The 101247-nt window shown below is 37.4% G+C and overlaps 1 protein-coding gene and 1 pseudogene across 3 annotated transcripts; both read right to left on the bottom strand.

The window, feature by feature from the left end:
• Nucleotides 1-25008: 25008 nt before the first annotated feature.
• On the bottom strand, nucleotides 25009-99899 carry STRN (striatin). 2 transcript variants are annotated; one of them, XM_081100634.1, is made up of 19 exons: nucleotides 99571-99899; nucleotides 72053-72156; nucleotides 65765-65838; nucleotides 60150-60228; nucleotides 57052-57219; nucleotides 54808-54943; nucleotides 51717-51852; nucleotides 47514-47624; nucleotides 45401-45487; nucleotides 44795-44938; nucleotides 42629-42765; nucleotides 36144-36319; nucleotides 34502-34549; nucleotides 33373-33494; nucleotides 30866-31033; nucleotides 28749-28889; nucleotides 27851-27958; nucleotides 26417-26503; nucleotides 25009-26305 (listed from the first exon to the last, which is right to left on the bottom strand). In XM_081100634.1, the coding sequence occupies exons 1-19, from the start codon at nucleotides 99796-99798 to the stop codon at nucleotides 26136-26138; spliced, it is 2424 nt and encodes an 807-aa protein (XP_080956760.1). In that variant the 5' UTR covers nucleotides 99799-99899; the 3' UTR covers nucleotides 25009-26135. The 2 variants fall into 2 exon arrangements, with proteins under 2 accessions (XP_080956760.1, XP_080956759.1); XM_081100633.1 differs by lacking the exon at nucleotides 45401-45487.
• LOC308526359 (small ribosomal subunit protein eS1-like) lies at nucleotides 84877-85600 on the bottom strand (annotated as a pseudogene). The gene has a single exon. The product of its transcript is annotated as a small ribosomal subunit protein eS1-like (transcript).
• Nucleotides 99900-101247: the final 1348 nt, after the last annotated feature.

Genomic DNA, 101247 nt, shown 5'->3' with positions numbered 1-101247 from the left:
AGCATTTGTCCTGGATGCTTCTATTTGTTATCAAACATTATCATTAATAGCATTACATTAGGATGGTTTGGTTGAACTCCACTTTTTGCTTCCAGCTTCTGTGAAGGGCTCATGTGTTAGGATGTAAAATCATGTGCAACTGGGAAACATTCAGTAGATTCACAAACAGAGATGACATTCAGCAAGTTATGTTTTGTAAAAATGTGTGTTGAAGCATGCTACTCCGAATGGAGGCAAAAAGGTAATACCTGTGTAAATACCTGGCACAAAAGATTTACATAAAACATTTTGAATTAAAGTCATCATCCATTTAGCAGAATTTGCATAAAGCTTACCAAATCTCTCAGTACCTGGAGAGAGAGTATAACAATTTAAAATGTGGGCTACAGAGAAGAATCAATTAACAGTGTCAGCAATTTCAAATTTATTAACCATAAATTTAACTTTAAAGGCAATTGTACACAAATACGTTCAAAAACTTCAAAATATGAAAACTATTTTTCAAAAAAAAGGAAATTCTTTGTAAAGATACCAGTGACACACGATTAGTGACAGATTCTGCTCAGAAACTAATCAAAGAACTTCAATAAGTACTACGAACAGTTACTCAGCCTATATTTTTAAACATGTAGATAATCAATATAAAGGAGTTTGTTTCTTTTTTCAATGTACACACACAAGTAATTTATTATTTTAAGAAAAATGTTCTTTGAAAAAAAAATGTTCTTTTGGAAAATAGTTTTGGAGTATAATTATTTTATAGGGGCCTTAGTACAAAAACCGTTTGTCATCAATAAGTAAATATTTCCCAAAATAATATACTTTTAATTACTCTGGTATCCTCTTTCATTCACAAAATTATCCCAGTTTGGGAAATAAATACAGTCACCCCAGTTATAGAAATTATAATTTTGAAGATAAATGGAACCTCCTCCAATGGGCCCACTGTCTCTATGTTTGTTGTCAATAACTGTTGGAGTGTGGAGGAAGGCATCCCCAGAAATGAGGGGCTCATGGCTACGGTGTCATTAGAATTGTCCATGTGGGTGTTCCAGTCACCAAAGATGGTGAGGGGAGTCAGGATGTAAAAGGAAAGAGGGAACCCAGCTCTGGTAGGCTCAGCAAGTGAAAGGAGGTGACTGGGAGGTTGGGAGAAGGCAGCAGTGAGAGGAGTGGAGGGCTGAGGCTAGAGCTCCAGGGAGCAGGGTGCTTTGAGGGAAGAAAAAAAGGAGCTTGGGAGAGCAATGGGGGCGAGGAGCAGACCTATCCCTTCCAGGCCTGAAGTCCAAGGGGTGAGAGAGCACAGCCCCCACTGAGGAAGGTGCAGAAGACAGCCAGGCTTCAGGTAAGTGGAGGCAAGAAAGGGGTGAGGCTTCCGGGAGCTCACAGACAACAGAGAGCAGCTCCTCACAACGTGGTGGGAAGGCTGGGGTGGGAGTGGGGCTGGGTCAGGTCTGGTTTGCACAGAGCAGTTTAGAGATAAAGATCCTACTGGTGATGGGTGACACGGAAGACTTGGATATAAATGCCACCTTGCTCAACCTAAACTGTGCCCAACACTGCTGGGGAGACACTGAAATCTTACACTAAAAGCAGAAATTAGAGAAAACTCATGTCACACCCTCCAATGGCAAAAAGGGAACCCAGGCTGGAAGAAGGTTGTGTAGATATGACATGAAGGGACAGAACTGGAATTCAGGTCTCCTGTCTTCAAATCCACTGACTCACTAGATCGCCTTCTTGCAGAGCCTGAAGGCCCCCCACTCTCTCCCGCATCCCATCCTACACACACCCTGGTTCTGCACATTCATGGGCTCCGGCCCAGCCTTTGCAGGGCTCCCTGGGTCCTACAGACTCAGAGCCGATCTCCTAAGGCAACTCCTTCAACTGTGGTCTCAGCAGAAAAGCTCTTCATGCCTTCCCCCTCCCAGGCAACCAAACAAGCAGACCAGGAGCCTCGACTGCTCCAGCCTCTCTGGGTGCAGACAGTGCCGACACTCCATTCACGCCCGACCTCTCAGGAGTGAGGGCTCTCTGAAGGGTTTCTTTGCTAAGAGTTTTGCGACAAGGCTCTGCTAAAAGTCTGCAGCCACGCGGACAGGGCTCAGATATTTCTTGTTTCTCTTTAAACCCTTTGAACAGGACGAAGTTCCACGAAGCAGGTCTGCCGGCAGCGGTCTCGGGGGACTGGCACGGGTTTATAAAGAGGACAGTGCTGCTGTAGCCAAGGATTTTCAGCCTCAAAGAGGAGTTTCCGAATAATAATATCATTTTCCAGTCACAATCTTAAGAAAAGTTCTCCCCTTAGATTACCAGCACATAAACGCAGCAAGTAGGAAATATGCTTAAGAGCATGAATTCAATTCTTTGGAAAGAGACATTTATTCAACTGATGCCTCTGAGGGATTCACAGTTCAATAGGAAACCACACACAAATGAACAATTAAAATTGCTAATTCATATCATGGGATTATGCACAAAGTGCGTGACGGGTGACTGCCAACAACCTCATGAGAAATCAGATCACAGTAGTGCCTAAGACTGAGTGTGCGCTGCACACTGGGCATTGTTCTAGGCCAGCGGTCGGCAAACTCATTAGTCAACAGAGCCAAATATCAACAGTACAACTGTTGAAATTTCTTTTGAGAGCCACATGATGGGAGCCAAGGCAAGGAGGCATGAAACAGGGAGATAGAAGGACATCTTAAAGCTCAAGGCAGGCGTGTCAGGAAATGAAGCTGGAGGAGGGGGAGGGACCAGGCCATGGAAGGTAGTGTTGGTTCAAGTTCTCCTGGTTGCAAGTAACAGCAACTCAATTCACAGTAGCTCAAGCAAAAGGGGAATTTTTGGACAGAAACTGGAGTAGCTCATGAACTCCAAGGTCAGGGAGACGGGAGAATCAGCTAACCCCCTCACGCTACTCTCCTCCACAACGATCTTCCTCTGGGAATTGTTGAACAGAACCACCCAGCAGAGGGAACCAAGCGAGACTTCCCACCCAGTAAAGACTGACCCCACGACACAGCCTCCTTCCGCAGGGCCACCAACAAACCACAGTTCTTGCGAAGAATAACCTTTTGAAATTCCTTGAAACATCAAGCTGTCTTAAGTGCTGACAGATGCATGGCCACAAGTCCCTGAGTTTAGAAAACCAGATGCAGGCTGACAAACAGTCTTCCTCTGTGTTGCTTAGCTTTACCCAACAAAACCAATGACTGTCTCTCTCAGACTCCCTTCCAGTTCTCTTGCCTCAATGGCTACAAGATGCTACTTGTTTATAGGCCATTAGTGGTTGGAAACTGTGAAGGCGTTCAGGGAGGCTTAGGTGCTGATCTGGGATCCATTTCTGTTTTTAGTATGAAGGTCTGGCTGAGGATAGTAAATGTACTATTTTGATAACCATCCACATTGAAAACAAATAAGGCTAAAACACCATGATTTCAATGCAGGCTTTGCTCGTTTTTTCTCTCTCTCTCTCCCTCTCTCTCTCTCTCTCTCTCTCCTCCCCCTCTGCCCTCTCCCCGCCATCCACCCGTAATTGAAAAATACTGAGCTTAACTTTATCCCTGCCATCCTCTTGCACAAACGGAGCCTGTAGCAAACAAGCTGCCCAAGTAAGCAAATGCTATACTCGGCTTGGCAGCTGAGACTTTCTTACAAAAAAGCACACAATTCCAGCTGAATGGCTCCTTTCTGTGACTCCTCAGTTTCACACTTCCTTGAGGTGAGTAGGGTGTATTCAGGTTAATGGCAAATGGGAATCTGGGTTCTCAACAAAGAGCCTTTACATGACTGCCCAGGGCACAGAAACCGGGAGGGTCTGGAAGCCATGGAAACCGTGTAAACACCAAAACAAGACCCCAAATCATTGTAATTGTTGTTGGTCTGACATCCCCAAGGCATCTTGATATTATGAAATTGGTTTTCCCCCCAATTATCTCAGTCCTCCACAAGTTCTCCCTGAAATTGGAGTGAAAGGGAGTTTCTTTCCAATCTCAATAGAGGGTGTTGTGTGGCATTTTAAAGCCAAAGACGGAACAGGGACAAGTCGAAGGTTATAAACCACTGTGGTAATGACCGTCTAAGATACACACCAAGCAAAATAAATGAGCAGATGAAGTTTTCTGAAGGGCAAAGTAGCAGTGTCACTCGGATTTCTCCCGAGAGAATACTCTCTTTGAACTGGGGCGCTACTGCAGGGTGGAAACTCAGGGGATCTTTCCAGCTCCTGTGACCTCAATGAAAGGCCTGGAACACCCACAGGCCTGTCTCTCCCTACAGAGAGGGGGCATTCTCCTGGGGTGGAAAAATCAGCCCTTTCATGCTGGCGCCCTTCTGATCCCGGACAGTTAGCAAAGATCTCTGGAAACATAATACAGGGGGAGCCATGGCAGCCTCAAGGGGAGTTGGCCACATGGGCAGCCAGACTGTCCTGGCAGGACTGCAGACTTGTTCATGAGCAGATCTGGGACGTCCCTCAGAAATACCCCCACTCCCTCAATACCTGGGCCTGCACTATGCCAGGGAGGGCAGGCCAACACCACTGAGTAATTAATTCTTGTTCACAGGACTTCGTTTGCACCCCCAGGCTGGGGAGGGAAATTCTAACGACAAGAATAAGACCAACCAGACATCCGTTATGAAGTCCCAAAGTGCCCCGAACCACTTTGCCATGCCATTCAAGACACACAAAACTCACGTTGTCAAAGAAATGTGCACTTGGAAGCCCTTCTCCCACACTTCGTTTGGGAGGCATTGGTCTTGAATGACAATCATAACTGGGAGTTGGCTATGGGATGAACATGGATATCTTCATAGTTGATTACACCCTCCATTAGTATTCCGTGTCCCAAATGAAGGTCGTGAGACTCAGAGAGGTTAAGGAAGAGGCCAAGGCCACATGACCCTGGGTCTGCTGACTCGAGCCCTCCTGCCCTTTCTTACACAACAGCCGCCTGGCCTGTTTTCTCCTCTCTCTTCACCTGTGAGTCATCACTCCCCCCTCGGCTGTTTCCCTCTTCCGCCCTCCAAGGCCCATCTTTTCGGCTCCCCGCATTTTGTGCTGTATGTTTTCCCCTATTTTCTACCCTGCAGCATGGAATCCAGGATCTTGGAAAGTTACTCGGAAGTGCTCAGGTGCCTTCTGGACCTCTCTGGGCAGCCGAGGGGTGAAAACTCGAGTCCCAATGCGGGACTTTTTCTATTTTAAAGAGAAGCTCATTAATTGTTTTGCTTTCAACACACTGTTCAAGGGACTCTGAACATTCACAACTATGCGTTTGTAGAAACAAGTTCCTCTAGAAAATCGTCTTTGACCAAACTCCACGCCTAGCTCGGGATAATTACCTTGAGTGAAAGCCGTTTCAGGTCTGGTACGGGCACTCTCCACGCCAGACTCCAAGGTAGAGGCCTTGCCCGTATCTGCTTCCTTCAGAACGGGTGGCCCCTGTGGGGAAATGTCAACAACAGTCCTCAAACTGAGGCGGGGAAGAAAAGCCTCTATTCAGGAGAAGTTTGCAAACCCAAGAACTCAGCCTCAGGTGAAAACTGCAAGTGGGCTCCTGTGAGATAAAGGGGAGGAGCCTTTTTATAAAGCCCCACCCCATCCTGGTTCCCGATTGGTCCATTTTTATGTAAATGAGGACTCCAAATCTTACAGTTCTGATTGGTCCAAATAGCACAGTCCCGACTGGTCAGAATCGTGCATTCTGATTGGCCCTTCCCGAGCTGCTCTGATTGGCCTGATGCAAATGAGACTACAGCTAAACCCTTCGGATTAGAGGGGGCAGGTCCCAGGCCGTTGGTTAGCGAGGATACCGGGAACTCCCTCCTAAGGGCTGACTCAGACGCGGGAGCACAGTGCCCAAGGCTGGTAGCTCTCAGTCTGCGGCTTTTCCCTGAAATGCAGGGTGTGTGAGAGGCCTCTGTCAGCAATGGCTGCTGGGCTGATTATGAATCTGTGCTCAGGTATCCGGGAGGAGTCCTCCTTGTCAGATACATTCCTTCTCGAAGTTCAGAGGTCCTGCCGTGGCACTCTGGCAACCTTGCCCCTTCACACAGGCCGCGTGGGCGAGGCTCCGCTGCAGGTAATGACCAAAGCCTTGCTGGAATGTCCCCAGATGATCCAAAGAACAAAGCAAGATAGGAAGTTTCGGAGGAGCTGTCCAAGGCCACCTTCCTTCACCTCTCCATCTCCTACGAGGTGTCCACAAGACATTCATTTTAGCCTCCACATTCACAGTGCCAAGGCCTGCCCCAGCTGCAAGTGATCTGCCAGAAATTGGGGAACTTTTTCATACGAAGGAACGAAGTGCAGAAGAAAAGAATTCTCTCTCCAGATCTATGAATGTTTGCAATTAATTACACTGCCTTCACCCCAGTGCCACCCTGAAAGCCTGTGGCCTGGGATGGTGGGTAGGGTGTAGCCTGGGCAGATCAGCTGGTAGTGACCGCCTGACAAGGCGAGGAAGGGGGGGCAGCGTCAGTTCTCCTAGTTGGTATTTACCCACCTCTCTGGTTTAAGGAGCAAGGCTGCATCTTGGAAAGCACACTTGGGGAATCAAAATGGAGCTTTCTTAGCTTTTCTTCATGAATATGGCATTGCCTATAAGTTTACTTAAATCGATTTTCTAAGAAAAAAAAATAGGACTGGAGAAAATTAGTTTTACTTTCATTTGACTCCCTTTTTAAGGAGGTTTCTAAATAAATCACCTGGAAACATTCAGGCCATGCATGCTTCTAAACAAGGAGGTCTTTGTAGTGTGTTGCTTTTTGATTGCTGGGTCCAGAACTCTCTAGTGAAGTTTCTCTCTGTGGGCGAGGCACTGTTTGCAGCTGCCCGGGGTGGGCAGGGGTGGGAATGAGAAAAACGGAGTGGAGAAATTGGCCTTTCTGAGGGGCTTTTTTGTGTCTGCCACTATCTTTGGGGGACTTAATTCGGATAACAGATGTGAAGACACAATTTTTAGAGAGAAAAATAGAGACTCGGAGAGGTTAAGTAACCTGTCCCAGGGTCAAACATCTGATATACTAGTATAGGTAGGTTTAAACCCAAGTCTGTCTCAGAAAAAAAAAATTCCTTAAATAAATACAATATAATTTAAGTAAATACAACAAAATTATGCACCAATATTTGGGGGGTGGGGGGAAACAACAGTTATTTAAGGTTTGTTCCTCACAGAAGAAAACAGAAAGCCAATAAGCTAAAAAGCCATCAAACATTAAGTTAAGCTACAGAAAAGGTTCAACTTTATAAATTCTGAATCACATGGAGGAAAGAAAAAGGGTGTCTAAAACATGAAGACAAATATAGAAACAATACTGTTGTAGAAGTTTCCAGTATATATAGAAACTTCCCAAATACTAGGTAAGAACAACTTTCCCAGAACCAAGAAATCCTGTGCCTTTTCCTCACAGATAAACACATTAGGTCTTACTTGATTTTTGGAATTAGATCAGCCACCAGCAAGTAGAAAAGTAGTATTTCTCCTTACCAGAGACCTATTTTCTTTTTTTTAAATTAAATATTTATTGTTGAAAGTATTACATATGTCCCCCATTTCCCCCATCGACCCTTCTAGCCCACCCCAGGCCTTCACCACCCTATTGTCTGTGTCCATGGGTTATTTATATATGCATACAAGTTCTTTGGTGGATCTCTTTCCACTCACCCACCCTTCCCTGCATTCTCTCTGAGATTCAGCAGTCTGTTCTATTTTGTCATTTTTCCTGGGTGTGAGGAGGTGTTGCAAGTCCCCTCCTTGACCCATTCAGACAGCTTGTTCAAAATACTTTCCCACCAATATATTTTCAATAGGTTTGGGGCAGTTTTACATTCACAACAAAACTGAGCAGAAGGAATAAGAAATTTCCCATATACCCCCTGTCCAACCCCTAGGCTCCCCCACTATCAACATCTTAGACCAGAGCAGTACATTTATTACAACTGATGAACATATATTGACACATCATTATTACCCAAAGCCCATAGTTGTTTTTTAAAAAATATATTTTATTGATTTTTTTACAGAGAGGAAGGGAGAGGGATAGAGACTTAGAAACATGGATGAGAGAAAAACATCGATCAGCTGCTTCCTGCACACTCCCCACTAGGGATGTGCCTGCAACCCAGGCACATGCCCCTGACCGGAATCGAACCTGGGACACCTCAGTCCGCAGGCCAAAGCTCTATCCACTGAGCCAAACCAGCCAGGGCAAAGCCCATAGTTTTCATTAGGATTCACCCTTGGGGTTCACCCATATGTTCTATGGGTTTGGACAAATGTATGACAGGTATCCACCACTGTAATATCATACAAATAGTTTCACTGTTCTAAAATTCCTCTTGGCTCTGCCTATCCACCACTTCCTCCCTGCTAATCCCTGGAAACCACTGGCTTGGTAGTTTCCAGTATGTCATACAGTTATCGAATCATACCATATTGTGGTCTTTTCAGATTGGTTTCTTTCACTTAGTAACATGCATTTAAGTTATCACCATGTCTTTTCATGCCTCTTTTTAATGCTGAAAAATATTACATTGACTGGATGTACCACAGTTTATCTGTTCACTTACAGACAGACATCCTGGATGCTTCCGAGTGTTGGCAGTGATAAATAAAACTTCTGTAAACATCCTTGTGCAGGTTTTTGTGTGATTGTAAGTTTTCAACTCAGTTGTGTAAACACCAAGGAGCATAATTGCTAGATTGTATACTAAGCGTAGGTTTGGTTTTCTAAGAAACTGCCAAACTGTCTTCCAAGGTGGCTGTACCATTTGCATTTCCACCAGCAATGAATGCATGTTACTGTTGCTCTACAGCCTAGCCCAGTGGTCCACAAACTGAGGCTCGCGAGCCTCATGCGGCTCTTTGGCCCCTTGAGTGTGGCTCTTCCACAAAATACCAACCTCTGTGAATGGGCCATGAAGTTCAATCGCACTGTACACGTGCGCCCGCACGTGGTATTTTGTGGAAGAGCCACACTCAAGGGGCCAAAGAGCCACATGTGGCTCGTGTGCCGCGGTTTGCCGACCACTGGCCTAGCCAAACAAAATACTTTTTCCTTTCTCATTTTCTTTTGATTCCTGGTTATTTAGAAGTATTGTTTGATTTGCAAATACTTGGACATTTTCCAGACATCTTTTATTGGCTTCTAATTTAATTTCACTAGTCAACGAACATACTTGGTGTGATTTGAATCCTTACAAATTTATTGAGACTTGTTTTATGGCCCATAATATGGTCTATCTTGGTAAATGTTCTTGGCACTTGAAAGAAAAAAAATATTCTGCTGTTGTTGGGTGGAATGTCCTATAAATGTGAATTAGGTCAAGTTGGTTGATAATGTTACCTAAGTCTTCTATATCCTGATTTCCTGTCTACTTGTTCTTGACAAGGAGTTATTGACAAGGAGTGTTGAAATTCCAGCTATCATTGTAGAGTTGCCTATTTCTCCCTTCTTTCGATCAGTTTATTTAAAGGTCTGTTATTAGGTGCATAAACTTTTAGGATTATTTTCTCTTGATTGACTTCCATTATGAAATGAACCTCTTTGTTCCTAGTAATCTTTTCTCTAAAATCTATTTTTTCTGATATTAATAGTCACTGAAGCTTACTTTTGGTATGGCATACCTTTTCTATCCTTTTAACGTATTTGAGTCTGTTTAAAATGGTTATTTTGTATGCATTTCGTGTAGATAAGGTCTCATTATTTGTACCCTGATCTGTCAAACTTGCATTTTAGTTATGGTATTTAGACGATTTACACTTAATATCGTTACTTATATGGTTGGCATTAAATATACCATCTTGATATTTGTTTTCTATTTGCCATATCTGTTGTCTCCTTTCCCTTTTTGTTTCCTTTTGGATTAATTGGCTATTTTATTATTGTTCTATTTTGTATTCTTTGTTGGCTTATTAGCCATACTTTTAAAGAAGTGGCTTGTTTAGGTTTAATAGTATACATCTATAACTTATCACAGTCTATCTTTAAGTAATATTATACTACTTCATATATAGTATAAAAACTTAACAGTATACTTCTATTTACCCTCTTCCAGTCTTTGTGTTATTGTTGTCATGTATTTTACTTATACATTTGTTTTATAACCCTCTGTATAATATTGACAGCTTTAAACTGTCAATTATCATTTAAGGTGACTTTAAAAGTCATTCTTTAAGTTATTAGCTGACATTGATTCCATCTGGTATCAATTTCTTATGCCTGGAGGATGTGCTTTAATATATCTAGTAGTCATGAATACTTTGGACTCTTGTATGTCTTTGCCTTTGTTTTTTAAGGATATTTCTGCTGGGTATAGAATTGCAAGTTGATGGGAATTTTCTTTTCAGTAAAGATATTTCATTGTCTTCTGAGATATCAATCCTATATAATAAAAGCCTAATATACAAATTGTCCCCTCGACTAGGAGTTTGACCAGGGGGCAGGGCCAGCTGGCCAACCTTGGGAAGGGAGGCCCTGGCCAGCAGCCAGCAGCTGCTAGGGACCCTACCCATGCACGATTTTCATGTACTGGGCCTCTAGTATAGTTATAAAACACTTAAATGTCATTGTTTACTAAGTCCATCATATGTGTTAATTTTGGGTCATTTTCAATTTATTACAATTTCTTGTTTTTTTATTGGAAGAGTTTTTAAATTGGTGGGAAACTGTCTACTGACTACATCAGGAATCAAGCTAATTTGAAAACTTTCCAAATGACATGAAAAAGAGGTAAGTTTGGGTAAAGCACTGAGATCTGAGGAAAGGGGAGAAAATAATTGGTATCCTTACTTTCCAAAGGTAAAGGAAATGGAGGGACTGAGCAATACACCACCTCCGTGACTGATCCAGGAACCTTTAGGTGGGATTCTGAGCAAATTCTTGATCCACCTTGATTTTCTCCTCATGCCATGGAATTATGTGTGAAAAATGAGTATTTCTTTTGTTTGAACTGTTCACCATTTATGATCATAGAGCATAGATTAGAGTTATTAAAGATTAGTTTTACCTGTTTTATCCTTTATTTAAAGGAAAGCACACAGTATTCTTTTATATCTGGCTTTTTAAGGCTCAACATATGTTTCTGAGACTCATTCATATGTTGCATGTACTTAAAATAGTTCATTGTATGAATACACAAAAATATATTTATCCATTCAATAATTGAGGGAAACTTAGGTAGTTTCTGGTTTGAAGCTATTACTAATAGTGTTGCTATACATATTTCAAGACATATCTTTTGATGAACATATGTGTGCATTTTATTGGATATATGCTTAGAAGCACAGTGACTAGATTCCATGTTATGAATATTTCACTTTGGCAGATCTAGCAAATGGTTTTCCAACATGTCTGAAAAAATTTACGTTCTCACCAGGGGTGAGTGAAACTTGACTACTTCCACATTTTGCGATCATCATTTCTTACACTTAATAAAATAGTCCACTAAGGAAAGCTATACAGTAATCTCTTATGAATATGCATGTTAAAATTCTAAATAAATGATTAACAACTGAAAAACTGACTATAAGAAAAGAATCTAACACATTATGACCAAGTAGGCTTTATTCCAAGGACACACAAGAGTGATTTAACGTCAGCAACTCCACATACAATCCAGCTAGTCAACAGATTAAAGGAGAGTAACATATGACCATGCCAAGAGATGCTGAAAGTCATTTGATAAAATTCATTCCTAATGAAATCTCTTGGTAAAACAGGAAATAACTTATTTAAATAAAATAAGAGTCTTCACCATAGAGCATACAAATATTCTAAATAACTACTCAAACTCTCTCAACTAAAATCAGTAACAGAATGCCCACTATCACTATTATCACTCAACTCTAAAATAGTGTTTTAGACAACAAAGATTCTAGAAAAGAAAAGGATCTGTCAAACACTGGGGGAAAAGTTAAATTATTTTTGTGAGAGTCATCATTATATTTCTAGGGAAAATTACTGTAATTAATGATAAAACTTAGTAAGTATATATAATAAATTTGTTATATTAAAGGTAAGTACACATAAAATAGGCTTTTTATTTATAAGAAGCTTTTAGAAATGGAAATGGATTTTTAAAATCCATTCACAATAATAACCCAAAGGGTAAGAAACAAGAATACATCTAATAAAAAAGTTGCAGGATTTAATGAGAAAAACTCTCAAAACTTACCGAAAATATAGATAAGATCTGAGCAAATGGAAAAATGATACAATTTTTCTTAGTTCTTAGAAGACAATGTCAAATTTCCAAAATTAACCTGTAAATTTCATGCAATTTTAACCCCTAATTGAATAAAATGATCACAAAGTTTAAATACTTGAGAATAGCAAAGAAAGGAAGTAAAAATTTTTTTTAATTAAAAATAAACAAAACAAAAAAACAACAGGCAGGAGTGTGGGGGGGGGAGCTCTATCTGGCCATTTTATTAAGTCACTGTATACAAACATGTTATCAGTCACTGTAATTGAATCCATATGATATTGCCATATGTAAAGAGAACTATAAGTGAGACAGAATCGTACATTGAGAAATCTCATTGTATATGAAAATTTAATATATGACAAAGATGGCATTTTAATTCACTGGGAAAAGATAATTTATTTACTAAAGGGTGCTGAAACAACTGGCAAACCATTAGAAGAAAGTGGGATTCGTAGCTTGTATTCAATACAAAAACAAATTCCAAATGGAGTAAAGACAAATGTAAAACCACTAACAACAAAACCAACAGTAAAATGCAGACGCCATTCTAGACTTGCCACCCAGGAATGAAGACCTTAATCAATATAGAATACTTTGAAATTTTTATATATTCACAAATGTATACATTTTGTAAAATAATATAATATACTTGAATACAATAAAGTTTTGAATGGAAAAAAGAATTATAAATATGATTAATAGACAAATTACAGATTTTGGAGAAAATTTGCAAATATGAGTTTATATACAATATACAAAGAGCACTTACAATTTTTTAAAAAGTGCAAATATGGACAAAATATTAATAAAATGAAAAATAAAATGAATGGAAAAAAATAAAAATTTTAATTGTGGCCTGGCTGGCATGACTCAGTGGTTGAGCATAAATCTATGAACCAGGAGGTCACAGTTTGATTCCTGATCAGGGGACATGTCTGGGTTGCGGGCTCGATCCCCAGTGTGAGGCATGCAGGAGGCAGCCGATCAATGATTCTCTCTCATAATTGATGTTTCTTTCTCTCTCTCTCTCTCCCCCATCTCTCTTTCTCTCTCTCTCTCTCTCGCCCCCTCTCTGAAATCAATAAAAATATATATTTTTGAAAAAATTTAATTGTGAATTAAAATATAAATATGTAATTCACCTTAAGAGTAAAATCTAAATGGCTAAGTTTTCTAGGGAAAAAGTATTTATTAATGTAGTCTATAGGCAACTTATAATAGTTGGAAAAAATATTTGCAACCAAGAGTAGAAAGTCTTAATATATATAATATACAAAAAAACTCCTACAAACTAGTTAAATAAAAAGCCAAACACAATAAGAATATGGACAAAAAATATGAATAAAATAAATGTAAAGGAAGAAGTAAAAATATAAATCTTTGTGATAGGAGGAATTCTAAAGAATGACCCCCAAGGTTTTTTGCCCCTGGTGTTACTCCCATGATGGTTACATTTACAGAGTAAAAAGATTCTGCAGATGTAACTAAGGTTACTAACCAGGTAACCTTAACATACCAAAATTATCTGGGTGGGCCTAACCTAGTCACATGAGCCCTTTAAAAGGAAGCAGAGAATTTTCTCTGGCTGGTAGCGTAAGAGATTACAGAGACTTAAGCACAAAAAGGGTCTAATGAATCCTTGATTGCTTAGAAGATGGAGGTGACCATGTGCAAGCACTGCAGAGCAACCTCTAGAAGCTGAGAACAATGCCTGGCGAACAGCCAGCAAGGAAACAGAGACCTCTATCCTACTGCCACCCTGCATCCGATAACTGCAAGGAAATGAATTCTGCCAACAAAATGAATAAGCTTGAAAGTGAATTCTTCCCCCATTCTTCAGTTAAAAGCCCCGCTGGCACACACCTTCGTTGCAGACTTATTTGGACACCAGAGAGCCCAATCAAGTGTGCTTGAAGTTCTAACCCATAGAACTATGAGATAATACATGGGTCCTGTTTTTAGCTGCTAAGTTTATGGTAATTTGTTATGCAGCAATAGAACACTAATGCATTAGGTAATTTAATATAGGTGAGATCCAAATGACCAAAGAACAAATGAAAAATTGTCCTGCTTTCTAGTTGTTAGGAAAATGCAAACAAAATAACACTGGGAAATACCCACTGCCAGGCGTTTTTATTGTTTGTTGTTACTGTTTTTAATGATGCAATAGCTATTGCTAGTGGGTATAAAGGGTAAGACTATTTTTATACATATATAAATTGTTCCAGCCATTTTGTGAACCAATCTGCCAATGTGTATTAAAAATGGTTTAATTTATGTATCTCTCAATCCAGCAATTCTACTCCAGGGAATCTGTTCCATAGGCGTGAAACCATCATGGTTGTGAATATGCGCTCAGGCAAAATTACCATAATCATAAAAATCTGGTAACAAAGTAAATACCCACTGATTATGGAAGAGGCTTAATACGTCATCATCATAAAATATTAAATGGCATTAAAAAAGAACAAAATAAGAGCTAAAGGTAGACTTGGAGGGATTTTCATCATATATTGTTAGATGAGAAAAGATGCAAATCCCATTTATCTAAAGCAAACTGACCCACCAGAAAAAACTCATTTTATGCATAACATTGTATATGTATATTAAGAAATTTAAAAGCTATATATATAGACTTGTAAAATGCTCACAATACACATAAAAATTATAAGTTGTAGAGTAATGGGTAGAAGACAAAACCCCATATGTAATATGTGTATACATATTTGTATGAACAAGAAAAATACATATATCAGACCATCATTGAGAAGTGGGGGTGAACTGGTATGGTGGGGTATTAGCTTTGCATTATGCACCTTATTTCATTTATTGCTTTTTTGTTTCTTTTAATTGTATTATCATTCTCTTAATTTGCATAATTCTTATAATCTGAGAAACATAAAATCATCTCCCTTCCCTGCTTTGTTTTTCCTCAGCACTTATCACTAATATTCTATTTATCTTACTTGTATTACTTATTGTTTCCCCCACTGGAATGTAAACTGCATCAGGTAAAGAATTTTGTTCACTGCTGAACACCATCACCTAGAACTATCTGGCATATCACAGGCACTCAAATATTGATGAAAACAGTGTTATACGTGTAACTTCTTTTTTAGGGCTACTCTTGATGTTCATTTAAACCTTATTGAAGAACCTGATATTCTAGAAGCTATCAAAAGTGTGACACAATCACATGCCAAGAATGTGAATTCAGGGAATGAATAATAATTATTGGATGCTTATTACTGCCTGACATTTTATCAGGTGCTTTATGTCTATTATCTCAAAGCAATATAACAAGGTGGCTCTGGAAGCTCCATTTTATAGATGAGAACCAACTTGGAAGAGTCAGCTTGTCTATGATCTCATAGACAATTAATGTCCTCTGTCCAGGCCCAAATCCTGTTCTTTCCTCTGCGCTGTGTTGATCTTCAAGGAATCATATTTTAACAATTAAAAAAGAGAAAATTTTACATACTATAAAGGTTTCATATTATTTTGAGATTTACTTAGTTGAATATTTCATACTCTTGGAATTCACTCCTCTATTGATGATTCTATTAAGAATTTAAGTCATTTGATTGTTAAATAGATATATCTACTCACACTTGTTGATTATTTTATTCCTGAAACAATTAAGCTGTTCAGCTCAAGGCCACAAGCCCCGTGGGCCCTGCTGGCCTGCAGCAGAAAACCAAGGCAACACAGAACTATTTCTAGGAGGGCTCATAGACATTGAGATAATTACCATCAAAACTTCCAGACAATAAGCAGCCCTGAGAATATCCTGAGGGATTTGGTCCCAGATTCTTCAACTCCAAAGCAAGCTCCCGAGAGGAATGCCTTTCTTAACAAGCTTCACTGGAGGAATTTTCTACCTCCTTGGAGAAAAAGAAGCCAGTCAGGAATAGTAGGGCCACCTGCGGCTCCCAGGGAAAGAGTGGTGGATCTGGTCTGGGCCAACAGTCAAGGTAGGCTGAAGTTTCAGGCTAGAGGAGCTCCTGTTAAGGGGTTCAAGGCCAACAGGTTGGTGTTGGGAAGGTTAGAGAAAGAAGGGACACCGTAACAAGGCTGGGAGACACCTCCTGGTCCCCCCAGGCTTTGCTCTATTCCAGTGCAGACAGAAAGAGGGTGCTGCCTGGGAACTGGTGCCACCCTCCAGGTGAGGGCCAAACCCCTCTTCACCTTAAAATATTCAGCCAGACCTCAATCTTAGAATCAGCTCCACAGACCTAAATACATTTGATATCACCTAAGGACTGGAAGGCATGATGTTTTGTCTTTGATGACCGGTATAGAGTTTTAGAAATGTGCTGATTACTCAACCAACCAATATTTGAGTACCTTCTATATAGTAAGGCATCAGGAGAGGTGCTAAGGGTAATATAAGAAAAATAAACATTGTCCCTGCCTCAAGGAGCTTCTAGAGACAGAAGCAAACAAATAATCATTAACTGTTTCTGTTGTTGTTGTTAGGTCACCAACAGTACTTAATATGTAAAATCTGAGTTGAGGATAGGGTAGAATCAAGGCATTCAGAATAAAACTCATCACACTATGGGTTACCCATGCCTCAAAAACCCCACAAGCTTTTAAATATGTAAAATAAACATATCTTTCTTGCCAATTTTATACTCCCTAAATAATTTCTAAAATAAAACTTGTGTCTATTTGTAGAGGCAAGCTGTATATAACTTACATCCAGGGCACAGATCTGCCTGGATCTATCATCTCCCAAATTAAAAAATAAAATTATTTCTGCCTCCAGAAAGCAATGTTTTTAGATGTTTCTAAAAAGAAAAAAGTCTGCTTGCAAGCTTCATTTAAAAAAAAAATTGGAATTAGATATGTATTCCTAAGTATCCTACAGCAGTGAGAAATAGGAGCTTATTGTCTTGCTTGTTCAAAAGGCAGATGAAAGGAATAAGTGAAAGTCTGAATGTTTTAGTTGGGAGAAAGCCTGATTTCTCTGCCTCTGAGATAGACAAGGAAATTATTTCACTGAAAAGCAAAGCTTTCACTCAAGTGAATTGAATGATAAATAGTATTTTGGTTAAACCTACATACTTTTAAAATTTATTAATGGCAAACTGATTTTAACTTACCAGTTATTAGCTCTGAGGGGGACACTACTAATTAACATTATTTACATCACATATATGCTGTATCTAAACATTCCACTCATTTTAACATGTAGCAAAAGCATAAGGCTCCATGTTTATCTGCAAGCTATGTACAGTACTATTGCTTTCCCTGTCAGCAAACTGCTGAGAAGTTTACCAAATATAAAAGCATTCCTACATAGCAGTTGTGTATTGGGGGCGGAGAGTGGAGGGCATCAGGAATGTTATTCATCAATGACTGTCAAAAGATATGTTAGACCATTGAGGTCTGTTTCTAAAATATACCTTGAATGAAATTATGCCATTAAAAGGCTATTCTGAAATATCTAGGCTCAAAAGTCTGTAGAAAAAGATGTAAATATATATTTTAAATACTTTCAAAACAGTCAAAATCATTAAAAACAGAACTGATTCTCCTGTCTTTTCATGAGATTATCACTTGGCCACATGAGGACATTTCTCACATGTCTAGTCCTCATTCAGACATGCACATGACACAGCATACCTGGGCCTGTTAATATAGCTTCCTAAAATAATATAAAAGCTATGTTGTCTGACACTTTGGCGGGGGGGCAGGGGGGGGGGAGTTGAGGGAGGGGGGCAGGGAGTAAGGTCTCCGAGGCATTTCCTAAACACCTTTAGATTACAAGGACTAATGACAAGTCAGAATTGGACCCATTCACTTTTAGAGGTCAAAGGACCTCAGAGGTCAGCTTTCCAGGCCATGTAAAGAGAAAGGGAGACAGTGAGGGGTAGACTCTTCCTTCTTGGTGTGGTACTTCTTTCCCCACACCCTCACCCAACTTATCCAGCGCCCAAGTAAACTGTTTCTATGATATTTCTTTTGCTCTATGGTAAACTCATCTTTTTAATGAAATATTTCTGCCTTGGTGCCCCTCCCATAAAGAATTGAACGTTAGCATACTTCAACATTGCAGTACATCTATATAGATAAAAGCCTAAGTGACCGTCAGGACCAGTCGACTGAACAACCGGTCGCTAGGATGACACGCTGACCACCATGGGGCAGATGCTTAATGCAGGAACTGCCCCCTCGTGGTCACTGTGCTCCCACAGCCAACCTCCCACGGTCAGAGGCCCGATAGGCCGGCCAACCCCCCCCGGCCCAATCAGCCCAATCAGGACTGTGCGAGATGAGCCCTGATAGCTGGCCGGGCTGAGGGACCCCACCTGTGCACGAATTTGTGCAACAGTCATCTAGTCCTATATAAACCACAAGTATTTTTACAGCTCATGCTTAGCATTACATTTTGCTTTCCGTGCAGTTTTTAATTAAAGGACGTTTTTCAGTTTGGGAATTCTCATTTGTGGGTGATGGGTTTCCTTACCATTACCCTTAATATGATGTTGCTATTATATGAGGTAATTAAAATTCTTTGGTTTGAGGTCATAGATTGGAAACCTGGTACATGCATTGGATCTTACGAGGGCATGAAGAACTTCGGCACATGAATTAATAAATACTAACTCTAGTACTCCAAGCGCTACTTAACAGATGTTTTACTGTGGGCTCCCCTTCACATCACTGGATTAATTGTCTCTTTAAAGAGGCACACAGGAAAAGTAAATGTGGTGCTAGCATCTGGACAGTCTTCATGTAAGGTGAGGTGCTAAATTACCAAGGACAAGAGAATTTTCTATGAAACAGCCCCTTCTTATTAGTAAGAATATGGCAGATTTTGTTCACCCAAATAGTCAGATCCATCTTCAAGTCTGACCATTACCTTTAGTCTAATAACAACTAGGAATAAGATAGGGGTTAGGATTTTGCAGGATCGAAGTGAAATTCAAAGTGAGTCATTTTTTCATTTGATGGATTTTGGATTCTGTTTGATTTTTGAAAGAATCAAAATATACTAAGTATTTTGCATTCCAGAAAATACTGATTCAAATTTTCAGAGTTGTATGTGAGTGCTCCTCCTTAGAATCAGAGTGTCCCAATCAATGTAAACAAAGTGTAACTGAGGAATAACAAGTGGAGGGATGCTTCATGGTTACAGTGATGGTGGAAAGCCTGCTGCCAGGCTTCCAGGTATTCCTAGGGAATACCCCAAGTGCCATGACAACTCTGGGACCCTGCAAAACCTCAGTGCTGGTCTTGGGAAACCCAATGCAAGTCAGAATATTACTCTGAACCTGGGCTGATCTCAGGGGTCCATCAATCGGTGAAAAACTTGACCTTCTGAACTTGATCACTCGAAAATAACTCCAAGCAAATCATGTTCATTAAAAGGAACGAAAGGGCCCTAACCGGTTTGGCTCAGTAGGTAGAACATCGGCCTGCGGACTGAAAGGTCCCAGGTTCCGTCAAGGACATGTACCTTGGTTGCAGGCACATCCCCAGTAGGGGTTGTGCAGGAGGCAACTGATCGATGTTTCTCTCTCATCAATGTTTCTAACTCTCTATTCCTCTCCCTTCCTCTCAGTAAAAAATCAATAAAATGTATTTTTTTTAAAAAAAGGAACGAAAGGAAAAAAAAAGGGGGGGGACACATTTCTGACACTACTGAAAAATGTGTACATACAAAAAAATTTAATACTCATTACTACAGCTGCATAGAAAACATCAAAGAACAGTGGATAGTTTCAAGGACATCAGAAGGATACAGTATCTCTTCCATATAGTATTGTGACTCCAGATAGGAACAAAGAGATTGTGAGTTCTGGGCAGGCAAAGCCCTTGAAAAATAATGTTGATATGAAGGCACAAGAGAAAGGACAAGGCTAATGTTTGTGTGATAAGTAGCCAAACAAGGAAAATAAAAACACATGAAATTTATATATATTTACATGTATAATTTTTAAAAATTATGTAACTAAACACTTGAAAAAAAATAAATCTGTGGCCCTGAAAAGTACCAATGATCCAATCTTATGGGGTATTTTAATGTTACTGGTTTTCCTAAGGTCCAAACTCTCTATAATAATAAACTTCTCCACCATACTAACAATTAATAATTAAGGTTGGTTCATTATTTTGGATTCACGTCTACTTTGTCTAATAACCTTTTATTTCTCTGTACCTCTCATCTACCACCCCAAAATAACAAAATCAGGTTGTATTAAAGTATTTTAACTGCAAATCCATTATATTTCAAATCTGACAATTATTTCAATTCATGACACCTATAGCACATTATCTATATTTGTACACTTTATTTAAAAACAATTATACACTTAGAGCCACCAGAAAAGGATATCTCAATTAGCTTATCTATACCCTGAATTTACAAAAGAAACTTCTTGCACCACAAAAATTAGCATTTGGATTAATTTACATTAATTGATATTATAACTAATTTTTCAAATACCTGAAGATCAAACAATTTGTCCCAGGGCTCACCAGTTGAGGGGTGTGGGGTGTGGAGAAAAGGAGTGACTTAGGAATCTGAACTGATGATGCCCCGAGATCAGCTCTAGTAAACTGTAGTTGAGGAAACATAAAATAACCAATAAACTTCAAGATTACAAAGAAGTGGTTCCTCCTAAAAACAGGTATTAGATCATATAGTTGGGATGGATGTAGGGGATAACTCTTAATCTGGATTGGAAAAATGTGGAGAAGGTGTGTGTGTGTGTTGGGGGGGGGGGGGGGCGGGTATTAGTTTTTCACAAGAGGCAAACTTCACCAAACAATGAGAAGAAAGTTGGGAGGGAGGTATGTGATACACTGAAGACTTTCTGATCGCTGATAACACCAAATTTAGCAGCTCTCTACAAGTCAACTAAAATACCATTCTCTGAGACATTTTCAGAGAGGAGCTAACAAACAACCAGGGGGAAAAAAATCATTCTACATAAACAAGGCACTCACTGGTTCACAGCCTGTTAAAAACCCAGGCAGACATTACAGTTAATAAAGTCAACTTTCTAATTTGCATCAGAGGGATGACAAGCATGTGGTCAAATTAAATCAAGTTAAAGCTTGATTAACAAAGATCCAGAAAATGCTGGCCCCTAAGCACTACCTTCAGTAATACTGCTAGGATAAGTAAATGGGGACTAGGGATCTATGTTTGGCCTAATATTTGCATTTTTAAGCATTAAAAAAAGTGATGTAATTTGTAAATACTTTGTCAACCTTCTGTACCTTACACTGACATGGAGACCCAGTTGGATAATGAATATGGCCAATTAAAAAGCCTTCAGTGACAGAAGTGAAAATTACTAAAGTCATTTACCAATGACCTGTCTTCTGGTTTTAAACACAGCTGTTAACTCTTTGGGACCTTCCCCTAAAACCAACTTTGGGAATTGATATATTTCACAAAATATACACATAATTTCTGTCGGCAACTACTTTTGTACAACCTGAATCCCAGTGTCAAACACTAAAGATCTGCAATGATATAAATAATTAAATGAGTAACATAGTAATGGAGGCAACTGCTAAGTAAATAAAATTAATTATCATGTACTTAATAGCTTTGAAATAGCTTTCAAAGAACAAAGAAAGCTGAAGAAAATTATACTTAGATATCTCTCTCTCTCTCTCTCTATTTCTCTCTAATAACAGTTGGGCTATTGGTTGAAAACATCACACAGACATACACACTAACCAGAGATTAGCTATCTAGACTATCAACATTGATGATAAAATTTAAGCAGTTCTTTCAAAAGAAAACCAAAATTAAAACTAAGTCTTCCAATCTGATTTGTGACATCTTAGTTCAATATAACTTAAATGACAAAGCCTGAGAAAAGCACCAACACAGCTTTTCAGTTGTACCCAGCCATCATTTCATATGTCATAAAGATTTGCTTTAGTTAAAATGGCAGCAATGACAGAGGTAGATATGACAGATGCCACTTAAATACTATTCTTAGGTGGAATTTTAACTAGTTCAAAGTGTTTTATCTAAAAATAATTTTTACTAGTTGAATCTCTTCATTACATAAGAATTTCATGACATGCTCTTGTGTATGGAGAAATACATGAAGTACTAAAAAAGGTGACCTTCAAAAATTACATTTACTTAGCCAACATTAATGAGATCCCATAATTTTGGTGAACCAGTAACTTATCCTTTTACCTGAACTTGACTATAATTAAATAAGAGTTATTTTCTTCTCTTCTGAAATTTTTAGGAATTCACATTCCAAATTCTTGCAAGGATAAATGGTACTCAGAAGAGCACAAAGACAGCGCATGAAATGTCCCCTGAAGTCCTAGAAGTTGAGCAGATACATTAAAAAGACATTGATGGTCACAAATCAGGACCTTCACAGATTGGCTCACACATGTGAGCGCGCGCGCGCGCGCACACACACACACACACACACACACACACACACACACACTTTCTCTCTCACTCTTCCCCTTTCCTCCCAAAACTCAATCCTCATCCTCACTGTAAGGCTGCATTTGTATTTTTTTTTTAAAGGCACCTCTCATTCTCTAGCTATTGCCTTCTTGATGATATCTGTTTTGTTAAAAATCCTGAATGTTCAATGGAAATAGTTCAGTACTGAGAATGGAAAATTTTTCAATTCACATTTAAATAGCCAAGTTTTCTTACATTCAGATTTTAATAAACTAGAACAACAATCTTTAAAACAAGCATGCTAGCCTATAATGAATATAGTATTTACAGTAATTTAAACATTTAGAACTATATATTATACTGCAAAAGCAAACAGCACAACACTCATCATACTCATCATTACCTGCTGTGTACACCACCTCCAAAAATGAAAATACAAAACAGTAAAATGCACCTATGGTTTTATATATATATATGTATATATATATATATAGTCTATATATATATATTATATATATTCCCACAATATATATAATATATATTTATAAAATATACATACATTTTAGACATTTTCAAATAAATCATCTCCAAAAATGTGTAGCAAGAATACTGAAGGAATGAAAGTCAAATAAACAAAAAATTTCTCACAAAGTTCATTATCAATGATGCAGCTCAATTTCTCCCCCTTTAGTCATAACTAAAATGATTATAAAAGCTAAATACTTTGCATAACTAATTATCTGTTTAATGGCAAAAATTGATAAACTTGTTCAATAGAAAAATACTGAAGGTCAATATATCACTCATGTTAAATATCTATCTATGGTTTGAGTAGCAAATGAGCTCCAAATGACAGCTGAGTTTAGAGAAGGGTGCTGCAAGCTCCCACAGATGTACCCACAGCATAGGAAAATAAGGCAGGAACCCACATCTTCTGATGATTTTCATACTATTCCAATACATTTCATCCAAAATATTTACAAACTAAGCCCTATGAAAGCATGTCAATGACTGTTTGAGTTTGATTTTTTTCATTTTGCTCACCTTTCTGATGGGCTGAGGGGGAAATCAGACACATGAATATGTTTCTATCTGGCTGGAAGACACTTTGACTCAATTCTAGGCTGACATCACACAGCGCTAGTAGAGAGGAATCTGTTTCTGTGTACACTCTCCAGTGGCACAGCATTGGCTTCCTAAGGAACTTTCAACAGTTCCATCACTTACACTACTGTTTACATTATCTCGTGGTTATTTTCCACTCACTATCAGAAAAATTCAGCTGTGAGTTATAAAATGCAGATGAAGAGAAAAGTCTTGGTTTTGAGAATTTCAGTGGCATAAGTAAAGAAGGTACTGAAGACCATGGAAGGTAATTAAAGCAATAACTGGCAGAACAATAGCTTTGTAGTTGTCCATCATAAATACAAGAAGGGTGGGCATCTGGCTAGAATTTTCCAGTATCTTTCTACAAATGTCAGGTTAGCAACAGCATTACTTTACTTTGTGAAGAACCAAAAGAGGAATTCCACAAACACAATGTGAAATTCCACATCTGCATGAGAATATAAACATCCACCTGGTATATAGCTCAGCTATGATGTGGTAGCTCATGTCCAGGTCAATTCATTTGATTATACAAGAGTTCCTTGAGCCCACTGTTAACCAAAGCTCAGATGAAATGACAAGGTAGCTGTGTCAAAATATTAAAGCATATTGTATATCAACCAAGCATTTAGCACAGGCCCTTAACTTTAAAGAAAATTTGCCTGTATACTGCAGATTTCTAGAAGCAGACAAACAGTAATTTTAAAGAAAAAACAGTTAGTTATCCACATTAACACCATGATACTTCTTCAAGGAGAAATATCATTAGAAGTGCAAGTGTTATGACAATGGAATATGTGGGGACAGGAATGTAGGAATTGTATAAAAGGTTAAGATATTTATGGATATGGATTTTGTAAAGTCTGAGAGCCTACGACATATACATTTTACTGAAAAGGTGGACATTAGTAATTTATTTCTAATTTCTAGCTTGGTCTCTGACATTCTGAATGAACAAGAGTGTGTGAGGAGAGGCAAGAGTTGCAGGGATGAGGTCTGAATACCAGGTTCAGAGAGTGGGTCATGGGACTCCCAAGAGCTGACCACATGTTGGTCAAAGGCAAGGAGCTCAGGGACCCCTGGTCCTTTAATATATGGTTTCCCCCAGAAACAATATTGATTTACTGGCCATTAAACATGTGTTTTAAACAATGGAAGAAGGGTAGGGAGAGGAAAAGAGAGAGAGAACTTTTTACCCAACATTATACACTGAACCCTTCCATCCAGATTTTTAAGAGGTTCTTATTGGAGGTGCTAATGGAGGACTTCTGAGGTAAAAAACATTTGCTTTATTTAGTATGTCTGCAAAAGCAGCTGAGATTAACCATACCCTTTGGACTGTTAAAACATAATTATGAAGTATTTTTTCAATAAGTGTCAGATAATTTGAATATGAGAGACAAAGAAGAAAGAGCAGAGATCATCTGAAGTGTGGTTATGTGGGTTTTGATAAATGAGTACTTGCAAATAACCACCATCTTTTCAACCACTGAAAAGTTAAGATTTTATCTATATGGAATAATCACTCTGATACTATAAATACCATGTGAATAAAGTGAGTTTTAAAATTAATAGAAATTATTATATGCCCTGCTTGCCCTTAAAAATAAACAGAATTAAGTTAAATCCTTTAGTAAAAGCAGACTCTATCAACTACTCTTCACAATGGTAAGTATTTTTGACAACTAAATTTTAGAATGATACCAAATCCACTTTCAAAAATGTAATACAATACAGAAATGTGCTTACAAACTGAATATCTGTTTAGCATTTCTGAATAATAATATATTTAACATATTATTGCATTTCTTCTTTCCCCCCTAATAGGTAAAATGCTTTGCCAGGTGCTGTATGTGAACAGCTGAAAGGAGAGCTAGATTAAAAACTCATTTTAACACTGCCTGGTCATTATGCTCATAGGGATTAGTACAGCAGATATGGTATAGATTACTGTTTTGACTACCTAATGTGTTTAACAAGACTTCTCAGGGGAGAACTAGGTCTAAATTTCCGCTCTTCCTCTACTCATTCCCAGCCAAGGAGCTTTTTGTTATCCTTTATAACGTGCCCTATTTACTCAACAGGGGACAAGCTAAACCTATGTTCGCTCAGGCCTGCCTAGCGAATTAGAACTACTCCAGAAATAAAAGTTCCTATTTTGGGGAAAATCTGAAACAAACAGTTTTCAGGCTCCAGATTCAGCTGAGCTTGCAGCAACCTGAACAAACCTTAGTTTTAGAAAACAGTATATACGAATTGTAAAACTATACTTTACAAATGTTCTCTGTGCTCCTTCAGCAGAACAAAAGGGCAGAATGCGTTGATTCTTTCCCTGGTCTTCTGTATCTCTTTTGTGCAGTTGGTTATTTATAAAGAGATAGAAGGTGAAGAAGATGCATTCTATCATACAAAGACTTTAGCCAGTGCGTCAGCCCCAGCACTGGCTATATAGCATTTGGATGGGTGGAAAGCTACATCATGAATTGATTCTTCAAACTTTTTCCGATGAGCTGTGAACTCTTGGATACATGTCTTACTTTCTAGGTTCCATAAACGTATTGAACAGTCATGACCTATATAAAAAAATTAATTAATTAATTGATTGATTGATTAATTTTTTTAAAAAACTACATTAACATGAAAATGATAAGAATAAATAAATTATCCGTAGCTGATGTACTTACTGCCAGACATCAAGTACAGGCCATTAGGATCAACCGCTAAACTTGTAACGGCTTCTAGGTGGGCTACCATTGAGTGGATGAGTTTGCCTTTGGAAAAAGAGATTGTTATTCTTTATTAATAGCTTTCCACGAATATATGCCAGTTACTACGTTATACTGGTTTCTTCAGTCACCCCTCTCTGTGCACTTACTGCATCAATAGCTTTTTTTCATCACTTAGAACAGATCACCCTCCCTACTCTGGCCATGCTCCTGATGAGAAACAAAAGCTCAAATTCCAGATTATATTTTTGTCTTTCAAATCACAATGTAAAAGTCAGTAATTTGTAAACAGATATCCCTTTAAGCCATGTGCATCAACTAGAACTCAGACATTAACCACCTACTTTGCATCCTTTAGCTACAAGAAAATTATATGGATTGTGGGAACAGAAGAAGAGACTGATACAAAGATAAAGGAACAGAGAGAAAACTGGCCATAATTTTGGTGGAGACAATATATTCTAGAGTTTGAGAACATTAAATTACTCATCACTCACAGCTAAGCAAAGTCAGCAAAAATCAACGTATTTACAAACCCAATAGCGGACACTGAGGTAAATATGGCTGATAACACAGTGTTTTCTCCCAGCAGAGCTCTTCATGAATTTCCTTTAGACTAGTGAAATGTAATTCAATAAAAAATGGAAAAGGCCCAATTCAAATCAATGAGCACCAAATAGTCAGTATTATAATGCAGAAAAGATTAGTCCATGTGAAAATGAATAAAATATAACCAATGACTCAGGGATTTTCCATCTGAACACTAAGGCTATTCAAAAACGAATAATTTCAAACAAAATATAGTGATCATAGATGCCTCTACTTATACTTTCTCTCAGTATATTCACAGTAAGAGATCATTTTTATTGGTATTTGAAATTTTTTTTTAATTTTTTAAATATATATTTTATTGATTTTTTACAGAGAGGAAGGGAGAGGGATAGAGAGTTAGAAACATCGATGAGATAGGAACATCGATCAGCTGCCTCCTGCACACCTCCTACTGGGGATGTGCCCGCAACCAAGGTACATGCCCTTGACCGGAATCGAACCTGGGACCCTTGAGTCTGAAGGCCGATGCTCTACCCACTGAGCCAAACCGGTTAGGGCTGGTATTTGAATAAAATTTTCATTATGTTCCTACTGATAACCTTGACTCCAGGGCAAAAATATAGCATGTACTTAATATTAAATAAACTAAGATAATTCTATATGATATCACAATAAGTAGTTCTCAGCAGATCTAAATGAAATGATCAGGAATTGAGCTAGGAGAGTACCCATATTTCAGTGCCTGATGATAAAGTCATGGACAGATACCAAAATCAGCCTACACAGAGTGAAGGCTTTCTTTTTTGCTTTAATATTAATCAATTTTTAATACGTTCTTACCTGTATTGTTATCATAGAATTTGATGTGCCTGTCTTCATGAGCAGTGATGCTGATGGGAAGAGTGGGGTGACTAATGACTCTATTTATTTGGCAGGAAGAGTTGGTTGCTAAAAAGAAAAAATTAAAAACAACACAAATTAGTCAAAGCTACTATTTCTTCACACAAAAGAGAACTGAATACTCTCCTAAGAGACTGAAAGAGTAAATGATGTCCCTTTAGTGTTTTAGTTAGTTTATTCTGAAATTGTGTTCATAATTTTAATGTTAGGAAATGAGAGCTGCCAGAGCAATAGTATTCTGATAAATCTAGAGGCACTACCTGCTACCTATGTTTAGCAACTTCAGCCTAAATTGTGATTGTCTGGATTAAGAATAAAGATAGGAAGCAATAGTTAAAAAAGCCCCAAACAAAATAATTCTGTAGTATATTCTTCACAACCTGAGAAATAATCTCCTGGCTTCCTGTATCCAATAAGAAGCTTCAGATTTGGGATTTTGAGAGGCACAACTTAATCTATATTCTAATCAGTAAGGAGCAGTGTCAAATTATATCATTAATATAAAGTTAAGTTGGTTGAAAAAATACTGTGAGAAATGAAAAATAGTTTATATTCCAAATAAATATTTTCTTCAAACAAAATTGAAAACTAATCATTTGGCATAAAATCAACTTGACTCCTCTTTGGAATAAATAGGTCAAATGCTATTTCAAACAGTATAGGTATAAATGTGCATAACCTAACCCAAAGACTTAAAATCAATTGTAAGTCATTATATGCTTCTAATGAAGCAACTATGTTCTGTGATTTAGCAGGCTGAAGACTTTAGAATGACAAGCATTTTTCAGAGTCAACTCTTTCACTGTGATGAAGACTACTTAAAGACTATTATACATACTCGTATCTAGATTGGATTCTAAAGTGAGAATCCGTTGTTGTGTTTCCATGTTAAAGATGCTTGTATATCCTTTGCTGAATGATGCTACCATAAGGCTCGGGTCACTGCTTACTAGATCCACAGAGGCAGGGATTCCAAATTCTAAAAAAGTCAGAACATATTCATAGAGAATGCTAATTAGAGGGTCTTCTTAACAATGTGCTTAAAATATAGCAAAACAAATAATAGCATGATTTCTTTGAGGAGTAAATAAGGCTCGACATTAGGGTAAGAATTTGCCCACTGCCATTCAATGGAGATTATTTCTTTTTTGTTCTTTTAGCCCTAGCCTATTTCATTACTCTTACCTGTTCAGCACATCTTCTACCTATTACTCACCTAATACATAAATGGAATGCAAGCCTTTATTCAAAAAATAAATGAAAAACATGTATGGACTACAAGTTTTGCTGCTTCTACCTCAACCTGGAGCTTAGAGCGGCATCATTGGAAATTCTTCATTTTAAAAGCCCATCTCTTAGTAGGAATTCTAACTTATCAAAAACATGGAATTTAAGAAATAAAGCTCCAAATTGTTACTGATAATCATGCAAATATTAAATGCAGGCAACTCATCAAAACCTAGACACACATTATCACAACTCAAGAATAAAGAAGGTATTTTTTTTTTAATATATTTTATTGATTTTTCACAGAGAGGAAGGGAGAGGGATAGAGAGAGTTAGAAACATCGATGGGAGAGAAACATCGATCAGCTGCCTCTTGCATATCCCCCACCGGGGATGTGCCCGCAACCCAGGTACATGCCCTTGACCAGAATCGAACCCGGGACCTCTCAGTCCGCAGGCTGATGCTCTATCCACTGAGCCAAACCGGTTTCGGCAAGAAGGTATTTTTATTTATCATCTATAATAGGTAAAACTTGGTTAAAACTTGAAGCTTATTTATAAACATAAAAAATAGAATATGTATTTATGAATATAACCTGATTTTTCCATTTGGTTCAAAATCTAGCTAAAGCAAACAGTTTAAAAATGTGTATATTACAGAAGATATATTAATGGCTAATAAGCACACAAATAAAGTGCTCAAAAGAATTAGCCACCAAAGAAATGCAAATTAAATCACAATGAAATACTGCTACACATCAGAATGGCTAAAATTAAATAGACTGACAACACCAAATGTTAGTAACTAAGGATGTAGAACAACTGGAATTCTCATACATTGCTGTCAGCGGTGTAACATGGCATAACCACTCTGGGAAAAAGTCTGGCAATTTCACATAAGGTCAAACACACAATTCTACTCCAAGTCTTTACCCACCTATAATAAAAACATATGCATGTTCACAGCAGCTTGTTCAAAACAGTCAAAAACTGAAAACAATCCAAATGTCCATTAAGAAGTAAATGAATAAACACACTGTGGTTTAATAAAATACTACTAAACAATATAAATAAATTATTGATACTTACTACAACATGGATGAATCACAAAAATATTATCGTGAGAGTAAAAGGCCAGACACAAAAAGAGTACACATTTTATGATTTCATTTATATGAAGTTTTAGAATAGACAAAACTAATCTATGATGAAAGAAATCACAACACTGGGTACCTGTGGGTGGGGATGGGGAGAGGGGATGGACTGGGAAGATCATAAAAAAAGTTTATGGAGGTAAACGAAATGTTCTATATCTTGATGCAAGAGTTATGCATTTGTCAAACTCATTAAAATGTATTCTTATAATTTATATACAGTAAAAACCAGATTATATCTCAACTAAAAATTTTTTAAAGATGTGTTCTTTCACCAAATACTATGTTTTTAAAACTTATACATAATATTAGTAAGTTGAAAATTCAAATATACATATTTTTACAACTTCAAAAACCCTTCACTTATGGTAAAATCCAAAGGACTTTCCCTTCCACATTGAAATAAAGTAGCTTTAATGCCCAAAAAAAGAAAAAACAAAAAAAAACCCTTTAAATTAAATTTAAACAGTAAGAGTTTATGGAATCATTTATTTGCATGCTTGTTTTTATAATAAGACATAGATAATTTAGAATTTTATAAAAGATTCAGTGAAATGATTTTAAAAGTATGTACCTTGATTATCATTAAACACACTTAAGGCTGGAGCAACCTCCGTTGTGTTCCATAGACGAAGAGTGCCATCTGCTGAACAGGACAGCAAACGCTGGTGAGCTGCACTGTAAGCCAGACCCCAGACGGCGTCGGTGTGGCCGAGCAGAGGGCCCCTTAGAACAGAAGGGTCTACAGAGAACAGCAAGAAGGCAAAGTCAGGAGAAAGACAACTTACAAAGGAACTTAGAGTCCAGAGAAAACAAAAGGACGATAACAGTATAAAATATGCTTCCTACTGTCTATAATTTTTTCTGAAATGCTGTAATTAAAAATAGGCTTGGAAATATGCAAATGTAGGGTTTAAAATTTAGAAATTAAAATTACAAAGTACACATTTTTCTATTTTAAAAAATTAGGCATTTCATTCTCCCTTCCTTTTTTCTTCCATTTGTCTAGATATTTTAAAGAGCATGTTAACACAAATAAATCATCTGAATTTAACTACTTCAGAGAAAGCACACTCACATTCCCTGAGAACATGAAGAGAGATCCCTCCCTCCTCCACCTCCTTGTGCACTGTGGATATACTCCTTCAGGCCACTTATCCCACAGTACCACGAACGGCAGTTATTCCTGGGAGCAACGGGCCTCTGACATAAAGGACATGAACTGAGACCTACAGAAACCCCCAAATTCTCAAACAGCAGTAACTGACATATGAATGATGTGCAGGGGGGAGAGGGAGGGAGGAGGCAGGGAGAGGGTCACTTAGCACTATTTCATGATAAAAGTCAAATTTCAAACTATTAATCCTCACCTTCAAGATGGCTCACAGAGGTTAAATTTAAAATGTTACTGTTGCTATCTGTCCCATATCCTCTCTCAGTTATACCCTAAAGTACTTATTAAAGACATACTGGTGTTAGGCACTATGCTATATGCCAGGTCACACAGATGATTAAGACACAATATCATCCTTGTCCTCAAGACAGTGTGACAAGTACAGTAATAGTGACAGAAATCAGTTACATGGACAGTAACTGGGCTGAGCGAAAGCTTCTTAGGGAAAATGACACCTAGAGTGAACAATGCAAAGAATGAGTTAGGGCCTAGACCTTGATAAATGCCAATATTTAAGATAAGAAAAAGAAAAGGAGTTTATGAAGGATAGGGAACAGAAATTGTCACAGAGTTACATGTCAAAAACGCCAATAGTTAAAAAAAAACAACAACACCAATAGTGGACAAATTTAAAAGAGGATGGAATGGTCCACAGTTTCAGAGAGCCAATACATCTAGTAAAACAAGGACTGTAAAATACCCTTTGGATCAGGACTGAAAATCTTGTTATACTTCAGTGGTGTGACCAGGAATACAAAGGGAGGTGGTGCCCAGGGAAAGGACATGGAATTATTAACTAGTGACGGTGTTTTCCACCATCAAGGAGACAGAGATGGTGAAGGAAAGAGAGTCTAAACAGAAGCCAGGGAGGGAAATAAAGCCAGAAAAGGTTTCCCCTTGCTCAGGATGGGGGATACCTTAATTTATTTATATGCTCTGGGGATGAGAAGAGAACAAAGAGATTAAAGATGAGAGCCAGAGAGACCTGGGGTGGAGAGTGGGTGAGGGTACCATGCAGCCTCAAAGGAAACAAGAGACAATGGGGTCAAGAGCAAAAGCAGAAGGGTTGGCCTGGGACAGAATGAGGACAATTGATCGATCCTGTTAGATAAAGAAGTAAGGAAAAGCATAAAACACATAAATGAGCAAGAGAACTGGGAAGAGAGAGGAGGTTCACCTCTCACAAAGATATATGTTAAATGCTTATTAAATAAATGTTGGAAAATTTTTTTATTTATTGAATTTCTTATCTTTACTTCGGTTTGGTGATAAAATTAATCTAAAGTGATAATGAAAATAAAATATGGTTTAATGGTAAATATGACACTTTGTACCATTCTAGAATTTAAGAAAACACCAAAGAGTCAATTCCTAAACCAGTTTTTACAAGGAATTTTATGTAATAGCTAGTGACAGATTATAATAAGGATTTGTGCCTCCTGGAGCTTCTGAATTTATGACCTTTCAAATATTTTGGTGCCATGGACTTGAAAAGTCATTAGCCTCTATGCCGTCCAATAACTGATCAAGAAGATGGTGCCAACATGCATTTTCCTTCAAAGTTGTTTATTAGGATAGTGATGAAATATGATTGCAGATTAGTAATAATGTATCAAGTACTGCTCAGATGCCTAAAATGAGGAAAACAACTGTCAATCAAGCCAGCAGCTCCCATCAATAAGACTTTGGGTGTTGGGAACTGTTTACTCAGGAAGAATACATTTTTCTTTTTACATTATATATCAAATTGGTTCTTAAATATAGGAGGAGTTCTTTTGAACAAAATAAAGATATAGTTCTCTTTTATCAATTTATTTTTTAAAATATCTCATTTTCTCCTTTAATGCTATATAAAATGTATAAAAAGAAAACATTTTATTCTTTCATATCTTTGGAGACTCACATACCATAGGAGTCATAGGGGTCGATGTTGGGGTTGGTCGTGTTCCAGCCCTGGATCAGTCCATCGGTACCACCACTGTAACACTGCTCACCGTTGCTGCTCATCACCACACAGAGCACTGGACCTCTGGGAGATAACAATCAATTTCTAGTCTCAAAAAGAATCTGATAATAAGACTTACTAAAATTAAGAATACTTAATTATTCAAATGGCTTTCTATTTTTTAGCTATGTACAATGAATGATACTATCAAAGCATTGTTCATTTTTCTACGTCTACTAAACCAAAAGTTGGTAGACGATGGCCCATGGGCCCAAACCAGCCAAGGTCTGCTTTTAAACAATCCTCAAACTAAGAATGCAGCTTACATTTTTAAAAGGGTTATAGGTCCAAACTAAACTAAAATGTATGTGTGTGTGTGTGTGTGTGTGTGTGTGTGTGTGTGTCTTGCAAAGCCTACAAATATTTACTATCTAAACCTTTATATAAAAAATATTGTGGCCCTAGCCAGTTTGGCTCAGTGGATAGAGTGTCTGCCTGCAGACTGAAGGGTCCTGGGTTTGATTCCAGTTAAGAGCACATGCCCAAGTTGCAGGCACGATCCCAGTGGGGGATGTTCAGGAGGCAACTGATCAATGATTCTCTCTGATTATTGATGTTTCTATCTGTCTTTCCCTCCCCCTTCCTCTCTGAAATCAATAAAAATGTATATATATTTTAAAAAGTATTGTGATCTCTGTGTTACAAAGCAAGTGACCATGGATATTCCTTAAGCTTAACAGGAAAAGCAATATGTGATCACAATAACAAATTCTTGAATATTTTTATGTAGGTTATCTTTAAGGCGAAAAAAGTCAGGATTTCTAATATTTCAACCTAACTGCCTTAACTTTCTTTTAAGAAAGATATAAACATTATCTAAACATCATGCAAATAAAATATAATTTCAGCAAGGATCCCTATTTGGTAGTGATAAACTTATTTTTAACATTATCTGGCCGTTTCTTTTACAATTACAAAAAAAGTTACTAAATACAAAAATACATAACACAAATACATAAGTGAAAGAAAATAAAATATTCTAATCTGGATGATTTATAGTGATGTTGCTTTTTTAAAAAGCACATACTTACTTATGAGCCCTGAATGTATAGATAGGCTCCACATCAAGAGATGTACTCCTAAATCAGAGAGAAAAGACAGCTTTTACCTCTTTAAGTTTCAGCAGTAAACAATATTACTGAATTACATCATAAATTCTGGATTCAATTTCCAGTGCTATTAGGCAAATTATTTAATCTTCTGGAATTTCAGATTCCTTTATGTTTAAAATAAAACAAATAAAAAATAGGATGACACCAAATACAGGATTAAATGAGATTCTACAAGAAAAACAGTTTAAGACAGGACCATGAACTTTCTGTAATTTCCTGGTATTTCCATGCGGGTTAATATGTCTGTCCTTAACACTTACAGAAACTGTCCAAGTCATCAGTTCATTCATTACTCAGAATACGAGTGTATGAGTACTCTACAGTGCCTAAATTGGCCATGACTGTTAATGGAAACTGGATTTAAAGTCCAATACTGACCATATCCTACATTGTATGCACATTTTTATAGGCATATGGTCTCTCTCCTCCAGTCATTTCCAAAGTTTCAAGCTCAAAGATGAACAGGACACTGTTATTTACAAATGAAGGTATTATTACTAAGCTATCACCAACAAGAAACGTGTTTCAATATTTTTCTTAAAATTTAGTCAAGAATATATGCTGACACATTCACATTCTCTAGTCTAATGTGATGCCCACTGTGACCAAAGAACCAGAAAGACAAAGAGCACAATTTATAACCAGAAGTAATTTTTTTATCTGATCTGGTGCAGCTGACAAATACTGATAAATCAAGTATTTATCTAGTCTATATATGACTCAGCAGCAGGACTGTCACTGACCTCTTTTTTAAATGGGCAACAGATATCCTCTACCAATAATAAAAATTCTGTAATCTCCTCCATTTGAAATTCATTTCTACTCTTCTCATAACAGAAATGCCTGACACTATAGAAGGGTCTTTGCTGGCAGATGCTGGGTTCTGGACCATGTGACCCAAGGAAGAAAGGAGCTCCAATAAGGAACCCAACAAGTGAGATTAGGGCTAGTTTGGTGACTGATAAAAGGGTTTGCACCAACTCATGTCTGTCCATGTCTACAGAAAAACCAAGGGGGCCAAGCCTAGCAGTTATACGATGGCAACAACACTGCCTTCCAGTCTAGACATCTTGGTACATATAGAAAGTACGGAAAGTACCTAAAGGGTCAAGGCAAAAAGACAAGGCCAAAGAGGGTCCCCCCTTCCCTCCCAATTAACCTTCCCTCCCTTCCACTCCAAAAGTCCAAAGCTTGGAAACAATGGAACAGATTGGGGTGAAGTGTGATAATCACACATGCCTATACCTATTTACAGCAATAGGAGAAATTTCAGTACATTTAAAGGGCTCCCCAAATGTGACAAACACTTAAAATACTGTATAAGGATTGTAATCAGGATTCCTGCGGAACCAGATCACACCATTCCTCCCTAAGTGTCAGTTTTCTAACCTAGTATTAGACTGTGGGTATAAAGGGGAAACCACTCTAAATTATATGACATGGTGAAGAAAGAACAGAAGAGATATATGGGAATTCAATAGTAAATAATAAAGTCAGTATTTTTCTGCTGAAAATCTGTTAATTAAAATATTCAAATAAAGTTAAAGTAGAATATTCTCACTTTTTGGCTGGGGCTGTTTTCTGTAAATTCCACATTTTTAATGTGTGATCTTCTGATGCTGTTATCAAAACAGGCTCAATGGGGTGGAAAGCAAGGGCTCGAATGCCATCAAAGTGACTTCTTAACGTAAATTTAGGATTCCATGTCTTCCTCAGTGCATCTTTATTATTTGCTATCTATAAAAGAAACAAAAGAAAAATATCTATACATTTAGATCAGGATAGAGAAAAAAACTATATTTCAACATTAATTCTTACTGATTTATCATTAAGCCATCCCATTTTGCAACTTTCAAAAGAATATAATTTTTAAATGTAAATAACCAAATCAATAAGCAAAATTAGTAATAGGTCAACAGTGGTTTTCTTTGAAGAAATATAAGCACTATAATAAGAAAACAGGCTACAATCCAATACAGAAAGAGGATGAAATAATTTCATAAGGTAAAATAAATCTTCAGTAGGATGATTAAAAACAAGAAGTAATTTCAACCTAAATTATTCATCCTAATACAGAAACTAATTTTGGGTAAAAGTTGAAAAACCAAGTTATCTTTAAACATGTTAACATTATAGAATATTATCAAACTTTTGAGATTTTCAATACTCTCTAATAACTAAATTTTTTCATCAAATTGGTAAAGTTTATAAACTGGAAACATAAAATGTTAAAATTAGAAGAGATAATCAAATGTTACAAAAATAGATTTCATTGATAACACACACACATCATTGTGTTGTTTTTCTCCACATAAACTCCATCTCAACACTGGAAAAAAAAAGCACAATGTTTTCATTTCAAGTAACAGGGAAGCTAACGAGGTTGGTCTATGACAGTGATGGCGAACCTTTTGAGCTCGGCGTGTCAGCATTTTGAAAAACCCTAACTTAACTCTGGTGCCGTGTCACATATAGAAATTTTTTGATATTTGCAACCATAGTAAAATAAAGATTTATATTTTTAATATTTATTTTATATATTTAAATGTCATTTAAGAAAGAAAACTCAACCAAAAAAATGAGTTCGTGTGTTACCTCTGACACGCGTGTCATAGGTTCGCCATCACTGGTCTATGACTTTACACTCGCACCATGTATGAACTCTTCACACTCCAGGTGCAGATCCAGGGAAGACAGAGTCTAAGAAGGAGAGTCTGATACTTGGAGTTTTTCCCCAGACAGTGTTTACTGACACCAGAGTGGAAGGCTGAAAGGTGGAGCTGTGCTTCTGACTCCTCTGCAGTACAGGGGGATACAAACTGGTGTCCAAAAACTGGGGCTCGGTGAACTACCTTGCTTTGGGTTTTGATTTCAAAGGGCTGCATCCTAGACATAAGAGTAAACTGGAAGAACACAAGCCTTTGCAGGGACTGCAGATGAGCTATATATAGATCATGTCCAAACCTGAAAATGGAGTGAGGTGATACAGATTTCTAGTGGCTGTAGGCAGTTGATAGAAGCAAATTAAAATATACTCTCTGGGGGAAGATACCATCCTAGGCTCAAAGTTATTCTACAGACCATTTTTCAAATATAGCTGTTTGGACATAATAAAAGATAACTGTGCCCATATGAGATAACCCTATCTAATAAAGAGGGAATATGCTAATTGACTGCCCCACCCTCAAAGATGGCAGCACCCACAGCCAATAAGAAGGGAATATGCTAATTGACTGCCCCACCCTCAAAGATGGCGGCGCCCATGGCCAATAAGGAGGGAATATGCTAATTGACTGTCCCGCCCTCAAAGATGGTGGCACCCACAGCCACAAGATGGCAGCACCCAGTCCGCTCAGCCCCACTGGAGCGGCAGGCTCGAGCAGCCACTCCGCATGCCTGCCTCTGGAGACCCCCAGCCCCTCAGCCTCGGATGGCGGCTGCCCAGCTGCCCAGGGCCGCCCGAGCCTCAGGTAACCAGGGCTGGCCGAGGCTTGCGCTGCCGGCAGTGGCAGCAGCAGAGGTGTGATGGGGCGTCGCCTTCCCCTGATCGCCGGGTCGCCTCCCACCCCTGAGGGCTCCCGGACTGTGAGAGGGGGCAGGCTGGGCTGAGGGACCCCCTGCAGTGCCTGAATTTTCATGCACCAGGCCTCTAGTAAAACATAAATGAAAACAAGCAGAAACAGCACATAATAGTAACAGAACTAGAGTTTCTGATTCAAATTTTAAAATAATCATGCTTACTATGTTCAAGAAGATAAAAAGGCAAAAGTTACAATTTTGGAAGAAATCTGTAAACAATGAGGAATTCTAGAAGCAAAAATATAAGGCCTCAATCAATTAGTTTAATTACAAATTTCACATAACTGAAGAGAAAAGTAGTGAACTGGAAGATGGGGGCCATAAAATAATCTAGATTGAAGTATGAAAAATAAAAGATGAAAAATACAGAAAAAGGAAATAGGAGACAGAGGCTATAGAAAGAAGATCTAACAATATAACTAGAGTTATATTATGGGGGGGACAGAGATAAATAGAGTAGTGCAACAGCAGTATTTGAAGATAAATGGCTGAGAACTTTACAAAGCTGATGATCTAAGAAGTTTAATAAAAAGAAAACTAAACCTTGGTTGACAATCAGGACATAGGGAAATATCAGTCAGAGGAAAAAAATAATCAGACTACCATTGTATGACCAACAGAAATGACAGTTGATTTTAGCAGATTACAACAAAAAAGGACAATGAAATAATATATCAAGAGTGCTTAAAAAAACCAAACCCTTGGTAATTGGAATTCAATACTAAAGATGTGAACCCATTTAGGTGAAATAAAGAAAATTTAAGAAAACCAGAAACAGATTACTGGCCACCAGTAGATAGATCTTCACTAGAGAGAGAAATATGAAGTGTTCTTAGAATAAAGGGAAAGTGATCCCAGACGGACAGTCAGACACACAGGGAAAATGGAAAAAAGCAAAATGAACAGTGTAAATGGATAATCCTAATTTAATATCGAGTATACAAAGCAGTACCTTGTTGGAGATAAATGTATAGAGAAATAAAATATATAACAAGAATGACATTATACACAGGGTGTGAGTTTTGTTGTTTTTGTTAATCTTCACCTGAGAATATGTTCTCCACTGATTTTTTTGGAGAGAGTGGAAGGGAGGGGAAAAGGGGGAGAGAGAAAGAAATATCAATGTCAGAGATATTTGCCTGCTGCATGCACCCTGACCAGAGCTGGTGATCGAACCTGCAACCATGTGCCCCCTTGACCAGAAACTGAATCCTCGACTGGAATTTGCAACCCTTCGGTGTGCAGGTCAACGCAGTCTAACCACTGAAAACACTGGTCAGGGACAGGGTAGGAGTTCTAAAAATAGAGTTAAAAATGTTCAAAAGGTATGTGCATATAATATTTTTTTAAAATATTTTTATTGATTTCAGAGAGGAAGGGAGAGGGAGAGAGAGAAGCATCAATGATGAGAGAGAATCACTGATTGGCTGCCTCTTGTACGCCCCCCACTGGGGATCAAGCTCACAACCTGGGCATGTGCCCTTGACTGGAATCGAACCCGGGAGCCTTCCGTCCGCAGGCCGATGTTCTATCCACTGAGCCAAACCAGCCAGGGTGTAATATTTTAATTGTAACCTCTAGGGTAATAATTAAAGGAGTAATCTATATATATGAGATCCTAATATGCAAACTGTCCCTGTGGGAGTTCAACCAGGAGATTGATCCCTTGCTATGATGTGCGCTGACCCCCATGGGGCAGCATGGAACGAAGGAAGGCCCCAGCCAGCAGCTGGCAGCCCGGGAAGGGAGGCCCCGGCCGACAGCCAGAAGGCCCTGATTGGTCCTGATCGCCAACCAGGCCTAGGACCTTACCTGTGCACGAATTTCATGCACTGGGCCTCTAGTGAGTGTATAAACTCCAAGGAATGGGGGAAGAGGAGAATAATAAAAAATAATCAATCCCAATATAGGCAAAAATAAGAGAAAAAACAAACACAGAACAGTGGCACAAAGAGATGATAGGCTTAAATCCAAAGATATCAGTCACTACTTTAAAAAGAAATGGACTAAAAGCTCCAATTTAAAAGTTTGACAAAGGTTAGATGAAAAAAAAGAATTCAACTAAATGGTGTTTTTAAAAGACAGATACAGAACACAAGGATACAAAAACATTGAATAACAATCTGTATCACATATGGGAAAAATGGAATGCAAGGAGTCAGTTTATATTAAGTTATTATAATATATAACAAGAATGACATAGACATAGGGTGTGAGTTTTGTTGTTATTTTTGTTAATCATCACCTGAGGATATTTTTTCCAGGTGAAGAAAAATGGACTAGGATGGGAGGTATAAAGAAATATGGATTTTAGCTGTTTTTGGAGGTAGAAACCAAAACAACTACTAATGGACTTAGCACAGAGATTGTGAGTTTTGGATTTACAGGAAGAGGAGTGAGTGGTGAGGGTTCCTCCTTGGAGTACTTTCTTATCATAGTCATGGTTTGCTTAAGCATCTGGCCTACATCTTCCACGCATCAGGAGCTACACTGTATTCTCCAACAAAGATGATGAAGTAGTAGTCAGAGGATTTTAATGAAGAGGTAAAGATAGGTGGTAAATAGTTTATGAAATAAGCAACTGACACAGCCACTTGGCCTGGAGGTCAAACCCTCCCTGGTGGTATTAGCTACAACAATCAAGGCTTAACTACAAGACTGCACACAAAGACCACTAGGGGGTGCACCAAGAAAGCATAACAAAATGCGGAGACAAAGAAATAGGACAAAATTGTCAATGGAAGATATAGAGTTCAGAACCACACTTTTAAGGTCTCTCAAGAACTGTTTAGAAGCCGCCGATAAACTTAATGAGATCTACAAGAAAACTAATGAGACCCTCGATTTTATATTGGGGAACCAACTAGAAATTAAGCATACAAGGACTGAAATAACGAATATTATACAGACTCCCGACAGCAGACCAGAGGAGCGCAAGAATCAAGTCAATGATTTGAAATGCGAGGAAGCAAAAAACACCCAACCGGAGGGGCGGAATGAAAAAAGAATCCAAAAATGCGAGGATAGTGTAAGGAGCCTCTGGGACAGCTTCAACCGTACCAACATCAGAATTATAGGGGTGCCAGAAGATGAGAGAGAGCAAGATATTGAAAACCTATTTGAAGAAATAATGACAGAAAACTTCCCCCACCTGGTGAAAGAAATGGACTTACAGGTCCAAGAAGTGCGGAGAACACCAAACAAAAGGAATCCAAAGAGGACCACACCAAGACACATCATAATTAAAATGCCAAGAGCAAAAGATAAAGAGAGAATCTTAAAAACAGCAAGAGAAAGAAACTCAGTTACCTACAAGGGAATACCCATACGACTGTCAGCTGATTTCTCAACAGAAACTTTGCAGGCCAGAAGGGAGTGGCAAGAAATATTCAAAGTGATGAATACCAAGAACCTACAACCAAGATTACTTTATCCAGCAAAGCTATCATTCAGAATTAAAGGTCAGATAAAGAGCTTCACAGATAAGGAAAAGCTAAAGGAGTTCATCACCACCAAACCAGGATTATATGAAATGCTGAAAGGTATCCTTTAAGAAGAGGAAGAGGAAGAAAAAGGTAAAGATACAAATTATGAACAACAAATATGCATCTATCAACAAGTGAATCTAAGAATCAAGTGAATAAATAATCTGATGAACAGAATGAACTGGTGATTATAATAGAATCAGGGACATAGAAAGGGAATGGACTGACTATTCTTGGGGGGGAAAGGGGTGTGGGAGATGCGGGAAGAGACTGGACAAAAATCGTGCACCTATGGATGAGGACAGTGGGTGGGGAGTGAGGGCGGAGGGTGGGGCGGGAACTGGGAGGAGGGGAGTTATGGGGGGGGGGGGGAAGAGGAACAAATGTAATAATCTGAACAATAAAGATTTAATTAAGAAAAAAAAAAGAAGCAAAAAAAAAAGAAGCAACTGTTTTTCTGACAATTTATTATGATGAACAATTACAAATGCATTTATAAAACAACTGTGTTTTGATTGCATCAAGGTATGATAATTTCAATTTTGGTCCAAATCACTATGAGTCAGCCTTAAAACCTTCAGAGCACCCTGTACACATCCCTACCTAATAACAGCTAAAATCACTTCTCAGCAGAATACTGATGTACTAAAGAAGCAAGACAAATGATATCTTTAGGCAGGCATGAATTTCAATTAATTACTGATGCTCTAAAACATAAAACAAAACTCAAATGTAGTAATGGAAAAGGGAAATCCTTCCTTTACCTAAAACCAATAAACAAGCTGTACTAATGTATAGATTTAGGTAAAGCGCGTAATTTTAATCCCTATATGATGTGGAAAATATTTTTATCTTTATAATATATCATGAATAAAATTCTATACTTGTGAAGTTTTGCTCCTTTATTACCATCTTTTTCTATAACATTAACTTTTTACTTTCAAAAATGAGTAAAAGCAACAAAAATAAAATGACCACTCACGTCATATGTTAGTGAATCTGCTTCATTAGCCACAGTGAGCCCTGCCAATTCTCCAAGTCCCAGTTCATTTTCAAGGGCTTCATCTGCTCCCATGATGAATGACTTCCCAGAGGAAGGAGGAAATGTCAGTGCTTCCACTGAAAGAAGACAAAAGAAACACAAAAACACCTCTATAGAGTCAATAATTAATCTCATAAGGGCATGTCTACATTTGATTATTTTAAAATGCTTTTAAACCTAAAATTCAGTGAGCAGAAAATCCTGAAGAATTATTTGCTTTTTTTCATATCATAATCATAGCTAAAGGTGTCATCTAATTAGAAAAATAAAACATGAAACAAACCCAATCGTTATTGTCCTTTCTTTTACACTACACAAAAAAATAATGTGTCTAAAGGAGAGTCAGTTTTCCTCACATGATAGTTCTTGCTAATTACCCAAATTATTTCTATCAATTATTAAACATATATAGCAAGTAATTCTGAACACTGTTGGTCTCATTCAAATAAAATTGTTAATTCTATAACCTGGAGGAATGCAGAAAATTTCAAATAAAAATGGTACGACTGAAACGTGCTGATAGGAGGCAAAACTATTACGCAGCAACAAAAATCAGGATACCCTCTAAAGAGGAGAGAAGGGATAGTGATTAGAAGGACTTCTAGGGTCCTGGTCATGTCCTGCTCCTTGGTCTAGAGGCAGTGGTGACATGGTTGGGTTCCCTTTGTAATAATTCACTGAGCTACACTTTGGTGACTTCAGCAGTTTTCTGTAGGTATGTTATATTTCATTTAAGAATGCTTATTTTAAACAAAAATTCTTAAAGTGTCCATTTGAACACTTTTCTTTAGTTTCCAACTGTGCTTCAAGATGTCATATTAATTTTGTGATAAATATAAATACTCTTACTTTATAACACTGTACATATAACAATCCAATCCCTTTAGTCACCATCACAAAAGAACCAGTTAAAAGTAAAACGCTAAATTTATTATATAAAATACAGATTTTATTTAATTTGACCAATAATAAAATGTCACTTTTTATAAATGCAAACTGTCAGAGGTGGTCACTCTGTAGTTTTCTATAGGTGGCAACTTCACTGATGACAAGCATTTATGAGCTCATTAGATGAATTTAGTAGTTTAAACTTTGGCTGTTAAAGAAATAAATTTTTTCTTAAAAGTAACAAATAGATTTATTAATTAGTATATGTAGAAAACTGAATTTACAAGGTGTTTGTCAGCAATAGGCTCATTCCTATAATTTTTTATTCAGTCATAAATATTTGTCAAAGAAATGAAAGAATAGCTTTGTGCTTTTAAAAATAGTAGTGGCAGAAACTCTACTGAAAAAACTTGTAAGAACAAAGTGGAGTACAAACTAAGTTATTTTCAAACCACCATGCTTTAGTTATTATTAAAGCAGCAATAATACAAATGGGTTTTACCAAAACTATATGTCCTCTGAGGAAATTCAAAGAACCCTGAACATTTACTAATGATGAGGGGATTATTTAAATTAGAAAAGCAATTTTCAACCACAAGATTCATGCAAGACTGAGACTAGGTCTTCACCCAGGTGTTTTGTTTTCTATCATTTTCATGTAACTTTATGCAGATGCTAAACAGAAATTACTCCTACAAAAAAAGACAGATTTGTGGGATTTGACCATACATATTGTTTGGGCTAATTTAGCTAGTGCTCAAGAAATGGCCAAGAAAAGCCTGAAAACACATACCAGTGGCTAAACTAGCGGCCTTGAGGGTTGAAGAGAGAAAGCAACAATAGGCATAACCTTATTTGATTGCTAAGATTTCTTAGAACTTAAGACTATAATGCATCTTAAGTATGGCACTGCCTCCTCAATTAATAAAATAAAAATAAAGAAATGTATATAGCACACAAAGGCCATGGAAGCTTTATCTGAAATGGCAAAGATGTTCTAAGCTAGAATTTAGAGTTGGTTTTTAAGTTTGTGTACCCCTTTTTAGGTCTTAAAGATTGAAGTTGGAATCAAACCCCAGTGAATATAAGATAATCTAGATTTGGGCAACGACAAGTATTGGTAGAATACAATTCTTCTTATAGAGAACATTTTCTAATAGGAATTTAGATATGTATATCCAAGTGCTTTTTATGCTCCAGAGTGTCTTAAATACTCGCCTTCATCTGCTCTATTTATTTCATGTTCAGGAAGCCTGGAGCTGCTGGGTCTGGAAGGTGAACCCACAGATGGCTGCAATGAAGGAAGTTCATCAACATCTCTCAAATTAGCAAGCATATCTTGTAGTTTTGACCTATTGGGCCCTAGCCCAAAAAAGGGAGGGAGAGAACAAAAGAGAGGATATAGAATTATTCAACTGCATTGAAATGGTGCTATAAACTTTATTCACAACTGCCAACATCCACTTTTAAAGCTACCCTACTATATTAAAAAGTAATTATTTTCCAAACTTTCAAATTATTTTAAAAGTTTATTTCTTGAAAAGACATTTTACATTTATTTTTAAAATTAAGTTAATGAAATATCATCACTATTTGTATGAAAAAAAATGTTCATGTGCAATTTCAACCATTAAAAATAATATTCTATCATTATTGCATATTGGTCTAAATTCAGACACCACAGACTGTGAAGCTATTGCTGTATACCAAATTAAACAATAACATCACTTTTTGTTTGTTTGCTTAAATTAAGTTGCATTCATTGCCTGACATCCTGAAGCTATGGTACCCGAAGTGAAGTCTCATGCCCTGCTGATTACTTACCTGAAACTTGATTCTTCATTCTCCCACATCCCTGTTTTGACTGTTTTATATAGGATAGAGGCTGAAACAGATCTTCGGTAGTTTTTCCTGTTACAAGTTTAATTAAGAATGGGAAATCTTACCCATAGTCCGTTATGTTTTTTTCCTATACCAGCATAAGCAATTTTAACTAATACCTAGAAATATATTTCAAGACAGCATGACTGGAGTACACAATTTGACTGGAAATATATCTACTAGACGATATTAAAAGAATTCAATCTTCCCCAATGAGTAAATAGTTCAACTAATAAAATATGTATAGATTATAAATTAATGCTTCATTTATCGATTCAAAGTTTTGTTTCAGTTCTTTTTATCGTCTTGACTTGTTCCCAGACTACCATTTATCCAGATAATATGAACTGACAATGAAAACAAAATGTGCTGAACCTGTCTATAGCCTCTCCAGCTTCAAGAAAAGACATTAAAATTTTTCCCCAGAGAGTCATTTTTCCTCATCATACTAAAAAACTTTATGCTGTATGCCTAAATACTGATCATAATCCCTACATTCAGGAAATAACTTCTATTAATAGGAATACTGTTCCAGTCAAATGGTGCAGTTTTAGATCTTAAAGTGCTAAATTTCAACTACAGCAATGCCTTGATATTTGACAAGAACTGAACAAGCAATATAACAGTACGTGGGGTCTACGTAAGTCCTGATACCATTCCAATTTAAAGATCTTTTACATTTCAAGACATTATTGCAGCATAATGACTTAAAGAGATATATCAACTTTAAGTCAATCTAAAAATTAAAATATTCTTTTTCTCATATATGATATACAAATTTTCCTCAAAATTTCAGTTTAAAGGGGTTGGTCATCAATTTATTTGGATAAAATGTACAAAATATTTTTATTTTAATATTTATATTGATTTAATTTAGATTGAGAAGACATCAAATGACATCATCTCTCAGTTATGTAATGGTTGGCACAATGATAACATCAAAAACGGTCACTGACTTTTATCCATTCAAACTTACTTGTAAATTCTAAAATATTTTAAATAAACACTTAAATGTTTTCCAATAACTACCAGGTTGTAAAAGAATGTCCTAACAGAAGTGACTGGTCTTTGATAAGCTTTAACACCACTACAAAAAGAAAAAATATATCCTTCCAGTCTTCTACAACTTTTAAATACATGTTTTACTAAACTGGATTTTAATCTCACTTTACACTACTTTAATATCCCAAAGGATGAAATTCCTATTGCCAAAAAAGGAAGACCCACATTCATACTGTCAATAAGTGGAAGCACAAGGAGGTAGTTTCACCTTGTTCTCCTAAAAAGGTGTTTAATGTTTTCAGGGATGTTTGAAAGCTTTTGTATTTCCACTTTACAGGCTTAACTAGAGCTATTGCTAAACTTTATTAATAGTTTGCATAGTGAATTATATATATGATTCACAGGGCTAGAAATTTAATTTTAGTTTCTATTTTTCATGTGGCACACATTTTATTGAAAACAAAAAAGCTAATTGGTAATGTTATAAATGGAATTGGCCAAAAGTTTTAAATTAATAAATACTTTGAGAAATTGTATACTTGTGCCCTGTATAGCATATAATGGTGAAAGCAAATGAACTGTGTGTTATGAACACATAGAATATTCAGGGGTAGAAATTAACTTTCTGTCTCTTAACTCTAAAATTATACGCAATAATTTTGGTGGGTTGCCACAGGGTCAAACTAGATGAGATTTAAATTATCTAAAACTATCAACAGTGAAAAATCATTATTGTAATTTAAGTACAAATATTTTTAAAAATCAAATTATTACTATGTTTGAATACATAGTCCCACACTCTCATGAGGCTCTGGATTTATTACTGAAATACGTTATGATTCCACAATAATATGCATAGTTTTTCTTTTTTCTTTTAAAGTTCATAATTGAATAGCTAACCATTTAATTTCAACCCCTGAGAGCAAGTGAAAAGGAAAGAGGTCAGGAGTAGAAAAGAAAAAGAGTAAGTAGTTTTAGGAAAACATTGAAAAAAAATTGGGGGATATGAAAGAGGCAAGATTTATGATTTACAGATACAATGTTTTCCACTTACTCTTCACCCCCTTTTTCCCCTTTCTCTCCTTTTTGTATTGTTCCTTGAGTTTGGTAATTACTCCCTGGTCCACATTCCAAGCTTCAGGCATGAGACACTGGTCTTCCTTTTCTAAACAAAGTAAAACAAATGAAACAGCCTTTTTCAATGAAATATTAAACACTGTAAGTCAATAGTTATGAATGACATAACTATTTTCTTCTTAGTATCATTAACTTAAAAAAGACATTAGCTATATGTCACACAAAACACAGTATCTAAGAAATGGTGACCAATTCAATTTCCTAGGTAATAATATTAAATTTCTCTTGAAAGAGACATAGAAAAAAAGCACACACACCTGGAAGATGTGACTTTTATTAAATTAGGCCCCAAAATGCTATAATCAGGAACCCCTCATTTTCATCCCATTTTCTGAATTAAATCAGGATTGAATCACAAATTTTTTTATTAATTTACATAATGAGAGATTATTATTAAGAGATTATACAAATAGACTTCAATGATCTTTTCATTTAGAAAATTTTATGTTTTTGGCATGTGTTCATCAACAAATGACCATTTTTATTTTATAGGACTTATAAGGAATACTTGAAAACTTAACCTACATCCAAAATTTATACAATTTAATCAGTCTAATAAATTCCTTAAATGGAAACAAAGCTTCTAGTAAGAAAAAAATTACAATTACTAATTTTCACTATTTTGGGAGAAGAAAATTTAAAGAGTAAATGTTATATATGTTATACTTACTATAAAATAATTTATATACTATATAATGTCATGTGTTAGCTCAGAACTCTCACTTGAACTCAAGACTCATATATCCAACTGCTCATTTCTACATTTCCATTTGGAAGTCTAAATAGTATCTCAAACTAAACCAACAAAATCAAACTCCCAATCTTCCCCATCCAATCTGTTCTATCCACAGGATTCCCCATATAATTTGCTGCAATGGTTGTCCTCTCGCCCCACCAAGTCTATTATCAAGACTGGTTGCCCTGGGTTCTTTATATAGCATCCAGAGTAATGCTTTAACATAAAAGTCAGATCCTGTCATCCTTGTGTTCAAAACCCTTCATGATTTGGTCACTTCTTACTATATTCCCCTTAGAAAAACTCTGTTCCAGCCACTCTAGCTTCCTTGAATTCCTCAAGCATATTACGGCTGCTGCTACCTTAGGGCATTTGCTCTGGCTTTCTTTTTCCCAAACACTTTCTCCAGATACCATATCCCTAACTTCCCTCATCAAGTCTTTTGCTCAAATGTTATCCTCTCATGGCACTTACCATGTACACCTTATTTTAAACTGTAATGACCCCACACCCACCACTCTCTATCCGCCTTATTCTGTTCTACATTTTCTATTTTCCATTGCATTTATCATCTTCTGACATACTATTCATGTACTGTGCTTAGTGCCTATATCCTCATACTAGACTGCAGGGACAACAGGGATAGAGATCCTCACCTAGAACACTTGCCACACAGAAGGCATTTGATCAAAATTTGTTGAATGATTGGACTAAACCAAAATATGCCAGAATAAACAGTAATCTGTTGGGTGGCTTCTGGATCCTCAAGTGCCTTCAGTTGTGTGATTTTAAATTAGTCTTAATTTTTTAAAAATAAAAACATTATCTTTATCATAATCTTAACTAGACTTATAATAACAATAGCAATGAAAGGTCATAGAAGTTGTGTGGTACAATCTATTTACTTGGCAGAAACTAACAAGATTCTTAACCTAAGCATATTCACCTTTTTAGGGGTGTGAGGAGGGATAAAGGAAGCACTTAAAATGGTTTAAATGTCCATTCAACTGCACAGGATTTGCCATTTAGTTTTGTTAATTGCTTAAAAGTGGAATGCTTTTTAGAAGTATAAAACACATAAGATCAAAGTCCTGGTAAAGGAACCTCCAGTTGACTGAAAGATTCCATTCACTCATATTCATAAACAAAAATACCCAGTACACTACTAAAGAGTGCGACAGCTCAGATGTGGGAACAGTGCCTCAGATTTTCACCAGTAACTTCGTAGCAGGCTAGGTTAAAATGTACACACGGGTATCATATAATACTAGAGGCCTGGTGCACAAAAATTTGTGCACTGGCTGGGGGGGGGGGTGTCCCTGAGCCCCACTTGTGCCCTCTCACAGTCTGGGACCCGTAGGGAGATAACCACCTGCTGGCTTAGGCCCGCTCCCCAGGTGGCAGATGGCAGGCCCAATCCCTCGGTGCCTGCCCCGCCTCCCCGGGTCACGCACACGGCAGGGCCGATCTGGGGGTTGGGGCGCCACCCCAAGTTGCACACACAGCAGGGCTGATCCGGGGGTTGGGGCGCCGCCCTGGGTTGCGCACACGGCAGGGCTGATCCGGGGGTTGGGGTGCCGCCCTGGGTCGCGCACACGGCAGGGCTGATCCGGGGGTTGGGGCGCAGCCCTGGGTTGCGCACACGGCAGGGCTGATCCGGGGGTTGGGGCACCACCCTGGGTTGGGTCGCAGACGGGACAACCGGGCGGGCCGGCTGATCCCTGCTGCATCTCCCAGCCACCCCGGGTTGGGTCGCACACAGACACCCGCCGTCCTGGGTCGCAGATAGCAGGCCTGGATGGAGGCAGGGCAGGCGTGATAGCGCTGTCCCGCCCCACCACCCCGGGTCACAAATAGCAGGCCCAGATGGCGGTGGGGCAGGCGGGATGGCACTGTCCCGCCCTGCCTGCAGTATGCAAATTAGCCGCCATCTTTGTTGGCAGTTAATTTGCATATCATGCTGATTAGCCCATGGGAGGCGTAGCAAAGGTACGGTCAATTACCATGTTTGCCTATTATTAGATAGGATGTGGGACCATAACTCATGCCTTAAAGCTAAGGAAGTTACATATGGGACAGTACAGCTGTCTTTGAAGGAAAATGAATCCTAATCACCACTGCAATAAGAATGGCAATGAAAAGGGCCAACTATTATTATTCAGATGTATGACTCCTTAAAGAAAAGACCTTTGTGTAGCACAGTGATCTAGCTATATTGGTAGAATTGTTGCCTGAAATATCTGAATAACTTGATATATAAGCACATTAGGGAATAAGACAGAAGAGAGACTCATTTCACTTTAACTTCCTCTGATTTCCAAACTTTGTTCTGGGGAGGGGGAAAAGGTCAGTCACTAAAATAGCCATTATATTCGCCATATTATGATTTTAAGTGATTATCCCAAATAATTCTTCAAATATTTGCCATGAAAAAGAAGTGGTATTAACATTATCAGATCCCTGAAGGAAAAGGGACAAGAAAATATTAGGATAGTTATTCATTCTCTAACCTTATCAGTCTTTAAAGTGCATAGACTGTAAACTAAGGGTGTTCTAAAATTCTTTAACCTCGAAAATTTTCTCTCATTCCAAAACACTTGTTTTAACTCCTGTTAGACAGTTAAAATAGTAAACACGCTTAGAACAATTCACACAAAAATCTGATGCCTTGTGCAAACTGACAAAACCTGACTGGAATGATAACTATAATTTTTAAACTTTATTTCTTTTTGTACAGAAGATGCCAGAGATGAGCTTTCTAAATCCTCTAAAGCAGCAATTTTCAACCTTTTTCATCTCATGACATACACAAACTAATTACTAACATACTGCAGCACACCAAAATATGTATTTTTTGCCAATCTGACAAAAAAAAATAGGTATAATTTTGATTCATTCACACTGACAGCTTTTGCTGTGTTGGCTGATATCATTTTTTCTTTTATTTGACAATCTAAGAGAAAAGAGATATGTGCCCCTGACTAAAAAGTCAGGTATTGTATGTTTTAAAAATTCTTGCAGCACATTGCTGCTCTAATACATTGTCATATTCAATTTCCACAAAATCTAGATTTGCAAGTTTTACTATCTAGGCAGAAAATAGAAAACATTCTTTATGTGAATTCAAATTATTTTCATACTGTATTCATTTTTTAAAATGAAATAATTACTTATACAATCTTCTTTAAACACACACAATACACACACACACACACACACACACACACACCCTAGACAAAAGGTGATGGTAATAAGAAGTTCATTGCATCAACATTTCAACTTATAAGAGATTTAAAGTGTTCTTTAAGATGTTTCCCTCCTGAAAAAAAATTTGTTTCTTTTCTTTACATAATGTCTCTGGTTGGATCCAGTACCCTTCCTTACCCCAGTCTGTTCCGTCACCTGCACTTCTAGATTCACTGTCGCCTTCCTCTGATGTAACCAAGAAGTCAAACTCCTTTAGAGCTTCTTCTGTATCTCGATCGTCACTGCTCTGAGGCAATGCTTTTTTCCTAACAATCTATTGAGAAAACATGCCAAATTAAAATGTATTATGGAAGTAATTTAAATAAAGGAGAAGGTACCCCTTTACCATTGAGTGACAAAACCCAATTAATTGTTTCCTTCAGAAAGTGTATCTTTGTAATACCTATTCAAGAGTGGAAAACAGATGTCTCTTTAAAAAGTGTACAGATTATAATATTATACATTTTAAAGTAGTAATTTAAATTTTGTTCAATGATTTCTTACTGTAAATAAACTAATGGAGTCATATATTGAAAACATTGGAATATAAGACATCTATTTAAATTAGATAGATAAAAATATGTACTCTATTATAAGAAACACAACCAAATCTTGTATTTCTTGGATACAGTTTGTCCAAAGAAAGAAACACTTCATAAAACATTGCAAGAGCTTTCAGAATATAACCATGATCAATTTTAACTGTAATATATCATTCCCTTATAAAATTTACAATCACAAAAACTACAAACTCAGTAATGCATGCCTTACACTTAGAAACTATTCTGTTTGTGGCCTGGGGGGGAGGGGGGGGGGGATAAGAAAGGAATTCCCATTATTATTTCTACTATCCCAGCCTTGCATCAATTTTCTCCAATAACTCTCTATAATATTCAAGTTTTTCCTAAAATATGGATGTTTCAGAGTGAGACTTGACTTAGATTTAATAGCAAATCTAGTAAGGGCTGTAATATCTCATTTTTATATATTTAGGAATCTCTGGAACCACAAATCCAGTTGGAAGATTAAAACTTAGCCTTAATGCACGCAGAGATGATTTTTTAAAACAACACATTTTTATTGATTTCAGAAAGAAAAGGAGAGGGAGACAGAAATATCAATGATGAGAATCATTGATCAGCTGCCTCCTGCACGCCTCCTACTGGGGATAAACCTGGGCTGTGCCCTGACTGAAAATCAAACCATGACCTCCTGGTTCAGAGGTCCACGCTCAACCACTGAGCCATACCAGCCGAGCCAAAGATGATTTTTGAGATCTATATGCCAATACTTTTTATGAATTATCTCCTTTTTGGTCACCTCCACAACCAGAAGCCCAAACAAAGTAGGACAACTGATTTGCAGCTTCTTTTGAAAAAATGGACTCAGTATCTCCACTTCTTCAGACCTCAGCTTCTTCACTTCATGTAAAACAGAAATAGCGTGATCTGATCAACTTCATCCCTGGACTATTTTGAGTAGTTTAAACATATAATGGTTCAACATACAGATCAATGGGTCAGACTAAAGACTCTAGAAGTAGACTCTAAGAGATAACGATTACCTGACTTGGATGGCCCTGCTCTCATGCTCATGACTGATACCACTTGTCAATCACAGCACTCAGAGCCTCAGGAATCCTTCTCAATGCACACTCCAGGAAGCTACTATCAATAGAAGAAAGCTGGCACAGTGGGTGAAACCTACTCTGCCTTTCCTGGTATATAGGAAAACTGAATAGGAGAAATCAAGGATTCTTAAATGATGCTAGAATAATTGGTTTGACTATTTAGAATATTTCCCTAAAATCAAGAAATGCTATAAAAATAGCTGGAACCGTAAATTCAGAGTCTAAATGTATTTCCAACATTAGTTATTACTAAGTATGGTATTAAGTCACTAAACTAACTTTTTGGGGGGGAAAAACTGTTTCTAGGTCTCATCTCCTCTATATAACCTAACGAAGAAAGAAGATAAATGGCAAGATGAAAACCACTGTCTGTCAAGTATCCCATTTAAACAAATAAACAAAAACTCCTGAATTTTTAATGGTGAGACATAGAAAAAAAGTGAACTGTGGTTACCAATGGAGAGTAGATTAGTAAATGGGAATGGATGGAGTTTATTGTAATAAGCATGTATTACTTTTCTTCCTTATATCTAAGGTTCCACCCCATTCCTGCCCAGAGAAACAATAATCTGGAAATAATAATTTGACAGTCTCTGATGGAAGCAGAGGACATAAAGAACAAAGAAGTCACACTTAGAAAATACTTATAGTTAAATATATCATTTTCATATAGTGTCTCATATTCTTCACAAAATCTTCTGGGGAGATGGGTGTGTATTATAATCCTCATTTTACAAACTAAAAAGTTTAGCCTGAAGGATTAATAAGCACAGATAATTAGTAACAGAATTGGGACTTAAACCCAAGGCTTTTAACTTCAGGTTCAATCTGCTTTCTATTACCTTACATTCTTCCTCGCTCTTCTTAAATAAAAGTGGAAGAGGAAATGTGAATATTTTCCTAGTCAAAGCAAAGCATGCTTTCATATCTTACTTTAAAAATAGGAGAAAGAAAAGGAGGTAGAAGGAAGAAGAGAAAGAAGGGAGTTGAAGAGGAAAAAGAAAAAAGAAGAGGGGGAAGGACAGGATAGAAGGGGATAGAATAGAGAAGGGAAGAGAAGTGAGAAAAAGCAATTTAGAGACACCTCTTATTGTAAGAAACTACCAAGGGAGAGTCAATAAACTTACAAAGATGTAAGCAAAATTACAGAAAAACCCTAAACTAGCTTGAAGAAACCTAATGGAAGAGTTGTGAAAGTCTGTAGAACTTGTCTACCAAAGCAACCCTGACAAGAAGAAAACTGCATCAATTATCAATTAGAGTTGATGCCAGTCCCCATTAGGCACCATAATGGGTCTGTCAGTTCTATTGTCTTATAGCAGCGAATAACACTGCATTGTTGTAACAGACAATGTTTACCATATTCACCAGCTCTATAGAATGTTGAAATGTTTAATGAATTAACAAAAAATGAGGCCCTTAACAGAAAGCTGCTATACTAAAAATACTCCTGAGTGTGCACTCAATACTAAAAACTTTTATACTGCTTCAAATTCATGAAAAAAATAAAGCTATGGGTTTAGGTTGAAAGATATGTATTATTTTTACAGTATGCATACGAGTCCCTAAAAATAATTATATCTGAGTTATCCAACTCACTGTTGAAGTATCAATGACGCTTTTCTCTCGTCCATCAATGTCATCATCTTCGTCTTCATCACTGAAATCTGCAGCTGCACTTTCAGGGAATTTGAAATTATCCAGCACAGAGGCAGAATCTGTTAACTCAGATTTCCTGGTTTAAAACATGTACACCTTGCTCAGTTAATTTTTTAAACTCAACATAAGAATTAATTTGTAATATGATGCACTACCTTCTGTTTATATTGTAACTACATTTCCTCAAATAACATTATGAATGACATTGATTCTTATCCATGAAAGTATAATATAGGAAGTGATTACTTTTTAAAGTACTTTGCAACCCTATCTATTTAGATGAACGGGAATCTAATGTAAAGAACCCCTCCTAATTCAGATGTATTTTGATCCTAGGTTAACTTTCATGTATTTCTTCTTTAAAGTATTTTTTCTCTCTGCCACAACTTTATTCTATTCTTTTCCTCTATGCTACTCTTCCTGTGACACATAAGTTTCCATGATATGCCTTAGCCAGTTTGGCTCGGTGGATAGAGCGTCAGCCTGCGGACTCAGGGGTCCCAGGTTCGATTCCGGTCAGGGGCGTGTGCCTTGGTTGCGGGCACATCCCCAGTGGGGAGTGTGCAGGAGGCAGCTGATTGATGTTTCTCTCTCATCGATGTTTCTAGCTCTCTATTCCTCTCCCTTCCTCTCTGTAAAAAATCAATAAAATATTTTTTTAAAAGTTTCCATAACTAGAAAATATGTCATTTTTCTCTGATGCTATCTTATATTTCTGAACAGCTGATGAGCTGAAAAAAAGCAAATGTGCACATCACGTTACTAAATACAATATATTATTCAAATCAACATTTCTACAAAACTTCATCCTATTGGTGAGCATTAAACTTTTGGAAATGATTTCAAATATCTAAGATTTTAATTTAGTTCCCTAAAAATAAATCTAGTAAACAATTTCCTAATGACCAGAAAGGATGATTTCTCTCTAGTTCATTAAAAAATATTTTAGAAACGAAGGTATGTCTATGAAAAAAATATAGCCACACTATGGACGAAATTTTCAAGACAAATAATAAATTTCAAATCTGCTGGAAGCTACGTTTGAGGTTTTTCCACCCTATTCTTCATCTCTACATAATTAGACATTCAGAATAATATCCTTGTCAGCTTCAAAAGATAGGTCAGACCAAAACACAAGACAACTAAAGTGGTCTTTTCTGAGGCCTTTATACTGACTTGTTAACCCTTTTCAGTGGTTCTCAACCTTCTGGCCCTTTAAATACAGTTCCTCATGTTGTGACCCAACCATAAAATTATTTTCGTTGCTACTTCATAACTGTAATGTTGCTACTGTTATGAATCGTAATGTAAATATCTGATATGCAGGATGGTCTTAGGCGACCCCTGTGAAAGGGTTGTTCGACCGCCAAAGGGGTCGCGACCCACAGGTTGAGAACCGCTGCTTAGGTAAAACTATAAGCAAGAATGCCTACACTGTCTATGTCTACATAGAGAAACAATCTACATCTCACATTTATAAAAACAATTTAATGTAGTTTTAATTATTAATGAATATATTTAAGAAGACCCTAATGACATCTGTTTACAAAAGTCATATTTTTGAACCTTTACCTAAATCTCATAATTTTAGTTTATGGTCCAGAGAACAGAAACTGTGTTCTCACTAGAACAGCAATTTTCAACCTTTCTCATGTCATGGCACACATAAACTACTAAAATTCTGTGACACCAAAAAATATATTTTTTGCCGATCAGACAAAAAAAGGGTATAATTTTTATTCATTCACACCGCATGGCTATTGTTGTGTTGGCTGTTATCATTTTTTCATTTGACAATCTAAGGGAAAAGCCATCAGTGCCCCTGACTAAATAAAAGTGGCTAAGATAAGGTTTACTTCTTAAAAATTTTAACTGAATTTCCAAAATAAGATCTTTTATGAAGTTCTAATAGTAAGTGACTAAGTTTTAGGATATTAAAATCTGCATTAAATCCATAAATTTCAAGCAAATATCTTAAATAAAAAATATTCTTAAAATATCATAAACTCTAATCATGACATGTTATCTTCTAATAAATGAATTTTAAATTCCTATTAAACCTTATTATAATTATTTCTGTAGCAGTATCTAAAAGTGCAAGTACCATAAATATCACCCATAAACCAAATATATTTAATAAAAACTAAAGTTATAGCTAAAACACTTTCCAGACAAAATACTTACCCAATCATTGCTGTATCTTTAACTTCACCTTCTGTGCCATTTATAAGTGAGTCCTGATTTTTGTCATCTTCTCTGTCCGTGACATCACTTGAAAAGCCCAACAAAGCTCGCACTCGTTTAGACTTCACATCTAGAATAGTATCTGTGTATCCCACCTCCTGTAGATACCTGTGTATAAAGATGATCCTTACAATTCAGCCATACTGGATCAGCATTCTATAACTTAATACATAAATAAAAGTATTTCTTTAAATTCAATGCCTGCAAAGGATTTAACAGAATAGTACAATGCTAGTATGACTTGCTAATAAATAATCTTCCAGCTGCAGATGGAGCTGTCTCTTGCAGTACCAGTCTCTACCATCACTGAGAAAAATCAAAGAACTATACAATACACCATTCATTATATTTATCATAAAAAGAAACTATTTCTTCATATACCTAATAGCACATTCTTTCTTCTAGGCAGGGTTGGAGCAATCTCACTCTCAGATAAATTACTATTTTATGATAGTGGTTGTTATACTCAGTAGTCTTTTTACATTTCTGATGTAAAGTGTCACTGTTTAAGATCTAAAGAGAATGTTTCTGGCATACATAATTTCCTCTATGACATACAATAAGACAGTATAATCCAAAGAGTCACTTCTACAGAAGGAACACTTCTATCTTAGGACAATTGTTAAATGAAAAATGCAGACCACAATTCAACTGTGGAATGTGTAATGCCTGGGTACACAGGAAGAGGGGCAGCAGCACAGAATAAAAGAGAATAGGCTTTGTATTAGCCTAAATGGGTGTAAAGCCCATTTCTGCCATTTTCATTCTGTTACTTTAATTCTGTTGAACCTCAGCTTTCTTTCCCTTAAAAGGGACACACTTAGTACAGTGCCTGGTATATCGAAGGCACTCAATTTCTATTAACAAAAAAAGATGACCAAAAAAAAAACCAAACCCAAAAAGGGTAGTGGCAGGAATATTAAAAAGGCAAGTGTCACTAATAGCACCATTAATGAAAGTGACTGACAAATGTCAGGCATTAACTTATAAGTAAGCATCAGTCTATGGGATGAGAGAGAAAATAAAGGTGGACAAGATAAGCAGTCTAAGGTCAATTTATTTCAAGACCTGATATTAATAGTTAATATAGCTCAAAGAGATATCTCACAAAGATATGTGACTAAAATGGAATAAGTGCATCCTATCGAATTAAGACATTCATTTTTTAATCCTATTCAATATTTACAGAAAGGGTTTGATTAAAATTTGAATAATAAATTTCTAACTTCCCTAAACTTAATCAGTTGTTCTTACAAACTAATACAAAGGTATTATGTTTTTCTGTTTTTAACAAATAATATTTGATACATACTTCACATTGGCAGCAAAATCACATTACAAATAACTGTTTCGAAAACTGCACTTTCCATAAGTTGGCTTTACTAAATGGTTACTTCCTCATTCACTGATAAAATGTCACCTTTCTTATTTTTTTTAAATATATTTTATTGATTTTTTACAGAGAGGAAGGGAGAGGGGTAGAGAGTTAGAAACATCGATGAGAGAGAAACATCGATCAGCTGCCTCCTGCACACATCCCACTGGGGATGTGCCCGCAACCAACGTACATGCCCTTGACCGGAATCGAACCTGGGACCTTTCAGTCCGCAGGCAGATGCTCTATCCACCGAGTCAAACCGGTCAGGGCTCACCTTTCCTTTAAGGGACAGATTATGAGTCTTCTAAAGTTTTTGCAAATATCTCTTGGATTGCTCACTATTACAACTTCCCATTAAAAAAACCCAGCAGACTAAGAACACGTATTTATTTATAAAAAGAAAATGCATAAGTCATATTTAAGACCAAAGTCAAGGCACTAGTGAAAAAATCCACTTATTAAATACTAGTGAGCCCTAGACACTTTGGCTCAGTGGACAGAGCATTGGACGGCAGACTGAAGGGTCCCCAGTTCAATTTAGGTCAAGGGCACATGCCTGGGTTGCAGGCTCGATCCCCAGTAGGGGACGTGCAGGAGGCAGCCAATCAGTTACTCTCTCATCATTGATGTTTCTATTTCTCTCTTCCTCTTCCTTCCTCTCTGAAATCAATAAAAATATTTTTTTAAAATAGTTTAAATACTACTGAAATCTCACTTTCTCTTAACTTCAAGTAGATAAAAAAATAGATATATGAAGACATTTTATTATTCCCTTCCCATCGCCAAAAGGAATGGCTGGCAGGCATCCACTTTGGAAATTATAGATTTAGAGTATTCACAAGCGATCTGAAAAGTCCAAAACAAACAGCAAATTTCATTTAACTGAGGCATAAACCTGAATACCAATTTCAAATGTGATATGCAAGGACCAGGTACTGAGCTGGTGAGTAGGTCTTGCCCACCACCTGACATCTGAACCTCAACCCAGCTTTGCTCCCTCCTTATACTCAACTACCCATTTCATAGGAGAAAGTACATGTTAGTGCAATATTTGCAAATAGAGGGAAATCAAAAAGTTCTTCAATCAATTAAAAACACAAATTTGGGGGGGGGGGGTTAAGAGATCAACCGAAGGACTTGTATACATGCATATAAGCATAACCAATGGACATAAGACACTGGGGGGTAGGGGAGGCCAGGGGACTGTCAAGGGCGGGGGAAAAAAGGAGACATATGTAATACTCTTTGTAATACTTTAAGCAATAAATAATTTTAAAAAAACACAAATTTACATATAAATACTAATTAAACCTATATTAAAACTTGTATGTTCATGTATAAAAGACGCAAAGTATAAAATTCTTTAAACTATAAATTTAAGTGTATGTAAAATCTAGAAGCTTAAAATTATACTCTTTTTGATGAATCTAAAATAATGAAAATTATTTATGCCTTATCATTCTTATTAATATTTAATAATTTATAAATTCCACTACCAGGGGAAAAAGTGTTTAATATGAAAAAGGAAAAGTAATTCAATTAAACTTTTCACAGCAGCAGTATAAAATGAGAAAAATTATTCTGAGTTGAAAATACAAAACAAAAATAATCTCATGAAAATACATGATGCTTCTCTTTAATTTGACCAGGAGTTACTTACTGTCTGAGTAGTTGGCGACCTTGTTTCCACATTAACTGGCTATTTTGTTGTGGCTGCACCTCTGTTTCATTACCTTCATCTAGAAAACATTAAATCATAATAAAACTGACTTGTCATATACATTAGAGGGTATCTCTATTCATAAAAAATATCTAAAAATATTTATAAGATTAAGAAATGTAATACTGCACTGTAAGGTATGTTTCAGGACCATGTACATTCTGTTTTTAAGTCAAATTTCCATTAAAAAAAGTCTGAATTCATTACTGCTATTGGATTTCCCTCGGAGTTGTACAACTGAAATAAAAACATTTTCCAATTCCTTAGGCAGCCTGAGAATTTCCCTCTAAGACATAGACCTATCCACATCAAGTCATACAATAAGAGTCCAATAAAAGTATTTGAAGTGCCAGGTCAAAATTAGAACAAAATACCCAGGAATGATGGCTTTTTTAAAAAGTTTGATTAAAGAGGAGGTAGGAAATAATCTCATTCCAAATCTACTTCCTTTACTAGTTATTAAATGAAAACTTCAAGTATTCTTTTTAAGACATTCTTTGAAAGAAAATCTCATAGGCCTTGTAAAACTTTAAATTCATCACTTGGTAGAAGCTTAATCCTTTCAAAAAGGTGGTAAACTAAAAGAGCCTTCTCTGTGTTAAGTCTAAACTAAAGAATTTCTAAACTATAGCATGGCTCTAACTTTAAAAATACAAAAAAGTTCACACTTTCCATCAGTCCCTGATTAAACTATAAGAAACTATTATCTCTATAGGGTTTTATTCAAGTGAAGATACAAGAAAGACTGGGTATGCTTGTTTTATGATATTTGATATTACACATTTACTGTGCTCCAGATGCTGTGTTAAAATGTCTACAATATCTGTTTTAATCTTTACAACTCAAAAGATAGGTGTTACTACTAGCCTTGTTTTAAAGATGAGTTTTACATGTTAACTGAAAGGTTTCTAAGTTAGAAGTAGAGTTGTAAGTATTGACATCATGACTAACCCCAGAGCTCATGTATTTTCCTTATATGCTATCACTACAACAATAAGAAATTAGAGAAATACATAAATTTAAAAAATTAGATCTTGCACTTTCATTTTTCTCCTAAAATAATGAGGCAAAGCTCTGTAATACACGATCTAGAAATATCAGTAGAGTAGATGGAGGGTAGAAAGTGCAGTCAGGGGATTAAGTTAACTAAAAAAGGAAAACTACTTTGGGATAACTTCAGAGGGTATATTTTCTTTTCTTTTTTTTAAAAAAAGGGCAAAAACAAAAGTCTCAATACTAAATAAAAATGACACTAACTCACAAATTCAGGAACTGTGGATATAATACAGTATGTTCCAATACATCCCCTTATTAAGTCAAGTGAATAAATTGTACTTACCATGTAAAAACATTTACATTAACATTTCAAAAACTAAAATTTCAGATGTGAAAGAACTTTTGAGATCATCTAATTTCCCTTAAGAACAGGCCTAAATCCTTTCTATACCATCCGCAGATATAACCAACTGCCTGTGCCTATTCTGGCAGCCAATGATGTTACCAAAGTGTGGTATATCCATTCAATGGAATACTACTCAATAGGAACAAGGGGTGAACTAATGACATACACCCATTGCATTATGCCAAGTGAGAGAAGCTAGAATTAAAAGGCTACATATTGCCTTTCAGGAAAAGGCAAAACTACAGAAACAGAAAACAGATTAGTGGTTGCCAGGAGATGAGAGTATTAAGCAGGGGTGGGAAACATCCAGCCAGTGGGCCTCATCTGGTCTGGCCCTGCCAAGGCACTAGGGGTGAGCTAATTAAATGTCTGACCAAATACAGCAGGCTAATTTTTAAGTTGATGATTTTGTATGACCCAAGAACGATGTTATAAATATCCAAATTGCCTTTGGCAGAAAAAAGGCTCCCCACCCATGTTAAACAATTAACTTGTTCGTGATCTCAGAATCCTAAAACTTCTGGTGGGCAGGTATAAAATAGAAGTAGGTGGGCAAAGTTACTTCTCAAAGGGCTGAGAAGAACCTTTTTTACCTATCTAAATCAATCATCAATCAAGACTGAAAAAATTGTACAAAGGAAAGAACAAACACAGGGAAAAGCCGATGGGAGTACAGAAACTACCTGCTGACAAATTATGAGCAAGCTCGCAGGGTTCTGCACTTCTGAAGAGAGATGTCCATTTGAAAGAGTTAAACTAAATGCATATTTAATCACATGGGCCCAGTGTGTGAATGTGACTGAGTACTGCAAAGACGAAAGGAAGAATATTCGCTGGAACCCCATTTGAGTTTTTCTCAGCCCATCCCCTCATGTGAGAGATAGGATGTCGTGGAAGTCCTCACCTCCAGTACCTCTCAGATTGTGACTGCTCTGTAGGTGGGTTGTCAAAGAGAGAATGAAGTTAAAATGAAGTCTTGAGGGTGGGCCCTAATCCAAAGTGACTGATGCCCTAATAAAAGGAGACTAAGACAGCAGCTGAGTAGCTGCAAGAGCAAACATTTGGCCTACAAAGCCTAAACCAGGGGTCCTCAAACTTTTTAAACAGGGGGCCAGTTCACTGTCCCTCAGACCGTTGGAGGGCCGGACTATAGTTTAAAAAAAAACTATGAACAAATTCCTATGCACACTGCACATATCTTATTTTGAATTAAAAAAACAAAACGGGAACAAATACAATATTTGTATTTGCATGTGGCCGTAGTTTGAGGACCCCTGACCTAAATATTGCTATCTGGCCTCAGAAAAAAACCGCTGACCTGCTCTAGATCATAATCTATCTCCTTATTCTTACCCATTTAGGCTCCTTTTGTCTTCACTTCCTTCCCTCTGGAGTTTTAGTTCGAAGTCTATCCCTTCAACCATTCTTTTGCCAATGTACTCAATTTTCTTGTCAATGTACGCAATTTCCTTGTTTTCCAGGAATTCAAGTATTAACTATTTTCATTCTGTTTAGCAAGTGTTCAGACCAGTGCTTCTTACTAAACTCACGGTCACACATGTCAACCAGATCCTTAGCTTTTCTCAATCCTACCATTTCTTAGTTTGTCCTCCTGCTCATTTGTTATAAATCTTCTCTACTTTTTGTAAACCTCTCACACTCTTAGCAGATAATTTTGTCTCAAACATAAAGCTGTCATATTAAATACCTACCACCAAACTGAAACCCTAACCTACAAACCCATCACCTAACTTCCTATATTCTCTCTTGGTAACAATAAAAGACTTGCTACCCCTGTCATTCTCTAGCTGTGTTCAGAATCCAATCCCTATGACGTTTTCAGATACCTTCCTATTTTGTATATCTCTACTTTCTCATTTTCATTTGCTCCTCCTCAATGAAGTACATCCCCCACACACCCTTCCTTCACCCTTTGTGTCCTGTCAGCTGTTACCCTCTAATCCCACTCCCTCACCCTCACAACCCCAGCTTCCTGAAAGCTGACTATGCTTAGTTTTCATTTTCCACTCATGTCTATGTTTCTGTCCTCACCTCTCTTCTGAAACTGCCTGCAATAAATTCTCAGTGATCTGTTTGTCACTAAATTCTTCAATTCTCTGGACATTAATCAGTAACGATGAAGGGTCCTTACTTCTGAAAACCATTTCTCCTCTTTGTTTCCACTGGCTTCTCTCCTACCATTAGGACAACTTTTCTGAGTTTCCTTTTCAGGATTCTATTTTTCTACCAGGTTTTTTTTAGTGTTGCCATTCCTCAGAGTTCCATTTTAAATCCTCTTCTCACTCTGCATGAAGTCCCTGGATGGACCTTCACTCAAATGTATTGAGTGTCATTAGTACTATATGGTGCTGCCTTTCAATCTACATATCAAACCGATACCACCAGCCTAAGCTCCAAATCCACACACCTGTCTACCAGCCACCTTCACTTGATTGCCTAACAAATAAATCCAGAAGTGAACCCTCCAACTTCTCAAACTGCTTCTAGTCTCGTTTTTTAAACTACAACTGTGGGAGTCATCTTTGATTCTCCCTTTTTTTCATCCCTTACATCCAAACAAGAACCAATTCCTGCAGATTTTAGGTCCTAAATATTTCCTGAATACACCTACTTCTCTTAAACTCCATTGTTAGAACCCTTGTCTGGGTAACCTTCCTCATGTAGCCAGGTGGCTGTCAGTCCTCTAACTAGTCTCCCCAATTCCAGTTCTGCTACTCTCTAACCCATCTTCTAAACTGAAGAACAAATTTGATCACAAGAGTCCTAATTAAGTCCTTCAAGTGCCTTCTCATAACTCCTAGGATAAAGTGTAAACTCCTTAACATATTTTACAAGACCTTGTAACAAATTTTACCGTCTCTTCCCCCCTGGCTAACTCTCTAGTTGTATCTATAAACATTAATTTCCTCCCTCCAAATACTAGCCAGTTATTTCATTTCTCAAATTTGGCATATTCTTATCTCAGAAACTTTACATGCAAGAGGCAACCAACCTCCCTCTTCCCGCCTCCCTTCTACACTCACTTAAAAAAATAAAAATGGAAAAAATACATCCTCAGGTAAGGATTAACAAAAAAATAAAATGAGAATAATATTATCTTTATTAAATAACTATTTTAAAAATTACAGTTAACATACATAAAGCCCCTAGTACAAGGCAGGTATTTCAGTAAGTGATATAAACAATAGTTGTTATCTTCAGATATTTGATCCAGGAATTTAATCTGAAATTACGTCAAAAACAAACTCACCTTAAAACATGGCAATAACTTTTGAACAACTTTTCTTTCTTTTCCTTTACATCTACTAATAAGTAATATCTGATTGTTTCCAGGTACTAGTTTTGTATTGTTTGGTGTGGTGAAGAGAAAGGTAGGAGAAGGATAAAGAAGACATAATGCAAAATAATAATGTTTCAGCTGTTAAAAGATGATCTAGTTATAAAATCTGCTGTGATGACAAAGTCCAAAACAATTTTGCACCTGAAACTGAGGGATCCAGGGGTGGGCAAACTTTTTGACTCGAGGGCCACAATGGATTCTTAAACTGGACCGGAGAGCCGGAATAAAAGCATGGATGGAGTGTTTGTGTGAACTAATATAAATTCAAAGTAAACACCATTACATAAAAAGGTACGGTCTTTTTTTTTTTTAGTTTTATTCATTTCAAACGGGCCATAGTTTGCCCAAGGCTGTATTAGGCTCATAGGACAAGGAATTCCCCTGTACTTAAAGAAGAAATCTTTTACCTCTATAGTTCCTACTCTTTCTCTCAGGATTTCAAGGGCATTCTATACTTTGTACTGCACATCTCAAAGTTCCCATTAATACTGGGAAGACCCAGCAAGAATCAGTTATGTTGATGTATGTTTCCCCATGAATTCTGATCCTTTCAGTAAGTGTAGAACATAAGCAGAAAATGGGAAACTAAAAGTAAAGGGAAGGGGATAAAAGAAGGAAGCTGGTGGAAAATAATCTAAATGACACTACATGATTAGTGTCAAACGATAAGTAGGTCAGAAAAAATAACATGCAAATAACTAGAAATCAACTTGCAGTTATACATATTGTAGCTACAAATACTCGATATTAACTTCTTTTTAATCACTTGAACTTCCTTTAAAATTAGCTTACCAGAATCATAGCTTGGAGGCTTCATATCTCCCTGATTCAATTCTGTCCCATATTTCAACTTGTGGTATTTGGCTCTAACAAAGAAATGAGAAAATACAAACCATCTTAAAACATATTTAAGTAAACTTTTATATATGCAATAGGAGTAGTCATCAGTTTGCAGTAGTCCTAGGTAACTTTCAAAGGCCCATAGCCTTCCAAGATGTCAAAGTCATAATACAAAAGCATTTGCCATTACTATTTTGTTGTTAGCGCATGAAGTACTATTATAAGAAATAAAGGACTAACACTGGGAACCATACATCTTCTTTCTGTACTTACTAATGAACCATATTAACATGCTAGCTTTTGTTGTATTCAAATTTTCTTGATAACTGCCAGAGTATTTTATTATCAAAAGCAGCAGAAAAGTTTGGATTGTAAAATAAACTTGTAAAAGACTGACCTTTTTCAAAATCGAGTTTTTTAAAAAGAAAAATCATCTATAATATGTTATGTCTTGTCAGGCAATTATGATTTTCCAAGTATGTATTATATTGAACAATCCAAAGGATGGAGGGGGAACGAGCCCAATCATGAATATTGAATAAGATATTCCAGCAGAAATAAATAATTTTTTAATAGTCAAAGTATCCTTTGCCTTTCTTTGCAGGGACAACTCAGGAAAAACTGTGAACAGGAATTCTTGTCTTCTCTTCTTTTAAAAGCTACATGAATGTTACTATTTCTGGTTCATCTGACTTAACCATCTCAGATTTAACCATCTGAAACCAGAAAAATAAACTAGATAAGGTAAAAAATTTTAAGATTAACTAAAAATGGCCATACTTACTTAATTTACTTGTATATTTTATTGTTTGCTTCCCTGAAATATTAAAGCCATTTACAATAAATATTCAATATAATGAGACTGGAATAATAACAATTTGAAAAGCTAAGTAATAAAGAAGTAATGAAAGAGTAACATAGCAAGCCCTAGACAGTTTGGCTCAGTGGATATAGCATTGGCCCTCAGACTGAAGAGTCACAAGTTCGATTCTGGTCAAGGTCATATTCCTTGGTTGGAGGCTCCCTGGGCGCGTTCGGGAAGCAACCAATCGATGTGTCTCTCTCACATCGATGTTTCTCTCTCTCTCTGTCTTCCTCCCTTACACTCTCTCTAAAAAATCAATGGAAAAATATCTTTGGGTGAGAATTAACAGCAACAAAAAAAGAGAGAGAGAGAGAGAGAGAGAGAGAGAGAAAGAGAATAATGTAGCCACTCTGAAAGTTTTTTTGAAAGTTATTTTTATCCTTATAAAAAACTAATTGAGCACTTACTATAAGCTTTTTATATTTCAAGGAAAGTATAAAGAAAATGAAATTTATTTGCTCAACTATATGAAGTACTGGAATTCTTCATATTATTTTACAATGATTATTTTGCAGTTACAACAGAAAAGTCAATGTTTTATATAGATGGGAATCTTAAGAAAACCTATAAAAATTATAGACAGCTGATGTTCTATTTCTTAGAGTAGGTGGTGGGTACATAATTATTTTTTATATTAGTCTTTATGTTCTGCATAGATAGAAAATGTTTTGTAATAATATCTATCCATTAAAAAGAAAAAAATATTTGTTTGCTAATATGGATTGATCTCTAAGCTTAAGTAAAAAAGCGAAGTACAAGATACTATGTATTTATGTGGTTTATATGTATGTTATGTATATTTCATATGCACTGAATATTTCTGGATACATGATACACAAAACATCAGTTAAAATGATTTCCTTTGGGAAGGGAAATCAGTGAACTGATGCAGAAGGGAAACTACTTTGTATTATTTGGAGAATTAACCATATGTATATATGTCTTTTTAAATATTTTTAGCAAATATTTTGTCCCAAATAATTTAGAACATTTTTTCTCTACTCCCAATGCTTCTCTCAATCAAAGATTTCCTCACCATACTAAACATTTCCTAGTCTACTTCAATGTCTTTGTATTAATGTTATTATAAGAGGATAAGATTTAGAGCCATTAAATTGACTCAAAGTAACAATACCTCCTAGAAGTCACAACACGAATTGAAAATAACTGGCTGAGGAAAGAGTAGAAGTAGCAATAAAATTTTATGGAATTAATTTATATATTTTTGTTACATGCATATAAAGAAAAACATTTTCAAACACAAAATACTGCATTATAGTGCATTCTAGTATTCTTAGGAAAAACTGCAACAGAGCTACAAAAATGAAACAAAATATTCTATGCAATATATACAACAAAAAATAATAAAACACTATGAACTAACACTTCATAAAAAATTAGACAAAGACAAAATAAGTAAAGAAACGCTGTGTTTACAAGCTGGGTTCCCTTAAAAATAATTTCATTATATCCAATAAACGTACTGAATTCTTATAACACGCCAGGCACTGTATTGGCTGCTGGGAACAACCTGCAACTTGTAATCAATTATAAGGTGGAGGCAAGAAGATGCCTAAGAGACAGAAATGTAAATAAATAACTATAGCATACTGTGGGGTAAGAGCTCAGAATTATATCAACTGTCAGAGGAATTCAGATAAGGAATTAGCTAATTCTGTCAAAGGTGGTGTCAAGGAGACCTACCAAAAAGGAGATAACACATGAGATTTTAGCTAAAGTTCAAAATACCGTCAGTTTCCCCACCAAATAAACTGATATAGAGGGCATTTCTGTCAGAAGAACCATCTAAAAGTTCCTCAATGTGTGTGTGTGTGTGTGTGTGTGTGTGTGTGTGAAGTGAGTCAAAAACAGCTGTGTGTATATGTATGTGTGTGAATGTATGTCATGTGTGCATGTATATGTATAGGACTAGCAAGGGGCCTGGATGTAAAAGATTTTACTAAGGCCGAAACCGGTTTGGCTCAGTGGATAGAGCGTCGGCCTGCGGACTGAAGGGTCCCGGGTTCGATTCCGGTCAAGAGCATGTACCTGGGTTTCGGGCACATCCCCAGTAGGAGATGTGCAGGAGGCAGCTGATCGATGTTTCTCTCTCATCGATGTTTCTAACTCTCTCTCTCTCCCTTCCTCTCTGTAAGAAATCAATAAAATATATTTAAAAAAAAAAAAAAGATTTTACTAAGCAGAATTTTGAAATTAGCCAGATACTTTTAAGCAGGGATATAATATCTGTGTTTTAAAAAACTAGTCCAATGAACATGAAAATATCTAAGAGGTCTAATTCACAAAGAAATAATTTATTACACTTCCATAGTGCCATTATATCAGGAATAATCTCAGATCATTCCATGAACTTCAAAAGATACAAAATCAGGGACTCTTTTCCAGGAAAACCCCATTCGTTAAAAAAATCACACACAAAAAACAAAACAAACAACTTCCCTGGACCAGGCCAGTCTTTCTCTCTCCTATTCTCCAAAGTCAAACTACTTGAAAAATATGCGACTGTATCTGTCTCCACTTTATCTTTCCTACTCACCCTCAGTCCCCTATGATCTGGTTTATGTTCCTGCTACCTCACTGAAGCTGTTCTGGCAAGGATACCAACAAACTCTTAACTGGCAAATCCAAATGACTATTTTCAGTATACAATGTACTTGGAATCTGTTTGGCACTTACAGTTGTCAAACTCCCCTTTTCTTGCTTCCAATATACTACTTTCTCCTTCCTTCTCCAACCATTGTTTTGTTGGCTTTTCTTTCTCTGCCTTTTCTTCAAACATTTCCATTTCTGTGACTACTATGGGTTCTATTCTCTTCCCAAAATATTTGTTCTTGTCTCAAATACGCCTATAACTTTACCCACAATATTGATGTGTACATTTCTAGTCATGAGTCCCTCCCATATTTGCTTTTAAACCCTTAATTCTTATCCTTTTTAAAATTCTTAATTGTTACCCTTAAATTCAATTGATAAGTTCCAAAATTCACACTTGCCAGAACCCTAGGAATCTTTCTTAAGTTATCTTTCTTCCTCATCTCCTATACCCAATTGTCTTCCAAATTATATAGATTCTCTATTTAAAATGTTTCACAGCTGATGCCTCCTCTCTTCTGCAGCTACTATGCTATCGTGTCTCATCTTCAACTATTACAATCTTCCTGCCTGTATTAACAGATTTTTCCAGTCCATCCCCCAAAATGAAGTCAGAATGATCTTTCTAAAATCTATTTCACACTATTCCATGCTTAAACCTTTCAATTGCATGACAACTAAATGCAATATGTATTTCTAGACCAGAAAAAAAAACACCTATAAAGATCATATTAGAATATTTGGTTAAAAAAAATGCTATACGATCATCACTGGAACATATGAATATGGACTTTGTTAGATAATGGAACTATATCAACATTAAATTTCCTTAATTTGATAATAAGCTGTAATTATACAATGGAATGTCCTTGCTCTTAGAAAATATATAGGAAGGAATTTAGGAGAGAAGGGATTTAATGTCTGCAACTCAGTAGGAAATGATTCAGGAAAAACAATGATATAGTGTGCATGATGACAGTTAATATACAGAAATGTGGTCAAATTGATGAATCTGGGTAAATGGTATACAGGTCCTGCAATTTCTATTAGTTTGAGATTATTTTAGAAAGTTTTTAAAAAGTTTCAATATTCCCTATTATATGTAAGATAAAAGTTTCAATTCCTTAGGATTTCCGTGATCACTTATCAAATCACAACTAATGTCCTTCCTTCCAAAACACAGTAATTATAAATTTCTGAACACACCAAACTGCTTTATTCTGTGCAAAACATATCCCCCTCTACTTCCTGAACCTTGTCTATTATTTTTTATAGTGTTCAAACACATTATTTTTTATGATGGCAAACACATTATTTTTTATGATGTTCAAGCCTCACCTCTTCTAATTACACCTTCCTTTCTACTTCCACCTTCCAGACAGAAATATCCACTCCCTTCTTTGTGACCCACTGTATCCCATACAGATTTCTCCCATAGCACCGATCAGACTGCATCGCACTTTGTGGCTTCCAAGTGTGTTTCCAGTTACTGTAAGCCAGTAAGGACAAGGAGTATGACCTATGTTTAGACTCAGGTCCAGCACAAGTGCTTAAACTGGATGCACAGATTAATATGTTTAATGAGAAGGGACACGGACACACACACAATATTCTTGGTTATGTAATATCTGTGTATTTCAATACTTCCATCTTACGAATACTGTAACGTTCTGGTAAAGAGTACAGGCTTCAGAAACAGACAGACCTAAGCAATCTGAAGCACAGCTCTACCTGACTGTAACTCTATCCAGTCACTTTGTTTTTAAGCCTCGGGGCTGCAATATAGTAGTTAATAAACAGTGTCCATTTTATTATTTCTCACTTCACTTATGCCTATAATTTAGATAGCATAAAGTCTCAATTATTCCAAAATTGGAATAATTTTAAAAGTCTGGGTGTTTTTTTCCATCTCCCCAATCCAGTTTTCAATCAACTTCTCAAGGAAAAGAACTGCCTATTTTTTCACTAAGAAGTCAACCTGTTGTCAATCTCTTGTGCCATTTAAAGATGCCACATGAAAATGAACACAAATTCCAATAAAGTTTTATTTCTTGATATTCATAAATATTATCTGCTAAATGTTAGTTTATGGTAGTTTTGCAAACAGCCCATACATCAACTTCAAAATAATGAGAAAAGAATGTGATCACCAAAAATAAAGCAAAATAGAGAATTCCAATATATCTATCAAGTACTCAAAACAAAGAATCGTCAGTGGTGTGAAATGATTCTTTGTTTTGAGTACTTGATAGATATATTGAAATTCTCTATTTTGCTTTATTTTTGGTAAGGTTTGCTTATGGAGAAATATGAATAGCTGATAGCAAAGGAACAAAATATCAAAAAAGTCTATAAAAACGTTCCTCTGCCAGAGCAATTTTTTTCCAAAGAAAATACATCAAATTGAGTAATATTAGATGATAAGAAAATGGTTATAAGCATTATAGAATTTCCTTTACAACTAAAAACTATTTCAATTCCATAAAGAAATGGATAAAAGTTCAATAAGTACATGTTCCTTAAGAAAGAAGAGGGTATGGGAAAATTGTTGCTAAAAATTTTTAATCATATAAATCAGTTTATTGGTCATTATTAAATGTTAACAACAAAATAAAATTAACATAGTATAACCATTATAAACATTTACTACAAATGACATTTCCTGAATTCAGAAGCATCAAGTATTAAAATTTAGATTTAAGAACGGCAGGAAAATTATTCCAGATTTTAAGAGAATTCTATCTTGCATTTTACTGAATTACCTTTCCTGTTTAAGAGCATACTCCAGCATTTTGATCCTCCTCACAAGATCCTTCTTCAAATTTTCTTGGCCTTTCCTTTCACCCTGAAGAAATGCAATCTGGGCCTGAGTAGGGAAAAGAAAGATAAAACTCAGCTTAGAGTAATTAATTTTTTTTTAAACTCAGTTGAGGAAAGAACCTTTGGAAGATAGGACAGTTAGATGAAAAAAAACATTTCCTTTACATATCTGTCACAAAGTATGCAAGTATATAGGAAGGCACTGACTGCAAGAAAAAAAGGGGGCTTAATGTATGATTCTAGACTAGATTTGGATATAAAAGGAAGTCACTGGGACAACTGGCAAAACATGAATGGGGTCGCAGGATTGGAGACAGTTAACACGTCAATGTTAGTTTCCTGACTTTGATGGCTATATGTGGTTACATAGAACAGTACTTGTTTATAGGAAATAAACCCTAAAGTATTTTGTGGGAGGCTAGGGACCATCAGGCTGGCTAGCAACTTGCCCTCACATGGTTCAGGACAAAAATAATTCTTTGTATTGTCCTTGCAACTTTTCTGTCAATATAAGATTTAAAATCTTTTATTTTCAAACAAATACTATGCCAACTTCCTTGCTATGATAAGATACAAGCAATACAATTTAATACCAGCATCATGAATAATGAAGAAACCCTAAAAGTACTGATAATCAGAAACAAAACAAGGATGTTCATTTTTCACCACAAATATTTTACCTTGTTCTGGAGGTGGGAGCCAGTGTCATTAGTTCAGAAACAAATAAGTTTTAAAATAGAGAAGAGCAAATTAAATTACTATTATTTGCAAATGATATGAGTGGATACCTGGAAAATCCAATAAAATTAATTGTAAACAATTATAAAAATAGAGGAATTTTAGTAATGTAGGTGCATGTAGAAAATAATCAATTGAAACCTATGGGCTTCTATAAAAACTACTAGTAAAATGATATAATGAAAGGAAACAATCCCACTTATAATAACAAAAATGGTAAGATGATTAGAATAAAATAAGAGCTATGCAGAGAGTATTTTAAATAGTACACTAAAAAGTGCCTGAAACAAATGAGAAGCAAAGCCATGTTCTTAAAAAGAATTACAATGATTTTATTTCTCCCTAAATAAATCTTTAAAAATTATGCAAGCCCAATTAAAATACCAACAGTGTGTTTTTTAAAAGCATCATAGTCCTAGCTGGTTTGGTTCAGTGGATAGAACGTCGGCCTTCAGTCTGACGGGTCCTGGATTCAATTCCGGCCAAGGACACATGCCCGAGTTGTGGGCTCGATCCTCAGTAGGGGGCGTGCAGGAGGCAGCTGATCAAAGATTCTCTCTAATCATTGATGTTTCTATCTCTCCTTCTCCCTTCCTTTCTGAAATCAATAAAAATATATTTAAAAACATCATACACAATGATTCTAAAGTACATATTGTTAGGACTATAGAGCAATACAATCATTAAAGGCCATTTGTAAGCTTCCCCCACAGGAGAAAGGCCAGGAAAAACTTGTTGGACACCAGGAATCAGACCATATAAGGAATTGAAACTGTCCTAAAGACACCTGATTGCACAACTGCATTCCATGAGCATTCCAAGCTCACCAGCCCCCAGACCCACTGACAAGAGCTGCCCGCCAGTGACTGCATACAAGGATGAAACTCTAGGTCTTGAGTGCTGCCATCATCATCTCAATGTCCCCTGTGCAGCCCCTTCCCTTTGGTTATTCCATCTGTCATCCTTTTCCTTAAATAAATTCAATTTTTTAATTTTTCTTAAGTACCATCTGAGATGGCTATTTAGCCCGTCTGCACGCATCACCCACGTTAACCTTTCACATATGGAAAAATTAAAAAGCAACAATAAACAAATTATTTAAAAGCCTTAAAATATTTTAAAACTTAAACTTTTATAAGTCACTTAAAAAGTGCAGTGATTCATAAATGGAGACACACATGGTACAATCACAAAACAAAGCCAAGTATATACAGGAATTTAGTTAAAGCTAAAGGTGACACTATATGCACATGATTGGGGAAAATGTGGATTATTCAATAAATGTTGATGGGAAGCCATCTGAAAATTATTTCCCACATCAAATCAAATGCCAAATGGGTCAAAAAATTTTAAAGGAGCCCCAAAGTGAGAAGAAAAGTTAGAGTTTGTTTTTGTTTTAATAATCTCAGGGTTAGGGATGCCTTTCTGAAAATAAGACAGAACTCAAAGCCATAAAAGACTAAAAGACTTAAACTCAAAAAAATAAAACAGTTACATATGGCAATAAAAAATTGTTGAACAACTATCATAAAAAGTAAGAATTATTTTTAAGCAAGTGTGCAAAAAATAGGAAAGCAGTCATTACAAATCACAAAAGTTTACTTTTTTAAATATATTAACAGTACCTACAAATCAATAAGGAAAAGGTCAGGAACTCAATAAAAAAACAAAGGACATGTTGATTGAAAGGAAATACAAAAGGCTCAAACATATGAAAAAGCACATGCAAGAGAAATGCCAATTAAAATTGCTATCAGTTAATACTGTTAAATGAATAAATGTGAATATTTGATATCTGCAACTCCAACCCTCATGTATTAGGAGACTCCCAGGTCTCATCTTAGCTTTTTTGTATACGTATGTGTTCTGCTCCTAAACCCAAACTAGATTGGAAGTGCACTGTGAGAAAGAACTTGGTTTTGTCCTTCCTTTATTCTTCCTTACAGCAATTTGGACTGTGGCAGGTATTAAATATTCCCTCAAACACCCTATTGAACTGGATGAAAATGGCAGACTTTATTTTCTTATCAGGATACAGCTAAAAACACAATGATAAACAAGGAATCTGGGAGAGAATCAAAAAAGCTAGTGTGTACTAGTCAGTCGGCTTGAGGGCCTATATAAGATTCATACCTCTGTGGGGTAAAGAGCTATGTTCCTTGCTCTTAACAGACCCTTTTGCTTTATTTCTGGCCACCTAATGTGTCACAAATGGTGTAAGTCAGTGGTTCTCCAAGTGTTGTCCCAGAGTAGCAGCATTAGCACCACCTGGGTACTTGGTGGGAATGCAAATTTTCAGACCCCACTCCAGGCCTGTTGAATCAGAAACTGAGGGTGGGGCTGACAGATGAAAGCTGTGTTTTAACAGGTCCTCTAGGTGATTCTGAGCTTAGGTTTGATATCAAGTTTGGTGATGTTGTCTTTAGAAGAAAGGGCTAGCTAGCGGCAATGACTGCATGCCAGAGAAAACCAACTAGTAGTGGCCTGGAACACCCTTTCCTCAGGTTTCATCTTCTCAGGTCAAATGGCACCTTATCAGTAGAGCCTTTCTTCCCCATTCTACCCTCCCAAGCACTCCATATCCCACTTATCACACTTTATCACAGCTCTTATTACCATCTAACATTTTAAGAACGCATTTATTTATTACTGTTGAGTTGAGCTTCATGTGGGTAGGGTCTGTTATAATCATTGTTGTTTCTCCAGTGCCTAGAACAGGACCTGACATGAAGTAGGCATTTGAAAAACATCTGTTGAATGAAAATATGAATCACTAATGCCAAAATCTAAATTCATAAACACACTAGTACCAGTCTCCACACCACATGCCCTAAGCTGTTCAATCTTAACACCTTTTTCAAAGGTCTGGCATTTCCAGGTTAATAGCACAGCCTCCCCTACTATGCATACACACATCAAAATCTAGGGACATTAGGGCTAAAGTAGTGACAAACAAAACAGAGTTCACAGTCCAGTGAATGAAACATGTATGCTGAATAAAATACATGTGGATTGGTAGCATATGTTGCGTGCTACTAGAGCCAGAAATTATAGGCAAAAGCAGTGAATATACAAATAAAATACAGTGGGATGCCTATTTAACTCTAGAGGCAAGTAAAGAACTGATGTTTAACTCAAAAACTATATCGTATTCCAGTATTAACTCTATAGTTAACTTTATCTTTTAACAAACTAGTGACTTTCCTGAGATTTCCTTATAAAGTTTGTGTCATTTTTATTTATCTAACATTTCTTTCAATCATAAATTTTACTTATTTATTCAATCATTTTTAGAACATAAATGTCCAAAGCATACATTCCCATACATCATATATTCTTACTCAAGAGACAACAATACCATTAAGAGGACAAATTAAAAAGAAGACATGGGATTTGGGAAACAAGAGTTCTAACAATGGAGGGCAGCAAAAGAAAGTTTTAAATTAAGAACTGGCTCACAGGCCAAAATAGCAGGTAGCCTACATTAGAGCAAGGCAGAAAACTCTAGAAATAAGATCAATAGTTGAAAAAAGGGGATAAGGGGCCTAAAAAATTATTTGGTAATTTTCACCACATATAAATTTGTATATAAAGTCTACTGAAGTTTATGGAAACAGAAGTAGAACAATGCTCAAAGAAAATTAAGCCATGAAAAAAGAGGTAATCATTAACTGCAGGAAAACCAAAAGTTGCATAGGAAAAGAAACATTCATAGTATACTATTTGGCTGGCTCCTAAATGGGTATTATTTATGTATGTTTACATAAATATAAACAATAATTTTAAATATCTATATATATAAAAGGCTAATATGCTAAGTGTCCAACTGTCTGATTGGTTGCTATGACACGCACTGACCCAACAGGGGGCAGATGCTCAAAGCAGGAGCTGCCGTGATGTGCACAGAGATATGGCACTGCAGACCTGGCGCCCACAAAGCAACACTCGGCTTTCCCCAACTGGGACAAAGGCCCTGCCACCACCCTGGAGCAACAGCCCACCAAATTGGAGCCAACACTGCTGAGACCCCATGGCACAAAATGTGGCCCACAGCCCAGCCCAGAAATGGTCGCTGTGGGCACCAGGTAATGATGACACATAGCAACACCTGGCTTCTTCTCCCTAGTAATGACTAGCCTCCTTGCAATCGTCAGCCCAGGAACACGACTTGCTTTATAGCCAGGTGCAAACATTTCACACTTTAACAAAATGTCAGTGAAGCGTTTTCCCATGCCTCATCTCATTTGATCCTCACAGAAGTCCTGGAGTAGGTAGACAGGAGACTCGGTGAAATCCTATTTTCTTTTCATTAGCCAGAAAATGGAGATTTAGAAAGTTTAGAAACTTGACCCGACTGAAAATAAGAAATGGTGGACCTTGAAAATGACTTCGGGTTTTCTCACTGTGCAAAATATAGTCAAACACTGCTGCAGTTAAATATTTTACCCTTTGTTCTCCCTGCAAATTATAATAATCTGCTTCATATTGATATTTACTGCTGTGTTGCTGACAATTACCTGAAAGAGAAGTTAGGGTGCTTTGCTGGGCTGGAAAAAGTTTAGCTACATCAGAAAGTAGGTCTAATTAAGCAAGTCTATTCTCTCTCTCTCTCTCTCTCTCTCTCTCTATATATATATATATATATACATATATATATAAATAAAAGGCTAAATTGACTCACGCATGCGCAATACATTTAAGTTCTCACTGGCACCAATCGCATGCGTTTCAATCTGTCATTGTCAATGGTGAATTTGGTTGACACTTCTATTACAGAGAAAGAGCGAATAACGATATTAAAATATTTCTAATTAATTTCCTTTCAATGTGCATGGATTTGTGCACCAGGCCACTAGTTTTTATATAACTGGGGGATAGGAAGTAGACCCAAGAAGGGACAAAATAGTTAAATCCTCATCTACCACACATAAAGTTAGTAGATATTCTTTAATTTTTACAGTCTAACCCAGGGGTGGGCAAACTTTTTGACTCGAGGGCCACAATGGGTTCTTAAACTGGACCAGAGGGCCGGAACAAAAGCATGGATGGAGTGTTTGTGTGAACTAATATAAATTCAAAGTAAACATCATTACATAAAAGGGTACGGTCTTTTTTTTCAATAGTTTTATTCATTTCAAAGGGACCGGATCCGGCCCGCGGGCCGTAGTTTGCCCACGGCTGGTCTAACCAATATACTGCAATAAAATCCACCCATTCATTTACTGAGAGCTTACCATGTAACCAAACTGTGCTAAACACTGGAAGGATAACCCCACCGGAGACACAGTCCATTTTTTATAGAGCTTATAATCTACATAAAATACTGTGTATTTCTTAAAGGAGTCCTTTTTCTTTTTTTTCTTTTTTTTTTCAAAATATATTTTATTGATTTTTACAGAGAGGAAGGAAGAGGAATAGAGAATCAGAAACACCGATGAGAGAGAAACATCAATCAGCTGCCTCCTACACACCCCCCACTGGAGATGTGCCTGCAACCAAGGTACATGCCCTTGACCGGAATCGAACCCGGGACCCTTCAGTCCGCAGGCCGACGCTCTATCCACTGAGCCAAACCGGTTAGGGAAGGAGTCCTTTTTCTTAACATTTGTATAGAAATAGCATAAGCCTTGCTGACTTCTGAAGAAGTTATTATAATCAGAGCTAAATGCCTATAATAAAAGTATTCAAATACATGATATTTTATTTAATAAACTATAAGATATACTCCAAAGGAAAACAGAATAGAAAATGTAAACAGGAGATATAATAAAAGCTTACTTTAAAAAAAAAAAGGTCAATATTAATCAACACAATAACAAAATGAAGAGCCATGAGACTATATTGATGAAAGATCATTACATGAAAAATTACAGAGCCTAACTAGTAAAACAATATACCAAATTACCACAGTTTTAAATATAAACAGCTAAGCCCTGGCCAGTGTGGGTCAGTTGGTTGGAGGATCATCCTATACACAAAAAGATGGAGGGTTTGATTCCAGCCAGGGCACATAGCCAGGTTGTGGGTTTGATCCCCAGTCATGGTTTGTGCCAGAGGCAAATGATCAATGTGTCTCTCTCACAGCAATGTTTCTCTCTCTCTTTCTCTCTCTCTTCTTCTTCTTCTTCTTCTTCTCCTTCTCTCTCTCTCTCTCTCCCCCTTCCTTTCTCTAAAAATAAAAATAAAATAAAATAAAATAAAATAAAATATTAACAATTGAAGTTGGGTAAAGATTTATTAATACTCTTCTTGGAACTTTCCTGTAAGTTGGAATTTTTTTTTTCAAGTTTTTAAAAAGGCAGCTCTGATGCAACATGCTTAGCATACCTGTTAAAAATATAAAACAATGTTCACAGACAGATGAATTACAGATATATCTTTATATGGCTGGCAGCAATGCAAAATTTTTTTTGGCAAAAGGGGCCTGACAATGCTACACACATACCCTATAACCTGGTATGAAAATACCAGCCCCTTCCTCCACATCATCCAAAAAAAAGTAATATGCACAGATTTTCAGATACACTCTACTTTTGCTTCTATTTTTATCCTTTGAATTCTTTCCTTCTGATTTCCCTTTCAATCCATTTCTCTACATAGAATTATGGTCTAGAATTTTATAGTTTACATTTTGTTATGCAGTTTTTGTGTTATTACTGTTTTTATGACCATCATTTTCATTGGTTTATTATAGATCTCCAAGTAAATTTACCATAACTCTTACTTAATCATTGTGGCAGATTCTGTGTACTAGCTATTCAAAATATATTCCCATCCCCCTTCCACCTTGTAACTTCCCACTATAGAATCTGGAAAGCCAAATGCTTGCTGTCTTGGGCTGTGTGTGTGTCCACACATAGCTATGTAACCAGTGAAATATAAGGTGAAATGTCGGAAGCTAATTCCAGCATGTCAGCAGGGTGAATCATCTGGAGATGGCTGAGGGCATTTCATCAAACCTGAAAAAGATGCATTAAATGACTGCTTGCTGCCAGACACTAAGGGCATCTTAATCTACATGTTATTGCCTCCTAGTGGCCAAACACCTAAAACCGTAGGCAGTTTTTCCCCAATCTGACAATGGATTCTGTAAATTTAACCCTGGCCTTTGATGTATATCTACCTTGCCTTAGGACAAATTGTGTTAATAAAGAGCAAGGGGTCCTGAGACAAAGAAGAACTTGGTGTCTTTAGCCAAGCTCCTCTGGCCCCCAAATGCGTTTCAAAATTATGTTTCCTCTCTGGACTCTCGATTAATTCACACACAGCGCTTCTCCAGATTCCTGAACCCTTCTAGATGCTGGATCAAGACCACCGGCATTAGTGAAAGATTTATATAGTCTCAAGAGAAACCAGAGTACTAGTAAGATATATATGAATGCTGAGGGTGGGGAGAAGGTTACTTCTGGGAAAGTTTATCACTCACTGATAAAGAAGGCTCATCTGCTTTTACTGAGGTCTTAATGTCTGTAACTACAATAGTCTCCCTTTCTCCATGGTTTCGCTTTCAACAGTTTCAGATACCCAAAGTCAACTGTAGTCAAAAAATATTAAATGAAAAATTCCAGAAATAAACAATTCTTAAGTTTTAAATTGCACAGCATTCTCAGTAGCATGATGAAATCTCACACTGTCCCACCCGAGACATGAATCATCTCTTTGTCTAGTGTATCCATACTGTATAAGCTCCTGCATGTTAGTCATTTAGCAGCCAACTTGGTTATCAGATCAACTGTGGGGTATCGCAGTGCTTGTGTTCAAATAACCCTTATTTTACTTAATAATGACCCCAAAGCACAAGAGTAGTGATCCTGGCAATTCGAATATGCCAAAAAGAGGCTGTGAAGTATATGTATATATGGGAAAATATATATTATATATGGGGTTCAGTACTATCCAGTTTCTGGCATACACTGGAGGGGAAGGTTCTTGGAACACAATACTGTCTAGCAATCTTGTAATCACAATGTAACAAGAAGGAAGACAATAAGCCACAAAATTGGGGGTAAAGGATGCAGAAAAGAAGAGAAAAAGCCTAGATTCTTTGTATTCACTGAGCAACTGCAACAGCTAATGTCAGAGAAAAGGACTACCCACAAACAGAATGTGAGAAAAATTATTTTTTTTGTGTCACTTGTAAGAGGATTTACTTGTAGCCAAAAGCATTCCCAGTAATACTCATTTCACTACAGTTTGACATTTAGATTATAATTTTTCACCATCTATATATATAAAAGCCTAATATGCAAAGTGTCCTCTCGGGAGTTTGACCAACCAGGAGTTCTGTCGCTCACTATGACGTGCGTCGACCACTGGGGGTGGCGCAGAACAAAGAAAGGCCTTGGCCGGCAGCCGGCAGCCACTAGGGACCCAACCCGTGCACGAATTTCGTGCACTGGGCCTCTAGTTACAATACAAATTGCCAATGATGTTCTTCATGTATTTAAGACTTTTAAGGTAATTTTTGTTTATTTCTCTGGGATAGACTGCAACAAGTAGGGTCACTATATCAAAGTATAACTATGTTTCCTGATAGATACCGACCAATTGCCAATACCAAGTAAAATTTAACACTTCTCCCCTACTATTAGGTGTTATCATTGGTTTTTAAATATTCATAAATAGAAAAGGGTACCTCAATGCTTTAATGTATATGTTTTTTATAATTATTGACTATTTTGCTACATGCTAACTATTGTCCTCCTCTGAGCCCTCTGCTAAACAAGAACCAATCTTTGAACTTCCAGGTTCATCGTTGCCTAATTTAAGCAAGAATTTCACTAAGCCAGTCTAGCAAGAATCCCCCATATTCATAATCTCATCACCCTCAATCTCTGATGAAATTCCTCATCACTCACCATCCTCCAGGTGATGTCTGATCACCCTGGCCTGCCTTCAGCAAAAACTTCTGTCAAGTAACTTCCTCTTGGTAACTTTCACCCACCAAACCTCACCCTCCTCCTAGGTGACAAATTCCCATTTTCCTTGTTATACTCAGAATAGAGCCCAATTATATGCTGAGGTCTTTTCCCCCTTTTATAACAGCTCCTGATTAAAATCTGTTTTTACCACTCTAACCACTGGTTTTCTTTCATACTTCTAAATGTAAAATTTAGAGTTTCTAAAAATAAAATCTAAGTTTAACTCAATTCTAAATAAGGACTAAAACTGGTGTGTGTGTGTGTGTGTGTGTGTTTTGTAGAAAAATTGGTGGTGTCTAGTCAGTGATTCAATTCTAAATCTCTTCTCGTATTTAAGTTATAGCTAACTTACAAAAACATTTTTTAAATCACTATAGATTCCTTAACCAGGGAAGTCCAGTTTTATTAAAATAAGCTTTTATTAATAATTACCTGACTTTCAACCATCATAACACACTCATTTCCTGATAAAATATTAGGTCATGATGTCAAAGTAACAACTTTTATTCAAACAGTCTAAAAAGAAAACAAAATAGAACATAATGTGGGGAAAATAGGAAAGACTTATTAGACACATATTAAAAATACTTATATGTGTTTTAGGTATTGATAGATATATATTAAATATAAGCCTTGATATATATTGAATCTTAAAGATCAAGAAATTCCTATCTTCATTTTTAAAAAAGCTAACATAACTTAAATTTTTCTTGATAACTCAGGATCACAACTGTATACATATCAATTATTGAACTGTATTGTACAAAAATTCAATGTTCTTTGACTTAGGAGTTGGGAAATTCCTACTCCTGGTTCTCTCACTAATCCATGTGATCTTATTCAAGTTACCCAACTTTTTTGAACTTCAGTCCCCTCAACTATACAATGAGAGTTTAACATTCTGTGATTATATGGAACTAAAAGATCACAGTGTTGAGAACACCAAAGTACTGATCCCAAAACAATGAATTGGTTGATTTTTTAAAATAAGATTTATATTTTCCCAGCCAGTGTGGCTCAGTAGTTGAGTGACAACCTATGAACCAGGAGCTCACAGTTCAATTCCCAATCGGGGCAAATGACCAGGTTGCGGGCTTGATCCCCAATGTGGGGTGTGCAGGAGGCAACTGATCAATGATTCTCTCTCATTATTGATGTTTCTATCCCTCTCTCCCTCTCCTTTCCCCTCTAAAATCAATATATATATATTTTTAAAGATTTATATTTGTTTGCATTCTATTTGCATCCTTCTCATAGATTAGTGGTATACAGTTGAATTAACATCTTCCAAGGCAGTATTGCTTTGGCTAATTTTTAAAATTTTATTACTGAATACACAACAGCAGCCACCTTCTAAAAGACATCCCCATCCTACAGAATAATCATCCTCTTCTCTATAGTGGGTTTTTGTGGGGAGGGAGGGTTTCTGGCATTATTAGTTCAGGGGCTTCTTCTTGCAAATTTGAACTCAATTTTAACATCATCATTATTAACACATGCTGTGATAGGTGCTAGGAATAAATTTTTTAAAAGATACAGAGGAAGCTGCTAAAGCCTCAAGAGACAGGGACCATCAGTGGCATTCTATAGATTCTATGCTATTTATTGCTCTACTCCCAGAACAGTCACTTGCATGTAGCAGATGCCAATAAATATTTGTTAAATTAATTAAACAGTTTCATAAAAAGCAAGTAAACAGTATTAGGTAGCACAGCCTAAGTGGCAAATGATAAAGCAAGTACTAAAAAAAGAACAATCAATAAAACTAAGGGTATCCAAAAACTCTTCATGTTGGAAATAGACTTAAGCTAAATTTGAATAAAGAACCCATAAACCTGAAAAGGAAATACAAACCACAAGGTGATGAAAGAATATTTAAGAATGTCCTTTTTGAACAATATTTTTTTAAAAGTAGACATGGCTCATGTGCAATGCAAGATTGCACTATTTTGGTTTCCTATCCTAACAGGTAGAAAATATAAATAACCTAATAATGGAGAAATGTGAAATCTGTTATAGGCAAAAATAAAAAAGAATGCCTGAACAAATCAGTATTTTTAGAAGCTTTAGAGGAAGTACTGTGTAGAATACCTTGGCCAAGGGAGAGACCAGAGGTTAAAACTTAATAATGCCCCTAATGCAGTCATCCAGATATGAGGTGATGAGGATCTGGACCAGGGTAACAATAGCATTAAGAATTAAACGATTACAACTGGATTTAAAACATTACAGAGTTTATAAAATCAGATACATAGCTGGGAGAGAGAGAACCAAAGAATGAAATTTTCAGTGAAAGATGATCTGTTTCTAGAAAAGATAAGAGGAGCTGGGTATGAGAAGATCAACTTGGTTTGGGAGATGAATTTTAGAAAGGATGATTGAGTTTCAAGTGATAGGTCATCCAGGTAAAGACATTAGTAAGAAATACTACAAACAGAATTATAATGTGGAAAAGCTAAAGACTAGCTAGACCTGTAATTTTATGAGGTATCTAAACAAAGGATTCAACTAGAGTGGAAGGACTTAAAGAGTAGCTATTGAAAAAAACAAAACAGTATAATCTGGGACTGAAAGCGAGAGCACAAGAGACTGAGAAATGAGTAACTCAAAAAAGAGAAAGAGAACAAAGAAAAAAAAAAGAGAAAGATGAGACTAGTAAAAAACTGAAGGTAGCCCTAGCTGGTTTGACTCAGTGGATAGAGTGTCAGCCTGCAGACTGAAGGGTTCCAGGTTCATCCCGGTCAAGGGCACATGCCTAGGTTGTGGACTCAATCCCCAGTAGGGGGCGTGCAGGAGGCAGCTGATCAATGATTCTCATCATTGATGTTTCTATCTATCTCTACCCTCTCCCTTCCTCTCTGCAATAAAAATATATATTTTTTAAAAACCTAAAGGTAGTAAATGTGGTCTGCACAGATAAATAAAAGAGAATAAGGGACAGGATGACAGTACCAATAGATAAGAGCTGAAAAAGGAGTTTCTTTTGTTGTTACTTAATATGTGGTGATATTTTGTTATTGTTGTTCTAATCACAAACTGGATTTTTTATTTGTCACCATTAAATGTTTAAATTTTAAACAGACTCTTGAACTAGGGACTCATATCCATCAGTTTGTCCAACTTTTAGCCCCCGTCTCATCGCCAGTAGCTTGCCAGAACTGCTAACTTCACCATGAAGCTCCATGAGTTTTCCTGATTCAAACTTGAGTTTCTTCAGCATTTTTATTTTTCTAACAAAGACATCATGGAGCGGATAAACAGATTGGCAAGCATTTTCTATGTCTTTTCCAGTGCTAAATGGAATCAGTTTACTGACCACTTCTTTCAAGTCATTTGTCTGCACCTCTCCAGTCATGACTTCCATCACCTTCTCCGGATTTGGCGGACCTGCTGATGCTAAGCATAAGAAGTCTTCCAAATCTGAGTGTTGCATATTTCAGTAAAACCAACACAGGATCAATGAAGCGAACAGTCTTGACATCAACATGAGCTTCAATCATGATCTGCCATTTTTTGACCATGGTATGATCCATGCCATTGGAAATTAGTCAGGTAGTTTTTGCCCTGAACATCCTCAGTAATTAGCTTGAGTTTTCTAAACGCACCTTCATCATTCTGCAGATCAGCTACGCTCACTTCAAAAACACAACCCTTGAAACCATCAGATGCGATTTTGGTTGCTTGAGTTCTTGTGATTAGTGTTTTTCCAATATTTCCTATGTTGAACATAGCTGGTGCTTTCACATCATATCAATCTTTCTCAAAAAATGGATCAACCACTTTCTTCTTGGCTCCCTTTTTGCTGCCTTTCATAAGTCGCCTGTTCTTGCCCACCGCTATGGTGCTGCTCAGAGAGTCAAAAGGGATGGTTGGTTGGTTTGTAACACATTGCGTACCGCATAGAAATCTCTAAGACATACGCCAGGGACCACACGTTTTTGGGCAAACTGCACGTTATTTAAATCATCATAATGCACTTTAGGTGTTGTTTTTCAATAATTATAACATTTTTATTTACAAAAACAATTAAACAGTTGAAGTTCCTAGTACTTTTTTAATGTATGGTACTGCGTAAAACATTTTCCTCTATGAAGAGGGACCAAACAAAATTTACATAAGTATCTAGATTCGCTCCTTTTTCTATGGGCGTAAAAAACGAGAACACTTGTGAGCGGTCCTTAACAGATGGCACGTGAAACACAAGAAAACTCCTGAGCGGTACTAAATGTGTTAAATGGGGAAAACTAAAATGGCATTGCCAAAGTGGATATCACCATTGGCATGATGGACTCAGCTCTACCTGGTTAAGAATCTTTGCTTGATTACAAGCTACATGTGAGGTAAAACCATACCTGCCTGTTTTTCACTGTATCTCCAGTGCCTAAAAGAATTCCAGGTACTCAGTAAGCAGCTAATGTTGCAACTAAAAGCCTTGCAAACAAAAGCACAATTTTTAAAAAATTCTCAATGATAAAATTTCTATGAGATTTTGGCAACTTTAACATTTCCATATTTTAGCGCTTTTGTGCTTCTCACTTAGTTTGCTAGCTATAAGGATCTAAAATGCTAAACTTTAATTTTTGATGAAAAGAAGCAAGCTTAGTGATAAGGAAATCAGAATTTTCATTCTAAATTCTGAATAACAGAGGCATTTCCATGTTATTAAAGAAGCAGAATTTTAAAAAGCTTTAAAATCATAATATATTGGTAATGCATCTATAAATAATCAGAAATATAGAATGTAAAATATTTTATTTAAAATAAGATTTATCTTCATAGAAAAACATTCCATTTGCTTTCCATTTAAAAGGAATAGGAAATGTGTATAAAATTTGAAGATAGGGTCTTTAGAAAAGAAAAAAAATGTTACATATCCCTGCTGATTATAAAGATTTTTAGGACATGATGCCAAAGGCATTTCCTGGCAGTCCTTATTTAACACACAAAGACAAAAGATAACAAACCTACATTCACAACTACCAAAACTCAAGCACCATTTGCTGCAACTAACATCAAGCTGCAATTATGAAGCCAGTGGCATCCCTGAAATGAGCTGTCAGAATGACTTGGCAGGGCCCAGGTGATGCTCTACACAACAGAACACAGACATTACTTCTCTAAAAGATACTTTCCAATGGAAGTCATGCAGGAACTAGCTAGAAGCAAGAGGTATAGACAGGCTGTTCTCCATAGAGCAACATATACTGTACATTTACTACGTTTACAACAAACATTTTAAATATCAAAGATGTCTGGGACATAAGACCTGCCCCTAAGGACACAATTTAGCTGGGAGACAGAACATACATATACAGGGGTATATTTAATAGTCAGTAACAACATAACCTAATATATTATTCATTCAAGAACCATCTATTAAGTAGCTACAATATGCCAGTCACTCTGCTGGACTTTAGGAAAATAAAAACACCCTTAAGTGACTCACAGTCTAGTGAGGAAATAGCCATACTAAATATGTGATAGATGGTATAATTGAGATACAGTAGAAGTTCTCACCACTCCTCTCTTAACCAACCTTATGGATTAACCAGTATTCTCTAGTCCCTTTATAAAACACTGCTCAAAGACCAGGACACATTGAATATTCACGCCTAGAGTATACTATTCTTTATAATTCACCCATACACTTCGGTTTCCACAGAAGTGTAGTATAAAAACACTAAAAGTCAACTGGTTTCCTCCCATATCTATTTATGTCAGTTTCACTTATTACTCTGATTAGATAATTCAATTAAATATTACATAAACCAATAAAACATGGGTATAAAGAAAAAACCAGGTTGAATGCTTTGGAAAGACAAGTCAATAAAGAAGATGTACTAAAAATATCACTGTCAAATTAAATGTGAGTGAAATAACTGTAAAAGATTGGGAGAAACGTCATAAAAATCTAGGATTCTGCACTCAGTGTGCTTTACTCAAGAAAAACCAAAACCAGAAGTCATAAACAATTACATTATGTATTATTATATGTATTACAAATGCACCACAATTGTAGTTAATCCATGAATGTCAACAGAGAATTGCAATTGGCATTCTTTTTTTCTTTTTTTTTTTAATTTATTGCTTAAAGTATTACAAAGGGTATTACATATGTGTCCATTTTATCCCCCCGCCCTAGACATTCCCCTAGCCTCCCCTATCCCCCAATGTCTTATGTCCACTGGTTATGCTTATATGCATGCATACAAGTCCTTTAGTTGATCTCTTACCCCCCTACCTCCTGCCCCCCAACCCTCCCCGGCCTTCCCGCTGCAGTTTGACAATCTGTTTGAGGCAGCTCTGCCTCTGTATCTATTATTGTTCAAAAGTTTATAATGGTCTCTATTATCCATGAATGAGTGAGATCATGTGGTATTTTTCCTTCATTGACTGGCTTATTTCACTTAGCATAATGCTCTCCACATTTGTAGTTAATCCATGAATGTCAACACAGAATTGCAATTGGCATTCTTAAAAAAAAAAAAAAAGTAAAGGGTCAGTGGGCTTGATCTTAGACTAGCAAATCATTATGAATTTACTGGTATATACATATATTTAACTTAAATTTAAAGTAGCATCTTGACCATCTTTTCTAATTTACTGCCCTACCACCAGTCTAGAAAACATCCCAGCCCTGTACACTGACTCAGATCATTCGAGAACAAGAAAAAAGTCAAAATATGTCCTTCTAGCCCTAGCTGGTTTGGCTCAGTGGACAGAATGTGGGCCCTTGAACTGAAGGGTCACAAGTTCAATTACCAGTCAAGGGCACGTACCTCAGTACCTCTGCTGCAGGCTTGATCCCCGTGAGGGAGGCAACTGATCATGTGTCTCTCTCACATTTATGTTTCTCTCTCTCTGTCTCTCTCTAAAAATCAATGGAAAAATATCCTTGGGATTAACAACAACAAAAATATTTCCTTCTACTTGCCATACCCAGGCCTATCACTACAACTTTTCTTATGGCAAATTATTTAATTTCTTACCTATAAATTAGGGAATGATTATTAATACCTATAATAACAGTTTTACAAAGATTAAAATAGATTATACATGTAAAGTGTTTAGCACTGTACCTGGCAAATGGTAAGTGCCAATAAGTGAAATTACTATTGTTTTATGGTCAATTACTGGGACCACGGTACCATCCTACGCGACTGATTCTACTTTTTCAAGTTCAATGAAGTATGCTGACCCAGATCCACTGGCTCCTCCTTCCCTCCTTTAAGCTTTATATGAATCCACATTCCTCGGGAGCAGGTTTGTTGTGCCTATAATTTAAGATCCTTTGCTGACTACTTAACCTTCTCATTTAGGAAGTATAAACAAAAAACTGAGAACAAGTCTGGGCTGTAATTTTCCACCAGGTGAAGTTGGTATCGCCCTTCTGGAATCTGACATCGTGTTTATTTCTCCTAACTAGATATGCTAGTATTGGATCCAATTTCTGTCTCATGTAAATGAGTGCTAATGGAAGCTGTGTGTAGAGTAATGAAACACTCCCCCTGGCCCTTTCCTTGGATCTCTATAGCAAAGTAATGCCAAGAACCTATTCACCACACCCAAAATACCTATTCAGCCCAACCTTATGCTTCCCCAAGATCGCCTTAATTCCAGGGCTCCAACTACCTTATTTTTCTCCCCATGTTGTCTCCACAACAAAATACCTACTCATTTTTCCTTGTGTCATACTGCTTCTAGCCAACTCTACAATATCAGTATTTTCTAATATTCCATCATTCCATTCCATTTTCTAATATTCCATTGTTCAGATAAAGTACTTTTACAATAAAGGTTAACAGCATTTAGTCTGTCCCAAAAAAGTGATTTTATTTCCCCAAATAGCATACTGCATTAGAGCAAAGATATGGTTAACATATTATTTTGTTCAAATATAGCATATGTATTAAGAGATGGGCTAAGAATAACCTAATAACTAAAATACTACACAAATTCATAGATGATCAATAAACACTAACTATACACACACATACAGAACTTAATTGGCTACTCTCAAACAAGCTGAAAAAGATCCAAATTTGCAGACTTTTTTAAAAAAGAAATAGGCATTATATTTTAGTATTCCTTACACAAAAATAAATAAAATTAATAAAATAGAGTGATATTGTTAAACAACTTTGAGGAATACAAATTGTTAAAGACTTTCCTGAGCCCCTTAAAGAATTACTCTACTGGAAGAGAAGTATTCTACTTGAAAACTTGAAATAAGTGGTAAGAATTTACAGCTATACAAAACATACTTAATCATCTAAATGTTATAATTCATTTGTCTACTTGAGACCAATTAAAGGAGATGATGTACTATGATGAACAATGCTCTGGCTGGGGCCCTAAGACACCTGGGTTCTAAACTAAATCAATACCAACTCACACAGTGATCTAAGACAAATTATTTTATCTCGGTGGCCCTAAGTACTAAAACAAAGGTTGAGATTATTCAAATTCTAAGGTCCCTCAGGAGGTAAAATATTCTTAGTTCAAAGTAGGGGATAGAAAATTGAGAGTAGAGATATGAAAGGAGAGAGGGAGGGTGGGAAGGAGGGAGGGAGGGAGGGAAGGAGGGGGGGGGGAGAGAAGAAGGGAGGGAGGGAGGGAGTGTGTGTGTGTGTGTGTGTGTGTGTGTGTGTGTGTGTGTGTGTTGCTATCCCGGTCAGTCCTACAAGTGCTAGAATGAAGACTACAGATAATATACATCCTTTGGAAATTAAGAATGTTAACATGTGCAGTGCAGTTTCTCCCCGTCTCTGCTTCTCCCACCTCTCTGCTCTTCTGTCTCCTTTTCTTCTAACCCTTCCCCAACTTATCTCTCTTGCCTCAGGATTCTCTCCCAAACTCCAAATTTTCCTCTATTACTACTTGTAGGCTTCAATGCTTACAAACTATTACCACCTCTGGCCTGCCCCCGACTCCCAATACAGTCAGTTTATTGTCCTTAAACCACTACTAATAGGGCAAAGAGAATCTAAATAGCCACTACATGAAATGGACCACTGAAACCAATTCTTCTAAAATTTGATTTAAATAAATAATACAATCAAATGCATTCTGTCCATAGGAATTTCAACCAACAAGAGCAAACAACTTGCTAGACACCTATTATGGGAAATAAACTTTACATATTTTATCTTTTTTAAAACCTTACAACTACTTTGCTTAGTGGGTGTATTATCTTCCACAATTTACAAGTAAAAATAAATCCTAGAAAAATTTTAAATCAAAAGTGATGAAGCTGTATGACTCTACTGCTATCATCATAACAGAAAAGGTGCAAAGGGAAGGCCAGACATTATAACCATGGTCATCTGGGCAGCTTCACCAAGAAGCTGCAACTTAACACTCCCCAGGAAAACACAGTCCATCCCCTGCAAATTGCTGGGGGAAAGGGTCCAACAAAGGGGAAAATGGGTGCAAGTGCAGTGAAGTCAGGGTGAGTAGGGAAGGTGCTTGCCTGTCAGGCTAGCCTGGGGAACCATGGATTGGCTAAGGGGGTGGAACCATTGCAAGCACATGAAATCCTGAAGGATTCATTGGTTATGCTCCTAGTTAAAAATCCCCAAAAAAGAAACTTTCTCTCTCTTGTTCCTCTTGCTTCACTCCTGCTTCCTTGCACTGGCTTGTTCCATGACCTGCGCTAGCCTGCCATGTGACCCTGGGCCATGAGGACCCCACATGCAATGAACTGTAGCTGGAAACACAACTGAGCCAGATGCTGGACTGCTCTTTAATATGGAGCAAAGACTCTGGGCAGTGGCTTTAACTCTAGCTCTGCTGACAATGAAACAGTACTTTTTCCATGGCAGGACCGAGGGAGATGGGACCTTGGAAGTAAACCCCTTAATCTTTCATCATCAATAAAGCTTTCCACTATACCTCATCCACCCATGGGGGCCTCAGGATATTCTTATTTCCAGGGCAGCCCAAGAAGCTCACTTTCACCAGTAACAAGTAGGGGACATAGAGAACACCCACACTTTCCACAGGCAAATTATATCAATAGATTGTTTTGTCCAAATGGCCACCGAAGCAAGAAATTCCAAATATCCCAGAGGCAATTCTCTTTCTAATGGCCTAGAATTGAAACCAGAATAACAGTAGTAACATTCATAAATCAGAAAGTGTAACCGACATCAAGCAGATAGTAGGCTGAAAAAAGGAAACCAATCCAGATTATTTGGACTTTCAAACACATTTCTAATCAAACAAAGGCTGATTAGTAAAGGGGTTTATGTTTGTTTTAAATTCCTCTTAAATTACCAAGATTTTGAAGAAAACTAGTAGGTCTGCCTCTACCACTGAAATTCAAAGAGAAGTTGACTTAGGTACTACATAATGTTTACGGCTAAATAAGTATATCCCTTGATAAAGAATTTCTACTAGCAATATTTCTCCCCAGGTAATTACTAGGGCCATTCATATATGTCAGTTTTTGAAAGTAAGATAAGAGAAATTTGTTTCCAGTAATGGTGCCTTGAAATAACTCCCCTACTAAAAACAGATAAAAAAAATCTGGATAAAATATTTTTACAATCATCTTAAAAAGAAAAGCTAATGAGACAGTAAGGAATTATTTGGTTAAAACTAAAAAGAAATTGGGAACCCAGTCAGGTAAGGGAACAAAAGCCACTGTTACCCTTTGGGTGCTGGCCAATCAGAACAAATTTGAACTTTAGTTTGAACAGCATTGTAGAACCCAAAAGGCAAAAATCAAAGACCAAGACCATAATAGGAGATATACCCAACATTTTTCTAAGACCCCTAGAGGGCTTATACCCTCAAAGCAAAAGGGAAACAGACAATTGGCCCTCATATGTATTCACAACCAAAATATTCATCACCTGGGTGGTCCAAAACTTCAAGCAATAAATTTGCTTTAAAGTGCTTCAGTCCAGATACCTACCAGAAGCAAATGCAAAAACTTTCTGAAGTAAGCTAGCTGAAGAAGCTATCTTTCTTTGAGACCTCAAATTAAGCCTACATTTTTTCAAGGATAGTGAGCAGCACATAATAACTATGCAGACCAAAAAAAAAAGTCATCAAAGAAAGAATCAGAAAAAAACAATAGGCCACAGAAAGGGACCTCCAAAACCTCACATATAAGAACAGAGACATCAACTATAAAATAACTATAATTACTAGGTTTAAAAAATAAAAGACAACTCTGAAAATATTTACAGGGAATAGGAAACTATTAAGAAAAGATAGAGTAGATTTTAAAAGGAACCAAACTGAACTTCAACAATAATCAAAATCACAGGATACCTTTAAAAGATTAGATCCAACTGAAGAGAAAATTAATGGACTAGAAAATAAATCAGAATTACCCAGAATAAAGAATGTAGAAACTTTTAAAAATGCAAAATACAGCACAGATAAGGAATGCCTAAGGTACATATAATCAGAGATCCAAAAGAAAAGAAAACAAGATAGAAGAGAAATTCAAAAAGATAATGAGTGATTATTTTACAGAACTAATGAGATGCTAATCCACAGATTCAAGGAGCCTAACAAAGTCCCAAATTAAAAAAAAGAAAGAAAAAGAAAGAAATCTAAACCCTTACACATCATAGAAACTACAGGAACACCAAAGTCAAAAGAAAATCTTAAATGTAGCTAATAAAATAAGCTGGAAAACAGTAGAACACTGTAAAATCTCCATGCCTACTGCTTTAAATAAAAAGAAAAGTGAGCCTTGCCGGTGTGGCTCAGTTGGTTGGAACATTGTCCATTACACCAAAAGGTGGTGGGTTAGATTCTCGGTCAGGTCAGGGCACATACCCAGGTTGCAGGTTCAATGCCAGGTCTGGGCGCAGGCAGGAGGCAGCTGATCATTGTTTTTCTCTCACATCCACTTAGGCCTCTCTCTCTCTTTCTCTCTCTCTGTCTCTGTCTCTCTCTCTCTCTCTCCCCTCCCCCCTCTCTCCCTCCCTCCCTCCTTCTCCCCCTCCCTCTCCCTTGTTCTCTCCCCCCAACTTCCTCTCTCTGAAGTCAATCAATCAATCAATAAAAGTGATTAAATAAGCTTTAGTGACTGGTTATCTCAGCAGGTTGTAAGAATAGAGCAAGATAATGTACTTGAAAAGTTTTTTTAAAAAAGTGCAAAGGGCCGAAACCGGTTTGGCTCAGTGGATAGAGCTTCGGCCTGCGGACTGAAAGGTCCCAGGTTCAATTCTGGTCAAGGGCATGTACCTGGGTTGCCGGCACATCCCCAGTGGGAGATGTGCAGGAGGCAGCTGATCAATGTTTCTGACTATCTCTCTCCCTTCCTCTTTGTAAAAAATCAATAAAATATATATTTTTTTAAAAAGTGCAAAGGTATATGGAGATTTAAGTGACAGAGCTTCGACAAAATCTGTTTTAATTCTTGGTCATTTAATCTCTCTTTGGGCCTCACTTTACTTGTAAAAAAAGGATGTAGCTGATTAATTCCAAAGTTCATTCCAGCTCAAAGATTAATATCTTTTTTATCTCTCAGTCTGAGGGAGGTGTATATGTCTCACCTAATACTAACGCCAGGGGCCATAACTGCTACATTTCTGATTTAAGTAGCCTGCTGCAGAGCTCAGGGAATTAATATATTTAAAAGTTCACCCAAATTATTCTAAGATTACAGCTAAAGTTGAGAAACACTAAACTAAAGTAACATATATTAGGATATGTTTTTAAGAGTGAAACCTCTATAACCTTTCTAAAATATAATTATTATTTCTAAAATATAATTAAAAATTATCAAGAATGACTAGAATCAAAAAATAAACCTGTTGCCCTAACGGGTTTGGCTCAGTAGATAGAGTGTTGGCCTGCAGACTGAAGGGTCCCAGGTTCGATTCCAGTCAAGGGCATGTGCCTTGGTTGCGGGCACATCCCCGGTGGGGGGTGTGCAGGAGGCAGCTGATCGATGTTTCTCATCGATGTTTCTAACTTTCTATCCCTCTACCTTCCTCTCTGTAAAAAATCAATAAAATATATGAAAAATAAATAATAAACCTGTTTACAAAATTTCACCATACCACAATGGGGCTCACCAGTTCCAAGTTTAAAGGTCCAAATAAAACAAAAAATTAGTTTTATAAAGTGGTTAGTAAATATATACAATTTGTTACCTAAGAAGTCATGCGTGGTTAAGATAGACACATTCTGAAATGTTTACAGAAAATTCAAAACAGAAGACACATAGTATATTATCAATGTTTGGGGGTGGAGGGGTTTAAGAGGATGAGCCAGCAGACCTAGCCTGGGAAAGGAGTCCTATTATCAAAATTTTGAGGCTGATTCCTATTTGAATGTCCCTTAGTGCCACTATCAGACCCAGAATCTGAAACTGCATGGTTCCAGAATGGCACTTATATGCTCTTGCCTTAGAAGAGTTCATAACTGAAGAGTGTGCTTTTCTGTGGGAACAAGGAGATACACAACTTTAACATCATGCACTTGAAACTACTTATTTATTCGGCACTTACTTTGTGTTATGTACCAGGCCTCTGCTAGATATCTTAAAATATCTCATTTAATTCTCACAAGGTAGCCCTAGCCGGTTTGGCTCATTGGATAGAGAGTTGGCCTGTGGACCAAAGGGTCCCAGGTTCCATTCAGATCAAGGGCAATATGTCTGTTGTAGGCTCCTCCCCAACCCAGGCCCTGGTCGGGAGTGTGCAGGCAACCAATTGATGTGTTTCTCTCACATCAATATTTTTCTCTGCCTTTCTCCCCATCTTCCACTCCCCTTTGTCTCAAATCTCATATCCTGTCCTCTATCACATCTTGCTGATTCTACCTTCAAAAATGTATTCAAAATCCATTATATTTTGAACATGTTTCATATTATATAATCCCAGATCTCATTACTGCCACTTTAGTTCATCTCTAGCCTGGATTATTCAAAGAGCCTCCTAACTAGACTCTGATTCTTCTATCCTCATCTCCCCTCCAAGTCTACTCTGAATCCTTGGCAAAGGGTTCTGTTTAAAGATGCTGTCACTCTTTTGTTCAAAACATTTCAATAGTTCCCCACCTTGTTGAGGTAAAATCTGAAGTCCTTACCATGGGCAAGACTCAATACTTCTGACATCATTTCTTCTAGTCTCCTCCTGTACTCCACCCACACTTGCCTTATTATTCCTCAAACATTCCAAGTGTGTTCCTTCCCTCTTCTGTTCCCTCTGTCTGGAATACTCTCCTTAGATTTCAACTTTTCAGGTCTCTGTTCAAAAGGCACCTTATCAGTAAAGCCTTTCTTCCCCATTCCATCCTCCTAAGCACTCCATATCCCACTTACACACTTTATCACAGCTCTTATTACCATCTAATGTTTTCAGGATGCATTTATTTAATACAGTCTTGTGCTTCCCGCACAATTTAAGTTTCATGTGGGTAGGATCTGTTTTCATCATTGTTGTTTCTCAGTGCCTAGAACAGGACCTGGCAGGAAGTAGGCACTTGAAAAACATCTACTGAATGAAAATATGAATCATCAATGCCAAAATTTAAATTCATAAACACTCTAGTACCAGCAACCATATAACTAATGAAAGCTTGACCTTTTTCTCAGTTCTAGCATTTCCAAGTAAACAGCACAGCCTCCCCAACTACACACACACAACTAAGGCAATAACTTTTATTTTTTTTATTTACGTTTGTTTTCCCATAAGTCAGTAATTTTCGAAACTGAGCCTTAGGTTCTCATTACCTCATAAAGTTCTTTTTTCCTGCTATTCACTCCACTCACTGGTAAGCTCTTCTGTGCTATACTGAGAAAATTTAAATCCCTCAAGTGATAAACACTAATTTTTCTGCATTCTGATTGTTCTATCACTCCAACCAGACTGCAAGTTTCTTTGAGGTAATCAATCTGGTTCAATCTGTCTCACCCAGAAAATTGTTTCAAATGTTAGGTATCCCATTTTCAATTCCTTTCACAAATATTAAAGCTCAGTAATAATTTTGACCATTCTTTTCCTATGAATTACCTATGCTCATATGCATGGTGTGGGTGAGGGGGATTACCAAAAGTAAAAGAGAATCACCCATTAACTAAAATGGGCAAGGGGGAACAAAATGACAATACGTTTTTGGTACAACGTGGTTAGTCCCTTACTCTCAAGGTCTGAAGGAGGGAGGAAGTGATGACGGCAGGCCAGGTAGATAGGTGGGGGCTTGGATTGCCTTTCACAATTCTGCCCTGGCAATTTAAAAGAGCAGGACTAACAGGTTCCTGAAGAGACACATTAGAGTTCATCTTAAAGGTATTTTTGTTGACTTTGGTGTTAAGGACTTGAGAAAAGGTTTAAAAATTAAAAGGAAGACATCAAGTAATCCAAATTTCATCATCACTCAGTTCTTACTTCCTATTTTTTTTCTAGGAAACTTTCCAATGGCAATAGAAAAATGAAGGGATATGCTCAAATTTAATGATTTGGCAAATGGGGCAGATGGGGAAATCATTTGGCAAATGGAGGGGATGGGGAACATCTGTAATACTGTTAATAATAAAAATAAATGATTTTCAATAATGCTAATAAAGGGGCCAAAGACCACAGGTTCCTGCAAACTCTATCCCCCCAAAATACATAATACTTGCTCTGTTTGGAAAATATGACTTTTTTAAAGTTTCTCTGTGGATGCTTAATTTAATTTGAGAACAAACCAAAAGGTACTGTAAAAATGCAGTGTCCTTAATATAATGAGCACCAATGGGAAACCTACCTTAAGTTTAACATTTCCCATTAATAACCCAGGAAGTTGTGTGTGCATATAAAACTGAAGAGTGGCTACAGTCACAGGTAAAATTAAAAAGTTTAAACACAGTGAGGTGAGGGGAGACACAGGGGGTGAAGTGGGTTGAAAATTCCCAAAGTTCCCCAAGTAGTAAGAATTGTTTTCTTGTTTTTTACCCAATTTGTGTGACTTATCTTATATTCCCTAAACTAGAAAAGATATTAAAACTTAAGTGGTTACATATAAAAATCATCCTCCACAACAGTACAACATGGAAGTTAAAGCCTGCCTTTAACACTTCCCTGAAGTCTGAAATCCACAAGCTCATTTATGGAATTCACTGTAAATCAAGGTGCATTACCAGTAAATTTGAGTGGAGCATCTAAGTCTGCTGTTTACTATACAGACATGGTCAGACGCATTATAAGAAAAATTAAAAATATCAAAAGACCAGATACTAAAGCAACGTAACAGTCAGAATGAAAAAGCCACCAAAGAATATAAACATAGAGGCTCAGAAGGAATCTGAGAAACGATGGGTCACTTCCTCACTTCATCCAACCCCTCCGAGGCCTTCCCTTACCACTCCATCCAAAATAGCTGCCCCTATCACATTCTATTCCTGTATCCCGAGTTATTCTTCTCGAGCAGTTGCCTCTATGGGTCAGTATATTATAGAGATGCATTGACTCACTGCCTCCCACCTAAAACGTAAGCTCTATGAGGGTAGAGGCTGCGTCAGTTTTGTCAATCCCAGGACCTAGAGGCACACCGCTGGCACTCAATAAAGGTGCTGAATAAATAAGTGATGAAACTGAAGTTCAGAGAGGCTAAAGGATTTCCTAAAGGTCACAGAGCTAGCAGCAAGCCCAGCCCCTACTGTAACCGTCTACTGCTTGCTCTTTTCATTCCACTTGCACCGCACCAAAGCAGCCTGTCCCAGCACAGACCCTGTTAAACAGACTTCTCCTTTTCCCTTTTTTTCTTTAAGGATCAAAGAAAATACATGTTACCAAAAAAAGACTGACCCACTGGGTAGCATTTTAACTTCAAGTGTCTCAAACCAACCAAAACTACACTCCAATTTCATACGCATGCAGGATCAGCCAGGAAAGCACAGCTCTTTAAGTTCCTTGTGACATTGGTTGTCTGGCTTGGAAGTTTTCAAGAACTTACGGGCTCAGAATGGCCTGCAAAGTCTGAGCATCACTGTCACTGTCCTCAGAGGCCACAACTGCTCCCCCCTGGATAGACTCTATTTTGCAGATGATGCAGGAAATGTCACCAACTTTAAGGCCCCTTTCAGTCCCTTTGAGAGTCAAAGTCGATCCCACAAAACACTGAACGTCACATTAATCCTCGGGGAAGTTTTAGATTCTGAGAACAGGAAACCATCTCTCCACTACCATCTGACTGCGATCCTCTCTACTCGTGGGTCCTTCCTCCACCATCCATGAATCTGAAATACCTCAAAGCAACGCGGGAGGGGGTGAGGGAGTGGGAGGAGGAGAAGACACATTTACATCTGTAAGGGGCGCGCTGCATATGCCTAGTAACACTTTCTCCCCCAACATCAGCTTCTCGCCGACGACGGCCCAGGCCGCACAGGTTCAACTTCTGGCGTCTCCTCCGCTCACCTTCCTCTCCGAGGAGCCTATCGCCCATCCCTACCGCGGGCACGTCTCTAGACCTAGGACAGAGGATGGACGATTTGCCCGACGTCTTCCAAACTACCGCTGGCCCCATGAGTGCACGAAAGGGAAGCCCTGCAACGAGCGACGGCCGGAGCGTGGAAAGGAGACCGAGTTCAGAGAAGGAAGGAGCAAACGCAGAGGAGCGGGAGGGGATAAACAACGCATCAGGGCGGGAGTGGGAACCCGGGTCAAGGAAGTGGGGTCAGCCAGAGGCAAAGGTGAAGGGGGGGGAAGGGGACAGTGCCGGGTGGGAGGGTGGGAGCCGAGGGGAGGGGACCGGAGAGGGCCGGAGAGGGAGGGGGAAGGGTCCGGGGCGGGGCGAGAGGGAGCGAAGAGGCGGGATGAAGAGGGCCAGGCCGGGAGGGTCTTTACCTGCAGCTCCGCCCGCTCCACCTCCCACTGGGCTCTCTCCACCTCGAAGCGGGCCCACTCGTGCTGCAGGAAGTGCAGGATCCCGGGGAGGCTGTACTGGGCTCGGGCCGCCCCCGCCGCAGCCGCCCCGTCGCCGGCCGCCTCCGCCAGAGGCCCGAGACCCTTGGCACCGCCGGCGCCCGGGTGGTTGTTGCTGAAGAAGACGCCGGGACCCGCCTGCTCGTCCATGGCAGCCGCAGAAGCCCGGGGAGCTGCCCAGCGCCCAGCAGCGGAGGCAACGGCGGCGGCAGCAGCGCCTCCTCCTCCCTCCGCCGCTCCCCGCCCACACCCCAGTCAGCAGGGAGCAGCCGCCTCGGCGCGGGGGCCGGCCGAGCCCGGGACGGGCCGGGAAATGGGTCAACTACGGCGCGCGGGCGGCGCGCGGCATGCTGGGAAATGTAGTCCGGGGGCGTGGCGACGGCGGGCCGGGCGGAGGCGGCCTGTGGGGCTGCGGCGCGCGCGCGGCCCCGCCCCTTTCCTGCCCGGGGCGGTGGGGCAGCTCCGGCTGGGTGCGCGGGTTTCCGAAGGGCGGGGCGGGCGCAGCGGGGCGGCGCGCCGGGCTCCCTCCCACGCGGAAGTGCGCGGGCGGCGCTCCCTGTGGCACACCCACACACACACACACGGAAGTTCTCAGGCCCGTCTACCCGCCCGAGCTGCACTTCTCTTAGGGCTTCCTGGTAGTTCTGTTAGGAAACAAGCGCAAAGCGAGCTTCTCCGGCCCGGCTCCTGCACTGAGCTCTCTCCGTCCGGCTCCGACTTGGGTGTTTCTCCGACCTAGACACTCGCTCCTGCCATCTGCCCCTCGCTGTCGCTTCTCCCGTGTTCACTCAGGGGTTCAAGCCTGTTGCGGGGTCTGTTTTCACTTAAAAGGAGCCCCGATCGCCCCTCTCTCCTATGCTGCTTTGTTGACACCTCATTGAAAAAGTGCTCCGCTGAAGTCGCTTGCCCTTTGTGGTTAATCTTGCAGTAAATCTTTAAAAGTTGCAGATATCCGAGGCTATGTCATGTCGGTCTCCTTTCCCCCACCTTACTCCCGCGCAGTTTTTACTCAATTCAACAACTATTTGATTGCCAGTTATATCTGTCGCTGGGGCTATTGAGATAAATGACATTTCCTGTCCTCAAAGGGAAGTTGGCAAGTGTAACATCGACCTCCCGGAGCCTTAAAGCTACGCTGCCCGAGAAGACAAAGTCCCTTTCTGCTCCCTGGAACTGTCTCAGGTTCCCAGGCACGGCTCCCTTTTCACTTGTCCGGTCCCATTTCTCCACGGTTCACCTGCAAACGGGCCACAGCACCAGCCTCCCCAAGGAGCCGGAGTTCCTGCAGCCGTTTCTGAGCAAATGTTCCCCCTCTCCAAGCCCCTGAGATGTCACTGTACGTGCAGGCCACAACCATAATGAAAGGAACACATTTGGAAAAGTATATTAGAACAAGTGCAAATGGAATTAAGCACTTATTTGGTCTTCATCACAAGTTATTTGTAGGTTTTTTGTGTGTGTTCTGTGGGATGGACTTCTGAGATACCAGATCTGATGGCCATGAAAAAAATGTAAAGATACAGGCTGATGAGTGACATGTCAAGGAAGGACATCCTGTCCCTCTCCCCTGTGGCTTCCCTTCCCATGGCTGCTTGTGGA

The sequence above is a fragment of the Myotis nattereri genome, assembly GCF_964212035.1.
Source record: "Myotis nattereri genome assembly, chromosome: 10".
NCBI classification, from domain to species: domain Eukaryota; kingdom Metazoa; phylum Chordata; class Mammalia; order Chiroptera; family Vespertilionidae; genus Myotis; species Myotis nattereri.
This window is presented reverse-complemented; position numbering and strand designations above follow the sequence as displayed.

Coding starts and splice junctions, on each gene's coding strand:
- STRN (XM_081100634.1), bottom strand. CDS start 99,798: ATGGACGAGCAGGCGGGTCCCGGCGTCTTCTTCAGCAACAACCACCCG. Junction 57,220..60,149: donor GGTCGCCAACTACTCAGACA/GTAAGTAACTCC, acceptor CTTTATACACAG/GTATCTACAGGAGGTGGGAT. Junction 26,504..27,850: donor ATTCTATGATAACAATACAG/GTAAGAACGTAT, acceptor CTTTTTCCAAAG/GCAAACTCATCCACTCAATG.